Source organism: Salvia hispanica, chromosome 2 (genome assembly GCF_029641045.1).
Source record: "Salvia hispanica isolate PSC_SH4W2 chromosome 2, Shi_PSC_v1, whole genome shotgun sequence".
NCBI lineage: Eukaryota > Viridiplantae > Streptophyta > Magnoliopsida > Lamiales > Lamiaceae > Salvia > Salvia hispanica.
Window position 1 is genome coordinate 22,594,011 of NC_142693.1, and position 107,985 is coordinate 22,701,995.

Genomic DNA, 107,985 nt, shown 5'->3' on the forward strand with positions numbered 1-107,985 from the left:
CTAGAATTCAAATTTCAATTGGGCAGCGATCAAGTTTACATGGGCCAGCCCATACAAATGGAACGTTGCATTACCAATATGTTGACTCTTTGAAATAATGCAACAAATACCTATAGAAACTTGGAGATGGTGTTGTAACTTGTTACAATTGGTACGAACTTGTCCACAGAAATAAAAGTACTAACACATGTTAGGAGAGAACTATAATTTCAAAAATACGATATTCATTAACGTGCGTAGATTTATGAAGATATATTCGATCATGTCTTTGGATGCAATAATATCACATCTCAAATGAATGCATATTTCTAGGCCTTCGACGAATTGACACCAATTGCAATTGCAGAGCCTTCGGCGCGATCCAACATGAATAATGAGTTTACGCTTTTTAACTGACAATACGAATATTTAAAGCATTAAATATTTGAAATATTCAATCGATATATATTTTTCATTTCGATTTGAAATAAAATTCGTAAAATTGAGCTGACATAATTTGACACATGGGAAAGCGAGACTGTGCAATGTCCGGTGCAGCAGGTGGCCTAAATCCAAAGGCACCGACTTTCTTCACACCCAAACAACCAGAATCAAACCACCTTCAACAAACAACACAAGAATCAAACTTTCTTCAACCCATTTGCATTATAAAACAATTCTCCAAAGCAAAAAAGGGGAGGGCATTAGCACTTTTCTGGGCCAGGCCGACCCCACATTTTTCCCTTTACTCCCATTTGCATGCATGAAAAAATGGCCAAGGCATCCTCTTTTTTCGAGTGAATGCAGCATAAAAATTAAAAAGTGTTTCTTTTTCACGATAAAATTAAGGTTTCAGGGTCGAATTTTCTGGAGCTGTAATGGCGGAAGTTCCTGTCGATTTTGAGGTGGAGATAGAGAGAGAAAATGGAGCTGATGGATTGAAGAAGAGTGAGGGCAGCAATGGGGTTTCGGGGGATCATTGCAGGTTGAGATATTCAGGTAATACTCATTGTTTCAGAGAAGAAGATGATTTTTTAGCTGAGATTTTGTCTAGGGATTTTGTTTGTGTTTTGGGATGTACAACTTGCGGAAGCTCAGGGTACAATGCCCTGTTGAGTGTTGAGTATATGTTTCCCCTGCTACTTTTATTCTTGAATTTTTAGATGATTTATCCAATTAATCATTTGATAATAGTAGTTGCTTAGGAGTTGAGACCAGGCTTTAAAGGAATAGCTTCACTTAGGAGGTTAGGTAGTTTGTGAGGCATTGTCAAGCCAGGGATTTTCACTTTATTTCCGTATACAATTAAACGAGACAAGGCGGCTCTAATCCGGCCAAAGGTGTGGACTAGATGCTCAGTACTTTCAGGCTCCATAACTTAGCGTTAGCTCCTTTTCGCTTAGCTTCGGGGGGACTTGCAAAAGCAGGACTACCCCGAATGATTGACATTTTATACAACGCAAGAAAAGTTTCATGAATTTCACATTTTGGGGATTTTGTAAACCTATTGGCTGCTAGTGATTTAATAAGTCTACTCTGGAAGCTATTAATGGCATTGAATTAGATGGAAACTGAAATCATGAAGAACTTTTAAGAAGACTTTCCCTTTTTAAAGAGTCCACATGGTCTATGCTGGTTATTGTGCTACTTCAATTTAGTAGTTGCAATACCGGAAATATGAAGGTAGGTGTAACTGTATTGCTATCACCATAGGCCGGTTTTAGGCCTTGAACGGTATCTGAGATGAGGGTATAGTGAAAAGGACTAGACAGTCTCAAGAAATTGAAGGGAATGGGTGTTTTCAATAATGGAGATGCCGCATATTAGGGATTTGGAGCCGACACTTCATTTTATGCTGTATAAATTATTCATGGCCGAGAACTGTATTATTGTAATTTATATATCCTGAAAATTTCTCTGTGTCCCTTCGTTTTGAGTTATAGATTACTGCAAAATATCCCATTTTATTTTCTTATGTTTTTTTTTGTGCACTGTGTTTGAACGAGTTTTTTGTGCATCCATTTCCTGTTATGTCTGATCTGCATTGCTTAGGATCGGTTGACAGGAATCTTCTCAGCAAGAAATCTGGACGCATGGAGAAGTTGGCAGAACAGCATTCAGATCCCACGTCCAGAAAGCTTAGCACAATTGAGAAAAAGAAACATGAGCACTCTATAGTCTTGGCAAAACAGTTTTTCGATAAAAACGTGCTCTCTAAAAGGAAGGTTGATTCTTGATTGTGATATGAGATTTTTTGTGATGTCTGTATATCAGATTTTGATTTCTACCATCGAATTTCAAAAATATTTGATAGCTACTTTTGACAGCTTAAAATGTTGCTACGGCTGGCCACCGTTCAGAAAGATGGAACTGTAAAACTCGACGTTCCCGGAGATATTAGTGTTAGCAACCAACAACTTGATTTTGGTACCAAAGATACATATTGTGGAGATGGAGATAAAGAAGCTGGAGATGCAAGATTGCTACCTCCTCTTCAGATTGTAATGCTAATCGTTGGGACAAGGGGAGACGTCCAACCGTTTGTTGCCATTGGAAAACGTTTACAGGTTGCTGGAATGATTCTCTTACTATGCATGCCTCCATACGAGTTCTTACTTCAACCATTCTTCTAGCTTAAGTTTATTAATTTTCATCTATTTTTACTCCATATTTCCCCCCCGTAGAAGTCTCCTTTGAACAATTGATGCTGAATTTTGTTGGCAGGCAGATGGTCATAGGGTACGACTTGCCACTCACTCGAATTTCAAGGACTTTGTGTTGACATCTGGATTGGAATTTTATCCTCTCGGTGGAGACCCGAAAGTCCTTGCTGCTTGTGAGTTCTTAATTAGGAATATATTCATTTCTCGCCTTTCCAATTGTCAGCTCTCCAAGTTGTTTATGATAGATGGTTTTCGTATAGACTAATTAATGTAATGTACACTGGTATTCTTTTTTTGCAGACATGGTTAAGAATAAAGGCTTCTTGCCATCGGGACCTTCTGAAATACAAATTCAAAGAAGCCAAATAAAAGAAATCATTTTCTCCCTGCACCAAGCATGTAAGGCTCCTGATCCCGATACCGATATCCCTTTCAAGGCAAATGCAATAATTGCCAACCCTCCTGCGTACGGTAAGACACGACGCATATCCCATTCGGCTTAGTTTCATATATTTTTCCTTCGATACAAATAAACTGTTCATGCTTGTTAACCTGGATTGAGTCGATGATGCTTTGGATACAATAATTCTCATTTTTCACATAACATTTGCAAGGCGTATTTGTCTGATTAAGTGCAGAACTTCTTGCTCAGGACATACACATGTTTCCGAGGCACTTGATGTACCGCTGCACATAATTTTCACTATGCCATGGACGTAAGTGTGTCGTGCATTTCTCTATCCTCAGCCCCCTTCATTCTAGCAGTTATGTTGCACCAAAATGTAGGAGGTCATTCCGGAAATTATCGATATATTATTCACTGTATTTTTCCCCCATGCTTGCACACAGACCAACAAGTGAATTTCCACATCCTCTTTCTCGTGTAAAGCAACCGGTTGCATATAAAGTGAGCTAGTAGATCATATACCTTACTACTGATCCGACACAATATCACAAACTCATTGGCTTTTTTTCTTGCAGTTATCCTACCAAATTGTCGACGGTTTAATCTGGCTGGGAATACGTGATATGATAAACGAGTTCAGGAAGAAAGAACTAAAATTGAGGCCTGTTACATATCTAAGCAATTCTCATAGTTCTCCTCCTGACATTCCTTATGCATACATTTGGAGTCCCCACCTCGTTCCTAAACCAAAAGGCGAGTTCTCTCTGTCCCTATTCTCTATGCATATTTTTAGAATGGAGACTCGTTTTTTAATATTCAGCTAAAATTACGTGTGTTGTGCTTATCTTTCTGAGTCTGCAGACTGGGGGCCAAAGATTGATGTGGTGGGCTTTTGTTTCCTCGACCTCGCTTCAAATTACGTACCTCCAGATTCACTAGTGAATTGGCTTAATGATGGTAAAAAGCCTATCTACATTGGATTTGGAAGTCTTGTAAGTATCTATCATGTTGTTTTTCTTCCTGTTTTATTTATTTATTTTGTTTTTTGCAATCTAAGGAAAGAAGACTGCCATATTGCACTTCCATTTTTTCATTCTCTCGTCTGTTTAATGTCCGATTTCTTGGTCTCTAGAAAAGCAATGCCCTTGGTTCAGTCATAGTTCAGCTTATTGAGGGCTGGGGCCATTTGAGATCGCTGATCTAAAATTCTTCAAGAAATTTTGCTTAGTTCTCGAATACTGATATCTTTATACAAAATATCGAAACTCCATCTGTTTTTCTGTTTGTCAGCCTGTGGAAGAGCCTGAAAAAATGACTCAGATAATTGTTCGAGCTCTTGAAATCACCGAACAGCGCGGTATCATTAACAAAGGCTGGGGCGGCTTGGGAAACTGTATGTTCTCTTTATGTTCCAATAAACAAAATGATCTCGTCTGATAATTATCTTTACCCTCAGTGGCAGAGACGAAAGACTTCGTCTACTTACTGGATAACTGCCCCCACGATTGGTTGTTTACTCGATGTGCAGCTGTGGTAAGTCATTTTGTGCATTTATCCAAGTTTCTGCAGTGCTCCCAAGTTTTTTGCATATGTTGTGGCTCTCCCAGCTTGTTGGGTACATGTTGATGGCACGACACTAGGCGATCTAATTTGGCTTTTGTTGCACGTACTGGAGGTTCACCATGGAGGCGCTGGAACAACGGCTGCTGGTCTTAAAGCTGCTGTAATTGCATTCTTTCTCGCGCTACTCAAGAATTCGTGCATTTGCTATCCTTTCTCATATGCTTTTCTTACTGCCTTGTAGTGCCCAACGACGGTTATACCATTCTTCGGAGACCAACCATTTTGGGGAGAGCAGGTACATGCCAGAGGAGTGGGTCCTGAACCAATCCCCGTCGACCAATTCACATTGGACAAATTGGTTTCCGCCATCCGGTTCATGCTAGATCCCGAGGTATCAAGAATTTTTCTCCGTTAATAGTAGTATCTAATTTCGCGAATCTTGATGGTTTGTCGTGCGCAAGGCCTATTGACTAGATAAACGCTAGGCATATTCGATTAGATTCTTGTTTATATTTATAAGCCTAGAAAGTATAACCGGTTGGCTTAGTTAGTTGGTAGAGTGACGACCTTATGATTCAAAATTCATGTTCCCCATGAGTAATGTGTCATTTGGCGCAGGTAAAAAGGCAGGCCGAAGAACTTGCAAGAGCGATGGAACACGAAGACGGTGTTACGGGAGCTGTGCAAGCTTTCTATAAACATTTTCCACGCGAGAGTCTAGAGGCGAAGCCTGAGAAGCCCCGCCCTCGTTCCCGCTCGTTTCCTTTCAGGTGTTGCTTCAATTGTTCGACTGCCTGAAGGCAATCATCCCAGCTTCACACATTAAGAGATTTCGATTGCAAATAGTGCTTCGTCTGCTCATGCTCGTTGGCAGTAGCCGGGGTTCTTATAAACTCCGACATTATTGAAAAATCGAAGCTGCCAGTCCCTAGCTATAGATATAAGATGCCAGTATTGTTGATGATGAATTATTGTCTGGAAATAGTGTCTTTGTTGATTATGAATGTGGCCATATTTCTACTGATAATCAGCTTACTTTTAAGTATCAGCTTCCCTTTCTAATATAGCTACTTCAAAATTATTTTGGTAAAACATCATTTATTTTAATAGTTCAAATTGTAATTCTCTAGTGGAAATTTTGAATATGCAATAGTTTTCAGTTCTTAAATCATGAAAACTTATATGGTTAATTCATTATTTTGGTGTTTAGTGTATTAAGTGGAGTACTTAAAATACATAAAAGAGGTAATAAAATAAGAAATAATAAAGAGTAATTTTTTGCCAAAATAAAAAATGAGTTATATAGCTTGAGACATCCTTCAACAGTGGAAAGCTAAAATCATAATCCCAGAACCTCAAACAGAGTTTCAATTCATCAACAGAAACACAACTCCAACCAATGGAAACACATACCTCAACTACTGACCTCGCACCCTCTTCCACAGCTTCAACCACTCCACCATCGTCGCCGCCGCGCTCACGAACTTCGGATTCACGGACCCCAGCCGCTCCTTCACGGCCGCAGCGATCTCCGCCACGCAGTCCTCCGCCGTCACAGACGTCTCCGACAGCCTCAGCGACTGGAAGAACGGGACGACGTCCTCCATAAGCTTCACGCCTTCCCACTCCTTCTTCAAGCTCTCTATCGCGTTGCCTCGCTCCTGCCTCCACACGTACGGGATCCCGCTCTTCACGCCGAGCCTCAGGTGGTCGCAGATGACCTTAACGCACATCCCGGTCCATATATCCTCGACCGTCTCCCACCTCAGGTTCCCCTCCTTCGCCAGCCGAAACGCCGGCGTCAGTGCAGGCCCGACCAGCTCAGCGTTGAACGCGATGTTGATCCCGCTCACGGGCAGCATAGACCTTGCTGGCACTGTCAGAACCGCATCGACGTACCGAGTATTCTTCAACGAAGGCTTCAGTGCCTGCGTAGGTGCGTCAAAGTCGGCCAGGTTGAGCCACAGCCCACATGAGAGGCCGCATTCTACTCCACTTCGTAAACTGAAAGGATAGCCCCGGACAAAATCAGCCCCCTCGCAGTAAGGATCGTAGAGAGTGTTGAAGAAGAAAGGAGTGGCTGGGGTCGAGAGATTGATGATATGCTGCGATATCGGATCAATCAACTCCCCCCTGCTGTTCTTGGCAGGGACACAGTCATCATCAACCGAGATGATGTATTTCTTACGCGACACAAGATAGCCAAAGTAGCGGCAAGCATAGCCAGCGAAAGAAATACTACCCGCTGACAAGCCAACAACTCTATCAATGTCGGACTTTGTATAGACGTGCAGGTTGAATCCACCGGGAATCTTGAGTTCCTCTTTTAGTTCGGGATCCTTGACGACTATTAGGTGGAAATTCGAAAAGAACGGTCTCCATGCTTCCATGAACGATGTGAGATCAGACTGAATAGCGCCAATGACAATGTCCACCTCGTCATTTTTAATGATAACCTCAGACATTGTTTCAGGATTCTAGTAAAGCAACAATCGAATATAACGAGCAATATCTCAGGTGATGGCAAATTTCCAGCTTTCCTCAAAATCTCTCAGAGCATCCTGCCAGGATTCGGGAGATAAATAAATGCACCAATCGAAATCAAAGAACATGGTTTATTGACGAGATAACTCACTAGTTGGAAGAACAGGAACCAGGGGTTGTCGGATATTAAGTGACTCAATGAAAGAAAGGACTTCTTCTTTACCCGTTGCGATGAATAACTTCAAAATCTTCTCATTCAATTTTCCAGCTATTAATATCCTCTACCAGTTAAAAATAAATTTTAGCTAAGAATCTATAGCAAGATGGTAGAAATCAGATGATCATGCATAAATGTTATACATTGAACTCGACAAAGAAGAAAGTCATCATAGGTTCCATTATCAGATTCATCGAGTTGTTTCTCAACACATTTTATAAAGTTGATTATACCAATCAGGAACTCAAGATGGTGAGTGATAGAAAAGAAAATAATAAACACATTACACTCAGTCGAATATGAGATTGAGAACTGAGGCTATTTCCTATCATGTTATGCATCAATAACTCTTGACTTCTACAAGACTCATCGCTGATATGTCAGAGCAAGTAGAATTAAGTCGCAACTGAACGAAAGATACGAGAAATGTAAATTCTGAACTTTGGCTAGTCGACACACGCACTACACAGGCATACACGCCCGAGATTTCTTTGCAAGAGCTCATCCCATTTTCAATAAACAACAAAGGAAAGGGAAGGACAGCCGTGTACACACACTAAACGTTTCTAATCGCACGCCACATGTTATTTCAGCCAGTGTTTCAACACAATACTTTGAAATTCTTTAGATCATAAATAACCATTTCCGCAGTTCTAGCTTAGTGATCATAAAATTCTATTGAGGTAAGCTAATCAATTTGATGCTTTGCATTTCAACATCACTCTCCTTTGAAGCAGAATTCGTAGCTCAGATAATATTTACTTTTATTGCTATTAAAAATTTAAAACCACCATAGATAACAATATTCCACAGCTCCAAATCAAATTTCACCTTAAGCTAAATTCATCAGCATAATCAAATCCATTTCCATTCCTTCCTAATAATCTTAGTATTTAACTAAAATCCCAATAAATATTCAAAACAAACAATTAGACCCAAATTCACACACAAAACTAACATCCAAAACACTTCCATCCAAAAAAACCCCCAAAAAGATCAAAATTTTATTTCTTCAGAATATCAAAAAACGCAACGCGGATACACAAAATCAGGACGGATCATACACAATACCTGGAAGAGATCAAGAAGAATATGGTCGGGGACGAAGGAGAGATCGGAAATTCGAGAGAAATTAAGGACAGCAGAGTCAATTGCGAGTGAAAGAAGAGTGGGCGGATTTCTCATTCATATACCGATTGATTTTGATCGTGCTCTCTCCGTCTCTTGCGCTCTCAGTTTAATTGGGCTTTGATTAAAAAATATATGGCTTGAGGGAGAATTAAAGGTGCCATGTTTTCACCGTCACCCTCTGGAATCGACAGATCTGTAAGAAAAAATCAAGAAAATGTTCAATATTGGGCCGACCAAAGCATTAGATAATAACACTAAATTCTGTAAAATCGTATAATTATATTAATAAAACTAATGGACTATTAAAAAATGGTGGTGTTAAGTATGTTGTCATATGATGTAAGTAGCGTAGATTTATTCATTTTTTTTACTTTGTCTTTAATAAGAAAAAAAAATGTTACCATTGTCAATGAATAAGGAAATTATTTTTAAAATAAATTAGGCATATATGTATTTAGTTATGTCATAGCAAAACACAATCTTATTGCCCCAGAACAACACCCAAAGATTATTTTTAGACAATATGAAGGTCATTCTTAGACTGTTTTATATCATGATAGTAAGCATAACCTAAAATGGTTTAAAAATGACATCCGCATTTTTCAAATTCGAATTTTATAAAATGACATAAAACAAACCAAGCATGACCTATAATAAACTAACAATGTCTTACAATGACTTAAAACAAGCTAACTATGACGAGTTTAACAGTTCAGTTTTTAAAATTAGTTCGACATTGATTATAAGTCTATATGTATTTATTTATATGGTTGGATAAAATTTCATGTTATTGTGTAATTATAAGTGGTGCATTTGCACAATTAATTACTAGTATGAATATACGTATTGACTTTGAAAAAATATTGTGAACTTTGATCCACATTAAAATCTATGGAATGGGCAAATTTATTGTCCAATTTTTATCGACTAGTGACTTTAGATTTAAGACTTGATACACTAAAATAATGAATATAGTATAAGTTTTGGAGATTCATAAGTTACAGAGGTTATATGTGTGTAAATTTGATTGTTTGCGCAGTTAATTTTCAGTGACATTATAAATATACACATGACACACGATTTTTCAAGAAACGACGATTCAAACTATGTATTATATAGAAAAAGAAAAAAAAAACAGCATGCTTAAAGCCGCTGAGCATACTAATGTAAGGTAATCCACATATTATGATTCACATTATACAATGGAATCAAAATAGTACTTAAAAATAATTACTTGCATTTTCACTTGAAAAAAACCTAGTAAAGCTTTAAAAAATGAGAGGAGAAAAAAATGTTGACTCTTCATCATATACCTCAATGCCCTATACATAAGTGTGTGGATATCTTTAGGTTGAAGAAATCTTGATCTTCCAATGGTGAAAACATAAGTGTTTGATCAAAATGATTCACCTACTTGATCTCCCAAAAAAGCCATTTATGAATAAGATAAGATGCAATGGTGCTTAGCTTCTCCATGTTGTTGCTTCATTTCAATGGCCCTCATCGATGCTCCCCCCGCGGGTAGGGCGTTGTAGCTCGTTGATGTGGGGGACGTCGTCGTCTCCACCGTCCCAGTTCTCATCATCGCTACTCGAGCTAAACTGGTCGAGGTCGAGGTTGAGGTCGTACTTGGGGTATTGTTGAATGGGAAGAGGGAGAGGCAACTCGTCATCATCTGATGACGAGTAGCTTCTTCTTGATTCGACCTTCCCCGGTTTCTTGTTATTGCTTTTTGTTTCCGAGCGGCTCTTTATCTTCTCTACTTTCGGCTTTGCTTCCTCTGCCTCTGAGCCAGAGTAATCCTCGTCTGAGCTATAATCAGATTGCTCGTGTTTTATAGGTTCGGGTTGTTTTTGTTCTTCCTCCTCCTCGTCGGATTCCTCCTCACTTTCTGAGGAACTATCCTCATGTTTATGGCCCTCTCCACCGGCTTTTGATGGGGCAGGAGCAGGTTCATCTTCGGGGAGAGGTGCCTGAGGAGGTGCCATAGCGAGGAAGCTGATCGCGGCCGATATGTCGCTGATCAAAGGCCTCGCTATCGGCTCCTCCTGGAGGCACATGGCCGCCATTCCGATGGCTTGGTTCAACCCCGTCACCGGGAACCCTTTCCTGAGGAGAGGATCGGCCATGTCCGGGTACTTGGATGGATCCTTGAAGAGTGGGTGTGCCTGTTCAATATACGCACGGTTAGGTCCAATACAAGTAAAGTTTCTTGTTACCGTCTCGTATTTCACTCTATTAATATAAAACTATCAAACACGGCCTGGGCCAACTTCTGGCCAGGCTAGGTCGTGTTTCAAAAATTGGGCTAAGTCCAGTCCAAAAATTACACAAAAGCCCCTCTCATTAGGGTTGTCAAATCAAAATGGAATTCTGGCTCGGCCGAATACTATATTTGGCCGAGCGTCCAATAATTTGACAGATAAGGTTTTGTATAACAAAATTGAAATAGTACAACTATACTTACCCAACTAACCAAGCTCTGCTCTTCCTGTGGCAGCGAGGTATCCAAGGCCTTACGCCCCGTGATGAGCTCGAGCATCACGACTCCAAAACTATACACATCCGACTTAATCGTAAGCTCCCCATTCTTCTCAAATTCAGGGGCGCAATATCCATTGAAACCCGTCATCACGGACATATGCATCTTGTTGTCACCTGCAACGATCTTGGCAAGCCCGTAATCCGAGAGCTTAGGGCTCATCGTGTCGGTGAGGAGCACGTTCGAGGATCTCAAGTCGCGGTATATGACCACGGGGTCCGCCTTCTCGTGCAGGTACTCGAGCCCTGCTGCAATACCGTATGCAATCTTCATCCTCTCAGACCAATTCAACGGTTTCTGCCCATCATGACGGTCTGCACGAGCATAACAATGAAAAAAGCACTCGTTTCAGTCTATCCTATCACTCAAAGTAAACGCCTCGTAAACAATTTTTTTACCAAATAAAAAGCTCTTCAAAGAACCGGACGGCATGTACTCGTACACCATATGCCTCTGCTCGCCTTCGCCACAGTATCCGACCATCTTCACTAGATTCGGGTGGCGAAGGAGACTCAGATTCGAGATATCGAACACGAAGTCCTTGCCTCCGGTGTTCCTCTCAAGTTGCCTTACAGCAACGACCTATTAAGACAGGAAAGTCAAACATATCCTCGTATAAACTGGGGAACCATTATTGATCCTCTTTAAAAATACTGGACTTTACCTCGCCGGATTGGATCGTCCCCTTGAATACTTTCCCGAACCCTCCTTCGCCCAACAGGCATTCCTGGCGGAAGTTCTTGGTGGCGGTGGCGATTTCGCGGAAGGTGAAAGATTTAACGGTGCTGTTATCTTCTTCGAGTTCCACATCATTTCTGCTATCTTCGAATGGATCTTTAAAATCTTGGCTATTAGTCACTGCAAAAAAAAAATTAACAAAGAAACATAGAATGATTTGCTCAACCAAAATGCCTCATTTTCTCCCCCATAAACAAATTGCTTTTTGAGAACAACTTAATTTCTCATCGAAAGCCGTGACTTTATACGTTCCATGCAAAGCTTTCCCGACGAACTAAATTTCTTTTTTTTCTAAGGAATAATATTTGTTTAAACCACTAAATTTGATCAAGTTCTAGTCAGTCTTATAACGTTTGAAATCACAAATAATGTTTTAGTAGTAATTTTTTTTTAAATTGTTTCACTCATATACAAAACAATTTGATAATGTTAAAAACTTAAATTTACAATTTGTTTTTTTATCAGAATTTGACCAAACTTCTAAATTTTGCATGGCATGTAGTGACTTTACACGTCCCATGTCGGGTCCCGTAAAGTAACACAATAAAGGAAAAGGAAAGGATACCGGGAGGGTTGGCTCGCGGGGAGAAATTCTTAGGCTGAGCAACGGGAATATTCTTGGTATCCTCCTCATCGTCGTCGTCCTTGTTTTGAAAACATGGGAAGCAGCTCATGTCGTCTCACTCACAAGCTGACTCTCAAAACAAAACTCTGCTCCTTTTTTTCAAGAATCAAAGGAGCACCAAAAATGAAACGAATTTTCTCCCTCCAAAACACACTCGAGTCTTCCTCCTCCGGCCCACAAAAATTCTTGCTAACTCAATCAAAAGATTGGATTTCTAAAGAGAGAGAGAGAGAAGGCGTGGGGTTATGGGTCCTCCACACCAGAGAAGAATGAAGGACCCCGAAGGAAGGCTGTCGTGGGAAGAAAAGGTGGAAAGGTGGAGGAAAGAAAATCATTTGGAGAAGAAGAGGAATTTGCTGGTTTATTGGGAAGCTGCTTTTTTGGTTGGGTGGGAAACTTTTCCTTGCAATTTGCTCATTCAACACCAGAGATGTTTTAGGACATTTCTGTGGCTTTCTCTCTTCCAATTTCTCTCTCTCTACTTTCCTATTTTTCACACTCTCTCTAATGCTAATGCAAATCACAAAATTTCTAGTACTATTCCATATTGAAGAAAGAAAAATGAGGAGTACATTTGGATTATAAAATTTCTTATTCCTCAAGCCTATTTTTCTCTACATATAGCCATTGTTATTTCCTTTATCTTATGCAAATAAAAATAAAATGGGATATTGGCGTTTAATATCATGGAACTTTAAAAAAGTTGGATTTTTCCCACGAACTTTGAAATTGGCAAATAATATCATGAACTTTACTCCGAGTTTGTTACTTTCCACCAATCAAATAAATTCCCACAAATAATTTTTTTTCGTAATTTCTCGACAATAATTTTGAGAGCTTCAAGTTTTTCAATTTTTGAAGATAGTTTTTCTTGAAGCACACCCTCCAAAATTGTTCTTCAATCTATTAAAATAACATGAATTTTTTTCATTCGTGGAAAAAAACAAACCCTGAATAAAGTTGTGATATTATTTGCCAATTTTAAAATTCATGGGAAAAACACAACTTTTTGAAAGTTCTATGATATTAGATGCCAATATCCCAAATAAAATTGAAGTAAGTTAAGAAATTGAAGTTAAAAAAGCAATAGATGAGGGAAGAACATAAGTAATTAGCTAGATTATACTACCTAGTCCCTGAATGTTTGTCCCATTTTTTTTATTTTCGTCCGTCCCTTAAAGTTTGTCTCATTTCACTTTTTACCATTTTTAGTAGTGGATCTCATATTCCACTAACTCATTACTACTCACATTTTATTATAAAACTACTCCCTTCATCTGCCATTAGGAGTCCCATTCATGGGGGCACGAGTTTCAATAAATGTTAAGAAAAGTAGGTGGAAAAAAGTTAGTGGAATAGATGTCCCACTTGTATATATTAGTTTTAAATGAAATGTGAGTGAAATGAGTTAGTAGAAGGTGTGACTCTATTACCATTTATGGTAAAGTGAACCGAGACTCTTATTTGCGGACGGACTAAAATGGAAAAACGGGACTCCTATCGGACGGAGGGAGTAATATATAAAAGAAGGACCCACAATCCACTAACTTTTTTAATTTACTTTCCATTACATTTCTTAAAATTCGTGTCGGATTAAAGTGGGATAATATTTGGGGGACGGTGCTAGTATTTGAAAAGATGGATAAAAGATTTCAAATGAGGATTTGTAAACTATGAGACTATCTAATACAAGACTCTTAATTAGCATCACCCCAAACATTTGAAAGTATAAACAACATATTTTAAGTGGAACAAGTGTTTCTCCAAGCTCTCTCCATTTCATTGCAGACCAAGTCTATGGTGGGACGACCTCGGCTCGAACTAGCAGTGCACAACACTGCAATTTCCAAAATGGATTGCAAGTCTACACTGTTTACATCTCCCATTCGAGGATCTTGGAACTCCGATAACGGCCTTAATCCCGCGTTCACATCCTTCGCCTGCAACAATTTCAATACATGTCGCCAGTCAGTGACGGGCGCAGAAAAATCACGTTAAGGTGTTAAAAAAAATTCCCAATTTTTTAAAAATGGCACCCTTATGTCCTAAAATGGTTGAAATTAAAAGTTCCCGTCTCCGTCACTGCACGTACCTTTCTTGTGAGCTGGTCCCTGGCGGCGAGGTCAAGGTCGAACACTCTCTGTCCGGACAAGAGCTGCAGTATGACGATGCCGAAGCTGTAGATATCGCTCGAGCAAGTGAGTTTGGCACTGACTATGTATTCGGGGTCCATGTAGCCTATGGTTCCTCGAACATCGGTGAAAACCCTGCTCTCTTCCATCCCCAACATTTTGGCTAGTCCGAAATCCGAAAGCTTCGCTACGAGATCATGACATAAAAGAATGTTTGTCAACTGCAAGAGGAAACACATGATACTGAATTAGGACTAGAAAAGTGATAAATGTGACATAACCAAAAGATGTACTTTTGTACACTAAAATGACAATTAAAAAAAAAGTCAAATTACCTATAAAATCATGAATTTTTAACAGAGTTTGATTTTTCCCGTTAACTTTAAATATAGTATGAAAAGTCATGAATTTTACCAAACTGTGTAAATTTCCCGTCCAACCCGACCCGATAGATTTCCGACACAATTACTTATCCTACGTGGCGCGCCAAAGGCGTGACTTGACAAAACTCCATTGGTTCTGATTATTTCTCTTCTATTTTTGCAATCTCTGACCTTGGACTATCACAGACATACAAGTAGGACAAATGAAAACATACAAATCGAATTCAACATATAAATCAATGTAAACATACAAATCGAATTTAGCATAAAAGTAGCATTAATTCCACAATTTGAATTGAACCCCAAATTTGTCATTTGCCAAGTCACGCTTCTGGCGCGTCACATAAGATAAGTTTGTGTTAGAAATATATCGGGTCGGGTCGGATGAGAAATTTACACAGTTTGATAACATTATTGACTTTTCATGCAACATTTAAAATTCACGAGGAAAATCAAACTACGTTGAAAGTACTACGCAATTATCACTTTTTTAACCTAACTCACTAGAATTTAACCAAATTTCGCAATTTAAATACCTTGATATCTCTATGAACAATGCATCCACTCATGTGATAATGCAAATATTTGAGAGCAGCTGCACAATCCCTCAAAATCCTCACCCTCAATTCCCAAGTCAAGACACATTCTTCACCTGTAAAAGATTCCTCATTAAATAGGACACACACACTATCAAGACAAACAAAAGATTCTACTATCTCCGTTCCTGAAAATTTGTCCCACTTTTCTATTTTCGTCCATCCCCTAAAATTTGTCCCATCCTCATTTTCCACAAACTCATTCCTACTCACATTTTATTATAAAACTAATATATAAAAGTTTGACCCACCTTCCACTAACTATTTCCAACTCACTTTTAATTACATTTCTTAAAACTCGTACCGAGTCAAATCGGGAAAAATTTTGGGGGACGAAGGTAGTACTAAGATTCAAGAAAACCATACTCAAGAGATGCTCAGCAAGATTCCCATTGGGGCAGTATTCATACACCAAATACTGCTGTTCCCCATCGACGCAGCAGCCAAACAGACACACGAGATTCAGGTGCCGAACCCTCGACAGGCCGTCGATCTCTCTGGCGAAGGTGTCGGAAGCGCTGCTCCGGAACAGCTGCTTGATGGCGACGAGCTGGCCGCTGGGCAGCTGGCCGGCGAAGACCTCGCCGGCGCTGCCGCGGCCGAGGTACTTCTTCTCGGGGGTCATGGCGTTTTCGATCTCCTCTATGGAGAATCGGTAGAGGCCTGAGCATTTTGTGATGAGTTCTTTGCTCAGGCCTATATTCTTGTTGTTGTTTTTCCTCTTCTTCTTCTTCGATTTCTGCCTCACACGGTGGAACACCGCGATGACGCCGAGAGCCACCAGAATCGCTGCCACAAGGGCTGCAGCTACGCCGTCTGGTCAAGTTAATGAATGGTGAGATTTCATAACATACGAAGGCCTTTCAGTTTTTGGGATTAAAATCGAATGTCCTTCGAGATATGAGATCGAGGCACGTGAAACTTTTGATTCAGGGAATTTTTGTATTTTTCTCTTATTTTCTCTCTTTTTCTAAAATTCTTTTTCCTCACAAAATACAAGATTGTACCAAACTACTGAACGAGAGATTTTCCTTTGGCGTGCAAACTTTTCATTTTAGAAAATCTTTATATTTTTCGCTTTTTTTTTTTTTTTTTTTTTAAAAAAAATTCTATTCCCTCGAGAAATACAAGAATTGACCAAATTACCAAATGAAAATTTTCAATTTTTTTATAATTTTCTTCCCTCACAAAATACAAGAATTGGCCAAGCTATCCAATATGGGATTTCAGTAAAATTCTCCTAAAATGAAAAAGTTTGTGTGTTTCAATCTCATATATTGGTGGATGAATTTAATCCCAAAAATTGAAAGGCGTGGAAATTTAATCCCAAAATATGAAAGATCTGTTATATTTATAACTAGATTAAGAATATATATAAAATCAAAGAGTAGATCATTATATCTAAAATTGATCTAAATTGCTTAGAATGAGAGTTTTTAGCTTACAATTGAGCTTGATAAATTTCTCTGGATCTGCAAAAGATAAAAAAGGAAATTAGATAGAGATTTTTTGGTTTATTCCAATGTAAAATTTCATAAAATCAATATTTTCACATTAATATAACGTACTCCCTCCGTCCCCTATTACTTGACACGGTTTGACCCGGCACGGTTTTTAAGAAATGTAATGGAAAGTGTGTTGAAAAAGTTGGTGGGATGTGGGTCCTACTTTTAAAGTATTAGTTTTATAATAAATGTGAGTAAAAATGAGTTAGTGGAATATGGGGTCAACTATCAAAAATGGAAAAAGTGAAGTGTGTCAAGTAATGGGGGACGGACCAAAATGGCAAACTGTGTCAAGTAATGGGGGACGGAGGGAGTACTAATTAAATAAAATACGAGATTGAAACATATACCTGCCCCACTCAAACCTGGCAAGCACCTCTCGAGATCACCGCTCTCAATCCCTACCGTCCGATTATTCGTCCCCACCATGATTGCCACGATGACAGCCACGCGGCACACGGACTCTTCCACGTCATTCCTTTCCGCTGCCAAATCATCCAACAATTTCCCAACTTCATTCTCAATGGCTGAGTTACAACTCCCACACGCCTCGTCAAACGAGGTGGGCCCGAAAAGGGAGCACCGGTCCACGACGCTCTTGTCGACACGTGTCAAGTGTAGACTCGAGCATTTGCTGCTCCCGTAGTAGAAGTCGGAGAACCCACACGTGTTGATGGACACGGCCGGCTGCAGCGGGACAGGCCCGCTGCAGTCGCTCCACTGAGATTGTGGGACGAAAATGGCGCCGGACGGATCCCTCGCTGCGCGAAGGGCTAGTCCGTGCGCGAAAAAGGCTAGCGCGTGTTGACAACAACTCGACTTAGGGTAGCCCTTCCAATCGCCGAGCCTCTCGTGGATGTCCATGCATCCACCGATAGGTTTGTAGGGGAATGCAGTGAAGTCTAACCTGCAAGCTGGAAGAAACCTAAAAATCCATCACTGATCCAATTTAAGTACCTTAAAAAAAACTAAAGAAAATAAAAATATAATAATACGGCGAAGACAAAAATTTATTGTCTTTGCCATAAAATAGATATTTTTTTTTACAATTTAAAGAATTGTGACACATAATTAACAAATTAACATCACTTTGATCTTAAGATAGTAACAAAATATTTGAAAAATAAAAATTTTAAAAATGAAAATTTATGATGAATAAAAACCTGGATCTCCTGGTGATGGGAAAGAATGAACTGCAGCATGAAAGAGTGAGATTAGAGTAAAACAAAGGAAATTGAATTTAATGAATCTTTCTTCCATCTTACTAATCATATCACAATTAATTTTATTTATTAATGGAAAGCATTTTCTTTTTTTATAAATTCATGTAATGAACTTATATACCTGTACATAGAGAGATTAGTATAAATTTACTGCTTAGTAATTTGCTCCTGAAGAAATGAACCTAGGAATCATCAAAACATTTTGACACTCAAAAATCCACCCCTTTACTGAAATGTGGGCTCTATACGTGTTTCGAATTAATCAAGAAACCACACATTATTGTAAACTCAGCATTTTGAAATAGGGATCAAATTAAATTATACACTGGATTTGGTTCAAAATTTGAGCTATGTGCATGATGATGATTCATAGACAATAGTAATGGATAGGGATCAATTTTATGGCGGCGGAAAATGCAGCGCAAACTGTTTGATCAAATGAATCACTAAAGCTATTTTTCTTATTTAAAAGTTATAGTGAATTGAACATTGACTCATTATTAAAATATTTAGCTACAGATAAATAGATAATGGTCAGTTTGCTTATCTTTAAGCTCGATCTATTTTTTTCATACCTTTATAAAAAGGAATAAAAACAAATCGAACTTTGATTTGTTACTAGTTATATTAATAACGTCAATATAAATTTTAAGTAGAAGTATTATAATTAAATCAAACAAATAAACAAGACTAATATCGGCATGATTAAACAAAAATAATGATTACATAAGACATGTACTCCTCAACCAAAAGTATATGTATATGGGCTTTTTTGAGCAAAAATGCATGGAATAATGAATTTCAACCAAAACTGAAAAATAACCCAGGCCAAGCCCAAGCCCAAGCCCAAGCCCAATTCTCTTGTTAATGCACATGCCCAAAATACTCTTCCAACCCAAGTACAAATTCCCAATAATTCAAGTATACCCTCCAAATATTGTTGCAATTACAGTCTTCAATTGAATGGTCATTAACATATACTACTTCATTTACACTTTTCATTACAAAATATGATCAATAATGGTTCCCTATTTATCCCTAAATTGACCCGAACGCCCGAAATTGACCAACCTCTACATAGTGTATGAGACGAAAGCGAACCTATCTAGCCTCTCGAGAAGACCGGTCGCCTTCCTCTTTGCCCTCGACGTCCCGGTCTTCGCTACACGAGAGAGAGCCTCACGTTCGGTTATCATAACTAGCTTCCTAGGATCACTATAACACATACTATACACAATGGCCACACAATTTTCCTTACAACGTTCACCAACATCTTCTCCTAATATACTAAGTAGACACGACACCATATTGCGCTGTTCCATCTCCTCCACAGCCTTCCGGTGGCCGGAGAAACGTGCGAGGATCTCGAGCATTTCATCGAGGAAGACACGAGCAACAATCTTGTCAATGACGACCGTGACCGCTCCATGGGAGAGAGCTCTCTCCCTATTTTCAACCAATGTGCACAAATTGAGGATAGCAAAAGCAGCATCTCTTGAAACCAATGGATGCCCTTCTTCCAAGAGCTTGATCAGCGGCTTGATCGCGTCCGATTCTCCAATCACGGCCTTGTTTGCATCAAGGGCCGATAGGGTGGAAAGGGCAGCAGCGGCGTGGCCTCTCGTGTCGCTATTCTTACTCCTCAATGCGTCCGAGAGGAATGAAATTATGGCCGATGTGGTCGTGGTCGTGCCCCCTTCCAAGATCTTCGTCTGGCACGAGTGATCAACGGAAATGTTCAAGATCGTTTCAACCATATCCTCGTACAATACGGGATCGGAGTAGCACCTCTCGATCAAGAATGGAGAGAGGAGTCGGGGTATGGCGCCGCTGATCTCACCAATGAGGGCGCGGGCAGAGGAGGAACAGGCTGTGAGGAGACGGAGCTCTCCCACAGAGGAAGTCTGATCCGGGAGAGTCTCGAGCAGCTTTACCAGATGTTCCCTAGTCAGGTTTGGTCCGGGATCATCAGCACGAGTAGGGCGCGCGTCGCCTTTTCCAGTGGCGTTGCGCCAGCTGGTGATCATGTTCTTGATTGAGTGATTTGGGATTAGGGCAGTGTGAGGCAGTAGTTGATGAGTCGTTGGGCATTTTGTGTTGCCCTCATTTAGCCATTTTCGAATTGATAACTCCTCAAATGTCTGCAAGAAATCAAGATTCAAGTAATTTGAGATCAATTAATTGTTGAGAAAGAGAGAGATTGATGCAATTCAGTTTGAAACAAGTTCAATCAAAATCATTCAAAAGAAGCAAAACCAGAGTATTTCACTGTAACTGCAAATTTTGAACAAGATGGAAGACAACAATCTCTCTATCCCTCTCAATATAAATGTAGTATATAGTTTCCTATTCAGCTATTACAAACAAATTCAACCAAAAATCAAATCCCAAAACATAATTCTTATAGAAACACACACACACCTCTATACATCAATTGCAAACAATTTTCAACAAAATCAAATCCTTCAAACACACAGCCAGACACAATCTCTAGCTCTCTCTCTCTCTACTGCAATTGCAAATAGATTCAAGCAAAATCAAATCATGATATTAATTGAAAACACACACACACACAAACAATCTCTTCTCTCTATTTAGTCCCTATACTTCAATTTTGCAAACAAATTCCCACAAAATCAAGCCCTAAAATGCAAGATACATATATTCTCACTATTTCTACACAGCAATTGCAAACAAGTTTCATCAAAATCAATTCCTAAAACACACATAAACACACACTCTCCCTCTCTATTAGTACCCTACACTTCAATTATACAAACAATTTCCCTCAAAATCAAATCCTACAATGCAAGACACAGATAACCATTGAAACACAGACTCTCTCTCTCTCAATAGAAGGGGGAACAATAGTCTAACCTGACCAGAGGCAGCAACAACAGGCTCCTTCATCAAAACCCCAGAAATTGGGCACCGGAATTCCCGAGGCGGCTCTTGCAATTCCAGATTCTTCAGCTTCACAACCCCCTCACCAAAATCACTCCGTCTCAGCTCCAACTCCTTTAGGGCACGCAATGTCTCAATTGCATGATCAGTAACCCCCAAATCGCCATCCTCCTCATCATCCACCATCAACGCTTCCGTCACTCTCCGCAGCTCCTTCTTCAGCTCCAAAACCCTCTCCGTTCCTCCAATTTCCTCCATTTCTTGAAAAAAACCAAAAAATTCAAAGATTTACACGAAATCAGAGAGGATTTGATGGAGTGGCGCTACTCGCATTTGGGAGAAAAGCATTTCGGTGGTTACATTTGGCATGACTCTAACCGTTTTTTATTTTATTTTATTTAAATTTTAAAAAATGAAAAATCACACTAGTATAATTTAAAAATAATTTATGATCGATTATTTAAATTATTAACGGCTGATTTTCGATTGTATTTTCTATGCCATTAAAGAAAAGGAAATATTTTATTATTAGTCCATTAATTCGTTTTTTTTTTCTTTCGTGTAGTATAGTTTTGGAAATGTTTAATATATAAAGAAATGCATTGCTATATATAAGAAAAGTTTACCTTTTCCCTTATAAAAGGGGAACTTTATTGCTATGACTTTTTGTTATAGCAAGTGAAAAACCATTTGAATTTTAATCACAAATTAATACACGTATCAAAAAGGTGCTATTTCGTGGCAAAAATAAGTACTCTTATTTATTTTCTCAATTGGTTTAATGAAAATGACTAAACAATAATTCCAATGCCGACACCTTCAAAGCCCCTTTCCCTTTCATTTTCAAAAATTAGTGGTCAATTAAAATATTGAGTTTATGTCATTTTTTAAAAACTAAAGCGAAGAAGGAAATGGGATTTTGATTGGACAAAGCTTAAAGAGATTCCATTTGATTAACTTGTAGATAAGGCCAATTTTATATTTACATATTTTGGATGATTGAAATTCAAATTTAGATTGATTAGTGCTGACAAAATTGCTTTGGTCATTTGTGGCCACCTTTTATAATGAAATTTTGGTGATCAATTTTGTCTTTTTTTTTATGTATCCAAACTAATTGTGGTGCCATAATTTGAACTAGGGGATTGAAGTTATATCATAGTTGAGTATTATAAGTTTGGATTTTATATTGTCTTTTCAAATAAAGATATTCGTATGCATCAAGAGTATTACTGTAAAAGAAGTTTGGATCTACTATTAATCATTTTTATTTTAATAATTTTTTATTCATCGGGCTTGTAAGAGAGATCAATTAGCCCAAAATATATCAGCCCGGCCCAATTTATATCAAAAGATTTACTACAATATGTTGAAAGTGAAATTTTATTCTCTTCACGTGGGAAAAAATTAGGGAATATGTGACAAATATGATTGCCCATCCTCAATTTTGGAGATTTTGGTAAAGTTAAATTTATTGAATCTTGAATTTCACGTGACAATTTTTTATAGTCGCAAATTGTGATGGATGATTTTTACAATATGAATGTACCTAATTCTGCCACCGTGACAAATTAAAACCAATTTTATGAATTAAAAAATAAAACCACAAAATTCATAAGGCTCTTTTAACAAAATAAATAAATATTGGGCCTGAGATTTATTGAGGGCCCTTATATAAAGCCCAAATCGTACACTTGGTTATTTAATGGGTTAATAGCCCGCAAATAGGTAATTAAAAATACATGAACTTTTAGCTCGTAAACTAATTTTCAAAATCAAATTTTGCTCAAATTGTATCAAAGGCAGCATGCAAAATTTTCTAAAAGATGTCGTCCGAGATAACATGTTGAAATGTCTAAATAGATCAAAACAACATCATTTCGCCGCAAAATACTTAATACATGCTCCTCCGTCCCTAATTAATTGTCCATTTTTGCCATTTTCGTCCGTACTCCATTAGTTGTCCACTTTCATTTTTACTATAAATAATAAGTAGACCCCACATTCCACTAACTTATTTCACTCACATACTCTTCGACATTGGCATACGCCTACCATCTTCTTCAACACTCCTCTGCCAAAAACAACCAAACACATCATCAAATACCACATTTCTCTACATAAAACAAACAACACAATCTACAGACTCACATGCTCCTTGACGATTGCACTCGCCTCTGTTTTCTCATGATCATACACATAATTGCCACCATTCGCCTCCTCATCCTCCTCATCCGCATCCCCATCAACGCCCTCGCCTGTATCCTCAACATTAGTACCAATTTTTTACTAACCTCTTATTTGCTCACATATATTAATAATACCTTCATCATTCTCTCCTTGATTCGCAATTTCTTCATAGTAATCCTCTCTTCCTTTTCATCCTCGTCATCACTCATATCTTCATCATCAGTATCTTCCAACCCCTTTTCATCCTCGTGATCGCTCATATCTTCATCATCAGTATCTTCCAACCAGTGAAAGTAGGGACTGCTGTAATTCCTAGATTCACGTAAAAACCCAATTACACAACAGTTGATTTTGAACACTTATACAAACTAAACATGTGAACTCATCCCAAAAGACTAGTCTGTTAGGAGAGAGAGCTCATTTAGTCTATATACCCCACACCAGTTGTTCTCACAACCGATGTGGGAATTGAGTCTTTAACAAACACGCGGATAGGAAACTCAGTGTCTCACCTCTGTATCTTAGATATGTCGACGTCTCCATGCCTGAAAATTGATACATCATATATAAATATTTTGAAGTTATAGCAACATAAAACATTTAATATGATAATTATATAACATCAAATTTTAAATTAAGTCTGTTCTGAGCCAAATTAAAATTAGAAATCTCACAATTATCTTAACATTCATATTAAGAACTAACCTTTCAAATTTGATGGTTGTCGGTTTCTCGTAAAATGAAGAAGAGGCAATGACACGAAGCGTAACATAAGCACCTAGTTGTAATTGGGTGGCACAAGTCAGAGCTAAAGGATTACAATCCTCCAATTCAAACAGTATGCTGTTAGATCCATCTTGGCATAAAGAAGCAGGCCCCTGAATCTCTTTCAGCTTGTAGCAATGTTTCATGCTTAGGTACGTAAGGCTAGGGAAGCTTCCCGATCCTGGTTTCCATTGCACCAAATCACTATCTTCAATTAGAAGATACTCAAGCCCCAAAAAACTTTTCCTTTCTGTTTCCCAACATGAACCCCGAAAGGCGTAGGAACGCAATTTGAGGACATTAAGTGTCGGCATTGAGCCAGTGACATCCATGTATTCCCAGGGAAGGCCCAAGCCACTCAAATGCAACTTACTCAAATGATGTGGCAACTTCAACGACCCCGGAGTCACGGGGAAAATTTGACCATTCTTGATCACAGGATTTGTGGTACTGAATTTGAGTATGTTTAAGGAACTTATAAATGTAGAAATGCAACCAAAGCAACTTAAAAGGTCATTGGAGTCATCAAACGGCCTCAGGTCAATCTGTATCCCTAATTTCTCTATGTTAGGAATTCTTCTGGAGAGTACCATGATGGTACGAATGTTGGCATTCACACCTACAAGTGTTTTGAGCTTTTTCAAAGAAGCAACATGTGATGGAGCTACAAGACTCTTTCCCAATATCTCAAGATGCTCTAACTCTCGCATATCCCATATTTGTATTGGTACATATGATGGAGCTTCACAACGTCTAATATTCAAATGTGGATGGATAATCAAGGCTCGGAGGTTGAAAAGTTTGGATATAGTTGGAGGGATTTCTCCGTTGCAAGTTAGAGCAAGATACTTTAATTGGACTAGTGACAAAATTTCTATTGGAAAAGTGTAGAAACGTTGTGTAAGAGCATCTATTTCCCTTAGTAATCTGAAACCGACATCTATAGGAATTGGATATTGGTGGTAAGGACCATAGAAAAAGAGAGAGCGTGTAGAGGATGCACAGTTGGATCTAACTGAGTTGCGAAACTCTTCGATGCCAAATAAAATGTTATTTTCGAGACAAAGGCCACGCTGACCTTTTAGACCTTCTCCTAAGGCATCAATCAACTTATGTAAGACATGGTAAAACTTATTCTTACTAGCTTCTCCTCTGCATACATGCTGCCACGAAGAATGAAGTCGACAAGTTTTATACTCTCTAACAGAAAACTCTTGTGAAGTTTTATCCACACTCTTCAAGCTACGCAAAACAAGGCTGTACTCGATAGCTAGCTCTCTCAAACATTCCCAATCATCCGACAACCCCTCAGCAGCTAGCATAATAATGATCTTGGAAAGGGGAGTGTTATAATCTTGAGGAAAAACTCCCATAAACAAAAAAGGCATTTTGAGATTTTGAGGTAAGTAGTCGTAGCTTGGGAAAAGTACCTTTGATATTTGATTACATGCATCTGTGAAGACTGAATTCCTCTTTTCTGCTACTTCATTCCAGTAGGTTGGGTCTCTATTATGTTCGGATTTTGATATGATGTCAGCAACAGTGAGTATCAAGAGAGGGAGGCCTTCACAAAGCTTGGCAATTTTGGTGGCAGCTTTGTGAAGCTGAGGAGGGCAAACCTCATCGCCAAACACCTTCTCGCATAGTAGTTCCATACTTTCTTCTTCATTCAAAAACCGCACTTCATTGCATCCACCAAATGGAATACCATTAATCCATTTTTGATGTCGACAAGTTAGCAAGACTTGAATGCATTCTTTTTGTATGAAGGATAAGGAATAATTCAAGCAATCGAATACCTTCCTCTCCCAAACATCATCCAACACAACGAGACATTTCTGGTCACCAAATTTTTCATCTTCAACCAGTTGAGCAAGAATGCCTTGTGAAATTTGACTGATGGGCTGAGGTACTCTGCCTACGGTGACCCACACGCGACACCCATATTTGCTCTGAATTTCCGGATCTTCGTAAATTTTCATAGCAAGAGCAGTCTTTCCAACTCCCGCGGTTCCATAAATTCCGTACGCACGCATCCAGCCGGAATGCCCTAGTGATTGCAGAAGTTCGGTTTTGAGTCGTTGAAATTGGTCTGATAATCCAATCATCTTTGAGTTTGTTCCATGGAAACCAATAGATGAGGAAATAGGTTCGTCTTGAGGCATATTCTCGACTTCATAAATGTACTCCTCCTTCGTATCATTGAGCTTCTGGATCAACGGATTTGCATCATTTTGCAGACTCTCCAGATCAATGGAGACAATTTGGGGAAGAGTTTCAGACTGTGAAGGAATGTGATGAGTGAGAAGAGATTCCAATGAGTCTTCAAATCTCCAAATTGCGTCTTTGATTATTCCATCTAAAGCATTCACCTTCTTCCTGCTCCTGCTTGGACTTGTCGAGTCCAATCTTTCCAGAATTTCCTCCCAATGCTCCAACTTGTTGTACACGCCTTCAATGATTCGTAGAGAGCGACCAACAGGGCTAAAACGAGAACAACAGAGAATATTGTTAATTGTATTCCTAAGAGATTTCACGGAACCATAAGCTGTCATTTCTCTGATATGAGAAGAATGGAGAAAAACTGATAATGGTAGAAAATTGATTTAATCATGATGCGAGTTTCAATCCCTCAATAATTTATAAGTCAGATTGGATAAGAAATGTTTTGTTTTCTTTCTAAAAGTTGAAATCCTACTCCATAATTGAGACACTAAAGTGAAATTTGTGATTTCCGATAAGATAGGATAAGATTGCTCTTTTGCTAAGCCAGATTTGTTCTATTAGGAGCATCTCCAATGGCGGCAAGGGGGCTGGCTACCCGATTCCCGGGCGCTGGCCGGTCCGCTAGCCGACCATTGCAACCGGCGAGCGCCAAATCGGTGAGCCGATCAGCTAGTCCACGTCGATTCGCGGGTGTTGGCCGATGGGCTAGCAGATCCGCTGGCCGCCATTGTAGGATCCCAATCGGCTAGCGATCGACCAACGCTATTTTTTTAAAAATTTTCGAAACTCTATATATACGCGATCTGCACGTCATTTTCATTTGCATCACTTGTTTTAATGAGTTTTTCTCTCTTTTAATTTCTGTACAAGAGCAATAACACGAAATGGAGAACAACAACGACTCTCATCCAGTGCCTCCATTGACGAGCGGGTCGGAAACTCCCACGGTACCCGTGGGAGGTGGATGGGGTCCGATGGGCGGGTACTGCAATATGTACCCTTGGTCGCATATGATGCCGGGATGGCAGCCGGGGTAGTAGTATGCCGTGCAGCCGGGGTGGCAGGGGGTGCAGGGCGGGCATGGGATGCAGATGATGCCGGGATGTATGCCAGGGATGCAGGTCGTCAGCCGAGCTCTCCCACCTCGCGCGTCAACAAACGCAGGTGAACATGTGGAAAATCATAAGTGAATGGCGGGCGGCAACTGACCTGTGGAGAAGGGGTTTCTTCATGATCTCCTCCAGAGTATGCGGGCCGATTTGGCTGCCGCACGTAGGGAGGCGGGAGACGCCGGGGACTCAGATGCAGCAGATTTGGGGTTTCCGGGTAGCGGCGACGGTGGCGACGAGGAGTGAGGCGGGGCTCGTGCGTGGAAGCAGGAGGGATTTTTTTTTAAATTATGTAATTTTTTTTAATGTACTTTTTTTAAATTTAAATAAAATTATTGCATTTTCCCGTATCTGTGTCGTAAATTTAATTCCGTATTTTGCGTGATTGTAATTTATTTGTTTTTTATGATTTTGTTTATTGTGGCTAGTCCTAGTGCTAGTCCAGTTTCTTGTTCTGATGATGTGACAGTTATGTTTCTAGTCCTAGATGATGTGGTAGGAGGATTTTTTGGCTAGGCTATTGCTGGGCTATAGCCATTGGAGATGCTCTAAAAAGAAGAAAAATACTCCCTTCATACCACAAAATATGTCACGGAGGGGTACACATGATTTAAGAGATTTTATTTATGTGCTAAATAGAGAAAAAAATAAATATAAATTTTATATTAATATGAGAAAGATTTAAAAAAAAAAAATAGAAATGTGTAGTGTGACAAATAAAAAGGAAATTGAGACATTTGTTGTGATGGAATGGAGGAGTACATGCTTGTAAATCCTTCGTTAATGCATTGTCCACCGGTAAAGGTAAAAGTTAAAACAATGTCGTTATTTATTCAAATGCAGATAAAGATATTTGTATGTATCAATAGTATAATTGTAAAAGAAGTTTGGATCTACTATTAATCATTTTTATTTTAATTATTTTTTATTCATCGGGCTTGTAAGAGAGATCAATTAGCCCGAAATATCTCAGCCCGGCCCAATTTATATCAAAAGAGTTAGTACTACAATACGTTGAAAGTGAAATTTTATTCTCTTCACGTGGGGATTAAAATAGGGAATATGTGACAAATATAGTTGCCCATCCTCAATTTTGGAGATTTTGGTAAAGTTAAATTTATTGAATCTTGAATTTCACGTGACAAATTTTTATAGTCTCAAATTGTGATGGATGATTTTTACAAAATGAATGTATCTAATTCTCCCACCGTGACAAATTAAAACCAATTTTATGAATTAAAGAATAAAACCACAAAATTCATAAGGCTTGAAATAATAGATCACTCTAACAAAATAAATCAATATTGGGCCTGAGATTTATTGAGGGCCCTTGTATAAAGCCCAAATTATACACTTAGTCATTTCCATTTGCTAATAGTCCAACCTCAATTTTTGAATGATGATCAATCAAATCCGACCTATAGCAATATTTAATGGGTTAATAGCCCGCAAATATAGGCCTATTTCAGGTTTTTATAACTAACTTTGAAGGTAGTAAAAATACATGAACTTTTAGCTCGTAGCAAATTTATTACAAAATCAAATTATATCAAAGGCAGCATCAAAAAGTTCTAAAACGTTGTCGTCTTGATACGTGATGACATGTTCGAATGTCTAAATAGATCAAAACAACATCATTTCGTCGAAAAATACATAAAAAAAAAAATCAAATGAAATATAAACATTCACCTAATTAATCATCATTTGATGTGTTGACTTGTCAAAGTACTAATTTTGTCATCAATATTTAGTAAAATTAAACATTTAAACAAAAGAAATTCTCATTTATAGACTACAAAGGTAAAACAAAGGCAATTACGACCTAAACATCATTTGACTAACATCAAATTAAAATTTAATTAAGTTAGGGCTCTAATTGCGAGCTGTAGTTGGTGGTATGTCATTTTTCACTCACACCTAATATACTTGTTTACTGCTCAATCTTGTTTGTAGTATTATAATTAAATGCATTCTTAATGATAAAATAATTATTACTTGATTTAATTTTGTTTAGTATTTTGACATTACATTACATGTTAAGATTATCATCCACCGTAGCTTAATGGTTGTTAGCTTAATGATCAAAGGCTCAAAGGTGTTTGTTGGTATCTTGTCTTATATCATTAGGTATTGAGATCATGCACATTGTTTTTTATCCCTGGCTTGACATCGCCTACATATTGTATTGAATTAGGTAAACAATTTATGCGTCATCTCTTTTATATTTGTGATTATATGTATTTATTTTCTGCGTTTCGCTTTATGTTCATTTTGGATCTCTTCTTAACATCGAAACTCCAACAATTTTAGGCCAATTGTTTCCACAGGATTTTTACAATGTTAGTCTGAAAGTTCTCTTTCATTTTTGTATGTTTTAGTTTTATCTAACAGTTGTTGTGATTCACTTTGTGTTTGTTATAAATGACTCTCAGTTTCAACCATGTTATAAATGCCAAAAGTTTGGCAGCTATAGAATGATTTCTTAAGTTCAAACAACCACCAAATTTGAATATATTTCAGCAAATAAGTACAAATAAACGTTTCTGGTAAAATATTCCTTTCATTGAAAAGTAGTTATAAGAATTTCTACAGCCGCCATAAACTTATTTTCTTGAGCAATGCTAATTGTTGGCTTAAATAATGGACCATGTAACAACACATAACTAATTTTAAATGCAGAACGCAGAACTAAAGCACGAAAGTTCATTGTTAGATAAAATGAAGTTCATAATTAGTAGCACTTTGTTAGTTTATATTAACATTTTACGTGCAATATGTATGACACGAAAGAACATTGTTAGATAAGACGAAGTTCATTATTGGCAGTATGTTTTTATTTCATCAACATTTTATGTGCAATATGTTCGACTCTCACAAGATGTTCTAAAATGACCTAAAAACGAACTAACAATGACCCCTGTGTTACGGTTTAAAACCGGTTTTGCATATAATACAACCCCAACCCTGTCTGTTTTACTCTAAATTTTCATCCAACCTAAAAGCAAGCATGAGAAGAGTGTCTTCCATTTCTTTACTTGATTGAGTATTTCCATCCTCATCAATCCGATTTCTCTGCGGCCAACATTATTCCTTTTTCCGACACCACCACCACCAACTCCCCTATAAGAGAAATGACAGCTTGGGGTGCAGTTATTTCTCTCAAGAATACAATTCTGCATATTCTGAATTCTTCTTATATTTATCTTGTTGAGCCCTCTCGAGATATCATACAGCGCGCCTACAACGAGCTTGAGCCATTGCAAGACATCCTCAAATGCCTTGACACCACAAGCGTCAGCAAGAGCAGGACGAAGGTGAACGCTTTGGATAAACGAATCAAAGATACGATATGGAAATTCGAAGACAAGCTGGAATCTCTTGTCCGGGAGCAGATTCTTTTCCAATTTCCAGACCCTGATCCACACCAACTAGAATCAATAATTAACATCCACAGAAGAAGAAGACGGAGGCGAAGACGAAGAAGAGGGTATAAAGACATAGAAAACTGGCTCAGATCAAGAAGAATGATGAATGAACATCATCAGCCTTCACAATATGAAAGAGATGTCTTGTTATTCCACATTGATTTGACGGATAAGCTAGACGATGCCGTTTCCTTCACCCAGAAAGTCAAAGATATGAAGGAGGAATACATTGATGAATTAGCCAACATGTCTGAAGAGAAAGAAGAAGAAGAAGTAGAAGTAGAAGGAGAATTAATTTCCTCGAGATTTGGTGTCCATGGACCCAAGGCGAAGATGATTGGATTATCGGATCAATTCCAACAACTCAAAAGCAAAGTTATTTGTGATGGCAGGAAGCGTCTGCACGCGCTTGTTGGAATGGCCGGGGTTGGGAAGACGGCTCTTGCTCGGGAAATATACGAAGATCCCGATGTCGTCACCCATTTCGAGTGTCGTGTGTGGGTCTCAGTGGGAAGAAAAGTCCAACACAATCAAGTTTCAAGAGGCATTCTAGCTCAAATGTGTGGAGCTACACATGTTGAAGGAAGATCGAAAACCAAGATGAAACGGAGTTTGGAGGGAAAGAGATGTCTCGTTGTGTTGGATGATGTATGGGAGGAGCAGGTTTTAAAATCCTTGATAACTTCCATACCAAGGGCCAAAGATAAGTCAATTTTATTCTTGGTAACTGCTCGAGATCTCAAGGCGATTCCGGTGCTTAATCCTTTGTTTCCACCGCCGTTATCGAGTAATTCTTTTATGAAGGTGAGGTTTTTGAATGAAGGAGAGAGCAAGGAGCTACTATGCCACAAGGTGTTTGGTAATGATGATTGCCCTATTCAGCTTGACAAAGCCGCCACCAAAATTGCTGAAAAATGTGAAGGTCTTCCTCTTATGGTAGTCACAGTGGCCGGCATCCTGTCAAAATCCAAGAAGAGAAATCTAAACTACTGGTATAAAGTAGCAGAAGAGAGAAATTCAGTCTTCACAAATGCATATAAAGATATATCTAAGGTACTTTTCCCAAGTTACGACTACTTACCCCAGGATCTTAAAATGGCTTTTCTCTATATGGGTGTTTTCCCTCGTGATTACAAGATCCCCATATCAAAGATCCTGGATATGTTTATAGCAGGAGGGTACCACCTTGACAGAAGCGAGATAAATCACAATTTTATTTCTCTATTGAATCATTGGTTGCTCGACCTTTGTATGTATAAGAATCTCGTGTTATTCAAGAAGAAGACCATCAATTGGAATGAGAAGAAAATGTGGCTTCCCCTTTTCAAAACTTGTTTCCTTCATTCTTCATGGCGGTACCTGTGTAGAGACGAAGCCGGGAAGAATAAGTTTTATCTTTCCTTAAATAAGCTTGTTGATGACCAAGAAGAAGGCGAAGAAGGCGTAGAAGGTGTAGAAGGTGTAGAAGGCGTAGAAGGCGAAGAAGGTGAAGAAGGTGTAGGCGTAGAAGGTGAAGAAGGTGAAGAAGGCGAAGAAGGTGTAGAAGGTCAGCGTGGTTTGTGTCTCGAAAATAGAAACAGTTTATTTGGCAACAAAGATTTCTACAACTCAATAGAGTTGAGCTGTGCATCCTCTACACGCTTTCTCCTTTTCAATGGTCCTTACCACCCGTATCCGACCCCAATAGATGCCGGTTTCAAGTTGCTTAGGAAGCTAGATGCTCTTAAACTCCGTTTCTACATTTTCCCAGTAGAAATTCTAGAGCTGGTCCAGCTAAAGTACCTTGCTCTAACTTGCAACGGAGATCTCCCTACATCCATATCCAAACTTTTCAACCTTCAATTCTTGATCATCCATCCCCATATGAACATTCAATGCCTTAAAACAGTATCCTATATACCAATACAAATATGGGACATGCAAGAGTTAGTACATATTGAAATCTTGGGAAAGGACCTCGTTGCTCCATATCACGTTGCTTCCTTGGAAAACCTCTCAACACTCATAGGTGTGAATGGCAACATTTGCACTATCATCGAAGTCTTGAGAAAGGCTCCTCGTGCGAGGAAACTAGACGTCCGGATTGAGCTAACGCCTTATGATGACCAAACCAATCTTTTGAGCTTCTTTAGTTGGATTTCATCACACAAATATTTGGAGATACTAAAATGTAGTATCATAAATCCTTGGGCTAAGTACCTCTATCTTGCCCCGCCCGCAGCATTTCCTAGTCCATTGATGCTTCCACACCTTCTGAGAAAGTTGCATCTGAGTGGCATGGGTTTTCCGTGGGAATACATGGATGTCGTTGGCTCTTTGTCGGTGCTTGAAGTTCTAAAGTTGCGATCGTATGCCTTCAAGGGTTCAAAGTGGGAAGCGAAAAGGGGAAGCTTTTGGTATCTTAAGTTTCTTATGATTGAAGACAGTGATTTGGAGCAATGGAAACCGAGTTTTGGAAGCTTCGGTAGCCTCACTTACCTAAGCATGAAACATTGCTACAAACTAAAAGAGTTGTCCTGGCCATCGACTCGTGAAAATGGCAAGATTGAGTTAGTGAACTGCAATCCTTTAGCCTTGGCTTGTGCCAAGCAATTTCGACCGGATCGAACCCACCTTGAAGTTGCTGCCACTTCTTCTTTTGACAAGAAATCTGTTACTGACAACTTCCAGCTGAGGTTAGTTCTTACTACTCTCTCCACTTTTTTGAAACATCGTACGTGATTTTCTGATGAGTGGAAATAAGTGGCACCCGTATACTAATATTTTTTTCTGCATCCGTCATTTGTATTTATTTGTAAACGTTGTGTCATGCTTAGTTTATATGTGAATAAGCCGATAAAGTGAGAAGAAAAATTTACGAAAAATGGAATGGCCGGGATGTGCTAAAATGAAAAAAATGGAAAATTTTTAAGAGACAGAGATAATACTTACTTAGTTAGCCTTTATGTGCACTCACCATACCTTATATCTGTTTATCGATTTTCAGGCCCCAGGTCATTTCCAACGTGGTTTGACCGGTAAGAAATACAACCATAGGTGGATACCCGCATTTGACCGGCAAGCTCTTACCAATACCAGAAGGGGCTGGCGGTGAAAGCTCTTGGCGAAGATCTATGTGTGTTGGTGTGTTTGAAGGTTCATTATATGTATGCTGATAGATATTCACTCTGTTGAGTATCAGCATTTTATGTAATAAATAAATTGAATCAGATCATTCGATTTTAATTGGTTACTTCAGTTTTCGATTTTCAGTAGATTTATTTCTCTTTTGGATGTTTACTTTATTACTTATATTTATTTAATTCAAAATTAAATTAGATTATATACTAATGTTTTTATTTGTATGAGTACATTTTATTAGATTGCTGCACTTGGTATGTTTTGAAAATGACTAAAATCAATTATTTCATTGAAAAATTAGCACAAGTCGAATTACCATTTTTGGTCACTAAATTTTTAGTTAAATTATTTCTTTTCATCATTCTATTCCTTAGTCTCATCATAATCTACTTCAATCCTTTGTATCCTCACAGTTCTCATAATCATCATCATAATTCTCTTCCTCTATTTCCTCATAACCCCCTTCCTCCATATCCTCATAATCTTCTTCACCCCAATCTTCTTCGTCGTCCGAATCTTCTTACTTAGCTTCCTTATAATCTTCTTCCTCAGAAACCTCATAATCTTCTTCTTCTGAATCCCCCTCCTAACTGACCTTATTATCTTCTTCTTCCTATCTTCTTCGTCCGAATCTGAATAATCTTCATCATCTTCAGTATCCTTATAATCATCATCGTCCGAATCCTCTTCCTCAGTATCCTTATAATCCTCATTGCCTGAATCCTCATCCTCGGTATCCTTATTATCTTCATCATCATCATCTGTATCACGCAGATACGATATGTTAATTTGCTGCATTATTAACTTATCTTGATTTAGATTGTTAGTGTAAAAAATGATAAATGTAACAATCTCTCTCCATAACATTCACATGTATGATAATACCTTCACTATCCTTTCCCAAGCTGGATATGTCATCATAATCATCCCCTGTGTCGGTTTCCTCGTCGTCAGAGTGGTATCTGCTGCAATGAATTTAAAAGAGCTCAATTGTATGTTAAAAATGAACAGGAAACGATAATATCATTCAACTTTCAAGACAAAGCTTCTAGTCCTTTTGATTTACTTGTGTTTGCAGCAGGCCATGAGAGGATTGGAAATGTGTTGATTTGTTCCTACTTTTATTTTGTTGTGTATTTACAACTGAGGATTCATCCTTTAATAGGGTTTTAATATGTATGTATAAGGAAAGATCAATTTATTATTTACATAATAATTGCATGGATTAGATTATAAATCATAGCTCCAATCTTTATCATGATTACCAATATGGATTGCTAACATTCCCCCTCAAGTTACGTCACGTATTAAAACATAAATCTTGGCTTCAATCTTTATCATGATTTCCGTAGCGGATTGTAATACTTGTTATGAATCTTTGCCACATTCTTGGATCCCACCGCTTTAGTCAGTATATCAGCCAACTGATTTTCAGATTGTACAGACGGAAACTCCACATTTTTCTTTGATTAAGTGCCAATCCAACTGCATAGGCAATATCCAGGCCGAGTAGGATAGGTATATCAATTTGTATCCATATAATCTTCTTAATCATAATCTATATCCTCACAACCTTCATAATCCTATTCATTCATATCCTGTTCCATCAAAATCTTTATCATAATCATATTCCTTGTTCTCCTAATTTGTATCCTCATAATCTTCTTCTTTCATAATCCCCTTCCTCATTCTCTCATCTGTATTCTCCGAGTCCTCTTCATAATAATATCCTCCTTTGTATCTTCATTGTTATACTCTATTTGTTCCATAAAAATAGTCTTCTTTTATTTATTTTGGCCCGTCCCACAAAATTAGTGTCTTTCTATCCAATTACCTTTTTCTTTCTATCTCTCTCATATTTTACCAGTTACACATTAAAACACACAGTACTAAACCCATCGGTGTCAAGAACAAGATACTTTTCATTTTTGTGTGAGACAATTCATTGAACAATTGATGTGTTTTTTGATTAGACATTCTATCGGACAGTTGAAGTTGGATGGCATCCACAATAATCGAATTACTCATTAATATGCGGATTTCTCTGACAGTTTATATGGGATCTCCCAGGAAACTTCTCATCCAAACAGCTTCTTTCTTCATGAGTCAGCCAAAATCTTAGTACACCCTCCGTTCCATAGTAATAGAGTCATTTTCCCATTTTGGTACGTTCCATAGTAATAGAGTCATTTTCTTTTTTTTTTAATAAAATTCAACACATTTTTCCACACCTACTTTACCCTCTCTTACTTTTTTCTATCTTCATCTCTCTACCTTTATCATTTTCCACTTTATTCTCCCGTTACTTAACTCACCTAACACAATTTTTTTTAATCTCCGTGCCGAACTTTTTCATTTTAGGTCCTTCGCCTCTTTGTTAATAAACCCATGTCAATTGGGCCTATGTTAAAGCTCATGTCAATTGGGCTTTTCATTCGTTTAAGGCCCATCTATTATGTGATAGGGAAGGTCCAATTCTTAGGAAATTAATTTGTACTAATAGTGAAAATGATTTATTCTTTTATCCCTTTCTAAATTAATCTCATCTTCATTTTCTTTGGTTATCTGATTAGTTTTACTGGCGTCAATTTTTACCGTTTCATTATAAATTTGGGAATACTGTTCATTTTATGCTTCTCCAACCTCAGATTTATTTAAATGCTCAAGTAATGTTTTCAATCAAATATTCAATCCACACCATAAGTTTCAACTCTTGAATTAAGGTGACAACATAATACTCTAACACCCAACACTGACAATTCATTTATTTGAAATCAAACCAAAATACCAAGAGATTCATGAATTCATATTTTGCTTTGCATGTGTAGCATTTCGTAGCAGCAGATTCAAAGCCTCAAAGAGCTCTCCTGCAAATTAAAAATGTCTCAATGAACTCTCATGCTGCTTGACGGTTGCGCTCGCCTCTTTTTCCTCATGATCATGCGTATATTCGTAGCCATTCTATTTCTCATTCTCCTCATCTTCATCCCCATCAATGCCCTTGCCTATATCCTCAGCATCAGTGCCAAATATTCAATAAAAGTTTAAAAAATGATCACATATACAGATATACAATACCTTCATTATCCTCTCCTTGATCGGAAATTTCTCCACATCACCGTCATCATTCTCTTCCTCGACATCAGACTTGCTCCTGCAGTAATGAATTTGAAAGAGCACCAAACAAAAAATAATTTACATGTTGTAAACTGTCACATCCCTATAAAAACAATGAATGATTTTGAACTGCAGATAGAAAAATGTGGCGTCTCACCTCTCATAATACTTCATACGATTGACTCGCCTGAAAATTGATACATAAATATCCAGAAGTTAGGGGTGCATTATATTGCTAACTCTACTAATTTATCAATGCAGTGTATTAAAAATGTCAACACAATGACATTTAAATATCAACACATAATGTCAACACAGTGTATTGAAATGTCAACAAAATTATGTATTGACATTTTAATATCATCGTGTTTACAATTTTAACACAATGCATTGATAAGCAACTTAAGAAGTTAGCAATTAATCACACCTCCCAGAAGTTATACATAAATATCCGAAAAAATAATGTACATGTTTTCAACTGTCACATCTTTTTGGTAAAAGGAAATGAGAGAAAGCTTATGTTGTCTTTGTTCTATGCCTCAAATGCAAACAAGTTCAGTTGATTCAACAAAACAATACATGTAATGAAATAACTTTGTGATGTCAAAACAAAGTGAAACACGAAAAAGACATGATAGAACAATGTCTGATTTTGAACTGCAGATAGAAAATGTGATGTCTCACCTTTCCTGATACGTCATATGGTCGACTCGCCTGAAAATTGATACATAAATATCCGAGTTATAACACTTAATTCGATACATCAAATTTTCAATTAGAATTTGAACATATGTTAAGACTAAGACATGATTTGATCTGTAGATGCATGGATGACTAACCTTTCAAGTTTGATAGTTGTCGGTTTCTCGTAATAAGAAGAAGAGACAATAACATGAGGCATAACACCATCATCTGGTATTAACTGTCTGGCCGAAGTCAATGCTAAAGGATTGCAGTCCTCTAATTCAATCATTCTGGTTGGATTTTCACTTGGCCACGGAGCCAGAGAAGCAGGCTTGCCAATCTCTTTTAGTTTGAAGCAATGTTTCATGCTCAGGTATGTTAGGTTCGGGAAGCTTCCGTATCTTATTTTCCATTGCACTAAATCACTTTCTTCAATCAGAAGAAACCGAAGATTCCTAAAACTATACCTTTTAGCTACCCAATGTGAACCCTGAAAGGCGTAGGACGCAGTTTGAGGGCTTGAAGAAATGGCAAAGAGCCAACGACATCCATGTATTCCCACGGGAAACCCATGCCACTCAAATGTAACTTTTTCAAATTATATGGCAGCTTCAGTGACCCGGCCGGGAAAGCATGATCTCTCTTGACCACAGGATTTGTTATACTCAATTTGAGTGTGTCCAATTCAAGTGATGAAATACAATCAAAGCAGATCAATAGGTTGTTATGGTCGTCATAAGGCGTTAGCTCGATCTGCATTCCTAATTTCCTTATGTTAGGAATCCTTGTGGAGAGTTCCAATACAGTACAAATGCTAGCATTCACACCTACAAGTGTTTTGAGATTTTTCAAAGAAGCAACATGTGATGGAGCTACATGTCCCATATTTGTATTGGTACATACGATGGAGCTCCGCACCGTCTAATATTCAGATATGGATGAATAATCAAGGTTCCAAGGTTGAAAAGTTTGGATATAGTTGCAGGGAGTTCTCCGTTACAAGTTAGAGCAAGGTACTTTAGTTGGACAAGTGACAAAATTTCTATCGGGAAAGTATTGAAACGCTGTGTAAGAGTGTCTATTTCCCTTAGCAACCTGAAACCAACATGATTGGATATTGGTGGTAAGGACCATAGAAAAGGAGAGAACGTGTGAACGATGCACAGTTCAATCTCACCGAGTTGCCAAACTCTTTGATGCCAAATAAAATGTTATTTTCGAGACACAAGCCGCGCTGACCGTTTATAACTTCTTCACTGGCATCAACCAACTTATTTAAGACACGATAAAACTTGTGCTTACTAGCTTCTCCTCTGCACACGTGTCACCATGAAGAATGGAGCCAACAAGATTTATACTTGCGATAAGTTGACTCACAAGAAGTTTTATCGACACTCCTGAAGTTGCGTAAAACAAGACTATAGTCGAAAGCTAGATCCGTCAAACATTTCCAATCACACCACAACCCCTTAGCAGTCAACATATTGACTATCTTGAAAGGTGGGGTGTCATAATGTAGAGGGAAAACTCCCATAAACAGAAAAGGCATTTTAAGACTCTGAGGTAAGTAATCGTAGCTTGGAAAAAGTACCTTTGATATTTCATTATATGCATCTGTGAACACTGAATTTCTCCTTTCTGCTACTTCATTCCAGTAGACTGGATCTCTGTTATGCTCGGATTTGGATAGGATGTCAGCAACAGTGAGTATCAAGAGAGGGAGACCTTCACAGAGCTTGGCAATTTTGGTGGCAAGTTTGTGAAGTTGAGGAGGGCAAATCTCATCACCAAACACCTTCTCACATAGTAGCTCCATACCCTCTTCTTCGTTTAAAATCTGCACCTCATACAAAGAACGACCACTCAGATAATCTCCAATCCATTTTCGATGCCGGTCAGTAAATAAGACATTAGTACATCCCATTTCTATGTATGGTAAGTGATTGACATCATCCAACACAATTAAGGAATTCTTTCCATACAATTGTTTTTTCAAGTAGTCACCTATTTCTTCATCTCCTTGTGTAGTTCCACAGAGTTGTGCTACAATGCCTCGTGAAATTTGACCGATCGGTTGATGCACTCTACCTACAGTGAGCCACGCGCGACACTCATATTTGCTCTGAATTTCTTCGTCTTGATAAATTTGCATAGCAAGAGTGGTCTTCCCAATGCCTGCTGTTCCATAAAGTCCATACACATGATTCCAGCCTATATTTCTTTGCAGAAGACCAGTTTTGAGTTTTTGGAATTGGACTGATAACCCAATCATCTTTGAGTTGGTTCCCTGAAAACCAATTTCCGTGGAAATAGGTTTGTCTCGAGGCATGTTCTTTACTTCATAAATGTAGTCCTTCTTCATACCCTCGATCGCATGGATCAAGATGTTTACATCATACAGCAGATTCTGCAGATCAACGGGGACTATCTCTGGAAGACTTTCGAGTTGTGAAGGAATCTGTTGAGTGAGAAGGGATTCCAACGAGTCTTCAAATTTCCAAATTACATCTCTGATTCTTCCATCCAAAGCATTCACCTTCTTCCTGCTCTTGCTCGGCCTCGTCTTGTCCAAACTTTCCAGAATTTCAGGCAACGGCTCCAGCTTCTTGTACACGACTTGCATGATTTCTTGAGAGCGACCAACAAGGCTGAAACGAGAACAATAGAGAATATCGTTGATTGTGTTCCGAAGAGAATTCACAGCACCGTAAGCCGTCATCTCTCTTGTATGAAAGCTGGTGGTGGAAGGAATAAAACTGGTAATGTGATATGAGTAAATCTCAGTTTAATTTGGCCATACAAAATAAGTGGTCTCATTGTGTTCATACACTTTGTGCCTAACTTCCTGATTTGAAGGCTTTTTTACTCCTTTATCACTTTTGAAATATTATTCTAATACTGATGCTCATAACGCGTAATAATATAAATCATCTTTTCCAATCTGCTTTTGTATGTATATACTTTTCCTGATTTTATAGAAATATGGGGCCAACTTTCTTGATTTTCCTGGAATGATCTAAAATCTTGATTGCCTCTGTATGCTGCAGGTGATCATACGTACATTCGTCATCATTGTATACTCGTTCTCCTCGTCTGTACATAATTCGGTTACTTCAGTTTTTCGATTTTCAGTTGATTTGTAACTCTCTTGGGAGTTTACATATATTATTTCTTTCGAAATCAAATTAGATAATTTACTAGATATTTTTATTTGTGTAGTACACTATTAGATTACTGTAATTGTTATATTTTGAAAATGACTAAAATCAATCACTATTTCATTTAAAAAATATGTATAAGTCGGATTACAATTTGGTCACTGAATATTTAGCTCAATTATTCTTTTAATCATTCTATTCCTTGTTCTCATCATCTGTATCCTCACATAATCTTCTTCATCCTTTCCATTGCATCCTCATATATTGTCAAATATACCATACTCCCAACTTACCAAATAAGGAGACATAATTAAAGGAGGAAATATGTAATTGATAGGTAATTGATAGGGAGCATATTTGCCTAAGAATTAGAATGATTGTATGCCGTAATTATAGTGTAACAACTCCTATATTAAGGGGGATGGATCATTCTAATGAATACACAACACAATACATTGTCTCCTACATCTTCTTTCAATATGGTATCACGAGCAGGTTCGGGCTCAGAAAAATTTCATCACCGCCCGTAATATACCTCTCCCAACCTTCTTTTCAATCCTACAGCAAACACAAGCAATATGTCCGATTCTGAAACAGAAAACATGTCAGAAACAACCAACAACAAAAACACCGATTCCCACCCAAACCCTTCACCCTTCCCTGCGGAACTCGCCGCACAATTTGCGGAGTTCCTGCGGCTGAGCATGAGTTCGATCCCCAACAAAACTCCAGAAAAGACTCATCACCCCGAATCGTTGGGTGATATCACAGTCAGAGCGAAACTGGATGGGGATAATTACCCACTTTGGGCCGATCTCATGGACCGGGCAATTGGGGGGAGGGGACTGACATCTCACATCAATGGAGTTTCTGTCCCTCCATCCCGAAACGACCCAACATATCAACCATGGCAGCAACGAGACCACTGCGTCTTTACTTGGATTATCAACAACATGGCGGCGGATCTTGTGAATGAGGTTTCACAATATGCAACGGCCAAGGATCTTTGGGACGGGTTGGCCATCACCTACGGCAGCGGCGCAGACCCCGTTCAAGTATACGACCTGTACCGACAGACAAACACACTCAAACAAGATGAAATGTCCCTCGAGAGCCTCTGGAATAAGTTCCAATCTCTGTGGATCTCGATAGATCGCAGAGAGATAATACCAATGACAAAGGAACGGTTACGGCTTTATCAATTCGTCACCGCACTGGATGACAAGTATGAATCTGTCAAAAAGGAAATCATCCGGCTTGACCCATTACCATCGGCGCGCAAGGCATACGCACGCGTCAGACGAGAATCAGTCAACAACCAAATCCAGGGCATAGGCTCCTCACAGAATCCAGCCGGCCTCGCCTCTAGCCTCGCAGCCACCGCTCGAAACCGCTCAACCACTGGACAGCAGGCGACTCAACGCCCATGGCAGAAACGACCGGACGAAGATCGAAGCCGACTTACCTGTACCCATTGTGGTGGTAAAAAGCACACCAAAGATGGTTGCTTCCTACTAATCGGATTTCCCGATTGGTGGGACGAAATGAAGCGAAACAGAGCAACAAGAGCTGCCGCGAATCGAGGAGGAAAGGTCGCCACTGTGGTCGGAGACCGGGCTACCGACGCCGGGGGCACGGCGGGCAGCGCCGGTGCGACGCACGGCGGAACAGGAAACGAACAGCGCGGCAGTGAGGAGGTTGTGTGCTCCACGGCTAGGGCTATGTCAATGTCAGGTATGATTTTGGGGATAAAACCCCCAACTCATGAGAAGTTATCATTTGACCCCAATAGTTGTGACAAATATCTTTTCGAACCCCACCATTTAACTCCCTTACAAAGCAGCCCCACAGAAACAAACAAATTACATCAGATACCCCATCCAGGAAATATCTCCCAAACCCACCCCACAAAACACCAAAAATTACAAAGACCCCCTCCAAGCCCCAACTTATTGCCAAAAAAAGTCCCAACTCTACATAAATCCGAAAACACATTACAAAATACCCCAAAACTTGATTTTACACCAAATATCAGCTGCAACAATTCATTCCAGGCCCTAGCAAATTCCTCCGTGACTACTTCCATAAACAAAGATAAAAATTGGATTTTTGACTGTGGCGCGACAGACACGATGTCTTTTGAGGCATCTGATTTCACTGACATATCTGATTCTCGTAAAAGTTTTGTTCGCACAGCAAATGGGCATACAATACCTGTTGCAGGAGCCGGCACTATCACACTGTCGCCCACTTTGAGACTTTCGAACTGTCTCTATGTCCCTTCTCTGGCAAATAAATTGGTCTCGGTCAGTCATATTACCAGAGAACTCCATTGTAAACTACTAATGCAGTCCAATTTCTGTGAATTACAGGATATCAAGACGGGGATGATGATTGGGCGTGGCACTGAAAAACAAGGGCTTTATTATGTAGACAGGATGGCCCACCACGGTACTGCGATGCTGACTCACGGACCGACTTCATCACAAGCCTGGATTTGGCATCGCCGGTTAGGACATCCGTCTATAGGATATTTACGTCTTCTGTTTCCTAAACTTACTAGCAATCTTTCCCATTTGAATTGTGAAACTTGTTTTTTGGCCAAGAGCCACAGACACACGTTTAAATTTAGTAATACCCGTGAGAAGGTTCCTTTTTCCATTGTTCACTCTGATGTTTGGGGTCCCGCTCCTGTGGTGGGTGGTCTAGGGTTTAAATATTTCGTTCTCTTTATTGATGATTGCACGCGTATGACTTGGGTTTACTTTCTACGGTCAAAATCTGAGGTCTTTGACAAATTCTGTATGTTTTATACTCTAGTGCATAATCAATATGGAAAAACAATTAAAATCCTTAGGTCAGACAATGGGGGTGAATTTGTTAATGCCAATATGCAAAACTTTTTTTCTGAACGAGGGATAATCCATCAAACAACCTGTCCACACACACCAGAACAAAATGGGGTAGCTGAACGAAAGAATAGGACTCTACTCGAAATGACTAGAGCCCTTGTGATTGAATCTAGGGTCCCCAAAAATTTCTGGCCCGAAGCTTTAGCCACTTCAGTCTACCTCATCAACAGATTACCTACCCGCATCCTAAATCTCAAAAAACCCATCGATGTTATGTCATCTATGCACCAAATACCACCACCTCTTAACCTTGAACCGCGGATCTTTGGTTGTTCTGTTTATGTCCATATCCCAAAACATAACCGATCCAAACTTGCTCCCCGCTCTGTTAAGTGTGTTTTCTTGGGGTACGGAACAAATCAAAAAGGATATCGCTGTTATGATCCTAAAGCCAAAAGCCTGTACACCACAATGAATTGTGATTTCGTTGAGAGTGAGTATTTCTTTACCCAACCTCGCGGTCAGGGGGAGGAGAGTGATAATATTCCACTTAGTGGCCCGCTCAGTTGTTCCCTACCTCAAACCGTAAATCTCCATAGCTTGCCAAATACAGACCTTGTGACTGAAGTTGGTCCACCAGACGAAGTGAACTGCAGTACCAACGGGCCGTCTACAGAGTCTCATACACAGCCTGAGGAGTTGAGTGACATTCCTACACCATCTTCCCCGCCTGCGATTCCTATGGTAAGCGATATTGTTGATATTGATGATCTGAGACAGGAAACTGCTGCAAACAGTGAACCAGTGGAAATAAGTGGAAGCGACATGGGAGGATTTATACTTCCCCTACGAAGAAACAGGGGGATACCTCCCAAGAGATACTCCCCAGAGTGGAAAGGAAGGAAAACCCAATATTCCATTGTCAATTCTGCACAAGGCTACCTAACAGAAATGGCACAGGCATTTGAGGCAGCTCTATATGAAGACGAGGAGATTCCGTGTTCATGGATAGAGGCAATGAAGCATAAACACTGGCGGGAGGCAATGAAGAAGGAAATGGATGCACTTATCAGAAATGGCACTTGGGAAGAATGCAATTTGCCAGAAGGAAAGAAACCAGTAGGATGCCGATGGATATTCACCATCAAGAGACGAGCTGACGGATCGATTGAGAGATACAAGGCCAGACTGGTGGCAAAATGGTACACGCAGACGTATGGAGTAGACTACGAAGAGACTTTCTCCCCAGTAGCAAAAATGAGCACAGTCAGAACACTGCTGGCAGTTGCTGCAAGTAAAGATTGGCCTCTACACCAGTTTGATGTGACCAATGCATTTCTGCATGGTGAACTGAAAAAAAATGAAGAAGTGTACATGGAGATGCCACCTAGATACTCAAGGGGAAGAAAGGTGTGCAGACTTAAGAAAACATTGTATGGACTAAAACAGTCACTAAGAGTATGGTTTGGCAGATTCTCACAAGCAATGCAGAAGTATGGGTACATCCAAAGCCATTCAGATCATACCCTTTTCTTGAAGAAGCGAGGAGAGAAAATGACTTGTCTGCTAATTTATGTGGACGACATGATCATTTCGGGGGACGATGAAGAGGAAATCAGTAATCTCCGAGCAAACTTATTTCAGGAGTTTGAGATGAAAGATCTTGGGCCCCTCAAATATTTTCTAGGAATAGAAGTGCTTCGGTCAAAGAAAGGGATATTTTTACGACAGAAGAAGTATGTGCTTGATCTACTGGCAGAAGTTGGACTGTTGGACTGTAAATCAGCAGACATTCCAATGATGGTGAACCATGGATTGAAATTTGAAGACGGCGCTAAGTTAGCAAACCGAGAAGAATATCAACGGTTGGTAGGCAAACTCATTTATCTGTCTCACACAAGACCTGACATTTCATATGCGGTTGGAGTGGTAAGCCAATTCATGCATCGTCCTCAACAAAATCACTTAGATGCTGCATTGAGGATCGTACGCTATCTCAAGGGAACCACGAGATATGGAGTGCTACTTAGGAAGAGTGAAGATCTCGAGATAGATGGATACACTGATGCTGATTGGGCTAGTAATCCTATAGATCGGAAGTCCACTGGGGGATACTTCACGTTTGTAGGAGGAAACCTGGTTACTTGGAAAAGCAAGAAGCAGAAAGTAGTAGCTTTATCCAGAGGCAGAGTTCCGAGGAATCAAGAGTGGTCTAACGGAGATAATGTGGCTTAGGAGATTACTCACTGAGATTGGATTTCCACCGATGAGGAAAAGTCAGCTTTTCTGCGACAACAAAGCAGCGATCAGCATTTCAGAAAATCCAGTCCAACATGATAGGACTAAACATGTGGAGGTTGACCGCCATTTTATCAAGGAAAAAATCGAAGGGGGAGTCATAGAGCTCCCATTCGTCCGATCAGAAGAACAACTAGCATAGCAGACATTCTCACGAAGGCAGTGAATCCCAAAACCTTCATTGAGGTACTAGGCAAGTTGAGTATCGGGGATGCCGTTGCACAACTTGAGGGGGAGTGTCAAATATACCATACTCCCAACTTACCAAATAAGGAGACATAATTAAAGGAGGAAATATGTAATTGATAGGTAATTGATAGGGAGCATATTTGCCTAAGAATTAGAATGATTGTATGCCGTAATTACAGTGTAACAACTCCTATATTAAGGGGGATGGATCATTCTAATGAATACACAACACAATACATTGTCTCCTACATCTTCTTTCAATATATATATCCTCAAAATATTCCTCTTCCTCAGTATCCTCATAATCTTCATCATAATTCTCTTCCTCTAAATCCTCACAATCTTCATTGTCTAAATCCTCTTCCTCAGTATCCTTATAATCTTCATCGTCTGAATCCTCTTCCTCGGTATCCTTATAATCTTCATCGATGTCGAAACAAAGCAAAGATCATGAAAATCTTAAAACCATGCAACTTAATAATACAACGATGCCTCGCAAAATTTGACTGATCGGTTGAGGTACTCTGCCAACGGTAACACACGCGCGACAATCATATAGCCTCTGAATTTGTGGATCTTGATAAATTTGCATAGCAAGAGTGGTCTTCCCAACGCCCGCCATTCCATAAAAACAGCATTTACGACTCCAGAACGGTTGCTTTGATGTAAGATTTGTTTGAGTTGTTCAAACTAGTCTGGTAATCCAATAATCTTCGAGTTGGTTCCAAATAGGTTCATCTTGAGGCATATTCTCTACTTCATAAATGCACTCCTTCTCCATATCCGTGAGCTTCCGGATCAACGAATTCACATTGTTTCCAGACTCTGCAGATCAATGGAGACAATCTCTGGAAGAGTTTCAGATTGTGAAGGAATGTGTTGAATGAGAAGAGATTCCAAAGAGTCTTCAAATCTCCAAATTGCATCTTTGATTATTCCATCCAAAGCATTCACCTTCTTCCTGCTCCTGCTTGGACTCGTCTCGTCCAATCTTTCCAGAATTTGTTGCAATGGATCCAATGTTAGGGAGATATAAAACAGAGAAACAAAAACTGGATATCTGAAAGTCGTGTTTATCACTTTCAGATCAAATCAATTTCGGGGTTCAGCCAAAATGTTTGATCGGATAAAATTCAGAGTATTAGAAGATCATATGTCTGTATTTTCGATCATTATGAACCAGAAAATGATCAGTAGAAGAAGAAGATGAAACAGTGCAATGAAGCATTGCACCTGTTGGGAGATGAAACCGAAAATAACCGAATTTCAAGTGTTTCCAAAATTGCAATTTAGTCCTTCGAATTTCGGAAATTATATTTTCGGATGAATTTCCGATACAGCTCGACCCCAGCCAGGGGCTGCCGCCCCTTGGACCCCGCTACCCGGGGGCGCTGCCCCAGACCCCCGTTCATCTATCTTGGAGCTTCGCTCCTAATATCATAACGAATTCAAATAAGCGTGCACTCCGCACCTCCATACTTAAATGATGTATCATTATAACAATAACCGATCATTCAAGTTAATCCAATTACACTAAAATATCTAACATCCAACACATTGTACACGACATCTATGATTAGTCGAGAAGGATCTACGAGGCTGAAACAAGAACATTCTAGAATATTGTAAATCGTATTCCTAAGAGAAAGAACAGCACCATAAGCTGTCATTCTTCTGATCAGAGAGTTGGCGGTGGTTGAGTTTTATTTGACATGAGAAAATGGTAGTATATGTAACTATATAAATGTCAGTCCAATTTGGCGGCCAAAAATTTTGAAAATGGAGTAAGCTTTGCAAATCAAATAAAGCAATCTCAAGCAAAAGTCATTGCATAGATGCTTTGAATTGGTCAGCCAAAAAAGGTCTTCTTGTGTCATTATTGGACATGGAATATTTTATCATTATTGGACATAGAATGCTGTCTTCCAGCTTATGTCAACGACTCCCAGCGTCAAGCCTCCAAGGATGCTGGAGTTATCGCCGGCCTCAATGTGATGCGTATCATGAAAGAGCCTACTGCCGCTGCCATTGCGTATGGTCTTGGCAAGGACACGATGTCGTTGGAGAGAAGAATGTGTTGATCTTTGATCTCGGAGGTGGTACTTTTGATGTCTCGATTCTTGTGATGGAGTAGGGTATCTTCGAGGTGAGTGCCACAGTTCCTCGGTGGCGAGGACTTCGACAACAGAATGATCAATCACTTGGTTAACGAGTTGAAGAGGAAGAAGAACAAGGACATCAGTGGTAACCCGAACGCCCTGAGAAGGACGAGGACAGCCTGTGAGAGGGCGAAGAGGACTCTTTCGTTCGCTGCTGAAACCACCATTGAGATCGACTGTCTCTATGAGGGAATTGATTTCTATGCCCCCATCACTCGTGCTTGGTTCGAGGAACTAAACATGGACCTCTTCAGGAAATGTATGGATCCGGTGGAGAAGTGCCTGAGGGATGCCTAGATTGACAAGAGCTCTGTGCACGAAGTCGTACTTGTCAGAGGATCCACGAGAATCCCCAAAGTTCAGCAGTTGTTGCAGGAGTTTTTCAACGGGAAGGAGCTCTGCAAGAGCATCAACCCGGTTGAGGCAGTGGCGTATGGTGCTGCACTGCTGCTGTCCAAGCTGCGATTTTGAGTGGCGAGGGTGGTGAGAAGGTTCAAGAACTATTGCTTCTTGACTCCATTCCTATCTCTCTTGGTTTGAGAACTGCTGGAGGTGTGATGACTGTTTTGATCCCAAGGAACACCGCTATTCCCACGAAGAAGGAACTGGTGTTCTCGACTTACTCAGAGAACCAGGCTAGTATGTTGATTCAGGTGTACGAAGGTGAGAGAACGAGGGCAAGGGAGAACAACTTGCTTGGAAAGTTTAAGCTCTCCGGGATCCCTCCTGCTCCGAAGGGGGTTCCTCAGATCACTGTTTGCTTTGACATTGATGCCGATGGTATCTTAAATGTCTCTTGCTAAGGACCGGAATAACAGGGTCACCATCACCAAGTCCAAAAACAAGAGTATACTCTCCAAGGCACAAGAAAATTGAGGCTTAGTCTTCCTATTTGGTCTGTAGCAGTTGAATTCTATGTTGCATCTTCAGCAGTTGAAGTTGAAATTGTGATCTCGCTAACGAATTCCACGGGCGGGCAGTGACCTGGTGATGGATCTGCAAGCTTGAACGTCTTGTGTGTGTCTCTTACTGAACGGCGTTCGAGAAGTACTTGTGCACAAGACCTTATTGATTTCACGTGTGAGGGTATTCCTCCACTGAACTCTGTGCAACCCTGTTACAGACCAACGGCAAGAGGAAGGTCAAGGCTAAGACAGCGCCTACGACATGAGGAACACCGGGAAGGATGAGAAGATCGCCTCAAAGCTCCGCTTGTATATGCTATTCCAAAATTCATGTTGAATTTGGGATTTCTCTAATGAATTCCCCAGGGGGGATGATGGATCAGCAAGCTTGAACGTCTTGCTGTGTCTCGTGATGAATGGCGTGCGAGAAGTAAATGTAACCAAGGAAATATGCCTTCTTAGTATAGGAAGATTACAACATCAGCTTCCTAATCTGAAACAGAACTCATTTTCTAAGCCTATTACAATGGCTTCCCAAAAATCTGCAGTGTTTTTCACCATCAACCTTCTTATCCATGTTCATCAACCTTTATTTAAATGCTCAAGTAATACTTTCAATCAAACTCAACCCATAATAATAGTCCATCCATGCATAATCCCCTCAACTTATGATCCTTAAAAGAATCCAACAAAAGTTACAATTCTTAAATTCAACTGACAACCCTAAAATACAAAAACACTAGTGTTTCATTCAATGGAAATCAAAGCCTCAAACTTGAAATTACATGTGTATCACTTTGTAGCATCAGATCCAAAGCCTCAAAGAGCTCTCCTACAAATCAAAAGTGGATTCAATTACTTATGTTCACTTTCATCTTTTTCTTAATTAATGGTGCAGAAAATACCATGAACTCCAACTAAAAGAACTTAGCAAAATTCATATTTTTAGCTGAATGCTGCAAATAAAGAAAATTGGCCCTATGAAGTCACACTCCTATGCTAAAATAAATCAACCAAACACAACATCAAATACTAAACCACATTCTTCTACATAAAACAAACAAGACAATCTACAAACTCAGATGCTCCTTGACGTTGGCGCTTGCCTCTGTTTCCTATTCATCATATGCATATTTGTCATCACTCTCTTCCTCATCCTCTTCATCTGTATCCTCATCAACGCCCTCGCCTACATACTCAACATCAGTACAAATTTAACAAATTATTATTCTACAAGGCTACTGCCCTTCATTCACATATTTAATACCTCCATCATCCTCTTCTCGATTGGCAATATCTTCATCAAAATCGACGTCTTCTGTATCCTCATCATCAGACGTGTAGTCACCATCACTCTCTTCCTCATGCTCATCACTTGAATTTGTATACTCATTCATCATCACCCTTGTCTATATACTCAACATAAGTGCCAATGATTTTAGTAAGAATTTAAAATATGATCATAGTAAAAAGCTACTACTCTCTTAATTGATTTAATACCTTCAAAATCATGATCTTCGTTTATATCCTCAACTTCCCTGCAGCAATGAATTAGAAAGAGGACCACTGTACTATGTTAAAAATGGACAAGAAACTATACTTCAGTAGTAACCGGACACATTTTTTTGTAAAATGAAACAAGAGAAAGCTTCCGTTAGCGTAGTGATTTTTATGTCATCCTTGTTCTAAACCTCGAATGCGTACACAAAACATGGTATCTTACCATTCTTCTCGCCTGCGTAACTTGCCGCTTCCATGCCTGAAATTAATACCTAATATTCAGAATTTAATTTTATAGCAACCTAAAGCACTTAAGTAAATACTTACATTCAGACAATTTTGATAGTTGTCACAGTTGTCTTGATATGTTAAGACTAAGACATTAGACATATGATTTGATGTGCAGAGTTGGAGGACTAACCTTCGAATTTTGATAGTTGTCGGTTTCTCGTAAAAAGAAGAAGAGGCGATAACATTCAGCGTATTAAGATCTCCCAGTCGTAATTGGCTGACACAAGTCAAGGCTAAAGGATTGCAGTCCTCCAACTCAATCTCTACAGTATGTTCATCTGTCTACAGAGAAGAAGGCCTACGGATCTCTTTTAGTTTGTAGCAATGTTTCATGCTTAAGTAATTAAGACTAGGGAGGCCTAGGTATCTTGGTTTCAATTGCACCAACTCACTATCTTCAATTAGAAGAAACTTAAGCCAACGAAAACTATTCCTTTGTGCATCCCACCGTGAACCCCGAAAAGCGTAGGAACACAGTTTGGGCACACCAAGCCCTGACAAATTGCCAATGGCATCCATATATTCCAAGGGAAAACTCGTGCCACTCAAATGTAACTTTCTCAAATCAGGTGGCAACTTCAATGACCCTGGAGCCACCGGAAAAACATGTCCATGCCTGACCACAGGATTTGTGATACTCAATTTGAGTGTCTTCAAACTTTTAAGTTTTGAAATGCAACGAAAGCAACTCAAAAGATCATTATGGTCATCATACGGCGTATAGAGATAAAACAATGCATTTTAGAGCAAGGTACTTTAGTTGGACTAGAGATAAAATTTCTATTGGGAAAGTATAGAAACGTTGTGCAAGAGCATCTAATTCCCTTAGCAACATGAAACCAACATCTATAGGGATTGGATATTGGTGGTAAGGACCATAGAAAAGGAGAAAACGTGCAGAGGATGCACAGTTCAATCTCACTAAGTTGCAAAACTCCTTGATGCCAAATAACATGTTGTTTTCGAGACATAAGCCACGCTGACCTTTTAGACTTTCTTCAGAGGCATCAGCTAACTTATTTAGGACATGATAAAACTTGTTCTTACTTGCTTCTCCTCTACACACGTGCCGCCATGAAGAATGAAGCCGACAAGTTTTATAGTCGCGAGTGTATACATTATGAGAATTTTTGTTCACGCTCTTTACGGTGTATAAAATAAGACTGTAGTCGGTAGCTAGCATATTCAACCATCTGCCATAAGTGGGTAACAACCCCTCAGCAGTCAACATATGAATGATCTTGGAAGGGGGTGTGTGATAATCTTGAGGGAAAACTCCCATAAACATTAAAGGCATTTTCAGATGTTGAGGTAAGTACTCGTAACTTGGGAAAAGTACCTTTGATATTTCATTATATGCATCTGTAAAGACTGAATTTCTCTTTTCTGCTACATCCTTCCAGTAGTCCGGGTCTCTATTATCTCGGATTTTGACAGGATATCAGCAACAGTGAGTATCAAGAGAGGGAGACCTTCACAAAGCTTGGCAATTTTGGCGGCAAGTTTGTGAAGTTGAGGAGGGCAATCCTCATCACCAAACACCTTCTCACATAGTAGCTCCATACTTTCTTTTTCATTCAAAAACCGCATTTCATTGTAAGAAACAATATTGCTTATGTGATCAAACACTTTAAACACATAGCTGCTCGATGGCGACCAGTTATCATGACACTGATATTCCTTATACGTTCATATAAGAAACGTAACAAATTTCTTACTACCTTTGTCTCCCAAACATCATCCAACACAATGAGACATTTTTTTGCCTTTGAGACTTACATTCAAGTAGTGATCACTTATTTCTTCATCTCCTTCAATGGGAGTTATTCCACACAGTTGAGCTAGAATGCCTTGTGCAATTTGATTGATCGGTTGAGGTACTCTGCCTACTGTAACCCACGCGCGATACTCATATTTGCTCTGAATTTCTGCATCTTCGTAAATTTGGATTGCAAGAGCGGTCTTTCCAATGCCTGCCGTGCCATAAAGCATGTACACGTGGCTGAATTGGCGTTTCATAAGTTGGATTTTGAGCAGTTGGAATAGGTCTGATAACCCAATCATCTTCGAGTTGGTTCCATGGAAACCAATGAATGAGGAAATAGGTTGGTCTTGAGGCATATGCTCTACTTCATAAATGTACTCCTTCTCCACATCATCGAGCTTCTGGATCAACGAATTCGCATCATTTTGCAGACTCCGCAGATCAATGGAGACTCTCTTTGGAATACTTTCAAATTGTAGAGGAATCTGTTGAACGAGAAGGGATTCCAATGAGTCTTCAAATTTCCAAATTGCATCTTTGATTATTCCATCCAAAGCATTCACCTTCTTCCTGCTCCTGCTTGGACTTGTCTTGTCCAATCTTTCCAGAGTTTCTTCCCATGGCTCCAGCTCATTGTACACGGTATCTAAGATTTGTTGAGAGCCACCAACAAGGCTAAAACGAGAACAACGTAGAATATTGTGAATTGTATTCCTAAGAGAATCCACAGCACCATAAGCCGTCATTTCTCTGATTATATGTGTGAATTGTGATCAAAGCAGTGATATGAAAAGAATGGAGAAATCTGAATAATGCTAGTAATTAAAAATCATCGGTCCAATTTCTTAACGATGGTAATCGAGAGAGGCGAGATTCTTAGGGCAACTCATATTGAGAAAGCTTTTGGGAGAAGATAATTTTGTATTTCCGTTTGATATGTTTACACTGTAATTCACTACCTTATTATATAGGTGTGAATTTTATCTATCTATGGAAAATACAATATTTTGTAATCAATCTATTCTAGGACAATAATTCACTCAATTATCCTCCAATTATTCTCCCTAATCTTCTTTCAATTATCTTCATTTGATAGGTTTTGACACTCCCCCTCAAGTTGAGCAATGGTATCTCCGATGCTTAACTTGCCCAATATTTCTTTGAAGACTTTCGGGTGAACTGCTTTGGTCAATATGTCTGCAAGCTGTTCTTCAGAGCGAACAAAACGGAATTCAATAATTCCTCCTTCTAGTTTTTCTTTGATTAAGTGCCGATCAACTTCCACATGCTTAGTTTTGTCGTGTTGTACTGGATTTTCTGAGATACTAATAGCCGCCTTGTTGTCACAGAACAATTGGCTTTTTCGAGTAGGTGGGAAGCCAATTTCTGTAAGCAATCTTCTTAGCCAAAGAATTTCCGTGAGTCCACTTTTTATTCCACGGAACTCCGCCTCGGCACTAGATAGAGCTACAACCTTCTGTTTCTTACTCCTCCAAGTAACCAAGTTGCCTCCGATGAAAGTAAAGTAGCCTCCTGTAGATTTTCTATCCACTGGATTACTTGCCCAGTCAGCATCGGTATATCCATCAATCTCTAAGTCTTCTCTCTTTGCTAGGAATATTCCATAGCCTACAGTACCTTTCAAATATCGCACGATCCTCAAAGCGGCTTCCATGTGATTAGCTTGAGGCCGATGCATAAACTGACTCACAATGCCAACAGCATATGCAATGTCGGGTCTGGTATGTGAGAGATGGATGAGTTTTCCTACAAGCCGCTGGTACCTCTCCCTGTCTGCAAGAGCAGTACCTTCTTCTATCTTCAAGCCATGATTGGGAATCATTGGGGTGTCTGCGGGCTTGCACTCGAGGAGGCCCGTTTCTGCCAACAAGTCTAGAACGTACTTCTTTTGCCTTAGGAACATTCCGTGTCTGGATCTCAACACCTATATCCCTAAGAAGTATTTCAGTGTTCCAAGATCTTTCATCTCGAATTCTTTAAACAAATTTTCCTTCAAGCTCTGGATTTCTTCTACATCATCCCCAGTAATGATCATGTCATCAACGTAGATAATTAGACATGTTACCTTGTTGTCTCTCCTTTTGGTGAAGAGTGTGTGATCGGAATGGCTTTGTTGAAATCCATGCTTGAACATTGCCTGGCAGAATCTTCCGAACCAGACCCGTGGAGACTGCTTCAAACCATATAAGGTCTTCTGTAGTCGGCAGACTTCTCCTCCTCCAAACTCTTCAGAGAACCCCGGTGGAACTTCCATGTACACTTCCTTGTTCTTTTCTAACTCTCCATGGAGGAAGGCGTTGGTCACATCGAACTAGTGAAGTTGCCAGTCTTTGCACACTGCTACAGATAGTAAGGCTCGCACAGTTTCCATCTTTGCAACGGGGGAAAATGTCTCTTCATAATCTATTCCATATACTTGAGTGTAGCCTTTTGCCACGAGTCTCACTTTGTATCTCTCGATTGAACCATCTGCTCTTCTTTTTATGATGAATATCCATCGACATCCAACTGGTTTCTTCCCCTCTGGCAACGTGCATTTCTCCCATGTGCCATTTTTTACTAAGGCATCTATCTCCTTCTTCATTGCTTCTCTCCAATATTTGTGTTTGATGGCCTCTTCAAAGGACTGTGGAATGTCTTCTTCCTCATATAGGGCAGTTTCGAAGGCCCGAGCCATTTCTGATAGGTGACCTTTAGCAATATTAGACACTGAGTATTTTGCCTTTCTCCCTTTCCAGTCAGGTGAGTATCGCCGAGGAGGGATTCCTCTTGTTCTCCTCAGGGGCAACTCGTATGGGTTTCCTGTATCTCGACTTCTTCCACTAGCTCCACACTCCTCATTATTGCCCCTATCAAGATTAGTGCGTTCCGAAGGTATATTATCAAACTGTGAATTGTTTACCTCAGGATTCAAAGGCGGGGTTGACGATTGGTCAGTGTTACTTTGTTCTTCGTTCTGTACTACAGGAGTTGACGGCCCGATGGTGCTGCTAACTTCCTCAGGTGGACCAACGTCTATGACAGGGATTGACTGTGGCTCTCCCCCTAACTGGTGTTCCCCTGAATGTGGCTCTCCCCCTAAATGGTGGTTTTCAATATCTGGTAGCCAATCTAGGAGGTCGTTGTTTGGACTATCGGCTGAATGATGTGTCTCCCCCTGACTACTAGATTGGCTGTAGAAATATTTCCCTTCAACAAAATCACAATTCATTGTGGTGTGCATCTTACGGATTTTTGGGTCATAGCATTGGTAACCTTTTTGATTTTTTCCATAGCCAAGGAAGACACATTTGTGGGCGCAGGGATCAAATTTGGAACGTTCATGTTTAGGAATGTGGACAAAGACCGAGCATCCGAAAACTCTGGGCTCAAGAGATAGAGATGAAGGGGTTTCGAAGTGCTGGGAAAAGGTATCTAAGGGAGTTTTAAAGTTGAGTATGCCGGTGGGTAGACGATTCATGAGGTATACGGTGGTAGCAATAGCTTCGGGCCAAAAGGATTTTGGTACTTTGGATTCAATTATGAGGGCTCGGGTAATTTCAAGGATGTAGCGGTTTTTCCGTTCGGCTACCCCATTTTGTTCCGGAGTGTATGCACACGAGGTTTGGTGGACCAGACCCTTTTCCCTAAAAAAGGCTTGCATGTTATTATTGACAAATTCCCCCCATTGTCTGATCTAAGGATTTGGATTGTGTGGTTATATTGAGTTTGAATAAGGTTATAAAAATCTACAAACTTATCAAACACGTCATGTTTGTTTTTCAAAAAATAGATCCAGGTCATGCGGGAGTAATCATCAATAAAAAGTACAAAGTAACGAAAACCTTGTCCCCCAGTGATAGGAGCAGGACCCCAAACATCAGAGTGTATCAAAGCAAAGGGAGATTTCATTCTCGTATTATTCAACTTGAAGGAATTTCTATGGTTTTTAGCCAACACACAAGTATCACAATGAAAAGAGTTCAAGGAAGTAGCTAAATCAGGAAAAAGCAGGCGAAAATATCCTAAAGATGGGTGCCCTAACCGAGGGTGCCACAGCCAAGCCTGCCTGTCTGTCGGTCCGGGAGTCAGCATCATCGCAACACTCTGTTGGGCTATCTCGTCCACATAATACAGTCCGCATCGCTCAGTGCCACGCCCAACTATCCCCCGTCTTGATATCCTGCAACATGCAAAATTGAGGTTGCATTAGTAATTTACAATTCAGCTCCTTAGTCACATGACTAATAGATAACAGCTTATGTGATAATGACGGAACATAAAGACAATTTGAGAGGCATAATGTGGGCGAAATATTTATTGTGCCTGCCCCCATAACTTGAGCTAGGTCCCCACTGGCGGTTTGAACATACGATTTGGTTCTTGAACTGGTGAAGGTGACCGTCTCTGGACCGGAGAAGAAACTCGGATCCGCTGGTTTAGCCTCTTCAAAGCGTTTCTCCTTCTGTTGGATGCTTCGATCTCAAGATCAATAGGCTCTAAAGGTAAACCCTTAGAGCGTGTTTGCATACAACCTGAAAAAGACAACACAAATATGAGAGCTCAAAGAAAATAAAAATAAAAACTAAAGCAATAAAATCTAGAGTAGTAATCTCTATCTTTACCACGATATTAAGCTAAAAAACACAAATTGTCCCGGCAACGGCGCCAAAAACTTGACTCGATTAATTTTAAACACGAAAAATACCCGCAAGTGTACGGGGCTATCGTAGTATAGGCAAGTCAAGAGTATCGTATCCACAGAGACAAATTGTGCAACTCAAGTACCACGAACCGATTTTGACTACTATCTAGAGAATCCGGAAAAGTTGGTTTTGATTTTGAAAAATAATTAAACATAAACAAGACAAAATTATGCAACAAAAGACGAGTTTCAAGTAAGAGAACGAGGTAGAGTCTTGGATCCAACTACAACGAACACGATGTGAACAACTCAACAACTTCGATTACCCATTTGAAGTCTCTAGGATTACTAGGAAAGCCGCTAGTCTAGACTAAGCCCTCTCTCGAGTGCACTTAACCAGATGATTAATTATTAATATTGAAGTCTCGTCACAATTAACTCCTTAAAACAAAAGGCTCAAGCCCTCAATCTAGAATTCCTTCTCTCGAATGCAAATTATCTAGGTGTTGTTCATTCTTTTATCAATCCTAATTAGGTATCTCTCGATTACTCAAAACTAGGTCAACAAATCCATTGGTAGCTAAGCAATTGAATTGAAAAAGCACAAGAACGGAACAAAGAAATCACAAGAGCAAAGGTAATCAAAAGTCCTTGAATTAATCAAAAGCATTCATTGTAGTCTTCACCAAAACTCTACAAATGATTTAGCTACTCATATCCAAAGCAAATTCACAAGAGGAATCCATAGAAAGAGATTTGAACATAGTAAACTAATAAAGATACTCCCAAGGGTGAATTGAATGGGCAAATCGTCTTCGTCTTTAAACTTGTTGATGAATCGGACTCTTTGTCGCTTCAATTTGCTCTCAAAAGGTGGAAACTGCTTCTGGGGCGTGTGGAAAGTGTGCTGGGGTCGAACCCTAGGTCCTATTTATACCCGGGGCAAAAATAGAAGAAATTCCGCAGTTACAAGCAATTCGCCCGGCCGGGCGATTTTTGAGTAACAAAACGCCCGACCGGGCGTTCTTCTTAACACGCGGCTTGGGCAAAACGCCCGGTCACAGAGGATACGCCCGGTTTGGGAGGCCAAACGCCCGGGCTGGTGCATCAAAACGCCCGACCTATTGCAGTAAAACGCCCGGCCTCCTGCTTTGGAACCAATTTCGTCCGTTTCCACCTGTTGTGACTACAAAAACTCGACAAACTTATCAAAACACTAAAATAAGGGATCATAGATGAAAACTCAAGTAAAGTGCTACAAAATACCCAATTATGCACTTTCAAACATCCTACACACTTGCTAAACTACGAGTTTATCAACTACTCCCTCCGTCCGCGAATAGGAGTCCCGGTTGAGTTGGGTGCGGGTTTTAAAAAAAGTTTGAGTGTAATAATTAAAGTGTGTGATAGTGGAATGTTGGACCTATTTATATTATTATTTGCTTTATTCTTTGGAATAATGAAATCTAACATTAAGAGAGAGAGTGAGAAATTGCAATCAAAGTGGATTAAAATTAATTGCAGCTTCTAAATTAAGGGAACAATGGGGTCATTTTTTATACTCCCAAGATAAAATGTCTAACCAGGACTCCTAATGGCGGACGGATGAAAATGGCCAACCGGGACACCTATTCGCGGACGGAGGGAGTATAATTCTACTCCTATATTATACTCCATAAAATAGACATTAGACAAATAGCCACTACTTAATTTTAAAATAAATTTTTTTTGGTAAAAATTGAAACATAAAAGAGATTAATTTTTTAAGACATTAACTGAACATGTAAATAAAATGGAGAAAGCATAACTAATTAACTATATATTTTCAAAAGATAACAAGTAAGAACATAAATAATGCAACATGAACCGAACACGAATTTAAAGAAATATTAAAGTCGAGATAATAGAACAATGAAATTTCAAAGCAACCAAACATATAATCTAAATAATGTCAAAGCAACCAAACATAAGCCAAATAGCAAACTAAGAACTTTATAACCCAAAATATTTATCACAAATACATAATTAATAGGGTTTAATCGAGTATTAGTCGGGTACCCTAATACAGGTTTCGGGTACCCTAAACCCATACCCGAACCCATAATTTCGGGTTTCGAGTACCCAAACCCCGTCGGGTATTGGGACTTGGTTGAAAATACCCGAAACCTGCGGATTAAATTTTCAGGCCTACTTGTTTGCAAGGGAAACTTGCAAGGAAATCATTTCAGAGATCAAGCTGGAGGGCGAGGGAAAAGCTTCAGCTGGTGCACTCCAATATTTGTGGTCCAATGGCAGAAAAGTCTTTGAACGGGAGCTGGTATTTTGTGACTTTCATAGATGATTCTACACGATTTTGTTGGGTATACTTCCTTAGACAGAAAGCAGAAGTTGATGGTGTCTTCCTCAAGTTCAAACATGAGGTGGAGAATGAGACAAACTGCAAGATCAAGATTTTGAGGACAGACAATGGAGGTTAATACACCTCCAACAGATTCAAATAAATATGTGAAGCTGCTGGTATTAAACATCAATTCACTGTTCCTTACACTCCTCAACAAAATGGAGTGAGTGAAAGGAAAAATAGAAGTATCGTGGAGATGGGAAGATGTATGCTCCATGGAAACAGTTGGCCAAACCTTTCTGGGCAGAAGCTGTGAATACTGTCGTGTTTTTGCTGAATATATTGCCAACGAGGGCACTTACCAATCTCACTCCATTTGAAGCTTGGCATGGTTACAAGCCAAAGGTCAGTAATGTGAGAATATTTGGTTGTTTATGTTTCTATCTTACTCATTCAATTGGAAGAGACAAGTTAGATCATAGAGGGAAGGATGGAATATTTATGGGTTATAGCTCACAATCAAAGGCTTATAGAGTGCATTGTCCAATGGAGAATAAGGTTATTGTAAGCAGAGATGTGGCCTTTTTTGAAGATAAGAAATGGGAGGAGACAAGAGATGAAAATGGGAACAATGAAGCTCCAGAAGTGGCTGCATTGAAGAGCAAAAATAAGCAAAATGGTGAAGTTGAAACTGAGCTCCTGATTGAGGAATCAATTGACCATGAACATGTAAGAAGGACTAGGTCACTTGGTGAGATCTATGCTAGGTGTAATGTAGCATTGATCGAACCAGGTTCCATAGAGGAAGCCAAAGCAAGTGGAGAATGGTTGAATGCCATGAAGGAGGAATTGATGATGATCAACAAGAACAATACTTGGGAGCTGGTGGATAAGCCTTCACACAAAAAGGCTATAGGTGTCGAATGGATTTACAAAACAAAGTTGAGTCCAAATGGCACAGTGAACAAATATAAAGCCAGACTAGTTGTCAAAGGATATGCTCAAGTTAGTGGTGTTGATTACTCTGAATATTTGCTCCAGTTGCTAGAATGGATACTATCTGTTACTTGCTGTTGCTGCTCAGAAAAAATGGAATGTCTACCAGTTAGATGTAAAATCAGCCTTCCTCAATGGTGAGCTAAGTGAGGAAATTTATGTAAACCAACCTGATGGTTTTATTGTTGAAGGTCGAGAGAAGAAAGTCTACAAACTCAACAAAGCTTTATATGGTATAAAGCAAGTTCCAAGGGCTTGGTACAACAAGATTGATGGTCAGAAAAGCTTGAGTGAAGTGACTCTTTATTTTAAACAAAATAAGAGTGGCCTGGTTGTGGTGTCCATTTATATGGATGATCTGTTAGTTACTGGAGATGAAGAGAGTGAAATTCAGAAGCTAAAAGATGGGTTAATGAAGGAGTTTGAAATTACTGATCTTGGAAAAATGGCATATTTCTTAGGCATGGAAGTTCATCAGAAGAAAGATGACATTTTTTTATGTCAAAAGAAGTATACCAAGGAGGTGCTTGATGCACTATTTTTCAGCACTAAATAAACCAGCAAGTATACAGAGTATATACAGTATAGCTAAAGGTCAGTACCGGATATCGAACATGGGGAAGGCAAACACAAAGTGTCTGTCCTCTACTAAGATTCAATTACTATCTGGAAGAACAGGAGATTTTGGAAAACTTTGAAAACAGAAAATATTTGAAAGTATATAACAACTAAATGCAAGCAAAACACATAGACAATCGATAGAGATAAGGGAATCCCAGCGTTCACAGTTATGGTTATACAAATTCCAAACTACAATACCCTAGCACAATTATTACTTTGATAGGACGAGTCACCTAGCTTATGTTCTTGCGATGCAAACGTTGATTACAAGATTAGGGTTGTCAATCATAACACGTAACTCCAAATAGCTCCTAAGACCTTTGAAAAGTCCTTACTCTCAATTAACAGTGCCGTTTTAAGGGAAGCTAACTGTAGTGTCTACTAAGTGGATCTAACTCGCTAGAACTCTCTCACAGTTATGAAGCAAGTTATATTAAATCATACACAATTGTGTCACTCAATCATGAAGCATCAGAATTACTTATAGGGAAGAAACAAAGTAAAAACAAAACGGATATTAAATAGAAAAAGGAATTGTATAACCAAAGTCGTTACTAAAACATCCCTAGAATCCTATGAGTGTAGTTACACATGATGAAATAAAATAAACACATAGATTGAAGGGAATACAATTAGAACATAAAACTAAAGCAAATAAAACTCGTAGGTTGAATCCTTGTCGTTCTTGATGTTCTTGAAATCCTTCTCCAACTCCTTGCACTAGTGAAGTACTCTAGCTTTTGATCTCTATGAATTATTTTTCAAGTAGAAGCTCTTTGATTAGAGTTGGAGGAGGAGTCTTGGAGACTCCCCTTTTGGGGGCTATGGAAGGGTTGAATTCTATGAATGAGGTTATGGGGTATATATAGGCTTTAGAAGGACTTAAATTTGGTAATAAGTTTCCTCCAAGCATTAGGAAAGATGTAATTTTCGTTCCCCATAGTAGAAGGATGAGATTTGGCTTCACAAGGTAATATCTTCTTTCCTTCTTCAAATTTCCGCCTAGACTGCAGCTGGCAGCTTTGCGCGACTTTGGTAGAACGGCCATAACTCTCTCTACAGAACTCCGATTGCGGTTATTCTTGTACCATCTTGAAGCTATTTTCAATACGAAGAGAATTATGTGTAGAACACCCTGATCGGACTTCTGGATCGCCAGAAAAATTGAGTTTGAAAACAGCTGTCGCGCGTCGCGTTTTTGTGGCGGGCCGCCGCACCTTGACCGGCGGTCGCCGCGCGCAGTCCAGAAGCTTCTGACTCTTTGTGGCGGTCGCCACGCACTTCCCGGCGGTCGTCGGGCGTGTCTTTGTCTTCCCGGCGGTTGCGGCGGTCGCCGGAGAAGCTCCAGATTTGCTACTTCGCGTTTTTACTCCCTTTTTAGGCTCAAATATGCACATTTCTTACAAAACATGTCAAAATACCAAAATAGATAAAATATGCAAATAATGGACATGTAATGCAACTTTGACATTAAAAACGGACCAAATAATGGCATTAAAACAATGCAAAATCCGAGCGTATCAGTGCTGAAGCGTTTCAATATGAGTGAATGCAAGTCAGTTTCAACTCCAGCAAATCAGAAGGTGAAGTTGAGCAGGAGAAGCGAGCAGGAGTCGAAACTGGAAAGTATACAGGAAGATGGTGGGATGCTTGATGTACTTAACAGCTACCAGACCAGATATTCAACATGCTGTGAGTATTCTATCTCGATTTCTTCACTGTGCAAATGAAGAACATCTTACAGCAGCAAAGAGAGTACTTAGGTACTTGAAAGGAACTCAAGGCTATGGTGTGAGATTTCTGGAAGTTCAAGAAATGAAGTTGGTTGGCTATGTGGATAGTGATTGGGGTAGTTCAGCAGAGGACATGAAGAGTACAACAGGTTTTTGTTTCTCTTTGGGATCAGGATGCTTCTCATGGAGCACAAAGAAGCAAGAAGTAGTTGCACAATCCACTGCAGAAGCTGAATTTGTAGCAGCAGTGGCAGTTGCTAAACATGTTGTTTGGCTAAGGAAATTGTTGTGTGATCTGGGCATGAAGGAGAGCAATCCAACAATACTACATGTGGACAACCAATCAACTATTGCCATTTCACAAAATTCAGTGTTTCATTGCAAGATAAAGCATTTCAAGCTAAGGTTCTACTATCTTAGAGAAGTGCAGCAAGATGATGAAGTGAAGTTAAGCTACTGCAAAACAAAAGATCAAATTGCTGATGTGTTTACTAAACCTCTTGCTGTGAGTAGGTTCAGTCAACTCATTCATGAAGTTGGAGTTTGTCCAAGGGTCTAATCCAAGGAGGAGATATGTGGTGGAGTGAATTAGACCTGGATTTGAATTTTAAGTTTTGTATTTCAAATTTAGTTATTATGTTATTTGAGTCTTTGACTTGTTCTCTGCAGTATCTTTCTAGTCAAGTTTAGTTGCTATTTTTAGGAGTCTTATTAGTTGCTTAGTTAGTGGATTAGTTGCTGCAGTACGTGTCTACTTAAGATCGAGTGATCATCACAAATCAATATTCAAGTTCCACATTTGATCATCTCTCTGTTTTCATCTTTTCTCATATTATTCTCTATTATTCAGAGCAAATTAGAGCTATAATCTCTGCTTATTCAAACAGATATATTAGAGAAGAGAGTGAGAGATTTGTGAGTTTGAAACTAGAGATTGCACACATTGTTTTTTATCCTTGGCTTGGCATTGCCCCTAGCTAGCTAGCTGTATTTACATATTGTATTGAATTAGGTAAACAATTTATGTGTCATCTCTTTTATATTTGTTATTATCTGTATTTATTTTCTGCGTTTCACTTTATGTTCATTTTGGATCTCTTCTTAACATAGGAACTCCAACAATATTAGGCCAATTGTTTCCACTAAATTATTACTACAATGTTAGTCTGAAATTAAAGTTCTCTTTCATTTTTGTATGTTTAGATTTAGAGTAAAATGGGCATAGGTTTGACCAAAAGATAACGTTTAGGACCAAAACCGTAAAATGGGCATATGTTCAGGACCAGTTTTGGCCTTTACTCTTATATTTATCTAACAGTTGTTACTATCACACTGTGTTTGTTATGAATAATATGACTCTCAGTTTCAACATGTTATAAATGCCAAAAATTTGACAGCTATAGAATGATTTTTTAAGTTCAAACAACAACCAAATTTGAATATATTTCAGCAAACAAGTACAAACAAACGTTTTCTGTTAAAATATTCCTTTCATTGAAAAGTAGTTATAAGTATTTCCACAGCCACCATAAATTTATTTTCTTGAGCAATGCTAATTATATTGTTGGCATTAATAATTGACCATGTAACCACACAGATGACAAAACTAATATTAAATGCAGAACGCAGAACCAAAGCACGAAAGCTCATTGTTAGATAAGACGAAGTTCATAATTAGTAGTGCGTATTTAGTTCATTATAACATTTTACGTGCAATATGTTTGACACGGTAGATCATTGCTAGATAACACGAAGTTCATTACTAGCATTATGTTTTTATTTCATTAACATTTTATGTGCAATATGTTTGACTCTCGCAAGATGTTCTAAAATGACCTAAAAACGAACTAACAATGACCTCTGTGTCATGGTTCAAAACTAGTTTTGCATATAACGCAACCCTATCTGTTTTACTCTAAATTTTCATCCAACCTAAAAGCAAGCATGAGAAGGGTTACTTCCATTTCTCTACTTGATTGAGTATTTTCATCCTCATCAATCCTATTCCTCCGTCGGCCGCCGCCAACATTATTCCTTTTTCCGACACCACCAACTCCCCTGTAAGGGAAATGACAAATGACAGCTTGGGGTGCAGTTATTTCTCTTAAGAATACAATTCTGCATATGCTGAATTCTTCTTACATCAACCTTGTTGAGCCCTCTCAATATATCTTTCGACTCGCCTACGACGAGCTTGAACCATTGCAAGACATCCTCAAACGCCTTGACAACACGAGCGTCAGCAAGAGCAGGACGAAGGTGAATGCTTTGGATAAACGAATCAAAGATACGATATGGAAATTCGAAGACACACTCGATTCCCTTATCCAGGAGCAGATTCTTTTGCAGATTCCGGACCCTGATCCACACCAACTAGAATCAATAATTAGCATCCACAGAAGAAGAAGACGAAGAAGAGGGTATAAAGATGTAGCAAAGTGGCTCAAATCAAGAAGAATGATGAATGAACATCATCAGCCTTCACAATATGAAAGAGATGGCTTGTTATTCTACATTGATTTGACGGAAACGCTTGACGATGCCGTTTCGTTCATCCAGAAAGTCAGAGATATGAAGGAGGAATACATTGATGAATTAGCCATCATGTCTGAGGAGAAAGAAGAAGAAGAAGACGAAGAATCCATTTCCTCGAGATTTGGTCCTCATGGAACCAAGCCAAAGATGATTGGATTATCGGATCAATTCCAACAACTCAAAAGCAAAGTTATTTGTGATGGCAGGAAGCGTCTGCACGCGCTTGTTGGAATGGCCGGGGTTGGGAAGACGACTCTTGCTCGGGAAATATACGATGATCCCGATGTCATCAGCCATTTCGAGTGTCGTGTGTGGGTCTCAGTGGGGAGAAAAGTCCAACACAATCAAGTTTCAAGAGGCATTCTAGCTCAAATGTGTGGAGCTACACATGTTGAAGGAAGATCGAAAACCGAGATGAAACGGAGCTTGGAGGGAAAGAGATGTCTCGTTGTGTTGGATGATATATGGGACAACCAGGTTTTGAAATCCTTGATGAGTTCCATACCAAGGGCCAAAGATAAGTCAATTTTATTCTTGGTAACTGCTCGAGATCTCAAGGCGATTCCAGTGCTTAATCCTTTGTTTCAACCGCCGTTATCGAGTGATTCTTTTATGAAGGTGAGGTTTTTGAATGAAGGAGAGAGCAAGGAACTACTACTCCACAAGGTGTTTGGTGACGAGGATTGCCCTATTCCACTTGACAAAGCCGCTACCAAAATTGCCGAAAAATGTGAGGGTCTTCCTCTTATGATAGTCACAGTGACAAGCATCCTATCAAAATTCAAGAATAGAAATCCAAAATACTGGGATAAAGAAGAGAAGAGAGAAATTCAGTCTTCACAAATGCATATAAAGGTATATCTAAGGTACTTTTCCCAAGTTACGACTACTTACCCAGGATCTTAAAATGGCTTTTCTCTATATGGGTGTTTTCCCTCGTGATTACGAGATCCCCATATCAAAGATCCAGGATATGTTTATAGCAGGTGGGTACCACCTTGACAGAAGCGAGATAAATCACAATTTTGTTTCTCTATTTGAACTCATCTGATAATCCAATCATCTTAGAGCTGGTTCCATGAAAACCAATTGATGAGGTAATAGGTTTGTCTCGAGGCATATTCTCTACCTCATAAGCGTACTCCTCCTCCATATCCTTGAGTGTCTGGATCAAGGAATCCGCATCATTTTGCAGACTCTGCAGATCAATGGAGACTATATCTGGAAGACTTTCAAGTTGTGAAGGAATCTGTTGAATGAGAAGGAATTCCAATGAATCTTCAAATCTCCAAATTGCATCTTTGATCATTCCATCCAAGCCATTCACCTTCTTCCTGCTCCTGCTTGGGCTCGTCTGGTCCAATTCTAGCAGAGTAAAATGCAATGGATACAGCTCGTTGTACATGACATCTATGATTTGTTGAGAGCGACCAACAAGGCTAAAACGAGAACAACTGAGAATGTTTTCAAGTGTATTCCAAAGAGATTTCACGGAACCATAAGCCCTCATTTCTCTGATATCAAAGTAGCTGTGGCAGAGGGAATAAAGTTGGTAATGATATGTTAAAGACTAATGAAAATGGGATTTTCAGCAGAGAGGTTGCTTCATCAAAAGCTGTAATATGAGAAGAATGTTGTTGAAATTGGTGTTGGAAAATCACTCTTTATTTTAAATATAAACCTCTTTATTTTCTATTAAATATAAACCCCATATATTTATATTAAATATAAACTCTTTATTTTCTATTCGGTCCCTCATCAATTAGAAAATCACTCTATGGTATCTACACTTATTTCCATAACAATTAAATACACTTTAGTCCAAACTTTAATCTTTAATAGATCACTTTAATTGGACAACTAAAAGATAGTCATACACATTAAATTAGTAACGTGGAAGCCCAAATTTCTAACAATTGGCACTCAAATTTGAACCTAATTGTCCCGGATTGAAGGCTTTTTACTTGTCTTTATCACTTTTAAAATGTTATTCTAATACTAGTGATCATAACGTAATAAAATATGTACCACTATGAATCTTTATCAAACTTCTTTTGTCTGTAAATGCTTTTTATAAAATATTCAAAGATACGAGATGGTAATAGATTACGAATAATTTTTTTTTTCTTTTGAAAATTCAAAACAAAGACTCATAAGGTCTTCGGCCCAATCCATTTTCCCTTGCCCAATAATAAATTAATATTGGGCTTAAGCTTTATTTTAGGGCCTTGCTGAACAATGGGCTGGGCACCTGGTGGTGATAACAGATCCCAGGCCTAACACAAGTTGTTGAATTCGTTGAGAAAATTCATAGCAGCAGATTCAAAGCCTCGAAGAGCTCTCCTGCAAATCAATCATGGATTACAGCTTTCAACCACTTAGAATCATATCTTTTGATTAATCAATGTTGCAGAAAATACCTTGAAAACTTCTAAACACAGCTTCTTACTTCCCAAGTCACCCAAAATCTTAATTTTTTGTTAGGCATTTCATCGAACAGTTCGAACTTTTTTTTTTGTTTTAGCCCCTTGGGCCTACGTTGAGCCCACACCTATGGGGCCTATGTTAAAGCTCATGCCAATGGGCCCCACAATAAGGCCATATCTACTGGGCCAATACTAAAGATCATGTCATTTGGGTTCATAATACATTAACCATCATTCTCTTCCTAATTATTTCCACACCATAATGGCATAATATATATTGTTACACTAATTATTTGTATGTTAGGAAGAAAATAACAAAATTATTCGGTTACTTCAGTAGTTTTATTACTCTTTACATACATTATTTCATTCAAAATTAAATTAGATAATTTACTAGCAATTCTTTTATTTGTGTAGTACACTTTATTAGATTACTGCACTTGGTATATTTTGAAAATGACTAAACTCAATTATTTAATTGAAAAATTAGTACAAGTCGAATTACCATTTTTGGTCACTGAATTTTTAGTTCTCATAATCTGTATCCTCATAATCTTCTTCATTCCTTTGTATCCTCACAGTTCTCATATTCTTCATCATAGTTCTCTTCCTCTAATTCCTCGTAATCCTCATAATCTTCTTCATCGTCCGAATCCTCTTCCTTAGTACCCTTATAATCTTCTTCGTCTGAATCCCCCTCCTAAGTAACCTTATTATCTTCTTCGTCCGAATCCTCTTCCTCAGTATCCATATAATCTTCATCATCTTCAGTATCCTTATAATCTTCATCGTCCGAATCCTCTTCCTTGGTAACCTTATAATCTTCATCATCGTCTGTATCAAGGAGGTAAGATGTGTTAATTTGATGTATTGGTAACTTATCTTGATTTAGATTGTTAGTCTAAAAATGGCTTTAAGTGTAAAAATGGATTTAGTGAGAATTAAAAAAAAATGATAAATGTACAATCTCTCCATAACATTCACCATCCTCTGCCCAATTGGAAATTTCATCAAAATCATCCCCTTTGTTTGTATCCCCATCGTCAGAGATGTATATCTGCAGTAATGATTTTAAAAGAGCACGATTGGGCGTTAAAAGTTGAACAAGAAACGATAATTTATTATCATTTAAATTTCAAGACGAAGTTTCTAGTCTTTTTTTGATTTACATGTGTTTGCAGCAGCCCACGAGAGGATTGGAAATGTGTTGAATTGTTGAATCTTGAATTTCACGTGAAATTTTCATGGTCACAAGTTGTGACTGGTGATTGTTACAAAATGAATGTCCTTAAGTCTCCCACCGTGACAAAAAAAAAAAAACCAATTTTACTAATTATTTAATAAAACCCCAAAATTCATAGGCTACCATACCTTAAAAAACAAAATAAATTAAATTAGGCCTGAAGTTTATTTAGGCCCCTCATGCAAAGCCCAAATTACAAAACGGAACGTGATTATTGGGCCCATATATATAGCCCAATTGAAACACATTTATACTGACGCAAAATATCAGGAAACTATTTAAAAATTTATTTTTCTTACAAACTTTAAACTTTACGTATAATCATCACATACGATATGCTTACCACAGAAAATGAAATTGATGTGATTACAAAATCTTTAGAAGACGAATATGATCATCTATCTCATTTTATTATAGTCAGATTTCATTGCCGATGAGAAAAATTCGACAACTATTTAAATTCATGATATTATATGTTAAATTTAAAATTTATGAGAATTTTTTTTTAAAAACAAATTCGTGATATTAGGCGCCAATGTCCAATTTTTAAATGCCAAATGAGTATTATTATTCAATCAAATTCAACCCATAACAATATTCAATCCATACCTAGTTCACTCAAGTTACTCATTTCCTGTAAATTGGTCGCATATATGGGCAATTCATTTATTCAAGGCCCATCAAGTATTTTTTTACAAGGCCCATCAAGTAATGAGAGGTTCCACATGATCAGCTTGCCAGAAATGCCATAGCCAAGGGAGTGAAAAAGGTCAGCAGTTTTTCCATTTCCAAATTTATGCCCTCTTTATTTTCTTGGTTATATGTTTAGGTTCTATTGAAAACTTGGGAATAATGGCGTCAATTTTACCGTTTCATGAGAAATTTGGGAATAATTTTGATTTTATTGTTTCATGACTGATTTTCTTTGCGAATATTCTGATGTATCTTAGTTCTAAAATTGATGAAATGTTGTATAATTCTGTTTTGCTTTTCAATTGTGCTGCTGCAATAATTTTTTTTTTTGGTTTTATGCGGTGTGGAAGCTGGTTTCCTGCTTGGGTTAAGTAGTAGCTGTAGCTGTTTAATGGGTTCAATGCACACTCTCACTTATCACTAAGCACTGTTTTACTCTTTGCTAATTAATCCAACATAAATTCAGGTCACAACCCAATAATACATACTGATTATTCAGGCATTGGTATTCAAACCAAAATACTTTGATTGACTTGAGTATTACTTTGTAGCAGCTGATTCAAAGCCTTGAGAAGCTCTCCTGCAAATCAAAACTGCATTACTACACTTTTCTTTACATCTTTAGCTGAATACTGCAAATAAAGAAAAATTTCCCTATGAACTCACATGCTCTTTGACATTGGCATAAGCCTACCATCTTCTTCAACACACCCCTGCCAAAAACAACCAAACACAACATCAAATACCAAACAACATTCCTCTGCATTAAACAAACAAAACAAAACAATCTAAAACTCACATGCTCCTTGATGTTGGCACTTGCTTCGGTTTCCTGTTCCTCATACGAATATTCATGATCATTCTCTTCCTCATCTTCGTCATTTGAATCCTCATCAGCACCCTTGCCTATATACTCAACCTTACTGTCAGATTTTCAATAAAACAATTTAAAGATGATCATCCACATATATAATACCTTCATCATCCTCGTATGTATCCTCGTGATCGTATGTGTATTTCCTATCATTCTTTGCTCATCCTCCACATTTGCATCCTCGTCCTCGCCTGTATCCTCAACATTAGAGCCAGTTTTTCAATAAAAAAAAAATTAAAAGATGATCATAATATAATGCTACTACTCTCCTATTTGCTCCTCCTCATACCTTCATCATCCTCTCCTCGATTGGCAATTTCTTTACCATAATCCTCTTCCTTTATATCCTCATGATCGGACGTACATTTTTCACCATTGTTCTCTTCCCGGTCTTTCTCATTTGTATCCTCGTCAATGCCCCCACCTATATCCTCAACATTAGAGCCAATTTTTCAGTAAGAATTTAAAGACACTCTAATTAATTGTTCCACCACATTCACATGTATAATACCTTCAACATCACCCTCTTTGTCTGAATCCTCAACTTCCCTGCAACAATGAATTTGACAGAGGATCATTAAATTGAACAATAATTTATGTTTTTAGCAGTCACATCTTTTTGGTAAAATGAAACAAGAGAAATTTTGTCAGCAAAGTGATGGTATTTCTAAGCCTTGAAATCAAAATATTAGTTACATGAATCGAACCAACTATTCAAAACAACAACATTTGTAATGATATTACCTTTTGATATCAAAACAATTTATATACTTCAATACCCAACATAATCCAAAGTTAAGATTCCTAATCTAACAGCTCAATAATTCATACCACAACTGATTTTGAATGTGCAGATACAAAAGGTAGTGTCGTCTCACCTTATCGCCTTAGGTATATGGTCACCTCCATACCTGAAAATTGGGAGTACATAAATATTAGGAAGTTATAGCAACCTAAAATACTTATTTAATAGGAGTATTATATAACAGCAAAAATGTTGATTAAGTCTGTTGTGAGCCTAAGTATAATTTGAAATCTCAGTCTATTTTAAGACTAAGACATGATTTGATTTGATGAAGGACTAACCTCTCATATTTGAAAGTTATCGGTTTCTCGTAAAATGAAGAAGATCCAATAACCGTAAGCTTATTAGTTCGTGCTGGTTGTAATTGGGTCGCACAAGTCAAAGCTAAAGGATTACAGTCCTCTAATTCAATCGCCACGATCTCAAATCCAAGTTCGGCATATATTGAAGTAGGCCCAGAGACCTCTTTTAGTTTGTAGCAATGTTTCAAGCTTAGGTAGTCAAGCTTAGGAAAGCTACCAAGTCTTGGATTCCATTGCACCAAATCACTTTCTTCAATTAGAAGAAACTTAAGTTCCCAAAAACTCTCTCTTTTTGCTTCCCAACACGAACCCAGAAAGGCGTAGGATCGCAGTTTGAGGGCTTCAAGATATGGCAAAGATCCAACGACATCCATGTATTCCCAGGGAAATCCCATGCCACTCAAATGTAACTTTTTCAAATTACGTGGTAACTTCAATGACCCAGGCGTCACCGGGTAAACATGACCATGCTTGATCACAGGATTTGTGATATTGAATTTGAGTATCTCCAAACTTCCAAGTATTGAAATACAACCAAAGCAACGCAGAAGGTCATTATGGTCATCATAAGGAGTCAGCTCAATCTGTATTCTTAATTTCCTTATGTTAGGAATTCTTCTGGAGAGCTGCGAGATTGTACATATGCTAGCATTCACACCTACAAGTGTTTTGAGCTTTTTTAAAGAAGAAAGATGAGATGGAGCTACAAGGCTCTTTCCCAATATCTCAATATGCTCTAACTCTTGCATATCCCAAATTTGTATTGGCACATATGATGCAGCTCTAAGTCGTCTAATTTTCATATGTGGATGGATAATCAAGACTCGAAGGTTGAAAAGTTTGGATATAGTTGCAGGGAGTTCTCCGTTGTAAGTTAGGGCAAGGTACTTTAGTTGGAATAGGGACAAAAATTCTATTGGGAAAGTATAGAAACGTTGTCTGAGAGCATCTATTTCTCTAAGCAATCTGAAACCAACATCTATAGGGATTGGATATTGGTGGTAAGGACCATAGAAAAGGAGAGAACGTGCATAGGATGCACAGTTCAATCTCACTGAGTCGCGAAACTCTTTGATGCCAAACAAGATGTTATTTTCGAGACACAAGCCGCGTTGACCTTTTAGACCTTCTAAGGCATCAATCAACTTATTTAGGACATGATAAAACTTGTTCTGACTAGCTTCTCCTCTACACACATGCCGCCATGAAGAATGAAGCCAACAAGTTTTATACTCTCCAATAGAAAACTCATCTGATGTTTTATTCACACTCTTAAAGCTACGTAAAACAAGACTAAAGTAGATAGCTAGCTCTCTCAAGCATCTCCGATCATACCACAACCCCTCCGCAGTGAGCATGGTGATGATCTTGGAAGGAGGGGTGTCATAATCTTGAGGGAAAACTCCCATAAACAGAAAAGGCATTTTAAGACGTTGAGGCAGGTAATTGTAGCTTGGGAAAAGTACCTTTGATATTTCATTATATGCATCTGTAAAGACTGAATTTCTCTTTTCTGCTACTTCATTCCAGTAGACGGGTTCTCTGTTATGCACGGATGTCGATAGGATGTCAGCAACTGTGACTATCATGAGAGGGAGACCTTCACAAAGCTTGGCAATTTTGTTGGCGGCTTTGTGAAGTTGAGGAGGACAAACCTCATCACCAAACACCTTCTCACATAGTAGCTCCATACTTTCTTCTTCATTCAAAAACCGCACCTCAAGCCAAGGCTCATTACTTATACCAACATTCATTGATTTTCGATGTCGTCTAGTAAGCAAGACAAGAATGCAACCATATTTTGTGTATGGTAAAGAATCTTTAAAGAAATCCCATACATGTGGCTCCCAGACATCATCCAACACAACGATGCAATTCATGCCATCCATTCTTTCCTTCAAGTAGTCATCTCCTTGTGTAGTTCCACACAGTTGAGCTAAAATGCCTTTTGAAATTTGACCGGCCGGTTGAGGCACTCTGCCTACGGTGACCCACGCGCGACACTCAAATTTGCTCTGAATCTCGGGATCTTCATAAATTTGCATAGCAAGAGTGGTCTTCCCAACGCCTGCCGTTCCATAAAGTGAGTAGAAATGATACCCGCGACGAGATTCTCTCATAAGATCGGTTTTGAGGAGTTGAAGTTGGTCTGATAACCCCGTCATCTTTGAGTTGGTTCCATGAAAACCGATGACTGAGGAAATAGGTTCGTCTTCAGCCATATTATCAACTTCATAAACGTACTCCTTCTCCATATCCTTGAGCTTCTGGATCAAGGAACGAGCATCATTTTCCAGACTCAGCAGATCAATGGAGACAATCTCAGGAAGAGTTTCAAATTGTGAAGGAAGGTGTCGTGTAAGAAGGGATTCCAACGAGTCTTCAAATTTCCAAATTGCCTCTTTGATTCTTCCATCCAAAGCGTTCACCTTCTTCCTGCTCCTGCTTGAGCTTGTGTAGTCCAATCTTTTCAGAATTTCTTCCCAAGGCCCCAACTTATCGTATACGTCTCTTAGGATTTTGTTAGAGCGACCAACAAGTTTAAATCGAGAACAATAGAAAGTATTGATAATTGTGTTCTTAGCAGAAAGAACAGCACCAAAAGTTGTCATTCTTCTTATTTGAGAGTTGGTGGTGGTGGAATTTTTGAGATTATCTTTTATCAGTTGCTCTCTAAGTCCACAATTAGATGTTTTAATAGGAGTATTTCCTTTTTTTTTCCAGTTAAATATTCCATTTTATTTTATTTATCACTACCTCCTTCATTCCGTCATTAAATGCTCATTAGTACTCCCTCCGTCCCATAGTACTACTAATAGAGTCATTTTGCAATTTTTGCTACGTTCCATAGGAGTGGAGTCGTTAAAAGTCAACACATTTCTTGCACGACCCGTCTGAATTCAATTTTCTTATTTTTTTTATTTTCTTCATTTGTTCTATAAATGTGGAGGTTTAATTTTGTGCTGATTTTATGAAATGAAGTGAAGGGAGGGAGAAAAATAGTTGTAGAATTTGCACGCTATATATACATATGGAGGGAGAGAGTGTGTATATTAATTTATGTGTTTTAATTACGTGTTTTAATTTTTTTAAAATATAAAATTGTGTGGGAATAAATTATGTGCTTTAATTTTTTTAAAATACAAAATTGTGTGGGAATAAATGATGTGTTTAAATTTTTTAATTAAATTATGTGTTTTTTTAATTATTATAGTCCGATAATTTTTATTTTAACTGAATTAAGATATGCCAACAATTGATAAAATAATGTGATTTGTGGCTTGAGCGTGTCCACTAGGCCTGCTTATTCGGCCGGTTCCAGTTCTAACCGGACCGGTCGGTTAACCAGTTTTAAATTTTCATATATTTTAGAATCGGAACCGGAACCGATCGGTTTTGGTTTGGAACCGACCGGTTAAGAACCGGTCGATTCCGGTTCCGAACCGGAGCCGATGTGCAATTTTAATCCGAACTTATTTATAATTTTAAATAGTTCAATACTAAAAAAATAATAATCCAACATTAAGAAATATAACAAATAATACCTAAAAATTTAAATAAATACACAAAAAATACAAACCAACAATGCAATAATATTCATATACGGATAAGAGTGATGCCAAGTGTAGTAGGTCGGACTAGTTTATGTTAGCAATTTTATAATACAAAAATAGGAGTTCTAAACTTTAACAATTTTTTAAAAAAATGAGTTTTAAAATTGAATTCCATTTCCCTTCTTTTGGCTAAATAAATATTCATTGGAATTTCCAATACTAATTGATCTTGTTGTGGCTTTTTGATTTATAACGGAACAGTAAATAAATTATTTACAAATATGTTAAAATCGTATGTTAAATGAATTGTTACATAAATTTGTTATAAAGTTAAATTTCTATCATATGAAATGATATTGTATTTGTATAAGTTCTTTTAGAAATTAAAAACAAACTTATAATGTCCTACTCATTGTAGTTAGTTCATAAAAAATGGATTAGGAAAATAATTGTAGATTCAAAGTATCACGGTTTAAATATTTTAAATACTTCAAAAAACAGAGCTCGCAAATCTAACACTGTTTAAATCTAAAAATCACTCAATGTTTCAAATTATTTTACTTTAATTCAAAATTAATTCAATTAAATTAAATTTATTAGTATATTAAATTATAAAAAAATAAAATTGAATTATAATCCGGTTCCTAGTTAGGAACCGGTCGGTTCTGATTCGAAACCGAAACCAGTTTTATTTAAAAAGTTGGAACCGATATCGGAACTGGAACTGGATATTTCGGTTTCGGTTCTTCAATTAACCGGTCGGTTTCGGTTTTGATTTCGGTTAACCGAGAACCGGAAAACCGTTTAAGCATTCCTAGTGTCCACTATTGCCCTGGACAATTTTTTGTGGGCGTGGACAAATAATCGTGGCTAAAAAAAAGGGGTCCACTCTTATTGCCATTGAATATGCTGAGACTATTACTTGTCACTATAATTTGCCATCATCACTTTTACATGCTCTTAGCTTTTTCTTGGTGGGTGGTTAGATGCATCGGTGGGTGAGTGGCTTTTCAGTTTTCATCGATTATTGTTCTTATTTTAATTATTGGACTGAGAATATTGTGCTGCTCTCCACACATGTACTAGTATGATAACTTGATTTCATGATTAATTCTATGTTCATTCTATCTCGTGTTCAAAATTAAATGAAACTATGCTTTGGGTGCATAGTGGTAGTTTAAAAGTCTTAATTTAATGCCTCTCTAACTTGAATAAGATGGAATTTGGTGGAAAAAGATGACAAATTGATAATAAATTTTGAAGATTGGAATCTTAGGATTTTTTTAGAATTATGGAAATTGGTTTAAAGAACACGTGTTTAGCTAGTCTTTGTCTACAAGTGTTTTTAGATTGGACATTCATCGAACAGTTCGAATTTTTTTTCTTTTTAGGCCCATTGGGCCTACGTCAAGCCCATATCTACTGGGACTATGTCAAAGCCCATGTCAATTGGCCCCACAATACGGCCATATCTGTTGGGCCAATGCTAAAGCTCATGTCATGATCATTTGGGTTCATAATACAATAACCTAATTATTAAATTAATTATTTCTATACCATAATGGCTAATGTATATTGTTACACTAATTATATTTATGTTATGAAGAAAAAAATATTTTAAAAAAATTATTAAATAATTCGGTTACTTCAGTTTTCGATTTTCCGTAGATGTATTACTCTTTTGGGAGTTCATCTATACTCCCTCCATCCCACATTTGGAGTCACTTATTGTTATGGCTCGGGTTTTAAGAAAGAGTTGAAGTGTGTAATAGATGAAGTGAGATGATGGAGTGTGTAATAAATGAAGTGAGATGGTAGAGTTGGTTGAAGGTGGGTCCCTTTTGACTTTTGATTTTTGTTTTGGTTTATTTTAATGTAGATGTAGATAATGGCATTTGGATGTAATTTTGATGAAGAATGAGGTAAAATTGTATGACCAAATATGGAAAATTCTAAAAGTGACTATTAAACTGGGACGGACTTTTATGGCAAAAAGTGACTCTTAATCTGGGACGGAGGGAGTATTATTTCATTCAAAATTAAATTAGATAATTTACTACTACCTCTATCCCTGAAAATTTGATACAGGTTACTATTTCGGTCCGTCCCTGAAAATTTGATACACTTCACTTTTACCATTTTTGGTAGTGGACCTCATATTCCACTAACTCATTCCTCCTCACATTTTATTATAAAACTAATACTTTAAAAGTAGGACACACATTCCACTAACTTTTTCAACTCACTTTTCATTACATTTCTTAAAACTCGTGTCAGGTCAAAGTGTAGCAAATTTTGGGGGACGGAGGTAGTAATATTTTTCTTTGTGTAGTACACTTTATTAGATTACGGTACTTGGTATATTTTGAAAATGACTAAAATCAATTATTTCATTGAAAAATTAGTACAAGCGAATTACCATTTTTTTGGTCACTAAATATTTAGTTCAATTACTTCTTTTCATCATTCTATTCCTTGTCTAATCATAATCTTCTTCATCATAATTCTCTTCATCTATTTCCTCATAATCCCCGTCCTCCATATCCTCATAATCTTCTTCATCCCAATCTTCTTCGTCGTCCGAATCCTCTTCTTCAGTTTCCTTATGATCTTCTTCGTCTTAATCCTCTTCATCAGTAACCTTATAATCTTCTTCGTTTGAATCCCCCTCCTAAGTGACCTTATTATCTTCTTCTTCCTATCTTCTTCGTTAGAATCCGAATAATCTTCATCATCTTCAGTATCCTTATAATCATCATCGTCCGAATCCTCTTCCTGATCAGTATCCTTATAATCCTCATCCTCGGTATCCTTATTATCTTCATCATCATCATCTGTATCACACAGGTAAGATATGTTAATTTGATGCATTAATAACTTATCTTGATTTAGATTGTTAGTGTAAAAAATGATAAATGTAACAATGTGTCTCCATAACATTCACATGTATGATAATACCTTCACTATCCTTTTCCAAGCTGGATATGTCATCATAATCATCCCCTGTGTCGGTATCCTCGTCGTCAGAGTGGTATCTGCTGTAATGAATTTAAAAGAGCACAATTTTATGTTAAAAATGAACAAGAAACGATAATTAATACTATCATTCAACTTCTAGTCTTTTTTATTTACTTGTGTTTGCAGCAGGCCATGAGAGGATTGGAAATGTATTGAATTGTTTCTACTTTTATTTTATTGTGTAATTACAAGTGAGGATTTATCCTTTAATAGGGTTTTAATATGTGTGTATAAGGAAAGATCAACATATCATTTACATAATAATTGCATGGATTAGATTATAAATCATAGCTACAATCTCTATCATGATTTCCAATAGCGGATTGCTAACATCCCCCCTCAAGTTAAGTAAGTCGTTGGATTTTGGATACTTAACTTGTTATGGATCTTTGCCTTATTCGCTTTAGTCACTATATCAGCTAACTGATTTCCAGATTGTACGAACGGAAAATCCACATTTTTCTGTAAGTGTCTATCTAGCTCGACATGACACTCCAACTACATAGGCAATACCAGGCCGAGTGTAGGATAGGTATATCAATTTGTATCCACATAATATTCTTAATCATAATCTATATCGTCATCACCCTAATAATCCTATTCATTCATTTTCTTGTTCCATCATAATCATATTCCTTGTTCTCCTCATTTGTATCCTCATAATCTTCTTCTTTCATAATCCCCTTCCTTATTCTCCTCATCTGTATTCTCATAATCTTCTTCATAATAATATCCTCCTTTGTATCTTCATTATTATACTCTCTCTATTTCATAAAAATAGTCTTCCTTTTTCCATTTTAGTACGTCCCATAAAATTACCGCCTTTCTATCCAATTACCTTTTTCTTTTGATCTCTCATCTATATTACCAATTTCACGTTAAAACCTACAGTACTAAACTCATCGGTGTCAAGAACAAGATAATTTCCATTTTTTTCGTGAGACAATTCATCAAACAAGTGATGTGTTTTTGACTAGACATTTCATCGAACAGTTGAAGTTGGATGGCATCCACAATATTCGAAATTACTCATTAATATGCGGATTTCTATGACAGTTTATGGGGGATCTCCCGGGAAACTTCTCATCCAAACAGCTTCTTACTTCATGAGTTAATTTATTGTTTAGGCATTTCATCGAACAGGTCAACCTTTTCATTTTAGATCCTTCGGCTCTTTGTTAAACCCATGTCAATTACGCCTATGCTAAAAGCTCATGTCAATTGGGCCAATGGGCTTTTCATTCGTTTAAGGCCCATCAATTGTAAGTGAAGTTAATTTGATTAAGACAATCTGTTTCAGAGCTTGCTTAGAGCACTCCAAATGGTTTGGGGATAAACTCCCTTATTTCTCCCTAACTCTTGCCACATCAGCGCCACATCAGCACCAAAATTTATCCCCAGTTTTTAGCCAACTTTAAGCCAACCTCTGCAATGGTTTCTCCCTTATTTCTCCCTAACTCAACATTTCATTTTTACATCATCACTAATTTAATTGTTTTATTTTTATATATAATAAAGCTAGCTTATTTAATTTATAAGATAAAACAAATAATAGTAATAAAGTTCGTTGTATTAAACACGGGTACACATTACAACGAAGAAAATTAAAAAAAAAAAAAAGTACACGAATGGAAAAAAAAAATCAAAAAAAAAATTCAAAGAAAAAAAAATTCAAGGGCGGTGGGCGCGGTTTCTATTTGCCCACAATTCTTCGATGATATCGTGTTGTAGTGCTTGATGGGCCTCCTTCTGGTGTATGTCCATGAACGCCTGGAACCGTTCATGTTCGTTGTGCGGTACACCCTGGCGGGCGGACTCGGTTGAGACACCGTGACTCGATGATGCAACACTTGGGTCGTTGGTGACGTCGAGGACGCCTTCGTGTTCATCATCGATGATCATGTTATGCATGATAATGCACGCATACATGATATCGGCAATATCCCCCTGGTAGAAAAAGCGCGTCGGGCCCTTTACCAGTGCAAATCGCGATTGGAGCACCCCAAATGCCCTCTCCACATCCTTGCGCGCAGACTCTTGCGCTCGGGCAAAATACCTTCTTCTATCTCCGAGTGGGCATCTGATCGTCTTCAGAAACACGGGCCATTGCGGATAGATGCCGTCAGCCAGGTAGTACCCCATGTTATGCACATTGCCATTGGCCGTGAATTCGATGGAGGGGCCTAACCCGTTGATCCGCTCGTTGAAAAGGGGCGAGGAATTGAGAACATTTAGGTCGTTGTTCGACCCGGCTATACCAAAATAAGCATGCCAAATCCAAAGCCGTTGGTCGGCAACGGCTTCAAGAATGATGGTGGGATGCGTACCTTTGTAGCCGGTAGTGAACTGGCCTCGCCACGCGGTTGGGCAGTTCTTCCACTGCCAGTGCATACAGTCGATGCTGCCGAGCATCCCCGGAAAGCCGTAGGTCCTCCAGTGCCAATCCAGTAGGAACTGGCAGTCAGCTGCGTCCGGCGAGCGAAGGTAGTGCTCCCCAAATATCTCTCGCACGCCCTGACAGAAATTCTTCAGGCACTCGTTGCCAGTCGTCTCGCCGCATTGCAGATACTCATCGAACATGTCGGCGGACCCTCCGTATGCCAACTGCCGGATGGCAACAGTGCATTTCTGTAGGGGCGATAGTCCGGGCTTCCCTGCTGCGTCTCGCTGGAGCCGGAACTCGGGGTAACGCGCGGACAACGCATTAACAATGCGCAGGAAGAGGGAGCGGCGCATTCTGAACCGGCGACGAAATACATCTGCCGGATAACGTGGTTCCTCCGCGAAATAATCGGCGAACAGCCGATCGTGCGCACCAGTGTGGTTGCGAGGGATGTATCGGCGCCGCCGGCGGATTGGCCGTTGGGGGGGTGGCTGCTGCATTCGAGCGATCTCGCTTTGTATGTAGCGGGAGATATAGTTGTTGATTGGGTTGTTGGCGAAACCCGCTACATCCCATCCGGTGGGAGCGGGAGGTACCTCTTCTTCGGAAGAAGAATGTGATATTTCCTCGTCGGACTGAGCACGAGACGATGAATCAGAACTCATTTAATAAAGATGGAGAGAAAAAAGATTGAAAATTTGTGTGAATGAAGTTTGTGGGTGATGAATGGAGGAAGAGGATGAAATATTTATAGGGGTGGAAATTAGATTATGACCGTTGAGGGAAAAAAAAAAATAAATAAATTGATCATCGCCGAAAAATCGCCGAACAGCTCCCCACAGTGGCTGGCGATGATCCGGCGATAGCCCGGCGTTAAAACGCCGCTTGGCGTAAAATCGGTAGGAATTTCGCCGAAAAATCGCCGAACTCCTCCCAATGGCCGGCAATAAGTCGGCGATATCCGGCGAAAAATCGCCGGATTTTCGCCGTCGCCATTGGGAGTGCTCTTACACGCCTTAGCATAGGGAGTGAATAAGGTCAGCAGTTTTATACTTTTATCCCTTTCAAAATTAATCTCATCTTTATTTTCTTTGGTTATCTGATTAGTTTACTGGCGTCAATTTTATGCTTCATTATAAATTTGAGAATACTGTTCATTTTATGCTTCATGACTGATTTTATCTGGGAATAATTATGATGTCTTTATTTAGGGAAAATTGATTAAATATTGCTAAGCTGTAATTTTGTTTTGCTTTTCAATTGTACTGTTGCAATTTTGTTTTGTTTTTGTGTGGTGTGAGCTGGTTTCTTGTTTTTGTTAAGGAGTAGTATTTTTTTTTCCTCTTTGCTAATAATCCAACCTCAGATTTATTTAAATGCTCAAGTAATGTTTTCAATCATATACTCAATCCCACAGAATGAATCCAACATAAGTTTTAATTATTGAATTCAGGTGACAACATAATACTCTAACACACAACACTAATAATTCATTTATTTGAAATCAAACCAAAATACCAAGAAATCACCACACAAGTTGTTGAATTCTTAGAGAAAATTCATGATTTACATGTGTAGCACTGTGTAGCAGCAGATTCAAAAGTGGATTACATAATCTTTCTTTATAGCTGATCTGATACTGAAAATTTAAAATGTCTCAATGAACTCACATGCTGCTTGACGTTTGCGCTCGCCTCTGTTTCCTCATGATCATGCGTATATTCGTCACCATTCTCTTTCTCATTCTCCTCATCTTTGCCCTTGCCTATATCCTCAACATTAGTGCCAATTTTTCAATTAAAATGGAAAAGAAGATCATTATACAAAGCTCACATATACAATACCTTCATTATCCTCCCCTTGGTCGGAAATTTCTTCACATCACCATCATCATCCTCTTCCTCAACATCAGACTTGGACCTGCAGTAATGAATTTGAAAGAGCATCATTGTACAATGTTAAAACTGAACAAGAAAAAATAATTTACATCCCTATAACACAATGACTGATTTTGAACTGCAGATAGAAAAATGCGGTGTCTCACCTCCCATAATACTTCATACGGTTGACTTGCCTGAAAAGTGATACATAAATATCCAGAAGTTATACATAAATATCCGAAAAAGTTATTTACATGTTTTCAACTGTCACATCTTTTAGTTGAAAGGAAATGAGAGAAAGCTTACGTTGCCTTTGTTCTAAGCCTCAAATGCAAAAAAGTTCAGTTAATTCAACAAAACAGGGAACAGTACATGTAATGAAATTACTTTGTGATGTCAAACCAAAGTGAAACAACCCTATAACACAATGACTGATTTTGAACTGCAGATAGAAAATGTGGTGTCTCACCTTTCCTGATTCGTCATATGCTTGACTTGCCTGAAAGTTGATACATAAATATCCGGAAGTTATATACATAAACCGAAAACACTTAATTCGATACATCAAAATTTAATTAGAATTTGAACTCACAGTTATCCTGAAGACTAAGACATGATTTGATCTGTAGATGGATGACTAACCTTTCAAGTTTGATAGTTGTCGGTTTCTCATAATAAGAAGAAGAGACAATAACATGAGGCATAACACCATCATCCGGTATTAATTGTTTGGCCGAAATCAATGCTAAAGGATTGCAGTCCTCTAATTCAATCATTCTGGTTGGATTTTCACTTGACCACAGAGTCAGAGAAGCAGGCTTGCCGATCTCTTTTAGTTTGTAGCAATGTTTCATGCTCAGGTATGTTAGGTTCGGGAAGCTTCCGTATCTTGGCTTCCATTGCACCAAATCACTTTCTTCAATAAGAAGAAACCGAAGATTCCTAAAACTATACCTTTTAGCTGCCCAATGTGAACCCTGAAAAGCGTAGGATCGCAGGTTGAGGGCTTGAAGAAATGGCAAAGAGCCAACGACATCCATGTATTCCCACGGGAAACCCATGCCACTCAAATGTAACTTTTTCAAATTATGTGGCAACTTGAGTGACCCGGGAGTTACCGGGAAAGCATGATCTTTCTTGACCACAGGATTTGTTATACTCAATTTGAGTATATCCAATTCAAGTGTTGAAATGCAATCAAAACAGCTCAATAGGTTGTTATGGTCGTCATAAGGCGTTAGCTCGATCTGTATTCCTAATTTCCTTATGTTAGGAATCCTTTTGGAGAGTTCCAATACAGTACAAATGCTAGCATTCACACCTACAAGTGTTTTGAGATTTTTCAATGAAGCAACATGAGATGGAGCTACAAGGCTCTTTCCCAATATCTCAATATGCTCTAAGTCTTGCATATCCCAAATTTGTATTGGTACATATGATGGAGCTCTACAATGTCTAATATTCAGATGTGGATGAATAATCAAGGTTCGAAGGTTGAAAAGTTTGGATATAGTTGCAGGGAGTTCTCCGTTACAAGTTAGAGCAAGGTACTTTAGTTGGACTAGAGAAAGAATTTCTACTGGGAAAGTATAGAAACGTTGTGTAAGAGCATCTATTTCTCTTAGCAACCTGAAACCAACATCTATAGGGATTGGATATTGGTGGTAAGGACCATAGAAAAGGATAGAACGTGTAAATGATGCACAGTTCAACCTCACTGAGTTGCCAAACTCTTTGATGCCAAATAAAATGTTATTTTCAAGACACAAGCCGCGCTGACCATTTAGAACTTCTTCACCGGCATCAATCAACTTATTTAAGACACGATAAAACTTGTGCTTACTAGCTTCTCCTCTACACACGTGCCGCCATGAACAATGAAGCCAACAAGTTTTATACTTGCGATAAGTTGACTCACAAGAAGTTTTATCGACACTCCTGAAGTTGCGTAAAACAAGACTATAGTCGAAACCTAGATCCGTCAAACATTTCCAATCACACCACAACCCCTTAGCAGTCAACATAGTGATTATCTTGAAAGGTGGGGTGTCATAATGTAGAGGGAAAACACCCATAAACAGAAAAGACATTTTAAGACTTTGAGGTAAGTAGTCGTAGCTTGGGAAAAGTACCTTTGATATTTGATTATATGCATCCGTGAAGACTGAATTTCTCCTTTCTGCTACTTCATTCCAGTAGACTGGGTCTCTGTTATGCTCGGATTTGGATAGGATGTCCGCAACTGTGACTATCAAGAGAGGGAGGCCTTCACAAAGCTTGGCAATCTTGGTGACAAGTTTGTGAAGTTGAGGAGGGCAAATCTCATCACCAAACACCTTCTCACATAGTAGCTCCATACTTTCTTCTTCGTTTAAATACCGCACCTCATACAACGAACTACCTTCCAGATAATCTCCAATCCATTTTCGATGCCGGCCAGTAAATAAGACATTAATACATCCCATTTCTATGTATGGTACATGATAGAAATACCATGCATTTGTCACCTCCCAGACATCATCCAACACAATCAAGGAATTCTTGCCATACAATTGTTTTTTCAAGTAGTCACCTACTTCTTCCGGGCTGTCGCCTATTTCTTCATCTCCATGTATATTTCCACAGAGTTGCGCTATAATGCCTCGTGACATTTGACTGATCTGTTGATGCACTCTGCCTACAGTGACCCATGCGCGACACTCAAATTTGCTCTGAATTTCTTCATCTTGATAAATTTGCATAGCAAGAGTGGTCTTCCCAATGCCTGCCGTTCCATAAAGGCCATACACACGCGTATATCTTTGCAGAAGATGAGTTTTGACTTTTTCGAATTGGTCTGATAACCCAATCATCTTTGAGTTGGTTCCGCGAAAACCAATTTCTGTGGAAATAGGCTTGTCTCGAGGCATATGCTTAATTCACTTCATAAATGTAGTCCTTCTTCATACCCTCGATCGCATGGATCAAGACATTTGCATCATATAGCAGATTCTGCAGATCAACGGGGACTATCTCTTGAAGAGTTTCGAGTTGTGAAGGAATCTGTTGAGTGAGAAGGGATTCCAACGAATCTTCAAATTTCCAAATAACATCTCTGATTCTTCCATCCAAAGCATTCACCTTCTTCCGGCTCTTGCTCGGGCTCGTCTTGTCCAAACTTTCCAGAATTTCAGGCAACGGCTCCAGCTTCTTGTGCATGACTTGCATGATTTGTTGAGAGCGGCCAACAAGGCTGAAACGAGAACAACAGAGAATATCGTTGATTGTATTCCGAAGAGAATTCAAAGCACCGTAAGCCGTCATGTCTCTTGTATGAAAGCTGGTGGTGGAAGGAATAAAACTGGTAATGTGATATGAGTAAATCTCAGTTTAATTTGGCTATACACAATATATGGTCTCATTGTGTTCATACACTTTGTGCCTAACTTCCTGATTTGAAGGCTTTTTTACTCTTCTTTATCACTTTTGAAATATTATTCTAATAAGTACTATAATGCTCATAACGCGTAATAATATAAATCATCTTTTCCAATCTGCTTTTGTATGTAAATACTTTTCCTGATTTTATACAAATATGGGGCCAACTTTCTTGATTTTCCTGGAATGATCTAAAATCTTGATTGCCTCTGTATGCTGGCGATCATACGTACATTCGTCATCATTGTATCCTCGTTCTCCTCGTCCGTATCTCAATAATCTCCTCGTCTGTATCCTTGTTTTCCTGAAATTAACTTAGGTAATTTACTAGATATTTTTATTTGTGTAGTACACTATTAGATTACTGTAATTGTTATATTTTGAAACTGACTAAAATCAATCACTATTTCATTTAAAAAATATGTATAAGTCGGATTACAATTTGGTCACTGAATATTTAGCTCAATTATTCTTTTAATCATTCTATTCCTTGTTCTCATCATCTGTATCCTCACATAATCTTCTCCATCCTTTCCATAGCATCCTCATATATATCCTCAAAATATTCCTCTTCCTCAGTATCCTCATAATCTTCATCATAATTCTCTTCCTCTAAATCCTCACGATCTTCATCGTCCGAATCCTCTTTCTCAGTATCCTTATAATCTTCATCGTCTGAATCCTCTTCCTCGGTATCCTTATAATCATCATCGTCTGAATCATCTTCCTCAGTATCCTTGTAATCTTCATCATCATCTGTATTCTTATAATCATCATCATCCTCGTCCTCTTCCTCTTCCTCAGTATCCTTATAATCCTCATTGTCTGAATCCTCTTCCTCAGTATCCTCATAATCTTCATCATCCTCTGTATCCCATTTGGTAGGTAAGATGTGTTAATTTGATGCATTAATAACTTATCTTGATTTAGTTTGTCAATGTAAAAATGGCTTTTAGGGCCATCATGCTAATTTAATTGTGCAACCAAATGATTGTCGAACCAAGATTACTCGTTTATTTTCAACTCACCCACTCTTCCGAACAGAGCCTTGTAATCTTCATCGTCGAAATCATCTTCCTTTGTATCCTTATAATCACCATAACAATCCTCTTCCTCTGTATCCTCGGAATTAGGCGAATATTCATCATCACTCTCTTCATCTGTATCCTTGTCATCACCCTTGCCTATATTCTCAAAATTAGTACAAATTTTCCAGAAACAATTTTTGAAAAGGATAAAAATGCGATCTCTCCATAACATTCACATGTATAATACCTTCACCATCCTCTCCCCAATTGGCCATCTCATCAAAATCATCCCCTTTGTCCGTATCCTCATCGCCTGAGTTGGATCTGCATTAATGAATTTGAAAGAGCACAATTGTACAATGTTAAAAATGAACAAGAATCAAGAATTTATGTGTGTGGAATCATTCAATTTAGACCAAGTGTAGTCCTTTTTGTTTACATGGAGCATATCACTTTGTTGCGGCAGCTTGGGCAAATTATGTACGACGACATGAAACGAGAGGATTGGAAATGCGTTGAATTGTTTCGACTTTTATTTTGTTGTGCATTTCCAGTCAAGAATTCATCCTTTATAAGGAGTTATATATGTGTGTATAAGGAAAGATCAATATATTTACACAATAATTGCATGGATTAGATTATAAATCATAGCTTCAATATTTATCATGATTTCCAGTAGCTGATTGCTAACATTCTCCCTTAAGTTAAGTAGATACTTGCTTGTTAAGAATCTCTGCCAAATTCTTGGATCTCACCGCTTTAGTCAGAATATCAGCTAATTGATTTTCAGATTGTACAACCGGAAGCTCCACATTTTTCTTTGATAAAGTGTCTATCTAGCTCGACATGCCACTCCAACTACACAGGCAGTATCGGTCCGAGTGTAGGATAGGTAAATCAATTTGTATCCACATAATCTTCCTTCATCATAATCCTGTTTATTGTCTCCCATCTATATCCTCATAACCCTCATAATCCTATTCATTCATAATCCTTTTCCTTGTTCTCCTCATTTGTATCCTCATAATCTTATTGTTTCATAATCTTCTTCCTTATTCTCATAATCTTCTTCATAATAATCATCTTCATTATTATAATTGTTTTAGGTACAACTCTACCCTCACGGATTTTGATCAAAACAAGAATTGATCTTAATACAAAACGCAGTCAAAATCCTGACCATGGGATATGCCAATTTGATGGTAAAAAGTTATGCATCTCATACGGATGTCATTATTAGTTGGTTTTTGAGTCATTTTAAAATAACAATGACCTTCGTGTTGGTTATGTGTTGTGTAATAAGATTGAGTTTTGCATATCTTGAGTGGTCAAATTATTCCTCTACTACCAATCCCAAACAACTCAACCTAAATACCATAACCATAATTTCTCTTTGCTAAGAATCAAACATAAGTTACAATACCTAAATTCAGGAGACAACCTAATAACACGGATGATTCATTTATTGGAAATCAAACCAAAACGCAAGTTGTTGAATTACACATACTTTGAGTTACATGTGTATGACTTTGTAGCAGGCAGCAGATTGAAAGCCTCAAAGTGGTCTTATATTCGCGAACAAGATAACTTACAAACTGACAAGAGGTCTTATATTCGCGAACAGTGATTAATCTGCAGTAATTACTTTTAAAGAGGACCATTTTACAATGTTAAAATTGCACAATTAGCAATAGTTTATAAGTATGTATTCTGCTTCTGCACTTCTCAACATGACTTATTGCTGTCGTTGTTCCAAGCCCCGAATGCAAAATTTCAGTTGATTCGAAACAACAGTATATATAATAAAACTACTTTCAACTTTGTGATGTCGAAAAAAGCAAAGATCATGGTAATCTAAATCCATGCAACTTAATAATACAACGATTCATTTTGAACATACGGACAGAAAACATGGTGTCTCACCTTTCCAGCCGAGATATATAGCCAGCTCCATCCCTGAAAATTGATACATAAAATTCAGAAATTATAGCAACGTAAAACACTTAATTTAATTTTGCAGTTGGAGGACTAACCTTTCACATGTGAAAGTTGTTGGTTTCTCGTGAAAAGAAGAAGAGGCAGCAACACGAAGCTTAACATCATTAGTTGATTGTAATTGGCTAGCACGCGTTAAAGCTAAAGCATTGCAGTCCTCCAATTCAATCTCTATGATCATACGCCCAAATTCTGTGTACACAGAAGCAGGCTTGTAGATCTCTTTTTTAGGGTCTCCAAACTTCCAAGTGCTGAAATGCAACCGAAGCAATTCAAAAGGTCGTTATGATCATCATAAGGCGTAAGCTCAATCTGTATTCCTAATTTCCTTATGGTAGGAATTCTTTCGGAGAGTTCCAAGAGAGTACATATGCTAGCATTCACACCTACAAGTGTTGAGAGCTTTTTCAATGAAGCAACATGAGATGGAGCTACAATGCTCTTTCCCAATATCTCAATATGTTCTAACTCTTGCATGTCCCATATTTGTATTGGTACATATGATGGAGCTTCACAACGTCTAATATTCAAATGTGGATGGATAATCAAATCAAGACTTGAGGTTGAAAAGTTTGGATATAGTTGCAGGGAGTTCTCCGTTGCAAGTTAAAGCAAGGTAATTTAGTTAGACTAGTGAGAGAATTTGTATTGGGAAAGTATAGAAACGTTGTGTAAGAGCATCTATTTCCCTTAGCAACCTGAAACCAACTTCTATTCGGATTGGATATTGATGGTAAGGACCATAGAAAAGGAGAGACCGTGTAATATGAACAACAATTTGAAACAGAACACATTTTCTAAGCCTATTACAATGGCTTCCCAAAAATCTGCAGTGTTCTTCACCTTCAACCTCCTTATCCTCAAACATCCCCATGAAGTCACACTCCTATGCTAAAACAACCAAACACAACATCAAATACTTAACCACATTCTTCTACATGAAACAAACAAAACAATCTACAAACTCACATCCTCCTTGACGTTGGTGCTTGCCTCTGTTTCCTATTCGCCATAATCATACGCATATTCGTCATCACTCTCTTCCTCATCCTCTTCTTCTGTATCCTCATCAACGCCCTCGCCTATACACTCAACACCAGTACAAATTTAACAAACGATTACTCTATTATGCAAGGCTACTGCCCTGCATTCACATATTTAATACCTTCATCACCCTCTCCTCGAGTGGCAATATCTTCATCAAATCGTCGCCTTCTGTATCCTCATCATCAGACGTGTATTCACCATCACTCTCTTCCTCATGCTCCTCACTTGTATTTGTATACTCATCATCACCCTTGCCTATATACTCAACATAAGTGCCAATGTTTATTTAAAAGATGATCATAGTACAAAGCTACTTCTCTCTTAATTGATTTAATACCTTCAAAATTTTGATCTTCGTTTATATCCTCAACTTCCCTGCAGCAATGAATTAGAAAAAGGACCACTGTACTATATTAAAAATGAACAAGAAGCAATAATTTAGCAGTAAACAGTCACATTTTTTTGTATGTCATCCTTGTTCTAAACCTCGAATGCGTATACCAAACATGGTATCTTACCATTCTTCCCGCCTGCGTAACTTGCCGCTTCCATGTCTGAAATAAATATTCAGAATTAGCAAATCTAAAGAACTTAAGTAAATACTTACATTCAGACAATTTTGATAGTTGCCGCAGTTATCTTGATATGTTAAGACTAAGACATTAGACATATGATTTGATGTGCACAGTTGGAGGACTAACCTTCGAATTTTTATAGTTGTCGGTTTCTCGTAAAAAGAAGAAGAGGCGATAACATTCAGCGTATTAAGATCTCCCGGTCGTAATTGGCTGACACAAGTCAAGGCTAAAGGATTGCAGTCCTCCAACTCAATCTCTACAGTATTGAAATCTGTGTACAGAGAAGCAGGCCTACAGATCTCTTTTAGTTTGTAGCAATGCTTCACGCTTAAGTAATTAAGACTAGTGAAGCCTAGGGATGGTTTCAATTGCACCAAATCACTATCTTCAATTAGAAGAAACTGAAGCTCACGAAAACTATTCCTTTGTGCATCCCACCGTGAACCCTGAAAGGCGTAGGAACGCAATTTGAGTGCAGCGAGCCCTGGCAAATTGCCAATGACATATATTTTAAAGGAAAACCCATTCCACTCAAATGTAACTTTCTTAAATGAGGTGGCAACTTCAATGACCATGGAGTCACCGGAAAAACATGATCATGCCTAACCACGGGATTTGTGATGCTGAATTTGAGTGTCTTCAAACTTTGAAGCGTTGAAATGCAACGGAAGCAACTCAAAAGATCGTTATGGTCATCATACGGTGCTTGCTCAATCTCTATTCCTAATTTCCGTATGTTAGGAATTCTTTTGAAGAGTTCCGTGATAGTACAAATGCTAGCATTCACACCTACCAGTGTCGAGAGCTTTTCCAATTGAACAATATTAGATGGAGCTGCAAGGCTCTTTCCCAATATCTCAATATGCTTTAACTCTTGCATCTCCCATATTTGTATAGGAACATATGATGGAGCTCCACGACGTCTAATTTTCATGTGTGGATGGAAAATTAAGACTTGAAGGTTGAAAAGTTTAGATATGGTTGCAGGGAGTTCTCCATTGCATTTTAGAGCAAGGTACTTTAGTTGGACTAGAGATAAAATTTCTATTGGGAAAGTATAGAAACGTTGTGCAAGAGCATCTATTTCCCTTAGCAACATGAAACCAACATCTATAGGGATTGGATATTGGTGGTAAGGACCATAGAAAAGGAGAAAACGAGCAGAGGATGCACAGTTCAATCTCACTAAGTTGCAAAACTCCTTGATACCAAATAACATGTTGTTTTCGAGACATAAGCCACGCTGACCTTTTAGACTTTCTTCGGAGGCATCAGCTAACTTATTTAGGACATGATAAAACTTTTTCTTACTAGCTTCTCCTCTACACACGTGCCGCCATGAAGAATGAAGCCGACAAGTTTTATAGCCGCAAGTGTATACATTATGAGAAGTTTTGTTAATACTCTTTATGGTGTATAAAACAAGACTGTAGAAGATAGCTAGACTACTCAACCATTTGCCATAACAGGATAACAACCCCTCAGCAGTCAACATATCAATGATCTTGGAAGGGGGTGTGTGATAATCTTGAGGGAAAACTCCCATAAACATAAATGGCATTTTCAGATGTTGAGGTAAGTAATCGTAGCTCGGGAAAAGTACCTTTGATATATCATTATATGCATCTGTAAAGACTGAATTTCTCCTTTCTGCTACTTCATTCCAGTAGACTGGATCTCTATTCTGCTCGGATTTCGATAGGATGCCAGCAACAGTGAGTATTAAGAGAGGGAGACCTTCACAAAGCTTGGCAATTTTGGTGGCAGCTTTGTGAAGTTGAGGAGGGCAAATCTCATCACCAAACACCTTCTCACATAATAGATCCATACTTTCTTCTTCATTCAAAAACCGCACCTCATTGTGAGAAACAATATTGTTTATGTGATCAAACATTTCAAAAAACATACATGCTCGATGTCGACCAGTTATCATGACACTGATATTCCCTAGGCGTTCATAAAAGGAACGCACCAAGAATCTAACTAACTCTCTGTCCCAGACATCATCCAACACAATGAGGCATTTTTTGCCATGGAGACTTTCTTCCAAGCAGTGAACGCTAATGTCTTCACCTCCTTGTGTAATTCCACACAGTTGAGCTAGAACGCCTCGTGCAATTTGACTGATCGGTTGAGGTACTCTGCCTACTGTGACCCACGCGCGACACTCATATTTGCTCTGAATTTCTGCATCTTCGTAAATTTGGATTGCAAGAGCGGTCTTTCCAACGCCTGCAGTTCCATAAAGCATGTACACACGGCTGGATTGGCGTTTCATAAGTTGGATTTTGAGCAGTTGGAATTGGTCTGATAATCCGATCATCTTTGAGTTGGTTCCATGAAAGCCAATGAATGAGGAAATAGGCTCGTCTCGAGGCATATTCTCTACTTCATAAATGTACTCCTTCTTCATATCATCGAGCTTCTGGATCAACGAATTCGCATAATTTTCCAGACTCTGTAGATCAATGGAGACTATCTCTGGAAGAATTTCAGATTGTGAAGGAATGTGTTGAATGAGAAGAGATTCCAAAGAGTCTTCAAATCTCCAAATTGCGCCTTTGATTATTTCATCCAAAGCATTCACCTTCTTCCTGCTCCTGCTTGGACTTGTCTTGTCCAATCTTCCTAGAGTTATTTGCAATGGAAGCAACTCCTTTTGCACTCCTTTTATGATTTGTTGAGAGCCACCGACGAGGCTAAAACGAGAACAACGTAGAATATTGTAAATTGTATTCCTAAGAGAATCCACAGCACCATAAGCAGTCATTTTTCTCTGGTATGGAATGGTGGTTGTGGAGAGAGGATGAGTTGTGTGTGAATTGTGATCAAAGCAGTGATATGAAAATGAAAAGAATGGAGAAATCTGAGTAATGCTACCCAAAAATCATCAGTCCAATTAGGCCATCCAAAAAAAGTTGCCATTATTGCACATATATATTAGTCTAATACTAATGACGATAAAGCATGATAATAAAAAAATGTCTATAAATCTTTATCAATCTTCTTTTGTCGGTTAGTACTTTGATAAAGTACATAAAGATACAACATTCAGAATAGAAAATTGTTTATAACAGAATCCATTATTATGAAGTAGGCAGATAGAGTATGTGATTGCATATTGGTCTTTGTTATTCCATTAATTATTTGAGAGGTAATTTTGTCTTTTTGCCCCTATATGAATCAGACATCGTGCAATACTGATTAGTATGTTGTCCTTGTTAGTGCAAAACATCAGTTACATGAATCAGACAAACCATTCAAAACAACATTATATTATATGTAATGAAATTACTTTCTGATATCAAAACAAAACCAAAGTTATGCATAACACAAAAAGAATCGTCTTCCTTGAATCACAAAAATAACTTAATTCTTAAAGTCATATAACAACATGATAATACAACTATAGATTTTGACCATACAGATAGAATATCTGAAAATTGATACATAAATGTTCAGAAGTTATAGCAACTATATGATTTGATTTGTTGTTGGAGGACTGACCTTTGAAATTTGATGGTCGTCGGTTTCTCATAAAAAGTAGAAGAGGCAATACCATCAAGCCTCACACCTTTATCTGGTTGAAATTGGCTAACACAAATCAGAGCTAAAGGATTGCAGTCTACTAATTCAATCTCAATGATCTTATATCCATTTAAGTACATCCAAGCAGGTCTCATATACGAGTACGGAATATGAGGCCTAGGGATCTTTTCCAGTCTGTAGCAATGTTTCATGCTTAGGCACGAAAGCATAGGGAAGCTTCTAGATCCTTGTTTCCATTGCACCAAATCACTTTCTTCAATTAGAAGAAACTGAAGCCTCGGAAAACTTCTCCTTTTTGTTTTCCAGTGTGAACCATGAAAGGCGTATGATCGCAATTTGAGCACTTCAAGCCTTGGCAAAGAGCCAATAACATCCATGTATTTCCAGGGAAAACCCATGCCACTCAGATGTAACTTTTTCAAATAACGTGGCAACCTCAATGACCATGGAGCCTTCGGGAAGACATGGCCACGCTTGACCACGGGATTTGTGATACTGACTTTGAGTGTCTTCAAACTTACAAGTGTGGAAATACAACCAAAGCATCTCAAAATGTCGTTATGGTCATTATCAGGCATCAACTCAATCTGTATTCCTAATTTCCTTATGTTAGGAATCCTTGTGGAGAGTTTCAATACAGTACAAATGCTAGCATTCACACCTACAAGTGTTGAGAGATTCCTCCAGGAAGTAACATGAGATGGAGCTACAAGGCTCTTTCCTAATATCTCAATGTGCTCTAACCCTTGCATGTCCCATACTTGTATTGGTACATATGATGGAGCTCTAATACGTCTAATGTTCATATGTGGATGCATAATTAAGACTCTGAGGTTGAAAAGTTTCGATATAGTTGAAGGAGTTCTCCGTTACAAGTTAGAGCAAGGTACTTTAAATGGACTAGTGACAAAATTTCTACAGGAAAAGTGTAGAAACGTTGGGTAAGAGCATCTACTTCTCTTAACAACCTGAAACCAACATCTATTGGGATTGTATATTGGTGGAAAGGACCATAGAGAAGGAGGGAACGAGTATAGGATGCACAGTTCAATCTCACTGAGTCGTAAAACTCTTTGATGCCAAATAAAATGTTGTTTTCGATACACAAGCCGCGTTGGCCTTTTAGACCTTCTTCTTCTGCATCATTCAACTTATTAAGGAGACAATAAAACTTGTTACACACATGCCTCCGCGAAGAATGAAGCCACAAGTTTTATACTCGTTAGCATTGAACTCTTTGTAAGAAGAATGAAGCTGAGAATTTTTATACACAGTCTTCAACCTGCATAAAACAAGACTATATTTGATAGCTAGCTCTCTCAAATATTCCCAATTATTCGACAACCCCTTAGCATGCGACAATCCCTCAGCGGTGAGCAAAATGATGATCTTGGAAAGGGGGGTGTTATAATCTCGAGGGAAAACTCCCATAAACAGAAAGGGCATTTTTATATGTTGAGGTAAATAGTCGTAACTTGGGGAAAGTACCTTTGATATTCTGTTATATGCATCCGTGAAGACTGAATTTCTCTTTTCTGCTACAGGGGCTCCAGTAGACTGGATCTCTATTCTGTTCGGATTTGGATAGGATATCAGCAACAGTGACTATCAAGAGAGGAAGACCTTCGCAAAGCTTGGCAATTTTGATGGCAGCTTTGTGAAGTTGCGGAGGAAAAATCTCATCACCAAACACCTTCTCGCATAGTAGATCCATACTTTCATTTTCCTTCAAAAACCGAACCTCATGCAACGAAAAATCACTCACCCATTTTCGATGTCGGCCAGTAAGCAAGACGAACATATCCATTTTTTATGGTTGGTAAGAAATGTAACAAGAATGTTACTACCTCATACATCATCCAACACAATGAGGCAATTCTTGCGAACAGATCTTTCTTTCAAGCAGTGATCAATTATTTCTTCTTCTCCTTGTTTGATTACAGCAAACAGTTGAGCAAGAATGCCTTGTGATATTTGACTCATCGGTTGAGGTACTCTGCCTACAGTGACCCACGCGCGTCGCTGATATACGATCTGAATTTGTGGATCTTGGTAAATTTGCATAGCGAGAGTGGTCTTCCCAATGCCTGCCGTTCCATAAAGTGCATGCACGCGATTCCAGCTGAAAGAACCTCTCATAAGATCAGTTTTGAGTCGTTGGAATTGGTCAGATAATCGAACGATCTTTGAGTTGGTTCCATGAAAACCAATTGATGAGGAAATAGGTTCGTCTTGAGGCATATTCTCTACCTCATAAATGTACTCCTTCATATCGTTGAGCATCTCGATCAATGAACGAGCATGATTCTGCAGACTCTGCAGATCAATTGAGACAATCTCTGGAATACTTTCAAACTGTGAAGGAATGTGTTGAGTGAGAAGGGATTCCAATGAGTCTTCAAATCTCCATATTGTCTCTTTGATTATTCCATCCAAAGCATTCACTTTTTTTCTGCTTCTGCTTGGACTTTTGTAATCCAACCTTTTTAGAATCTAATGGCTCCAACTCCTTGTACACGCCTTCTATGATTTGTCGAGAGCCACCAACGAGGCTAAAACGAGAACTACGGAGAATATTTTTAATTGTATTCCTAAGAGAAAGCAAAGCACCATAAACCGTCATTTCTCTGATATCAAAGTTGGGATTTTCAGTAGAGAGCTTCAACTACGTATTATCAAACCACAAATATGAGAAGAATAGAGAAGCTGATATATGATCATGATTCTCATCTTTGATGGTGAATGTGGTTAGGATGGAAATATCTTATCCTAAAAGTTTAAACAAAAAAAATACCCTTTTTGCCCGTAAAATAAAGTCTCATTTGATTCGGCGAGTTTCAAAAAAGGTGAAATAATGCGGGACCTGAAATGAAATTCATAATGTTTGATATGATAACGTCCTAAAATGATAAAAATGAGACTTATACTTGCGAACGGAAGAAATATGGTGGAGAATAAATGAATAATGACATGTCGTTTTTGTATGAGCAAATTGGTCAGATAAGATATGTTCTTTCTTCTTTCTAAAAGTTGAGAGCATATAGTTGGAAGACTAAAGTGAAATATACAAAATTCGGACGAGAGAGGATAAGAGCTATTCCAACTCATCCCATAATGTTAAATGGGCTTGGGCCTAAAAATAAGACTCCATTTAAGGCCCATAAAAATCATTACTTTTATTTATAGCTCATCTAAATTCACTAGTTCGAACTTTCCATTTATTAGGAGACAAAATCATACCAGTGAATTTGTGATTCGTCGTTAAGATTAGAAATAAGATCGAACATTTTCTATCGAATCCAATAACCTAAAAATTGTGGTAGTACAATCAATACTTCATAATCGAAAAGCGATAATAGGGTAGATCAATTAAATTGATTACTCCATATTGGATGAGTTAATCTAAGACAATAATAAAATTGATTATCACACAGAATACCTTCATCATCCTACTTGATTGTCAACTTCTTCATCACAATCCTCTTCCTCGCTATCCATATCATCACCCTCGCCTATATCTGCCGTTTTTCAGGTAGAATTTATAAGATGATCATTGAGCAAAGTTACTACTCTCCTAATAGCTCCATAGCATTCACATGAGCAATACCTTCACCATCCTCACCCCAATTGGCAATTTCTTAAATATTATCCTCTTTGTCTGTATCCTCATTTTCAGACATATCTTCGTCATCATTCTCCTCCTCAACTTCCAAAATGGATCTGCAGAAATGAATTTGAAACAGGACAATTGTACCATGTTAAAAAAAATTGAACAATAAACAATATTTTTACGTTTTCAGCAGTCACATCTTCTTGGTAAAAGGAAACAAGAGAAAACTCCTAGTAGCAAAGTGATTTGTATGCTGTCCTTGTTCTAAGCCTCGAAGGCAAAATTTCAGTTGATTCGAAACAAGAGAATGTGTAACGAAATTAATTTGTGATGTCAAAACAAAGCGAAAATCAGGCATAACACAAAAAAATGTGGTATCTCACCTTTCCAGCCCAGATATATAGTCCGCTCCATCCCTGAAAATTAATTAATAAATAAATATTCAGAAATTATAACAACCTAAAACACTTAATTTGATATATTATACAATGGTGAGCAAACTAGAACTTGAATATCTCATAGCTTTCTTGAAATATCTATTAAGATAAAAGACAAATGATTTGATTTGCATTTGGAGAACTAACCTTTCACTCTTGAAAGTTGTTGGTTTCTCATAAAACGAAGAAGAGGCAATAACACGAAGCTTAACATCATTAGTTGGTTGTAATTGGCTGGCCCAAGTCAAAGCTAAAGGATTGCAGTCCTCCAATTCAATCTCTATGATCATACGTCCAAATTCTGCGTACACGGAAGCGGGCCTGTGGATCTCTTTTAGTTTGTAGCAATGTTTCAAGCTTAGATATTTAAGCTTAAGGAAGCTTAGGTATCCTGGTTTCCATTGCACCAAATCACTCTCTTCAATTAGAAGAAACTCGAGACTCGAAAAACTATGCCTTTTTGTTTTCCAATGCGAACCCTGAAAGGCATATGATCTCAATTTGAGCACTTTAAGACTCGGCAATGAGCCAATGACATCCATGTATTCCCAGGGCAAACTCATGCCACTCAAATGCAACTTTTTCAAATTACGTGGCAACCTTAGTGACCCGGGAGTCACCTGGAAAATACGACCATGGTTGACCACAGGATTAATGATACTAAATTTGAGTGTCTCCAAACTTCCAAGTGTTGAAATGCAACCAAAGCAACTCAAAAGATCGTTATGGTCATCGTAAGGTGTAAGCTCAATCTGTATTCCTAATTTCTTTATGTTAGGAATTCTTCTCGAGAGTTCCAAGAGAGTACTAATGCTAGCATTCACACCCACAATTGTTGACAGCTTTCTCAAAGAAGCAACATGAGATGGAGATACAAGGCTCTTTCCCGATATCTCAATATGTTCTAACTCTTGCATGTCCCATATTTGTATCGGTACATGTGATGGAGCTCCACAACGTTTTATATTTTGATGTGGATGGATAATCAAGACTTGAAGATTGAAAAGTTTGGATATAGTTGCAGGGAGTTCCCCGTTGCAAGTTAAAGCAAGGTACTTTAGTTGAACTAGTGGCAGAATTTCTATTGGGAAAGTATAGAAACGTTGTGTAAGAGCATCTATTTCCCTTAGCAACTTGAAACCGACATCTATAGGGATTGGATATTGATTGTAAGGACCATAGGAAAAGAGAGAACGTGCAGAGGATGCACAGTTCAATCTCACTGAATCGCGAAACTCTTTGATACCAAATAAAATGTTATTTTCAAGACACAAGCCACGCTGAACTTTTAGACCTTCTTCAGCATCATCCAACTTATTTAAGACGTGATAAAACTTGTTCTTACTAGCTTCTCCTCTACACACATGCCTCCATGAAGAATGAAGCCAACATGTTTTAAAATCGCTAACAGAAATCTCATGCGAAGATTTAAAGACAGTCTTCAAGTTGCGTAAAACAAGACTGTAGTAGAAAGCCAGTTCTCTGAAACATTCCCGATCATACCACAACCCCTCAATGGTGAGCATAATGATAATCTTCGAAGGTGGGATATTGTAATCTTGAGGGAAAACTCCCATAAACAGAAAAGGAATTTTAAGACGTTGAGGTAAATAGTCGTAACTTGGGAATTGTACCTTTGATATTTTATTATATGCATCCGTGAAGACTGAATTTTTCTTTTCTGCTACATCCTTCCAGTAGGTTGGGTTTCTATTCCGCTCGGATTTTGATATGATGTCAGCAACAGTAACTATCAAGAGAGGGAGACCTTCACAAAGCTTGGCAATTTTGGTGGCAGATTTGTGAAGTTGAGGAGGACAAACGTCATCACCAAACACCTTCTCACATAGTAGATCCATACTTTCTTCTTCTTTCAAAAACCGCACCTCGTACGAATATTCATTATGCATATAAGCATTTATCAATTTTCGATGTCGACCAGTAAGCAAGACACGAATACATCCATTTTGGATGTCTCGTAAGGAATCTTCCAAGTAATTCAATTCACGTGTCTCCCAAACATCGTCCAACACAATTAGGCAATTCTTGCCATCCAATTTTTCTTTCAAGCAGTCGTCTATTTCTTCATCTCCTTGTGTAATTCCACAAAGTTGAGCAAGAATGCCTTGTGAAATTTGACTGATCGGTTGAGGTACTCTGCCTACAGTGACCCACGTGTGGCACTCATATTTGTTCTGAATTTCTGGATCTTCGTAAATTTGCATAGCAAGAGTGGTCTTCCCAATGCCTGCCGTTCCATAAAGTGTATAGCAACTGTGGTCTCCCCAACCCATATAATTCCAGCCGCAAGATGCTCTCATAAGATCGGCTTTGAGTTGTTGGAACTGGTCAGATAATCCAATCATCTTCGAGTATGTTCCATGAAAACCAATTAATGAGGAAATAGGTTCGTCTTGAGGCATATTCACTACTTCATAAATGTACTCCTCCTTCATATCATTGAGTGCATGGATCAAGAAATCAACATCATTTTGCAGACTCTGCAGACTAATGGAGACAATATCTGGAATACTTTCAAATTGTAAAGGAATCTGTTGAACGAGAAGGGATTCCAATGAGTCTTCAAATTTCCACATTGCATCTTTGATTCTTCCATCCAAAGCATTCACCTTCTTCCTGCTCCTGCTTGGACTTGTCTCGTCCAATCTTTCCAGAATTTCTTCCCAAGGCTCCAACTCACTGCACACGCCTTCTATAATTTGTTTAGAACGGCCAACAAGGCTAAAACGAGAACAACAGAGAATATTGTTAATTGTATTCCTAAGAGAAAGAACAGCACCAAAAGCTGTCATTCTTATGATCTGAGAGTTAGCGGTGGCAGAAAGAACAAAGTTGCTCGTGGTGGGGTGGTGGAGGTTGAATTATGTGAGTAGAATTCGGCCTGTCAAAAAAAATGTCTCTCAGTACTGGCCATGGAATGTCATTATTCACCAATTTCCAGCAAAATTCATGTGCATAAATTCCTTTTTCACATTAAAAAGTACTATATGACTTTTGGATATTTTCTTCTATTTCCTTTGTTAATTCCTATCATCCTCAACTAGTCTCAAATACATCCATTTGCACATATAGATCAAAGCTTCTCAATTTTCCTACTATAGTTTTCAATCAACATTCATGTTTATACAAGTATTATTTTTTATTGCAATTTCACACACCAAATCACATTCCAACAATTTAAACAAAACCACCAAATTGGAAGCTCTAAATTCTTTGTCCCTATCCAATTCCTAACCCAAAATTGGATTTTATTCTGTGGCTCATGATCAATTCACTAATTTTGAAGTCAATTCCACAATCAAATTAAGGAAATACAATAAAATCACTAAATCTTAATCAAGTAGGCTTAGTAGGATATGATTCTTACCTGTTTTTGTAAGAAGAGATGGGAATTTTAAATCTTTGAGTTCTCTCTTAGTGGAAGGGGAGAAGAAACTGATGAAGAGAGCATGGAGCTACGACGGCGACCGACAACTTTTTCCGGCGCGGTGGATGGAGAAGTGAAGAGGTCCACTGTATGTAATTCTACCTTAGTTGGGATTATTGGGCTTCATTTATTCTTTCTTAATTCACAAAATTTTATGCCCAAAATCTATTTCATCAAGATAGGTTTTCCAAACTAGGTGTCATCACCCAAATTTAATCTTTATTTTTATGGAAGGGGAGTAATATATTTTTAACTTTTTCTAATAACATATTCTTTATCAAACTTTTTCTAATAACAAGTTAAATTACTTAGTTCATATATTTACTTAATGGGTTGTTTTTTAGTCCTCTTTATATTGGACCTTAAAGCCCAGTAAAGTGGGTGAACTATATATAGGCTTTTCTATTGGTCAAGGTCCATCCAATAATGGGAGGGTCCAATTCTTAGTGGGTTGATTTGTTGTTAACAACATCATTAGTGCTTAAAATTGGCCTCACCATAGCAAAGAGACTGATAAAGGTCAGCTGTTATTCCCTTTCTAAATTCATCTCCTTGTTATGTACAGGTTGTTTGATTAGTTAACTGGCGTAATTAATTATTTCTACTGAAATTTTGATCAAGCTTACTGTTTCGTGACAAAGTTGGGGGAAATTGATGTAATGTTGAAAAGTTATGATTTTGTTTGTTTTATGGTTTTTATGTGGTGTGGAAGCTGGTTTCTTGCTTAGATTAATTAAGTAGTAGATGCTTCATGACTGATTTTCTTTGCTCAAGAATTGATCCAAAAATTCCTCTATTTCCAATCTCAAGCAACTCAAGCTAAATACCAAGACCATAATGAATTCAATGCACATTCTCACTTATCAACCATAAACAAAATTCTCAAAGAGCTCTCATATGTGGATGGACAATCAAGCTTCGAAGGTTGAAGAGTTTGGATATGGTTGCAGGGAGTTAGAGCCAGGTACTTTAGTTGGACTAGTGACAAAATTTCTACCGGAAAAGTGTAGAAACGCTATGTGAGAGCATCTATTTCCCGAATCAATCTAAAACCGACATCTATTTGGATTGGATATTGGTTGTAAGAGCACTCCCAATGGAGGTGGCGAATTCTCGGCGATAAATCGCCGATTATCGCCGAATTATCGCCGGCCATTGTGGCGAAGTCGGCGATAATTCGGCGATAATGTTACCGTTGCTTCGCCGAGTGGCGATTTATCGCCGGATTATCGCCGAGCGATCGCCGGCCACTGTGGGCGACGCTCGGCGATAATCGGCGATTTTTAAAATTTTTTTTTTTTTTTTTGGCCGAACGGCTATTTTATCCCACCCCTATAAATATTTCATCCTCTTCCTCCATTCATCACCCACAAACTTCATTCACACAAATTTTCAATCTTTTTTCTCTCCATCTTTATTAAATGAGTTCTGATTCATCGTCTCGTGCTCAGTCCGACGAGGAAATATCACATTCTTCTTCCGAAGAAGAGGTACCTCCCGCTCCCACCGGATGGGATGTAGCGGGTTTCGCCAACAACCCAATCAACAACTATATCTCCCGCTGCATACAAAGCGAGATCGCTCGAATGCAGCAGCCACCCCCCCAACGGCCAATCCGCCGGCGGCGCCGATACATCCCTCGCAACCACACTGGTGCGCACGATCGGCTGTTCGCCGATTATTTCGCGGAGGAACCACGTTATCCGGCAGATGTATTTCGTCGCCGGTTCAGAATGCGCCGCTCCCTCTTCCTGCGCATTGTTAATGCGTTGTCCGCGCGTTACCCCGAGTTCCGGCTCCAGCGAGACGCAGCAGGGAAGCCCGGACTATCGCCCCTACAGAAATGCACTGTTGCCATCCGGCAGTTGGCATATGGAGGGTCCGCCGACATGTTCGATGAGTATCTGCAATGCGGCGAGACGACTGGCAACGAGTGCCTGAAGAATTTCTGTCAGGGCGTGCGAGAGATATTTGGGGAGCACTACCTTCGCTCGCCGGACGCAGCTGACTGCCAGTTCCTACTGGATTGGCACTGGAGGACCCACGGCTTTCCGGGGATGCTCGGCAGCATCGACTGTATGCACTGGCAGTGGAAGAACTGCCCAACCGCGTGGCGAGGCCAGTTTACTACCGGCTACAAAGGTACGCATCCCACCATCATTCTTGAAGCCGTTGCCGACCAACGGCTTTGGATTTGGCATGCTTATTTTGGTATAGCCGGGTCGAACAACGACCTAAATGTTCTCAATTCCTCGCCCCTTTTCAACGAGCGGATCAACGGATTAGGCCCCTCCATCGAATTCACGGCCAATGGCAATGTGCATAACATGGGGTACTACCTGGCTGACGGCATCTATCCGCAATGGCCCGTGTTTCTGAAGACGATCAGATGCCCACTCGGAGATAGAAGAAGGTATTTTGCCCGAGCGCAAGAGTCTGCGCGCAAGGATGTGGAGAGGGCATTTGGGGTGCTCCAATCGCGATTTGCACTGGTAAAGGGTCCGACGCGCTTTTTCTACCAGGGGGATATTGCCGATATCATGTATGCGTGCATCATCATGCATAACATGATCATCGAAGATGAACACGAAGGCGTCCTCGACGTCACCAACGACCCAAGTGTTGCATCATCGAGTCACGGTGTCTCAACCGAGTCCGCCCGCCAGGGTGTACCGCACAACGAACATGAACGGTTCCAGGCGTTCATGGACATACACCAGAAGGAGGCCCATCAAGCACTACAACACGATATCATCGAAGAATTGTGGGCAAATAGAAACCGCGCCCACCGCCCTTGAATTTTTTTTTCTTTGAATTTTTTTTTTGATTTTTTATTTCCATTCGTGTACTTTTTTTTTTTTTAATTTTCTTCGTTGTAATGTGTACCCGTGTTTAATACAACGAACTTTATTACTATTTATTTGATTTATCTTTATAAATTAAATAAGCTAGCTTTATTATATATAAAAATAAAACAATTAAATTAGTGATGATGTAAAAATGAAATGTTGAGTTAGGGAGAAATAAGGGAGAAATAAGGGAGAAACCATTGTAGGGGTTGGCTAAAAACTGGGGATAAAATGTGATGCTGATGTGGCGCTGATGTGGCAGGAGTTAGGGAGAAATAAGGGAGAAATAAGGGAACTCCATTGGGAGTGCTCTAAGGCCCATAGAAAAGGAGAGAATGTGTAGAGTGTGCACAGTTCAATCTCACTGAGTTGCAAAACTCTTTAATGGAAAATAAAATGTTATTTTCGAGACACAAGCCTTCAAAATCATCAATCGCCATTGCTAAGAGAGGCTTCAAAATCAGACCTCAAACTCTCTACCTGCTTCTGATTCTTCTCCAACCTAACCTGCAAACGCCGGATCTCCTCCACCTCCTTCTCCTCCACCACCTCCGCCAGCATAAGCCAATCCTGCAGCCTCCCAATATGCGCGTTCATCTCCCGCATCTGCCTCCCAATCCTTTCCCTCCTCCCACTCCGCACCTCAATCTGCTCCAAGATCCCCTTAGCCTCAACCTCGAGCCTCTCCTCCTCCTCCTTGGCCTTCAACAGCTTCCTCACCCGCTCCCTCACCGCCCCAACGTCAAAACCATACATTTCCAAGTCCAGCAGCGTCTCCAGGAGGTCCTCCGCCTCACTCTTGGGGTCTGTCAGCTTCAACCTGCGGCTCTCCTCCACCACGTTCGTGAAGGTCACCATACACGCTATCGCCAACCCCTCCCGCTGGTTCTCCCTGAAGGCCCTCAGCGGCTCAAAATGTGGCATCCTCCGCAGCACCTCTGCCCACTCTGTGGATTTCCAAATAGCGTTACGTTTCACAAACAGCACACTATTCTCATTTGGAGCCCTAGAAACAGAATCATCTTCATCAATCAATTGCTGCACATCAATGTGCTTTGTTTCTTCATTTGGAGCCTTAGAAACAGAATCTACATCGATCAATTGCTGCACACCGCGATCATATTTAACATCAACGTGCTCTGTTGGAGCCCTAGAATCGATCAATTGCTGCACATCGCGATCATATTCAACATCAATGTGCTCTGTTTCTTCATTTGGAGCCCTAGAAACACAATCTCCATCGATCAATTTGCGATTGTGCCTTTTCGAAGCAGAAAAACTCGATTTTCGTTTCCGTTTAACGTTTGGGGCGGAAGAGGCGGCGCCATCATGATCAACGAGCCATTTCCCATCCTTCCATTCCAAATGAGGCCTCAATTGCGAGCGATTCAAGTTCATAGTAGAATCCGGGTGCTCAAAAAGCACAATGTACTCATTCATCCCAACCTTCTTCACAACAAATCCAGTCCACCACCCAGAATCGAAGAACGCATCCACTTTCTCACCAACCCTAAATTCCCCTTCATCTAGAATCGGAGGGGAAGGCCTGATACCAACACATTCAACATTTTTACCCTTCAATTCCACCGAATAAACCCCTTTCCCCAAATCCCTCACAATCACCGCCGGAAACCAAGCAACCCTAAAATCAAAATTAAAATCGAAATCCAAATCGAAATCCAAATCAATCGAAACTTCCACCTTCTCTCCCACCTTCAATTCCCCCTTTCTCTGAGGCAAGGACCAAACCCCATCGACCCAATCCCAGAGCGGCCGCAGACTCGACGGCGCAAATCGGAGCTCGCCAGGCTCAAGGGGGTTTTCAAGCGTCACCACGAGCCTCTCCTCGCCGCCGCCGTCCAATTCCACGGCAGTGACGACGCCCTCCCACCAGCAGCCATTGTGGTACGCTTCGACGACGTCGTTCGGCTCGAAGCGCTTGGTCGCCTTGTGCGGAGGGGGCGTCGGGCGCACGGACGACAAGTCGACGAACTCGCGCAGGCGGCGGCCTCCTCTGCGCGCCGGGAGAGCTCTGTACCTGACGTAAAGCTGCCCCTCGTTTTCTTCGGGCTCGATGTTTCTGGGCGGCGGGATCACGGTGCAGACTAAACGCACGCCTGCCTCTTTTTCCACCACTTCAACAACGGAATCCACCGGAAATTGCTGGCCGCAGCTGCGTCGTGCTTCTCCCATTTTTAGTTTTACAGAATAAAGTCTTTTACAAGGACGGAAAGTGAAATAATACTCCCTCCGTCCCCTATTAGGAGGCACTCTTTGACCAGATACGAGTTTTAAGAAATGTAAAGAAAAATTGGAGTGAAAAAGGTGAGCAGTTCTCCCTTTTTTAATTGACCTCTCTTTATTTTAATGATTACTCCCTCCGTCCCCCATTAGCAGTCATAGTTTGACCGGGCACGGGCTTTAAGAAATGTAAAGAAAAATTGGGTTGAAAAAGTTAGTGGAATGTGGGACCCACTTTTTTATATTGGTTTTATAATAAAATGTGAGTGAAGTGAGTTAGTGGAATGTGGGACCTATTACCATTTATGGTAAAAATGAAGTGTTACTCTTAATTGGGGACGGACCGAAATAGAAAAATGTGACTAATGGGGGACGGAGGGAGTAGTTTTTTATGGTAATTAATTACTTGTATTTAAAAATTGGGAATAATGGCGTCCATTTATTGTTTAATGAGAAATTTGGGACTTACCCTGATGTTACTGTTTCATGACTGATTTTCTCTGCGAATAATTGTGATGTCTTTATTCAGTGAAAAACATGAAATGTTGAAAAGTTTTAATTTTGTTTAGTTTTTTGGATTTTTTATGTGGTGTAGAAGCTGTTTTCTAGCTTAGATTGAGTAGTGGCTGTTTGAATGAATTTGAGAAGACCGCATTTAATCCATGCATAATCCACTCAAGTTCTAATCCTCAAAGGAATCCAACATAAGTTGCAAATACATAAATTCAAGTCCATCAAGTGTCAGCCCAATTAATACAGCACTGATGATTCATTTGTTGGAAATCAAACCAAAATACCAAGAAATCACCACACAAGTTGTTGAATTCATTCAGAAAATCCATACTTTGATTTGCGTGTGTATCACTTTGTAGCAGAAGATTAAAATCCTCAAA

General features: G+C 38.8%; 14 protein-coding genes, 1 long non-coding RNA gene and 5 pseudogenes across 23 annotated transcripts; 6 read left to right on the plus strand and 14 right to left on the minus strand.

Annotated features, from left to right (window-relative positions):
- Nucleotides 1-641: 641 nt before the first annotated feature.
- Nucleotides 642-5,692, plus strand: LOC125211474 (sterol 3-beta-glucosyltransferase UGT80A2-like). Its single transcript, XM_048111291.2, has 14 exons — nt 642-978; nt 2,032-2,204; nt 2,307-2,546; nt 2,704-2,815; nt 2,943-3,113; nt 3,295-3,358; nt 3,492-3,549; nt 3,624-3,801; nt 3,910-4,040; nt 4,339-4,441; nt 4,505-4,581; nt 4,724-4,771; nt 4,853-5,002; nt 5,230-5,692. Exons 1-14 carry the CDS (start codon nt 858-860, stop codon nt 5,407-5,409), a joined length of 1,806 nt encoding a protein of 601 aa, XP_047967248.1. The 5' UTR covers nt 642-857; the 3' UTR covers nt 5,410-5,692.
- Nucleotides 5,693-5,865: 173 nt separating this feature from the next.
- Nucleotides 5,866-7,076, minus strand: RGP5 (Alpha-1,4-glucan-protein synthase family protein). Its single transcript, XM_089064549.1, has one exon. The coding sequence runs from the start codon at nt 7,074-7,076 to the stop codon at nt 6,030-6,032; it is 1,047 nt and encodes a 348-aa protein (XP_088920675.1). The 3' UTR covers nt 5,866-6,029.
- LOC125201482 (UDP-arabinopyranose mutase) lies at nt 7,032-8,524 on the minus strand. The gene is made up of 3 exons (XM_089064550.1): nt 8,384-8,524; nt 7,247-7,376; nt 7,032-7,172 (listed from the first exon to the last, which is right to left on the minus strand). Exons 1-3 carry the CDS (start codon nt 8,495-8,497, stop codon nt 7,153-7,155), a joined length of 264 nt encoding a protein of 87 aa, XP_088920676.1. The 5' UTR covers nt 8,498-8,524; the 3' UTR covers nt 7,032-7,152.
- Nucleotides 8,525-9,571: 1,047 nt separating this feature from the next.
- Nucleotides 9,572-12,697, minus strand: LOC125202452 (putative serine/threonine-protein kinase PBL25). Its single transcript, XM_048100845.2, has 5 exons — nt 12,289-12,697; nt 11,650-11,843; nt 11,384-11,567; nt 10,911-11,299; nt 9,572-10,611 (listed from the first exon to the last, which is right to left on the minus strand). The coding sequence occupies exons 1-5, from the start codon at nt 12,395-12,397 to the stop codon at nt 9,934-9,936; spliced, it is 1,554 nt and encodes a 517-aa protein (XP_047956802.1). The 5' UTR covers nt 12,398-12,697; the 3' UTR covers nt 9,572-9,933.
- A 1,368-nt stretch (nt 12,698-14,065) lies between these two features.
- On the minus strand, nt 14,066-18,224 carry LOC125189379 (putative receptor-like protein kinase At1g11050). The gene is made up of 7 exons (XM_048086662.2): nt 18,128-18,224; nt 17,315-17,878; nt 16,905-16,931; nt 15,826-16,275; nt 15,400-15,515; nt 14,441-14,701; nt 14,066-14,288 (listed from the first exon to the last, which is right to left on the minus strand). Exons 1-7 carry the CDS (start codon nt 18,222-18,224, stop codon nt 14,091-14,093), a joined length of 1,713 nt encoding a protein of 570 aa, XP_047942619.2. The 3' UTR covers nt 14,066-14,090.
- An 869-nt stretch (nt 18,225-19,093) lies between these two features.
- Nucleotides 19,094-21,465, minus strand: LOC125205343 (U-box domain-containing protein 9-like). Its single transcript, XM_048104215.2, has 2 exons — nt 21,065-21,465; nt 19,094-20,328 (listed from the first exon to the last, which is right to left on the minus strand). Exons 1-2 carry the CDS (start codon nt 21,347-21,349, stop codon nt 19,261-19,263), a joined length of 1,353 nt encoding a protein of 450 aa, XP_047960172.1. The 5' UTR covers nt 21,350-21,465; the 3' UTR covers nt 19,094-19,260.
- Nucleotides 21,466-22,906: 1,441 nt separating this feature from the next.
- Nucleotides 22,907-26,693, minus strand: LOC125203435 (putative late blight resistance protein homolog R1A-10). The gene is made up of 5 exons (XM_048101777.2): nt 23,987-26,693; nt 23,794-23,826; nt 23,416-23,593; nt 23,243-23,349; nt 22,907-23,165 (listed from the first exon to the last, which is right to left on the minus strand). Exons 1-5 carry the CDS (start codon nt 26,599-26,601, stop codon nt 23,111-23,113), a joined length of 2,988 nt encoding a protein of 995 aa, XP_047957734.1. The 5' UTR covers nt 26,602-26,693; the 3' UTR covers nt 22,907-23,110.
- A 3,589-nt stretch (nt 26,694-30,282) lies between these two features.
- On the plus strand, nt 30,283-34,060 carry LOC125217621 (late blight resistance protein R1-A-like). Its single transcript, XM_048119146.2, has 2 exons — nt 30,283-33,481; nt 33,793-34,060. The coding sequence occupies exons 1-2, from the start codon at nt 30,513-30,515 to the stop codon at nt 33,818-33,820; spliced, it is 2,997 nt and encodes a 998-aa protein (XP_047975103.1). The 5' UTR covers nt 30,283-30,512; the 3' UTR covers nt 33,821-34,060.
- A 2,606-nt stretch (nt 34,061-36,666) lies between these two features.
- LOC125216367 (putative late blight resistance protein homolog R1C-3) lies at nt 36,667-40,528 on the minus strand (annotated as a pseudogene). Its single transcript, XR_016135231.1, has 5 exons — nt 37,883-40,528; nt 37,728-37,757; nt 37,201-37,230; nt 37,005-37,080; nt 36,667-36,931 (listed from the first exon to the last, which is right to left on the minus strand). The product of XR_016135231.1 is annotated as a putative late blight resistance protein homolog R1C-3 (transcript).
- Nucleotides 40,529-41,195: 667 nt separating this feature from the next.
- Nucleotides 41,196-41,664, minus strand: LOC125201320 (uncharacterized). The gene is made up of 2 exons (XR_016135972.1): nt 41,527-41,664; nt 41,196-41,443 (listed from the first exon to the last, which is right to left on the minus strand). It is a non-coding gene; the product is annotated as an uncharacterized LOC125201320 (long non-coding RNA).
- On the plus strand, nt 41,441-43,490 carry LOC125201319 (uncharacterized). The gene is made up of 2 exons (XM_048099381.2): nt 41,441-42,619; nt 43,258-43,490. The coding sequence occupies exons 1-2, from the start codon at nt 41,464-41,466 to the stop codon at nt 43,293-43,295; spliced, it is 1,194 nt and encodes a 397-aa protein (XP_047955338.1). The 5' UTR covers nt 41,441-41,463; the 3' UTR covers nt 43,296-43,490.
- A 2,513-nt stretch (nt 43,491-46,003) lies between these two features.
- Nucleotides 46,004-49,962, plus strand: LOC125189395 (heat shock cognate 70 kDa protein 2-like; annotated as a pseudogene).
- A 2,506-nt stretch (nt 49,963-52,468) lies between these two features.
- Nucleotides 52,469-53,590, minus strand: LOC148931812 (putative late blight resistance protein homolog R1A-10). Its single transcript, XM_089064902.1, has 2 exons — nt 52,859-53,590; nt 52,469-52,750 (listed from the first exon to the last, which is right to left on the minus strand). Exons 1-2 carry the CDS (start codon nt 53,588-53,590, stop codon nt 52,469-52,471), a joined length of 1,014 nt encoding a protein of 337 aa, XP_088921028.1.
- A 378-nt stretch (nt 53,591-53,968) lies between these two features.
- On the plus strand, nt 53,969-54,741 carry LOC148931813 (uncharacterized; annotated as a pseudogene).
- A 10,478-nt stretch (nt 54,742-65,219) lies between these two features.
- On the plus strand, nt 65,220-66,766 carry LOC148931814 (putative disease resistance RPP13-like protein 3; annotated as a pseudogene).
- Nucleotides 66,767-70,491: 3,725 nt separating this feature from the next.
- Nucleotides 70,492-74,716, minus strand: LOC125208862 (putative late blight resistance protein homolog R1A-3). The gene is made up of 8 exons (XM_048108360.2): nt 72,038-74,716; nt 71,830-71,862; nt 71,463-71,500; nt 71,241-71,375; nt 71,054-71,142; nt 70,877-70,983; nt 70,744-70,790; nt 70,492-70,657 (listed from the first exon to the last, which is right to left on the minus strand). Coding segments are annotated over exons 1-8 (3,084 nt in total). The 5' UTR covers nt 74,671-74,716; the 3' UTR covers nt 70,492-70,655.
- A 7,828-nt stretch (nt 74,717-82,544) lies between these two features.
- On the minus strand, nt 82,545-86,253 carry LOC125208911 (putative late blight resistance protein homolog R1A-10). The gene is made up of 5 exons (XM_048108441.2): nt 83,536-86,253; nt 83,363-83,392; nt 83,058-83,087; nt 82,858-82,933; nt 82,545-82,778 (listed from the first exon to the last, which is right to left on the minus strand). The coding sequence occupies exons 1-5, from the start codon at nt 85,800-85,802 to the stop codon at nt 82,680-82,682; spliced, it is 2,502 nt and encodes an 833-aa protein (XP_047964398.1). The 5' UTR covers nt 85,803-86,253; the 3' UTR covers nt 82,545-82,679.
- A 568-nt stretch (nt 86,254-86,821) lies between these two features.
- On the minus strand, nt 86,822-96,330 carry LOC125208943 (uncharacterized; annotated as a pseudogene). The gene is made up of 11 exons (XR_016135552.1): nt 94,466-96,330; nt 91,082-93,657; nt 90,899-90,934; nt 90,718-90,755; nt 90,499-90,635; nt 90,303-90,415; nt 89,372-89,584; nt 89,262-89,294; nt 87,586-87,662; nt 87,339-87,494; nt 86,822-87,177 (listed from the first exon to the last, which is right to left on the minus strand). The product of XR_016135552.1 is annotated as an uncharacterized LOC125208943 (transcript).
- On the minus strand, nt 96,315-102,218 carry LOC125208873 (putative late blight resistance protein homolog R1A-10). 7 transcript variants are annotated; one of them, XR_016134916.1, is made up of 6 exons: nt 101,943-102,218; nt 98,702-101,456; nt 98,501-98,533; nt 98,115-98,227; nt 97,947-98,025; nt 96,315-97,098 (listed from the first exon to the last, which is right to left on the minus strand). XR_016134916.1 is itself a non-coding variant. In XM_048108373.2 (5 exons), exons 2-4 carry the CDS (start codon nt 101,365-101,367, stop codon nt 98,146-98,148), a joined length of 2,781 nt encoding a protein of 926 aa, XP_047964330.1. In that variant the 5' UTR covers nt 101,368-101,456; nt 101,943-102,218; the 3' UTR covers nt 97,794-98,025; nt 98,115-98,145. The 7 variants fall into 7 exon arrangements, 6 of the variants coding, with proteins under 6 accessions (XP_047964330.1, XP_088919613.1, XP_088919616.1 ...); XM_048108373.2 differs by lacking the exon at nt 96,315-97,098 and having other exon boundaries at nt 97,794-98,025; XM_089063487.1 differs by lacking the exon at nt 96,315-97,098 and having other exon boundaries at nt 97,794-98,227.
- A 2,994-nt stretch (nt 102,219-105,212) lies between these two features.
- LOC125189404 (DUF724 domain-containing protein 8-like) lies at nt 105,213-107,071 on the minus strand. Its single transcript, XM_048086688.2, has one exon. The coding sequence runs from the start codon at nt 107,042-107,044 to the stop codon at nt 105,281-105,283; it is 1,764 nt and encodes a 587-aa protein (XP_047942645.1). The 5' UTR covers nt 107,045-107,071; the 3' UTR covers nt 105,213-105,280.
- Nucleotides 107,072-107,985: the final 914 nt, after the last annotated feature.

Bases quoted from the DNA above. Each gene is read 5' to 3' on its own strand.
- LOC125211474 (XM_048111291.2), top strand. From the start codon at position 858: ATGGCGGAAGTTCCTGTCGATTTTGAGGTGGAGATAGAGAGAGAAAAT. The intron at 979-2,031 runs GTAATACTCATT...TGCATTGCTTAG, and splicing joins TTGCAGGTTGAGATATTCAG to GATCGGTTGACAGGAATCTT. The intron at 2,205-2,306 runs GTTGATTCTTGA...TACTTTTGACAG, and splicing joins ACGTGCTCTCTAAAAGGAAG to CTTAAAATGTTGCTACGGCT.
- RGP5 (XM_089064549.1), bottom strand. From the start codon at position 7,076: ATGTCTGAGGTTATCATTAAAAATGACGAGGTGGACATTGTCATTGGC.
- LOC125201482 (XM_089064550.1), bottom strand. From the start codon at position 8,497: ATGAGAAATCCGCCCACTCTTCTTTCACTCGCAATTGACTCTGCTGTC. The intron at 7,377-8,383 runs GTATTGTGTATG...TTTAACTGGTAG, and splicing joins TTCTTCTTGATCTCTTCCAG to AGGATATTAATAGCTGGAAA. The intron at 7,173-7,246 runs GTGAGTTATCTC...GAATCCTGGCAG, and splicing joins GGTTCCTGTTCTTCCAACTA to GATGCTCTGAGAGATTTTGA.
- LOC125202452 (XM_048100845.2), bottom strand. From the start codon at position 12,397: ATGAGCTGCTTCCCATGTTTTCAAAACAAGGACGACGACGATGAGGAG. The intron at 11,844-12,288 runs GTATCCTTTCCT...TTTTTTTTGCAG, and splicing joins CCCGCGAGCCAACCCTCCCG to TGACTAATAGCCAAGATTTT. The intron at 11,568-11,649 runs GTAAAGTCCAGT...CTGTCTTAATAG, and splicing joins GGACGATCCAATCCGGCGAG to GTCGTTGCTGTAAGGCAACT.
- LOC125189379 (XM_048086662.2), bottom strand. From the start codon at position 18,224: ATGGAAGAAAGATTCATTAAATTCAATTTCCTTTGTTTTACTCTAATC. The intron at 16,932-17,314 runs GTATATGTTTCA...TATCTTTTGCAG, and splicing joins GCCAGGTTTGAGTGGGGCAG to ATCCAGAGAAATTTATCAAG. The intron at 14,702-15,399 runs GTATTTAAATTG...TTCCTCTTGCAG, and splicing joins TTGTTCATAGAGATATCAAG to TTGACAAACATTCTTTTATG.
- LOC125205343 (XM_048104215.2), bottom strand. From the start codon at position 21,349: ATGGAGGAAATTGGAGGAACGGAGAGGGTTTTGGAGCTGAAGAAGGAG. The intron at 20,329-21,064 runs GTTAGACTATTG...GATTTCTTGCAG, and splicing joins TTGTTGCTGCCTCTGGTCAG to ACATTTGAGGAGTTATCAAT.
- LOC125203435 (XM_048101777.2), bottom strand. From the start codon at position 26,601: ATGACAGCTTATGGTTCCGTGAAATCTCTTAGGAATACAATTAACAAT. The intron at 23,827-23,986 runs GTTAGTTCTTAA...ATCAATTTTCAG, and splicing joins ACAACCATCAAATTTGAAAG to GCATGGAGACGTCGACATAT. The intron at 23,350-23,415 runs GTATTATTAATA...TTGAGGATACAG, and splicing joins TCAAGGAGAGAATGATGAAG to GCGAGGGCGTTGATGGGGAT.
- LOC125217621 (XM_048119146.2), top strand. From the start codon at position 30,513: ATGACAGCTTGGGGTGCAGTTATTTCTCTCAAGAATACAATTCTGCAT. The intron at 33,482-33,792 runs GTTAGTTCTTAC...ATCGATTTTCAG, and splicing joins ACTGACAACTTCCAGCTGAG to GCCCCAGGTCATTTCCAACG.
- LOC125201319 (XM_048099381.2), top strand. From the start codon at position 41,464: ATGTCCGATTCTGAAACAGAAAACATGTCAGAAACAACCAACAACAAA. The intron at 42,620-43,257 runs GTATGATTTTGG...TGTGAATTACAG, and splicing joins TAGGGCTATGTCAATGTCAG to GATATCAAGACGGGGATGAT.
- LOC148931812 (XM_089064902.1), bottom strand. From the start codon at position 53,590: ATGACGGCTTATGGTGCTGTGGATTCTCTTAGGAATACAATTCACAAT. The intron at 52,751-52,858 runs GTAAGTCTCAAA...AAGGAATATCAG, and splicing joins TAAGTGATCACTACTTGAAT to TGTCATGATAACTGGTCGCC.
- LOC125208862 (XM_048108360.2), bottom strand. From the start codon at position 74,670: ATGACAACTTTTGGTGCTGTTCTTTCTGCTAAGAACACAATTATCAAT. The intron at 71,863-72,037 runs GTTAGTCCTTCA...CCCAATTTTCAG, and splicing joins ATAACTTTCAAATATGAGAG to GTATGGAGGTGACCATATAC. The intron at 70,791-70,876 runs GTGAGTTTTAGA...TGTTTTTGGCAG, and splicing joins GTGCCAACATCAAGGAGCAT to GGGTGTGTTGAAGAAGATGG.
- LOC125208911 (XM_048108441.2), bottom strand. From the start codon at position 85,802: ATGCCTCGAGACAAGCCTATTTCCACAGAAATTGGTTTTCGCGGAACC. The intron at 83,088-83,362 runs GTGAGACACCAC...ATCACTTTTCAG, and splicing joins CATATGACGAATCAGGAAAG to GCAAGTCAACCGTATGAAGT. The intron at 82,779-82,857 runs GTATTGTATATG...TTGAGGATATAG, and splicing joins CCAAGGGGAGGATAATGAAG to GCAAGGGCAAAGATGAGGAG.
- LOC125208873 (XM_048108373.2), bottom strand. From the start codon at position 101,367: ATGACAGCTTTTGGTGCTGTTCTTTCTCTTAGGAATACAATTAACAAT. The intron at 98,534-98,701 runs GTTAGTTCTCCA...ATTAATTTTCAG, and splicing joins ACAACTTTCAAGAGTGAAAG to GGATGGAGCGGACTATATAT. The intron at 98,228-98,500 runs GTGAGATACCAC...TCATTTCTGCAG, and splicing joins TATATATCTGGGCTGGAAAG to ATCCATTTTGGAAGTTGAGG.
- LOC125189404 (XM_048086688.2), bottom strand. From the start codon at position 107,044: ATGGGAGAAGCACGACGCAGCTGCGGCCAGCAATTTCCGGTGGATTCC.